Genomic DNA, 141028 nt, shown 5'->3' with positions numbered 1-141028 from the left:
GTGAGATGGGCCAGACCTGCACCACATACAACACTGAGAGCACCTCACTCCTGATGACCAGGTTCTTTCCTGCGATGGAGAGGGAGCGCAGCTTCCACCATCCCAGTTTTTGTTTCACTTTGGCGATATGCTCTTCCCAGTTTTTGGCGCATGCCCCGTCCGCTCCGAACCATATTCCCAACACCTTCAGGTAATCTGGCTTAACGGTGAAGGGAATAAAGGATCGGTCGGTCCAGTTGCCAAAGAACGTGGCCTCGCTTTCGCTGCGATTGACCTTTGCTCCCGAGGCCAGTTCAAACTGGTCGCAGATTGTGACTGCGGATTGACTGTGGATCCGAGCAAAAGACAGTGACGTCGTCCATGTACAGGGAGGTTTTGACCTGAGCACCTCCGCTGCCTAGGATCATCACCCCTCTAATGCTCCCATCCTTCCTGATGGACTCGGCAAAGGGTTCGATACAGCACACAAAGACAGAGGAGAGGGGACAGCGTTGCCTGACTCCAGATCTGACCGGAAAGCTTTCAGTTTCCCACCCCTTGATTAGAACTGTGCTACTGATGTCTGTGTAGAGCAGTTGGATCCAATTGCGGATACCCTCCCCAAACCCCACCTTGGAGAGCATGTCCATCAGGTACGTGTGCGATATCCTGTCAAAGGCCTTTTCCTGGTCCAAGCTGATTAAATAGGTGTCCACCCTCCTGTCCTGCAAGTAGGCGATCGTATCCCCGAGTAGCGGGAGGCTATCAGAGATCTTCCTGCCGGGAACAGCGCAGGTCTGGTCCGGGTGGATCACCAGCTCCAGAGCAGACGTGACCCTGTTTGCAATGACCTTTGACTTGCATTTCATAAAATCAAGGATCCTCTATGCCCTGGTTAGACCACACCTGGAGCACTGTGTACAGTTCTGTGCCCCGCACCACAGAAAGGATATATTGGGCTTGGAAGGAGGGCAGTGCAGGGCTCCACACTGTTCCCTGAACACTGTCTCAAGCAAAGGGAGTGTCTGAATAACCGCTCCAGGTGGGAAGGGGAGGGGCTCATTAATGCTCCAGGTGGGAAGGGGAGGGTCTGATTAATGCTCCAGGTGGGAAGGGGAGGGTCTGATTAATGCTCCAGGTGGGAAGGGGAGGGTCTGATTAATGCTCCAGGTGGGAAGGGGAGGGGCTGATTAATGCTCCAGATGGGAAGGGGAGGGGCTGATTAATGCTCCAGGTGGGAAGGGGAGGGGCTGATTAATGCTCCCGGTGGGAAGGGGAGGGGCTGATTAATGCTCCCGGTGGGAAGGGGAGGGGCTGATTAATGCTCCAAGTGGGAAGGGGAGGGGCTGATTAATGCTCCCGGTGGGAAGGGGAGGGTCTGATTAATGCTCCAGGTGGGAAGGGCAGGGTCTGATTAATGCTCCAGGTGGGAAGGGGAGGGGCTGATTAATGCTCCATGTGCGAAGCGGAGGGTCTGATTAATGCTCCAGGTGGGAAGGGGAGGGTCTGATTCATGATCCAAGTGGGAAGGGGAGGGTCTGATTCATGATCCAAGTGGGAAGGGGAGGGTCTGATTAATGCTCCAGGTGGGAAGGGGAGGGTCTGATTAATGCTCCAGGTGGGAAGGGGAGGGTCTGATTAATGCTCCAGGTGGGAAGGGGAGGGTCTGATTAATGCTCCAGGTGGGAAGGGGAGGGTCTGATTAATGCTCCAGGTGGGAAGGGCAGGGTCTGATTAATGATCCAAGTGGGAAGGGGAGGGTCTGATTAATGCTCCAGGTGGGAAGGGGAGGGTCTGATTAATGCTCCAGGTGGGAGGGGAGGGGCTGATTAATGCTCCAGGTGGGAAGGGGAGGGGCTGATTAATGCTCCAGGTGGGAAGGGGAGGGACTGATTAATGCTCCAGGTGGGAAGGGGAGGGTCTGATTAATGCTCCAGGTGGGAGGGGAGGGTCTGATTAATGCTCCAGGTGGGAAGGGGAGGGTCTGATTAATGCTCCAGGTGGGAAGGGGAGGGTCTGATTAATGCTCCAGATGGGAAGGGGAGGATCTGATTAATGCTCCAGGTGGGAAGGGGAGGGTCTGATTAATGCTCCAGGTGGGAAGGGGAGGGTCTGATTAATGCTCCAGGTGGGAAGGGCAGGGTCTGATTAATGCTCCAGGTGGGAAGGGGAGGGTCTGATTAATGCTCCAGGTGGGAAGGGGAGGGTCTGAATAATGCTCCAGGTGGGAAGGGGAGGGTCTGATTAATGCTCCAGGTGGGAAGGGGAGGGTCTGATTAATGCTCCAGGTGGGAAGGGCAGGGTCTGATTAATGCTCCAGGTGGGAAGGGCAGGGTCTGATTAATGCTCCAGGTGGGAAGGGCAGGGTCTGATTAATGCTCCAGGTGGGAAGGGCAGGGTCTGATTAATGCTCCAGGTGGGAAGGGGAGGGTCTGAATAATGCTCCAGGTGGGAAGGGGAGGGTCTGATTAATGCTCCAGGTGGGAAGTGCAGGGTCTGATTAATGCTCCAGGTGGGAAGGGGAGAGTCTGATTAATGCTCCAGGTGGGAAGGGCAGGGTCTGATTAATGCTCCAGGTGGGAAGGGCAGGGTCTGATTAATGCTCCAGGTGGGAAGGGGAGGGTCTGATTAATGCTCCAGGGTGGGAAGGGCAGGGTCTGATTAATGCTCCAGGTGGGAAGGGCAGGGTCTGATTAATGCTCCAGGTGGGAAGGGGAGAGTCTGATTAATGCTCCAGGTGGGAAGGGGAGGGTCTGAATAATGCTCCAGGTGGGAAGGGGAGGGTCTGATTAATGCTCCAGGTGGGAAGGGGAGGGTCTGATTAATGCTCCAGGTGGGAAGGGCAGGGTCTGATTAATGCTCCAGGTGGGAAGGGCAGGGTCTGATTAATGCTCCAGGTGGGAAGGGGAGGGTCTGAATAATGCTCCAGGTGGGAAGGGGAGGGTCTGATTAATGCTCCAGGTGGGAAGTGCAGGGTCTGATTAATGCTCCAGGTGGGAAGGGGAGGGTCTGATTAATGCTCCAGGTGGGAAGGGCAGGGTCTGATTAATGCTCCAGGTTGGAAGGGCAGGGTCTGATTAATGCTCCAGGTGGGAAGGGGAGGGTCTGATTAATGCTCCAGGTGGGAAGGGCAGGGTCTGATTAATGCTCCAGGTGGGAAGGGCAGGGTCTGATTAATGCTCCAGGTGGGAAGGGCAGGGTCTGATTAATGCTCCAGATGGGAAGGGCAGGGTCTGATTAATGCTCCAGGTGGGAAGGGCAGGGTCTGATTAATGCTCCAGGTGGGAAGGGCAGGGTCTGATTAATGCTCCAGATGGGAAGGGCAGGGTCTGATTAATGCTCCAGGTGGGAAGGGCAGGGTCTGATTAATGCTCCAGGTGGGAAGGGCAGGGTCTGATTAATGCTCCAGGTGGGAAGGGGAGGGGCTGATTAATGCTCCAGGTGGGAAGGGCAGGGTCTGATTAATGCTCCAGGTGGGAAGGGGAGGGTCTGATTAATGCTCCAGGTGGGAAGGGCAGGGTCTGATTAATGCTCCAGGTGGGAAGGGGAGGGTCTGATTAATGCTCCAGATGGGAAGGGCAGGGTCTGATTAATGCTCCAGATGGGAAGGGGAGGGTCTGATTAATGCTCCAGGTGGGAAGGGGAGGGTCTGATTAATGCTCCAGGTGGGAAGGGCAGGGTCTGATTAATGCTCCAGGTGGGAAGGGCAGGGTCTGATTAATGCTCCAGGTGGGAAGGGGAGGGTCTGATTAATGCTCCAGGTGGGAAGGGGAGGGTCTGAATAATGCTCCAGGTGGGAAGGGGAGGGTCTGATTAATGCTCCAGGTGGGAAGGGGAGGGTCTGATTAATGCTCCAGGTGGGAAGGGCAGGGTCTGATTAATGCTCCAGGTGGGAAGGGCAGGGTCTGATTAATGCTCCAGGTGGGAAGGGCAGGGTCTGATTAATGCTCCAGGTGGGAAGGGGAGGGTCTGAATAATGCTCCAGGTGGGAAGGGGAGGGTCTGATTAATGCTCCAGGTGGGAAGTGCAGGGTCTGATTAATGCTCCAGGTGGGAAGGGGAGGGTCTGATTAATGCTCCAGGTGGGAAGGGCAGGGTCTGATTAATGCTCCAGGTGGGAAGGGCAGGGTCTGATTAATGCTCCAGGTGGGAAGGGGAGGGTCTGATTAATGCTCCAGGTGGGAAGGGCAGGGTCTGATTAATGCTCCAGGTGGGAAGGGGAGAGTCTGATTAATGCTCCAGGTGGGAAGGGGAGGGTCTGAATAATGCTCCAGGTGGGAAGGGGAGGGTCTGATTAATGCTCCAGGTGGGAAGGGGAGGGTCTGATTAATGCTCCAGGTGGGAAGGGCAGGGTCTGATTAATGCTCCAGGTGGGAAGGGCAGGGTCTGATTAATGCTCCAGGTGGGAAGGGGAGGGTCTGAATAATGCTCCAGGTGGGAAGGGGAGGGTCTGATTAATGCTCCAGGTGGGAAGTGCAGGGTCTGATTAATGCTCCAGGTGGGAAGGGGAGGGTCTGATTAATGCTCCAGGTGGGAAGGGCAGGGTCTGATTAATGCTCCAGGTTGGAAGGGCAGGGTCTGATTAATGCTCCAGGTGGGAAGGGGAGGGTCTGATTAATGCTCCAGGTGGGAAGGGCAGGGTCTGATTAATGCTCCAGGTGGGAAGGGCAGGGTCTGATTAATGCTCCAGGTGGGAAGGGCAGGGTCTGATTAATGCTCCAGATGGGAAGGGCAGGGTCTGATTAATGCTCCAGGTGGGAAGGGCAGGGTCTGATTAATGCTCCAGGTGGGAAGGGCAGGGTCTGATTAATGCTCCAGATGGGAAGGGCAGGGTCTGATTAATGCTCCAGGTGGGAAGGGCAGGGTCTGATTAATGCTCCAGGTGGGAAGGGCAGGGTCTGATTAATGCTCCAGGTGGGAAGGGGAGGGGCTGATTAATGCTCCAGGTGGGAAGGGCAGGGTCTGATTAATGCTCCAGGTGGGAAGGGGAGGGTCTGATTAATGCTCCAGGTGGGAAGGGCAGGGTCTGATTAATGCTCCAGGTGGGAAGGGGAGGGTCTGATTAATGCTCCAGATGGGAAGGGCAGGGTCTGATTAATGCTCCAGGTGGGAAGGGGAGGGGCTGATTAATGCTCCAGGTGGGAAGGGGAGGGTCTGATTAATGCTCCAGATGGGAAGGGCAGGGTCTGATTAATGCTCCAGATGGGAAGGGGAGGGTCTGATTAATGCTCCAGGTGGGAAGGGCAGGGTCTGATTAATGCTCCAGATGGGAAGGGCAGGGTCTGATTAATGCTCCAGGTGGGAAGGGCAGGGTCTGATTAATGCTCCAGATGGGAAGGGCAGGGTCTGATTAATGCTCCAGGTGGGAAGGGCAGGGTCTGATTAATGCTCCAGATGGGAAGGGCAGGGTCTGATTAATGCTCCAGGTGGGAAGGGGAGGGTCTGATTAATGCTCCAGGTGGGAAGGGCAGGGTCTGATTAATGCTCCAGGTGGGAAGGGCAGGGTCTGATTAATGCTCCAGGTGGGAAGGGCAGGGTCTGATTAATGCTCCAGGTGGGAAGGGCAGGGTCTGATTAATGCTCCAGGTGGGAAGGGCAGGGTCTGATTAATGCTCCAGGTGGGAAGGGCAGGGTCTGATTAATGCTCCAAGTGGGAAGGGCAGGGTCTGATTAATGCTCCAGGTGGGAAGGGCAGGGTCTGATTAATGCTCCAGGTGGGAAGGGCAGGGTCTGATTTACCTGAAGTGCAACCGCCAACGTATTTAAAAGTTTAAAAACATGAACGCCGGCGCTGATGTTCTAAACTTTTGATGTTTAGAACACTCCAAATGGGGCGCTCTCAAATTTCTCCCGCTCTGTTTTTAATCAATTTAGCTGACAATTTATTGATTACCTGATCTAGTGTAAGTTATCGGTAGATTAAACTAATATTTACCTGTAACCTGTGAGCCGCTCTGGGCCGCGCCCTTTTCTCATCCCGCCCTTGAATCAGCTGTGGCGCTCTGCCCGCGCTCTGCGTCAATCCCTGGGCCTGGGGATTCCCACTCCGTTTCCGAGAGGCAAGTGTTGCAACCACTAATCTGTTTGTTGATAGATTTAATGACACGGCTTAGGTTTGTGGAGTACACTGGCCCTGAAATTGCGCTCGGGGCCTTCTTTTCGACGAATACCTCAGATCGGAGAATTTTTCCGAAAGTTCCTGGTGGTCCGGGAGGAGCGTGGGATTCCGGTGGGGGGGCCTTCTCTTCCCGCGCTGCGGAGCGCGCTCCCGTCCTCCAGGTTCCCACGGAGACGGTGCAGTCACGTGTGACTGTTCAGCCAATCAGGTACAGTATTCTCAATTACCAGCCATGGGAACTCCGGATCGACCAGTCCTCACTGCTGTTAATTGAGAAAAACTAACACCAAATAAACAATAAAAAAACACACCTTACATAATTAAAATTAATTGAAATTAAAGTTAATGAATATCTTAGAGAAAAAGATGTTTACCGCATTTTTTAAAAGTTTTAAAATTATGGTTTAAAGTAACTTTAATTAGTGAGCAGGGTTTTTAAAAATAAAATGTACAATTAAAATTTTATTTTTTATGTTTTAAGTGTGTTTTAAAACTCTTACGCCTGTAACAGTAGGCTATGTGTCTGCTTTTATCAGGTGCAAGAGTTTTGAGGACATATGCTGGGCAAGGTATGTAAATCCCGCAATCTTGCCCTTGCAAATGTCCTCGCGCCCAAGATACGGAGGATCTGTCAAACTCCAGCTCGACAGATCGGAAAAGCCGGTTTTCAGTGTAAGTGCATTATGTGCTGAAAACCGGCAATTGCGATGCCTTCCCTGGTCCGTACACACTCCTTACACACGACGTACACACTCCATACACACCCCGTACACACCCCGTATACACCCGTACACACCCCGTACACACCCGTATACACCCGTACACACCCCGTACACACCCGTATACACCCGTACACACCCATACACACCCTGTACGCACCCGTACCCACCCCATACACACCTGTACACACCCGTATGCACCCGTACCCACCCCGTACACACCCCGTGCACATCCGTATACACCCCGTACACACCCCGTACACACACACCCCGTGCACACCCGTACACACTCTGTACACACTCTGTACACACTCCATACACACTCCGTACACACTCCGTACAGGCCCATGGAGGCCGGGATTTCTGGGCCAATAAGTTTGCAGATGACACAAAACTCTGAGAAGTAGTTAACAATGAAGAAGATAGTAACAGAGGCAGACTGGTGAAATGGGCAGAACCATGGCAGGTAAAATTTAACACAGAGAAACGTCAAGTGATGCATTCTGGAAGGAAAATTGATGAGATGGGACCGGCCCCTCCCCTCCACGCCCCCTCCCCGCTCCAACTTCTAACTGTTCTCCCCTTCCCCCCGCCCCCCGCACGTCCAACTGTGCCTCCGCCCACCCCGCATGTCAAACTGTTCCCCCCATCAGTGGATGTGGTGCATTTGGACATTCAAAAGGCTTTTGACAAGGTCCCACACAAGAGATTGGTGTGCAAAATTAAAGCACATGTTATTGGGGATAATGTACTGACGTGGATAGAGAACTGGTTGGCAGACAGGAAGCGGAGAGTCGGGATAAACGGGTCCTTTTCAGAATGGCAGGCAGTGACCAGTGAGGTGCTGCAGGGCTCAGTGCTGGGACCCTAGCTCTTTACAATATACATTAATGATCTAGATGAAGGAATTGAGTGTAATATCTCCAAGTTTGCAGATGACACTAAGCTGGGTGGCAGTGTGAGCTGCGAGGAGGATGCTTAGAGGCTGCAAGGTGACTTGGACAGGTTAGGTGAGTGGGCAAATGCATGGCAGATGCAGTAGAATGTAGCTAAATGTGAGTTTCTCCACTTTGGTAGCAAAAACAGGAAGGCAGAATATTATCTGGATGGTGACAGATTAGGAAAAGGGGAGGTGCAACGAGACCTGGGTGTCATGGTTCATCAGTCATTGAAAGTTGGCATGTAGGTACAGCTGGCGGTGAAGCAGGCAAATGGTATGTTGGCCTTCATATCTAGGGTATTTGAGTATAGGAGCAGGGAGGTTTTACTGCAGTTGTACAGGGCCTTGGTGAGGCCTCACCTGGAATATTGTGCACAGTTTTGGTCTCCTAATCTGAGGAAGGATGTTCTTACTATTGAGGGAGTGCAGCAAAGGTTCACCAGGCTGATTCCTGGGATGGCAGGACTGACATATGAGGAGAGACCGGATCAACTGGGCCTTTATACATTGGAGTTTAGAAGAATGAGAGGGGATCTCACAGAAACAGAAAAAATTCAGACGGGACTGGACAGGTTAGATGCAGGAAGAATGTTCCCGTTGCTGGAGAGTTCCAGAACCAGGGGACACAGTCGAAGGATAAGGGGTAAGCCATTCAGGACTGAGATGAGGAGAAACTTATTCACTCAGAGAGTTGTTAACCTGTGGAATTCTCTACCACAGAAAGTTGTTGAGGCCAGTTCTTTAGGTATATTCAAGTGAGCGTTAGATATGGCCCTTACGGCTAACGGGATCAAGGGGTATGGAGAGAAAGCAGGAAAGGGGGTCTGAGGTGAATGATCAGCCATGATCTTATTGAATGGTGGTGCAGGCTCGAAGGGCCAAACGGCCTACTCCTGCACCTATTTTCTGTGTTTCTATATTCCCCCAACCACCGCACGTCCAACTGTTCCCCCTCCCCACGTCCAACTGTTCCCCCTCCCCCCCACGTCCAACTGTTCCCCCTCCCCCCCACGTCCAACTGTTCCCCCTCCCCCGGCACGTCCAACTGTTCCCCCTCCCCACGTCCAACTGTTCCCCCTCCCCACGTCCAACTGTTCCCCCTCCCCACGTCCAACTGTTCCCCCTCCCCACGTCCAACTGTTCCCCCTCCCCACGTCCAACTGTTCCCCCTCCCCCCCACGTCCAACTGTTCCCCCTCCCCCCCACGTCCAACTGTTCCCCCTCCCCCCCACGTCCAACTGTTCCCCCTCCCCCCCACGTCCAACTGTTCCCCCTCCCCACGTCCAACTGTTCCCCCTCCCCACGTCCAACTGTTCCCCCTCCCCACGTCCAACTGTTCCCCCTCCCCACGTCCAACTGTTCCCCCTCCCCCCCACGTCCAACTGTTCCCCCTCCCCACGTCCAACTGTTCCCCCTCCCCACGTCCAACTGTTCCCCCTCCCCCCCACGTCCAACTGTTCCCCCTCCCCACGTCCAACTGTTCCCCCCCCTCCCCACGTCCAACTGTTCCCCCTCCCCACGTCCAACTGTTCCCCCTCCCCACGTCCAACTGTTCCCTCTCCCCACGTCCAACTGTTCCCCCTCCCCACGTCCAACTGTTCCCCCTCCCCACGTCCAACTGTTCCCCCTCCCCACGTCCAACTGTTCCCCCTCCCCACGTCCAACTGTTCCCCCTCCCCACGTCCAACTGTTCCCCCCCTCCCCACGTCCAACTGTTCCCCCCTCCCCACGTCCAACTGTTCCCTCTCCCCACGTCCAACTGTTCCCCCTCCCCACGTCCAACTGTTCCCCCTCCCCACGTCCAACTGTTCCCCCTCCACAGGTCCAACTGTTCCCCCTCCCCACGTCCAACTGTTCCCCCTCCCCACGTCCAACTGTTCCCCCTCCCCACGTCCAACTGTTCCCCCTCCCCACGTCCAACTGGCCCCCCTCCCCCCGCACGTCCAACTATTCCCCCTCCCCACATCCAACTGTTCCCCCTCCCCACGTCCAACTGTCCCCCCTCCCCCCGCACGTCCAACTATTCCCCCTCCCCACGTCCAACTGTTCCCCCTCCCCACGTGCAACTGTTCCCCCTCCCCACGTCCAACTGTTCCCCCTCCCCACGTCCAACTGTTCCCCCCCCCACGTCCAACTGTTCCCCCCCTCCCCACGTCCAACTGTTCCCCCCTCCCCACGTCCAACTGTTCCCCCTCCCCCCCACGTCCAACTGTTCCCTCGCCCCACGTCCAACTGTTCCCCCTCCCCACGTCCAACTGTTCCCCCTCCCCACGTCCAACTGTTCCCCCTCCCCACGTCCAACTGTTCCCCCTCCCCACGTCCAACTGTTCCCCCTCCCCACGTCCAACTGTTCCCCCTCCCCACGTCCAACTGTTCCCCCGCCCCACGTCCAACTGTTCCCCCTCCCCACGTCCAACTGTTCCCCCTCCCCACGTCCAACTGTTCCCCCTCCCCACGTCCAACTGTTCCCCCTCCCCACGTCCAACTGTTCCCCCTCCCCACGTCCAACTGTTCCCCCCTCCCCACGTCCAACTGTTCCCCCTCCCCACGTCCAACTGTTCCCCCTCCCCACGTCCAACTGTTCCCCCCCTCCCCACGTCCAACTGTTCCCCCTCCCCACGTCCAACTGTTCCCCCCCTCCCCACGTCCAACTGTTCCCCCCCTCCCCACGTCCAACTGTTCCCCCTCCCCACGTCCAACTGTTCCCCCTCCCCACGTCCAATTGTTCCCCCTCCCCACGTCCAACTGTTCCCCCCTCCCCCACGTCCAACTGTTCCCCCCCCCAACGTCCAACTGTTCCCCCTCCCCACATCCAACTGTTCCCCCTCCCCACGTCCAACTGTTCCCCCTCCCCACGTCCAACTGTCCCCCCTCCCCACGTCCAACTGTTCCCCCCCCCCCACGTCCAACTGTTCCCCTTCCCCACGTCCAACTGTCCCCCCTCCCCCCCGCACGTCCAACTGTTCCCCCTCCCCACGTCCAACTGTTCCCCCTCCCCACGTCCAACTGTTCCCCCCTCCCCACGTCCAACTGTTCCCCCTCCCCACGTCCAACTGTTCCCCCCTCCCCACGTCCAACTGTTCCCCCTCCCCACGTCCAACTGTTCCCCCTCCCCACGTCCAACTGTTCCCCCCTCCCCACGTCCAACTGTTCCCCCTCCCCACGTCCAACTGTTCCCCCTCCCCACGTCCAACTGTTCCCCCTCCCCACGTCCAACTGTTCCCCCCTCCCCACGTCCAACTGTTCCCCCTCCCCACGTCCAACTGTTCCCCCTCCCCACGTCCAACTGTTCCCCCTCCCCACGTCCAACTGTTCCCCCTCCCCACGTCCAACTGTTCCCCCTCCCCACGTCCAACTGTTCCCCCTCCCCACGTCCAACTGTTCCCCCTCCCCACGTCCAACTGTTCCCCCCTCCCCACGTCCAACTGTTCCCCCCCCCACGTCCAACTGTTGCCCCTCCCCACGTCCAACTGTTCCCCCCTCCCCACGTCCAACTGTTCCCCCTCCCCCCCACGTCCAACTGTTCCCCCTCCCCCCCACGTCCAACTGTTCCCCCTCCCCCCACGTCCAACTGTTCCCCCTCCCCACGTCCAACTGTTCCCCCTCCCCCCACGTCCAACTGTTCCCCCTCCCCCCACGTCCAACTGTTCCCCCTCCCCCCACGTCCAACTGTTCCCCCCTCCCCACGTCCAACTGTTCCCCCTCCCCACGTCCAACTGTTCCCCCCTCCCCACGTCCAACTGTTCCCCCTCCCCACGTCCAACTGTTCCCCCCCCCACGTCCAACTGTTCCCCCTCCCCCCACGTCCAACTGTTCCCCCTCCCCCCCACGTCCAACTGTTCCCCCTCCCCCCACGTCCAACTGTTCCCCCTCCCCCCCACGTCCAACTGTTCCCCCTCCCCCCCACGTCCAACTGTTCCCTCTCCCCCCACGTCCAACTGTTCCCCCTCCCCCCACGTCCAACTGTTCCCCCTCCCCCCCACGTCCAACTGTTCCCCCCTCCCCACGTCCAACTGTTCCCCCTCCCCACGTCCAACTGTTCCCCCTCCCCACGTCCAACTGTTCCCCCCTCCCCACGTCCAACTGTTCCCCCCCCCACGTCCAACTGTTCCCCCCCCACGTCCAACTGTTCCCCCTCCCCACGTCCAACTGTTCCCCCCTCCCCACGTCCAACTGTTCCCCCCTCCCCACGTCCAACTGTTCCCCCTCCCCACGTCCAACTGTTCCCCCCTCCCCACGTCCAACTGTTCCCCCTCCCCACGTCCAACTGTTACCCCTCCCCACGTCCAACTGTTCCCCCCCTCCCCACGTCCAACTGTTCCCCCTCCCCACGTCCAACTGTCCCCCCTCCCCACGTCCAACTGTTCCCCCTCCCCACATCCAACTGTTCCCCCCTCCCCACGTCCAACTGTTCCCCCTCCCCACGTCCAACTGTCCCCCCTCCCCACGTCCAACTGTTCCCCCTCCCCCCCACGTCCAACTGTTCCCCCTCCCCACGTCCAACTGTTCCCCCTCCCCACGTCCAACTGTTCCCCCCCCCACGTCCAACTGTTCCCCCTCCCCACGTCCAACTGTTCCCCCTCCCCCCCACGTCCAACTGTTCCCCCTCCCCCCCACGTCCAACTGTTCCCCCTCCCCCCCACGTCCAACTGTTCCCCCTCCCCCCCACGTCCAACTGTTCCCCCTCCCCCCCACGTCCAACTGTTCCCCCCTCCCCACGTCCAACTGTTCCCCCTCCCCACGTCCAACTGTTCCCCCTCCCCACGTCCAACTGTTCCCCCCCCCACGTCCAACTGTTCCCCCTCCCCCCCACGTCCAACTGTTCCCCCTCCCCCCCACGTCCAACTGTTCCCCCTCCCCCCCACGTCCAACTGTTCCCCCTCCCCACGTCCAACTGTTCACCCCCCCACGTCCAACTGTTCCCCCCCCCCACGTCCAACTGTTCCCCCCCCCACGTCCAACTGTTCCCCCCTCCCCACGTCCAACTGTTCCCTCTCCCCACGTCCAACTGTTCCCTCCTCCCCACGTCCAACTGTTCCCCCTCCCCACGTCCAACTGTTCCCTCTCCCCACGTCCAACTGTTCACCCCCCCACGTCCAACTGTTCCCCCCCCCCACGTCCAACTGTTCCCCCCCCCCACGTCCAACTGTTCCCCCCTCCCCACGTCCAACTGTTCCCTCTCCCCACGTCCAACTGTTCCCCCTCCCCACGTCCAACTGTTCCCCCCTCCCCACGTCCAACTGTTCCCTCCTCCCCACGTCCAACTGTTCCCCCTCCCCACGTCCAACTGTTCCCCCTCCCCACGTCCAACTGTTCCCCCTCCCCACGTCCAACTGTTCCCCCCTCCCCACGTCCAACTGTTCCCTCTCCCCACGTCCAACTGTTCCCCCTCCCCACGTCCAACTGTTCCCCCTCCCCACGTCCAACTGTTCCCTCTCCCCCCCACCTCCAACTGTTCCCCCTCCCCCACGTCCAACTGTTCCCCCCCCCCACGTCCAACTGTTCCCCCCCCCCCACGTCCAACTGTTCCCCCCTCCACACGTCCAACTGTTCCCTCTCCCCACGTCCAACTGTTCCCCCCTCCCCACATCCAACTGTTCCCCCTCCCCCCCACGTCCAACTGTTCCCCCTCCCCCCCACGTCCAACTGTTCCCCCTCCCCCACGTCCAACTGTTCCCCCTCCCCACGTCCAACTGTTCCTCCTCCCCACGTCCAACTGTTCCCCCTCCCCCCGCACGTCCAACTGTTCCCCCTCCTCACGTCCAACTGTTCCCCCTCCCCACGTCCAACTGTTCCCTCTCCCCACGTCCAACTGTTCCCCCTCCCCCCCACGTCCAACTGTTCCCCCTCCCCACGTCCAACTGTTCCCCCTCCCCACGTCCAACTGTTCCCCCCTCCCCCCCACGTCCAACTGTTCCCCCTCCCCACGTCCAACTGTTCCCCCTCCCCACGTCCAACTGTTCCCCCCTCCCCCCCACGTCCAACTGTTCCCCCTCCCCACGTCCAACTGTTCCCCCTCCCCACGTCCAACTGTTCCCCCTCCCCACGTCCAACTGTTCCCCCCTCCCCACGTCCAACTGTTCCCCCTCCCCCCCACGTCCAACTGTTCCCCCCTCCCCACGTCCAACTGTTCCCCCTCCCCACGTCCAACTGTTCCCCCTCCCCCCCACGTCCAACTGTTCCCCCTCCCCACGTCCAACTGTCCCCCCTCCCCACGTCCAACTGTTCCCCCTCCCCCCCACGTCCAACTGTTCCCCCTCCCCCCCACGTCCAACTGTTCCCCCTCCCCACGTCCAACTGTTCCCCCTCCCCCCCACGTCCAACTGTTCCCTCTCCCCACGTCCAACTGTTCCCCCTCCCCACGTCCAACTGTTCCCCCTCCCCACGTCCAACTGTTCCCCCTCCCCCCCACGTCCAACTGTTCCCCCCCCTCCCCACGTCCAACTGTTCCCCCTCCCCACGTCCAACTGTTCCCCCTCCCCACGTCCAACTGTTCCCCCTCCCCCCCACGTCCAACTGTTCCCCCTCCCCACGTCCAACTGTCCCCCCTCCCCACGTCCAACTGTTCCCCCTCCTCCCCACGTCCAACTGTTCCCCCTCCCCACGTCCAACTGCCCCCCCCCCCCACGTCCAACTGTTCCCCCTCCCCACGTCCAACTGTTCCCCACCCCCACGTCCAACTGTTCCCCCCCCCCACGTCCAACTGTTCCCCCCCCCCACGTCCAACTGTTCCCCCCCCCACGTCCAACTGTTCCCCCTCCCCACGTCCAACTGTTCCCCCTCCCCCCGCACGTCCAACTGTTCCCCCTCCCCACGTCCAACTGTTCCCCCTCCCCACGTCCAACTGTTCCCCCCCCACGTCCAACTGTTCCCCCCCCCCACGTCCAACTGTTCCCCCTCCCCACGTCCAACTGTTCCCCCTCCCCACGTCCAACTGTTCCCCCTCCCCACGTCCAACTGTCCCCCCTCCCCACGTCCAACTGTTCCCCCTCCCCCCCACGTCCAACTGTTCCCCCTCCCCCCCACGTCCAACTGTTCCCCCTCCCCACGTCCAACTGTTCCCCCTCCCCCCCACGTCCAACTGTTCCCTCTCCCCACGTCCAACTGTTCCCCCTCCCCACGTCCAACTGTTCCCCCTCCCCCCCACGTCCAACTGTTCCCCCTCCCCCCCACGTCCAACTGTTCCCCCCCCTCCCCACGTCCAACTGTTCCCCCTCCCCACGTCCAACTGTTCCCCCTCCCCACGTCCAACTGTTCCCCCTCCCCACGTCCAACTGTTCCCCCTCCCCCCCACGTCCAACTGTTCCCCCTCCCCACGTCCAACTGTCCCCCCTCCCCACGTCCAACTGTTCCCCCTCCTCCCCACGTCCAACTGTTCCCCCTCCCCACGTCCAACTGCCCCCCCCCCCCACGTCCAACTGTTCCCCCTCCCCACGTCCAACTGTTCCCCACCCCCACGTCCAACTGTTCCCCCCCCCACGTCCAACTGTTCCCCCCCCCACGTCCAACTGTTCCCCCCCCCACGTCCAACTGTTCCCCCTCCCCACGTCCAACTGTTCCCCCTCCCCCCGCACGTCCAACTGTTCCCCCTCCCCACGTCCAACTGTTCCCCCTCCCCACGTCCAACTGTTCCCCCCCCACGTCCAACTGTTCCCCCCCCCCACGTCCAACTGTTCCCCCTCCCCACGTCCAACTGTTCCCCCTCCCCACGTCCAACTGTTCCCCCTCCCCACGTCCAACTGTTCCCCCTCCCCACGTCCAACTGTTCCCCTTCCCCCCCACGTCCAACTGTTCCCCCTCCCCACGACCAACTGTTCCCCCTCCCCACGTCCAACTGTTCCCCCCCCCCACGTCCAACTGTTCCCCCTCCCCACGTCCAACTGTTCCCCCTCCCCACGTCCAACTGTTCCCCCCTCCCCACGTCCAACTGTTCCCCCCTCCCCACGTCCAACTGTTCCCCCCCTCCCCACGTCCAACTGTTCCCCCTCCCCACGTCCAACTGTTCCCCCCTCCCCACGTCCAACTGTTCCCTCTCCCCACGTCCAACTGTTCCCCCTCCCCCCCACGTCCAACTGTTCCCCCTCCCCACGTCCAACTGTTCCCCCTCCCCACGTCCAACTGTTCCCCCCCTCCCCACGTCCAACTGTTCCCCCCCTCCCCACGTCCAACTGTTCCCTCTCCCCACGTCCAACTGTTCCCCCTCCCCACGTCCAACTGTTCCCCCTCCCCACGTCCAACTGTTCCCCCTCCCCACGTCCAACTGTTCCCCCCCTCCCCACGTCCAACTGTTCCCCCTCCCCACGTCCAACTGTTCCCCCTCCCCACGTCCAACTGTCCCCCCTCCCCCCCACGTCCAACTGTTCCCCCTCCCCACATCCAACTGTTCCCCCTCCCCACGTCCAACTGTTCCCCCTCCCCACGTCCAACTGTTCCCCCCTCCCCACGTCCAACTGTTCCCCCTCCCCACGTCCAACTGTTCCCCCCTCCCCACGTCCAACTGTTCCCCCTCCCCACGTCCAACTGTTCCCCCTCCCCACATCCAACTGTTCCCCCTCCCCACGTCCAACTGTTCCCCCCCTCCCCACGTCCAACTGTTCCCCCTCCCCACGTCCAACTGTTCCCCCTCCCCACGTCCAACTGTTCCCCCCCTCCCCACGTCCAACTGTTCCCCCTCCCCACGTCCAACTGTTCCCCCCCCCCACGTCCAACTGTTCCCCCTCCCCACGTCCAACTGTTCCCCCTCCCCACGTCCAACTGTTCCCCCCTCCCCCACGTCCAACTGTTCCCCCTCCCCACGTCCAACTGTTCCCCCCCTCCCCCACGTCCAACTGTTCCCCCTCCCCACGTCCAACTGTTCCCCCCCTCCCCCACGTCCAACTGTTCCCCCCCTCCCCCACGTCCAACTGTTCCCCCTCCCCACGTCCAACTGTTCCCCCTCCCCACGTCCAACTGTTCCCCCCCCCACATCCAACTGTTCCCCCTCCCCACGTCCAACTGTTCCCCCTCCCCACGTCCAACTGTTCCCCCTCCCCACGTCCAACTGTTCCCCCTCCCCACGTCCAACTGTTCCCCCTCCCCACGTCCAACTGTTCCCCCCCCCACGTCCAACTGTTCCCCCTCCCCACGTCCAACTGTTCCCCCTCCCCACGTCCAACTGTTCCCCCTCCCCCCCATGTCCAACTGTTCCCCCTCCCCCCCACGTCCAACTGTTCCCCCCCCCCACGTCCAACTGTTCCCCCTCCCCACGTCCAACTGTTCCCCCTCCCCACGTCCAACTGTTCCCCCTCCCCCCACGTCCAACTGTTCCCCCTCCCCACGTCCAACTGTTCCCCCTCCCCACGTCCAACTGTTCCCCCTCCCCACGTCCAACTGTTCCCCCTCCCCCCCACGTCCAACTGTTCCCCCCCCCCACGTCCAACTGTTCCCCCTCCCCCCCACGTCCAACTGTTCCCCCTCCCCACGTCCAACTGTTCCCCCTCCCCACGTCCAACTGTTCCCTCTCCCCACGTCCAACTGTTCCCCCTCCCCACGTCCAACTGTTCCCCCTCCCCACGTCCAACTGTTCCCTCTCCCCACGTCCAACTGTTCCCTCTCCCCACGTCCAACTGTTCCCCCTCCCCCCCACGTCCAACTGTTCCCCCTCCCCACATCCAACTGTTCCCCCTCCCCCCACGTCCAACTGTTCCCCCTCCCCACGTCCAACTGTTCCCCCTCCCCACGTCCAACTGTTCCCCCTCCCCACGTCCAACTGTTCCCCCTCCCCACGTCCAACTGTTCCCCCTCCCCCCCACGTCCAACTGTTCCCCCTCCCCACGTCCAACTGTTCCCCCTCCCCCCCACGTCCAACTGTTCCCCCTCCCCCCCACGTCCAACTGTTCCCCCTCCCCCCCACGTCCAACTGTTCCCCCTCCCCACGTCCAACTGTTCCCCCTCCCCTCCACGTCCAACTGTTCCCCCTCCCCACGTCCAACTGTTCCCCCTCCCCCCCACGTCCAACTGTTCCCCCTCCCCCCCACGTCCAACTGTTCCCCCTCCCCACGTCCAACTGTTCCCCCTCCCCACGTCCAACTGTTCCCCCTCCCCACGTCCAACTGTTCCCCCTCCCCACGTCCAACTGTTCCCCCTCCCCACGTCCAACTGTTCCCCCTCCCCACGTCCAACTGTTCCCCCTCCCCACGTCCAACTGTTCCCCCTCCCCACGTCCAACTGTTCCCCCTCCCCACGTCCAACTGTTCCCCCTCCCCACGTCCAACTGTTTCCCCTCCCCCCACGTCCAACTGTTCCCCCTCCCCACGTCCAACTGTTCCCCCTCCCCACGTCCAACTGTTCCCCCTCCCCACGTCCAACTGTTCCCCCTCCCCCCCACGTCCAACTGTTCCCCCCCTCCCCACGTCCAACTGTTCCCCCTCCCCACGTCCAACTGTTCCCCCTCCCCACGTCCAACTGTTCCCCCTCCCCACGTCCAACTGTTCCCCCTCCCCACGTCCAACTGTTCCCCCTCCCCACGTCCAACTGTTCCCCCCCCCCACGTCCAACTGTTCCCCCTCCCCACGTCCAACTGTTCCCCCCCCCCACGTCCAACTGTTCCCCCTCCCCACGTCCAACTGTTCCCCCTCCCCACGTCCAACTGTCCCCCCTCCCCACGTCCAACTGTTCCCCCCCCCCACGTCCAACTGTTCCCCCTCCCCACGTCCAACTGTTCCCCCTCCCCACGTCCAACTGTCCACCCTCCCCACGTCCAACTGTTCCCCCTCCCCACGTCCAACTGTTCCCCCTCCCCACGTCCAACTGTCCCCCCTCCCCACGTCCAACTGTCCCCCCTCCCCACGTCCAACTGTTCCCCCTCCCCACGTCCAACTGTTCCCCCTCCCCACATCCAACTGTCCCCCCTCCCCACATCCAACTGTCCCCCCTCCCCACGTCCAACTGTTCCCCCCTCCCCACGTCCAACTGTTCCCCCTCCCCACGTCCAACTGTTCCCCCTCCCCACGTCCAACTGTTCCCCCTCCCCCCCACGTCCAACTGTTCCCCCTCCCCACGTCCAACTGTCCCCCCTCCCCACGTCCAACTGTTCCCCCTCCCCACGTCCAACTGTTCCCCCTCCCCCCCACGTCCAACTGTTCCCCCCCTCCCCACGTCCAACTGCTTCCCCTCCCCACGTCCAACTGTTCCCCCTCCCCACGTCCAACTGTTCCCCCTCCCCACGTCCAACTGTTCCCCCTCCCCACGTCCAACTGTTCCCCCTCCCCACGTCCAACTGTTCCCCCCCCCACGTCCAACTGTTCCCCCTCCCCACGTCCAACTGTTCCCCCTCCCCACGTCCAACTGTTCCCCCTCCCCACGTCCAACTGTTCCCCCTCCCCACGTCCAACTGTTCCCCCTCCACAGGTCCAACTGTTCCCCCTCCCCACGTCCAACTGTTCCCCCCCTCCCCCACGTCCAACTGTTCCCCCCCCCACGTCCAACTGTTCCCCCTCCCCAGTGACACCTGATCCTGCACAGTGACACTTGATCCCGCACAGTGACCTCTGATCCTGTACAGTGAACCCTGATCCTGCACAGTGACCCCTGATCCCGCACAGTGACCGCTGATCCCGCACAGTGACCGCTGATCCTGCACAGTGACACCTGATCCCGCACAGTGTCCCCTGATCCCACACCGTGAACCCTGATCCCGCACAGTGACCCCTAATCCCGCACAGTAACCTCTGAATTCGCACAGTGACCCCAGATCCCGCACAGTGACCCCTGATGCTGCACAGTGACCCCTGATGCTGCACAGTGACCCTTGATCCTGCACAGTGACCCTTGATCCTGCACAGTGACCCCTGATCCCGCACAGTGAAGCCCTGATCCTGCAATGTGACCCCTGATCCCGCACAGTGACCCCTGATCCTGCACAGTGACACCAGTTCCTGCACAGTGACACCTGATCCTGCACAGTGACCCCTGAACCCGCACAGTGACCCCTGATCCCCCACAGTGACCCCTGATCCTGCACAGTGACCCCTGATCCTGCACAGTGACCCCTGATCCCGCACAGTGACCCCTGATGCTACACAGTGACCCCTGATCCTGCACAGTGACCCCTGATCCTGCACAGTGACCCCTGATCCTGCACAGTGACCCCAGATCCCGCACAGTGACCTCTGATCCTGCACAGTGACCCCTGATGCTGCACAGTGACCCCTGATCCTGCACAGTGACCCCTGATCCCGCACAGTGGCATCGAGATCCTGCACAGTGACACCTGATCCTGCACAGTGACCCCTGATCCTGCACAGTGACCCCTGATGCTGCACGGTGACCCCTGATCCCGCACAGTGACCTCTGATCCCGCACAGTGACACCTGATCCCGCACAGTGACCCCTGATCCCGCACAGTGACACCTGATCCCGCACAGTGACCCCTGATCCCGCACAGTGACCCCTGATCCTGCACAGTGACCCCTGATCCCGCACAGTGACCCCAGATCCCGCACAGTGACCTCTGATCCTGCACAGTGACCCCTGATGCTGCACAGTGACCCCTGATGCTGCACAGTGACCCCTGATCCTGCACAGTGACCCCTGATCCCGCACAGTGGCATCGAGATCCTGCACAGTGACACCTGATCCTGCACAGTGACCCCTGATCCTGCACAGTGACCCCTGATGCTGCACGGTGACCCCTGATCCCGCACAGTGACCTCTGATCCCGCACAGTGACACCTGATCCCGCACAGTGACCCCTGATCCCGCACAGTGACACCTGATCCCGCACAGTGACCCCTGATCCCGCACAGTGACCCCTGATCCTGCACAGTGACCCCTGATCCCGCACAGTGATACCTGATGCCGCACAGCGACCCCTCATCCCGCACAGTGACCCCGATCCTGCACAGTGACCCCTGATTCTGCACAGTGACACCTGAGCCCGCACAGTGACCCCTGATCCTGCACAGTGACCCCTGACCCCCCACAGTGACACCTAATCCTGCACAGTGACCACTGATCCCGCACAGTGACCCCTGATCCTGCACAGTGACCCCTGATTCTGCACAGTGACACCTGATCCCGCACAGTGACCCCTGATCCTGCACATTGACCCCTGATCCCGCACAGTGATCCCTGATACTGCACAGTGACACCTGATCCCGCACAGTAACCCCTGATCCTGCACAGTGAAACTTGATCCCACACAGTGACACCTGATCCTGCACAGTGACACTTGATCCCGCACAGTGACCTCTGATCCTGCACAGTGAACCCTGATCCCGCACAGTGACCCCAGTTCCTGCACAGTGACACCTGATCCTGCACAGTGACCCCTGATCCGCACAGTGACCCCTGATCCTGCACAGGGGCACCTGATCCTGCACAGTGACCCCTGATCCCGCACAGTGACACCTGATCCCGCACAGTGACCCCTGATCCCGCATAGTGACACCTGATCCCGCACAGTGACCCCTGATCCCGCACAGTGACACCTGATCCCGCACAGTGACCCCTGATCCCGCATAGTGACACCTGATCCCGCACAGTGACCCCTGATCCCGCACAGTGACCCCTGATCCCGCACAGTGACACCTGATCCCGCACAGTGACCCCTGATCCCGCACAGTGACCCCTGATCCCGCACAGTGACACCTGATCCCGCACAGTGACCCCTGATCCAGCACATTGACACCTGATCCCGCACAGTGACACCTGATCCTGCACAGTGACACCTGATCCCGCACAGTGACCCCTGATCCTGCACAGTGACACCTGATCCCGCACAGTGACCCCTGATCCTGCACATTGACCTCTGATCCCGCACAGTGATCCCTGATCCCGCACAGTGACACCTGATCCCGCACAGTGACCCCTGATCCTGCACAGTGACCCCTGATCTTGCACAGTGATCCCTGATCCCGCACAGTGACCCCTGATCCTGCACAGTGAACCATGATGCCACACAACGACCCCTGATCCCGCACAGTGACACCTGATCCTGCACAGTGACCCCGATCCTGCACAGTGACCCCTGATCCTGCACAGTGACACCTGAGCCCGCACAGTGACCCCTGATCTTACACAGTGACCCCTGATCCCCCACAGTGACCCCTGATCCTGCACAGTGACCCCTGATCCTGCAAAGTGACACCTGATCCCGTACAGTGACACCTGATCCTGCACAGTGACCCCTGATCCCGCACAGTGACCCCTGATCATGCACAGTGACCCCTGATCATGCACAGTGACCCCTGATCCTGCACAGTGTCACCTGATTCTGCACAGTGATACCTGATCCCGCACAGTGACCCCTGATCCTGCACAGTGACACCTGATCCCGCACAGTATTACCTGATCCCGCACAGTGTCACCTGATCCTGCACAGTGACCCCTGATCCTTCACAGTGATCCCTGATCCTGCACAGTGACCCCTGATCCTGCCCAATGACACCTGATCCCGCACAGTGACCCCTGATCCTGCACACTGGCACCTGATCCCGCATAGTGTCACCTGATCCCGCACAGTGCCACCTGATTTTGCACAATGACCCCTGATCCTGCACAGTGACCCCTGATCCCGCACAGTGTCACCTGATCCTGCACAGTGACCCCGCACAGTGACCTCTGATGCTGCACAGTGACCCCTGATCCCGCACAGTGACCCCTGATCCCGCACAGTGACCCCTGATCATGCCCAGTGACACCTGACCCTGCACAGTGACACCTGATCCTGCACAGTGACCCCTGACCCCGCACAGTGACCTCTGATCCTGCACAGTGACCCCTGATCCCGCACAGTGACCCCTGATCCTGCATACTGACACCTGATCCTGCACAGTGACCCCTGATCCCGCACAGTGACCCCTGATCCTGCACAGGGACACCTGATCCTGCCCAGTGACACCTGATCCTGCACAGTGACACCTGATCCCGCACAGTGACCCCTGATCCTGCACAGTGACCCCTGATCCTGCACAGTGACACCTGATCCCGCACAGTGACCCCGCACAGTGACCCCTCCCACAGTGATCCCAGAATCCCTCACAGTGATCCTGCATCAGAGGGGCAGTACTGAGGGAGTGCCGCACTGTCGGCGGGTTAGTACTGAGGGAGTGCCGCACTGTCGGAGGTGCAGTATTGAGGGAGTGCTGCACTGTCGGAGCGGCAGTACTGAGGGAGTGCTACAATGTCTGAGGGGCAGTACTGAGTGAGTGACGCACTGTCGGAGGGGCAGTACAGAGGGAGTGATGCACTGTCGGAGGGGCAGTACTGAGGGAGTGAAGCACTGTCGGAGGGGCAGTACTGAGGGAGTGCTGCACTGTCGGAGGAGCAGTACTGAGGGAGTGCTGCACTGTCGGAGGGGCAGTATTGAGGGAGTGAAGCACTGTTGGAGGGGCAGTATTGAGGGAGTGACGCACTGTCGGAGGGGCAGTCCTAAGGGAGTGCAGCACTGTTGGAGGGGCAGTATTGAGGGAGTGACGCACTGTCGGAGGGGCAGTCCTCAGGGAGTGCTGCACTGTCAGAGGGGCAGTATTGAGGGAGTGACGCACTGTCGGAGAGGCAGTCCTAAGGGAGTGCTGCACTGTCGGAGGGGCAGTATTGAGGGAGTGACGCACTGTTGGAGGGGCAGTACTGAGGGAGTGACGCACTGTTGGAGGGGCAGTACTGAGGGAGTGCTGCACTGTCGGAGGGGCAGTATTGAGGGAGTGACGCACTGTCGGAGGGGCAGTACTGAGGGAGTGCTGCACTGTTGGAGGGGCAGTATTGAGGGAGTGAAGCACTGTTGGAGGGGCAGTATTGAGGGAGTGACGCACTGTCGGAGGGGCAGTCCTCAGGGAGTGCTGCACTGTCGGAGGGGCAGTATTGAGGGAGTGACGCACTGTCGGAGAGGCAGTCCTAAGGGAGTGCTGCACTGTCGGAGGGGCAGTATTGAGGGAGTGACGCAGTGTCGGAGGGGTAGTACTGAGGGAGTGCTGCACTGTCGGAGGGGCAGTACTGAGGGAGTGACGCAGTGTCGGAGGGGCAGTACTGAGGGAGTGACGCAGTGTCGGAAGGGCAGTACTGAGGGAGTGACGCACTGTCGGATTTGCTGTCCTTCTGGTGAGACATTACAGTCAGGTTTTTGCTGCTGAATCGTGTGCTTCATGTGGATGTTAGTGATATTATGAGCCTATTTTTTGAACAAACAGGATTTGCCCTGTGTCCTGTTGAGGATTGCTCCCTCGCCCAGCACCATTTCCAACATCTCCTGCTGTTACTGTACAGCAAGAGTAATGGCACTGCAAAGTGAGTGATTGCAAGTGAAGGGTGTTGTGATGTTTCTGACTGGGTATTATATAAACACGGTATTGATGACCTGTAGCACAGTGTCAGCAGGCCATCATCGCCTGTCGCGGCACAGTCGGACCTTTCCTGGCCGTACACAGTCCTGGTGTCACCTGTTTCCTCATTAAACCCTCGGGGACTGAAACTGCCCCTCACCCCGATTGTGGGGCTTTATCGGGGCGGTTCGCTGCGCACTGTACAGGCCCTTTGGGTTACAGTGATAGTGTGGGGTTACACTGGGCCCTAATGGCCACGATCGCCGATCGCAGCTCGCTTGTCGCGAGAGTCGGCTGACAATTTAAAATGGCGGCCTGCGACACTGAAGGCGTCCCCTTTGAGGGGCTCCCCGGCGGCGGACGTCTGCTTGATTCGCGGCCGGCGGGGCAATTTCCCCCGTGCGGCACAAAGGGGTCGGCGCTGGGTGCTGAGGGGTCGGTGATGTCATTGAAAGGCATGCGCTGGCCCGGGGCGCTAATCGTGGGCACGGTGCTGCAGGGACAGGGACAGTGCTCCCCCAAACATTCGGGACAATCTCCCGGGAGGCGGTAAACCCCTCCCTCGCCCACGCGTAAACGCCATTGCGCCCCATTAGTCCCCCCGCTGCGAGGCGCTAATGGGGCTTAAATTGGGGCAATTTTGGCCCCTGGGGTCACGGTGTTAGTTTGCCAGTACTGACACGGACGATGATGGACGTGTGATGGATATTTTGCCTTTCGGGGAATGGGAGATAAACCGCGAGGAAATCATCCTGTTACAGGAGCTGGGAAGCGGACAGTTTGGAACGGTGCAGCTTGGGAGGTGGAAGCAGAAATATGACGTGGCCGTGAAGATGATAAAGGAAGGCACCATGTCAACAGAGGACTTCCTCGAGGAAGCAGAAACCATGATGTAAGTGGCAGCTCACCAGTATTACAGTAAGGTAAGGCAGGTAGCTAAGCGCTGTGGAGATAAGGCAGCCTGCAGTAAATGGAGAGGCGACCTCCAGGTCTGCTCCATGAATGGTAAACGGCTCGCCTGGTACGTGCTCACCATGGTCCCAAACCATCAGGTCAACAGGCACGGCAATGACTAAAGACACAATGGTTCTTCAGACAATTACAAGAGTAAATCAGTAGAGGATAGGTTTTGCTGATTCTCTGGGCTGATGAAGTCACAAAGATACAAAGGAGCCACTGAGGCGCTGGAAAGCGTTGCAGACAAGAATCACAATGGCTGATTCTCAGTCTCCGGACTAAGTATTGAGAAAAGACTGCAGGGACTCGAGCTGTTCATCCTTTAAATAGGGCATGATAGCGGACGTTACTGTGATATAGTTCTCTTAATGCAGAAAAGTACTTCCGAGCAATCATACATAGAACGAAAGAAGAAAGAAAGACTTTACAGCCAATGAAGTACTTTTGAGTGCAGTCACTGTTGTAATGTGGGAAACGCGGCAGCCAATTTGCACACAGCAAGCTCCCGCACACAGCAATGTGATAATGACCAGATAATCTGTTTTAGTGATGTTGATTGAGGGATAAATATTGGCCCCAGGACACCGAGGATAACCCCCCTGCTCTTCTTCAAAATAGCGCCATGGGATATTTTAAGTTCACCTGAGAGAGCAGACAGGGCCTCGGTTCAACATCTCATCTGAAAGACGGCACCTCCGACAGTGCAGTGCTCCCTCAGCACTACACTGGAGTATCAGCCTAGATTTATATTCAATACGACTGAACACAAGCCTTTACAGGGAGGATTAGGAGAAGGTGGTCTTGGGAAGGCAGGGGTTAGAGAGTGATTTCCTGCAGCAGGGTCAAGATGGCTGATGACTTGGCCAACAAAGTTGGAGCAGAGAGATGGGAGAGTCAGTGTAAAGGTCAGCGTGGTATGGCTAGAGGGCAGAGGAGGAGATGTAAGGATTGAAAAGGTTGTGGCGGTAGGGTGAGGTTACTGTGTAGGGTGGGGTTACTGTGTAGGGTGGGGTTACAGGGTAGGGTGGGGTTACAGGGTAGGGTGGGGTTACAGGGTAGGGTGGGGTTACAGGGTAGGGTGGGGTTACAGTGTAGGGTGAGGTTACTGTGTAGGGTGGGGTTACAGGGTAGGGTGGGGTTACAGGGTAGGGTGGGGTTACTGTGTAGGGTGAGGTTACTGTGTAGGGTGGGGTTACAGGGTAGGGTGGGGTTACAGGGTAGGGTGGGGTTACTGTGTAGGGTGGGGTTACAGGGTAGGGTGGGGTTACAGGGTAGGGTGGGGTTACTGTGTAGGGTGGGGTTACAGGGTAGGGTGGGGTTACAGGGTAGGTTAGGGTGTAGGATGGTGTTACGGTGATGGGGAGGGGTTACATTGTAGGCTGGGGTTAGGGTGATAGGGAGGGCTTACAGTGTCGGGTGGGGTTACAGTGTAGGGTGGGGTAAGGATGATAGGGTGATAGGGTGGGGTTACAGTGTAGTGGGGTTAGGATGTATGATGAGGTTACAGTGTAGGGTGGGGTTACAGTGGAGGGTGGGGTTACAGGGGAGGGAAGGGTTAGGGTGTAGAGTGGGGTTTGGGTGTAGGATGAGGTTACTGTAGGGTGGGGTTACAGTGTAGGGTGGGTTTACAGTGTAAAGTGTGTTTAAGATGTAGGTTGGGGTTAAGGTTTATGGCGGTGTTATGGTGATAGGGAGGGGTTACAGTGTAGGATGGGGTTACAGGGGAGGGTGGGGTTACAGGGGAGGGAGGGGTTAGGGTGTAGAGTGGGGTTAGGGTGTAGGATGAGGTTACAGTGTAGGGTGGGTTTACAGTGTAGAGTGTGTTTAAGGTGTAGGTGTAGGTTGGGGTTAAGGTTTAGGGCGGTGTTAGGGTGATAGGGAGGGGTTACAGTGTAGGGTAGGGTTACAGTGTAGGGTGGGATGAGGGTGATAGGGTGGGGTTACAGTGCAGGGTGGGGTTACAGTGTAGGGTGGGGTTAGGGTGATAGGGTGGGGTTACAGTGTAGGGTGGGGTTACAGTGTAGGGTGGAGTTACAGTGTAGGGAGGGGTTCGGGTGTAGAGTGGGGTTAGGGTATAGGATGAGGTTACAGTGTAGGGTGGGGTTACATTGTAGGGTGGGATTACAGTGTAGGGTGTTTAATGTATAGGTTGGGGTTAAGGTTTAGGATGGTGTTACGGTGATAGGGAGGGGTTACATTGTAGGGTGGGGTTAGGGTGATAGGGAGGGCTTACAGTGTCAGGTGGAGTTACAGTGTAGGGTGAGGTAAGGGTGATAGGGTGATAGGGTGGGGTTACAGTGTAGTGTGGGGTTAGGGTGTAAGGTGGGGTTAGGGTGTAGGGTGGGGTTAGGGTGTAGGGTGGGGTTAGGGTGTAGGGTGGGGTTAGGGTGTAGGGTGGGGTTAGGGTGTAGGATGAGGTTAGGGTGTTAGGGTGGGGTTAGGGTGTAGGGTGGGGTTAGGGTGTAGGGTGGGGTTATAGTGTAGGGTGGGGTTACAGGGGAGGGAGGGGTTAGGGTGTAGAGTGGGGTTAGGGTGTAGGATGAGGTTACAGTGTAGGGTGGGGTTACAGTGTAGGGTGGGTTTACAGTGTAGAGTGTGTTTAAGGTGTAGGTTGGGGTTAAGGTTTAGGGCGGTGTTAGGGTGATAGGGAGGGGTTACAGTGTAGGTTGGGGTGAGGGTGATAGGGAGGGCTTACAGTGTAGGGTGGGGTTGCAGTGTAGGGTGGGGTGAGGGTGATAGGGTGGGGTTACAGAGTAGGGTGGGGTTATAGTGTAGGGTGGGGTTAGGGTGATAGGGTGTGGTTACAGTGTAGGGTGGGGTTCCAGTGTCGGGTGAGGTTACAGTGTAGGGTGGGGTTACAGGGTAGGGTGGGCTTAGGGTGTAGGGTGGGGTTACAGTGTAGGGTGGGGTTAGGGTGTCAGATGAGGTTACAGTGCAGGGTGGGGTTAGGGTGTAGGATGAGGTTACAGTGTAGGGTGGGGTTACAGTGTAGGGTGGGGTTACAGGGGAGGGTTGGGTTAGGGTGTCGTATGAGGTTACAGTGCAGGGTGGGGTTAGGGTGTAGGATGAGGTTACAGTGTAGGGTGGGGTTACAGGGGAGGGTGGCGTTACAGGGGAGGGTGGGGTTACAGGGGAGGGAGGGGTTAGGGTGTAGAGTGGGGTTAGGGTGTAGGATGAGGTTACAGTGTAGGGTGGGGTTACAGTGTAGGGTGGGTTTACAGTGTAGAGTGTGTTTAAGGTGTAGGTTGGGGTTAAGGTTTAGGGCGGTGTTAGGGTGATAGGGAGGGGTTACAGTGTAGGTTGGGGTGAGGGTGATAGGGAGGGCTTACAGTGTAGGGTGGGGTTGCAGTGTAGGGTGGGGTGAGGGTGAGAGGGTGGGGTTACAGAGTAGGGTGGGGTTATAGTGTAGGGTGGGGTTAGGGTGATAGGGTGTGGTTACAGTGTAGGATGGGGTTACAGTGTCGGGTGAGGTTACAGTGTAGGGTGGGGTTACAGGGTAGGGTGGGCTTAGGGTGTAGGGTGGGGTTAGAGTGTAGGGTGGGGTTAGGGTGTCAGATGAGGTTACAGTGCAGGGTGGGGTTAGGGTGTAGGATGAGGTTACAGTGTAGGGTGGGGTTACAGTGTAGGGTGGGGTTACAGGGGAGGGTTGGGTTAGGGTGTCGTATGAGGTTACAGTGCAGGGTGGGGTTAGGGTGTAGGATGAGGTTACAGTGTAGGGTGGGGTTACAGGGGAGGGTGGGGTTACAGGGGAGGGTGGGGTTACAGGGGAGGGAGGGGTTAGGGTGTAGAGTGGGGTTAGGGTGTAGAGTGGGGTTAGGGTGTAGGATGAGGTTACAGTGTAGGGTGGGGTTACAGTGTAGGGTGGGTTTACAGTGTAGAGTGTGTTTAAGGTGTAGGTTGGGGTTAAGGTTTAGGGCGGTGTTAGGGTGGTCGGGAGTGGTTACAGTGTAGGGTGGGGTGAGGGTGATAGGGAGGGCTTACAGTGTAGGGTGGGGTTACAGTGTAGGGTGGGGTGAGGGTGATAGGGTGGGGTTACAGTGCAGGGTGGGATTACAGTGCAGGGTGGGGTTAGGGTTTAGGGTGGGTTTAGGGTGTAGCGTGGAGTTACAGTGTAGGGTGGAGTTACAGGGTAGGGAGGGGTTAGGGTGTAGAGTGGGGTTAGGGTATAGGATGAGGTTGCAGTGTAGGGTGGGGTTACATTGTAGGGTGGGATTACAGTGTAGGGTGTGTTTAAGGTATAGGTTGGGGTTAAGGTTTAGGATGGTGTTACGGTGATAGGGAGGGGTTACATTGTAGGGTGGGGTTAGGGTGATAGGGAGGGCTTACAGTGTAGGGTCGATTTACAGTGTAGGGTGGGGTAAGGATGATAGGGTGATAGGGTGGGGTTACAGTGTCGTGTGGGGTTAGGGTGTAAGGTGGGGTTACAGTGTAGGGTGCGGTTAGGGTGTAGGGTGGGGTTACCGTGTAGGGTGGGGTTAGGGTGTAGGATGAGGTTACAGTGTAGGGTGGGGTTAGGGTGTTAGGATGAGGTTACAGTGTAGGGTGGGGTTAGGGTGTTAGGGTGGTGTTACAGGGGAGGGTGGGGTTAGGGTGTAGGGTGGGGTTACAGGGGAGGGTGGGGTTACAAGGAAGGGAGGGGTTAGGGTGTAGAGTGGGGTTAGGGTGTAGGATGAGGTTACAGTGTAGGGTGGGGTTACATTGTAGGGTGGGATTACAGTGTAGGGTGTTTAATGTTTCGGTTGGGGTTAAGGTTTAGGATGGTGTTACGGTGATAGGGAGGGGTTACATTGTAGGGTGGGGTTACATTGTAGGGTGGGATTACAGTGTAGGGTGTTTAATGTATAGGTTGGGGTTAAGGTTTAGGATGGTGTTACGGTGATAGGGGTTACATTGTAGGGTGGTGTTAGGGTGATAGGGAGGGCTTACAGTGTCAGGTGGAGTTACAGTGTAGGGTGGGGTAAGGGTGATAGGGTGATAGGGTGATAGGGTGGGGTTACAGTGTAGTGTGGGGTTAGGCTGTAAGGTGGGGTTACAGTGTAGGGTGGGGTTAGGGTGTAGGGTGGGGTTACAGTGTAGCGTGGGGTTAGAGTGTAGGATGAGGTTACAGTGTAGGGTGGGGTTAGGATGTTAGGGTGGGGTTACAGTGTATGGTGGGGTTAGGGTGTAGGGTGGGGTTAGGGTGTAGGGTGGCGTTAGGGTGTAGGGTGGGGTTACAGTGTAGGGTGGGGTTACAGGGAAGGGAGGGGTTAGGGTGTAGGGTGGGGTTACAGTGTAGGGTGGGGTTACAGTGTAGGGTGGGTTTACAGTGTAGAGTGTGTTTAAGGTGTAGGTTGGGGTTAAGGTTTAGGGCGGTGTTAGGGTGATAGGGAGAGGTTACAGTGTAGGGTGGGGTGAGGGTGTTCGGGAGGGCTTACAGTGTAGGGTGGGGTGAGGGTGATAGGGTAGGGTTACAGTGCAGGGTGGGGTTATAGTGTAGGGTGGGGTTAGAGTGATAGGGTGGGGTTACAGTGTAGGGTGGGGTTCGGGTGTAGGGTGGGGTTACAGTGTAGGTTGGAGTTACAGGGTAGGGAGGGGTTAGGGTGTAGAGTGGGGTTAGGGTATAGGATGAGGTTACATTGTAGGGTGGGGTTAGGGTGTATGATGAGGTTACAGTGTAGGGTGGGGTTAGGGTGTCGGATGAGGTTACAGTGTAGGGTGGGGTTACAGGGGAGGGTGCGGTTAGGGTGTATGATGAGGTTACAGTGTAGGGTGGGGTTCGAGTGTCAGATGAGGTTACAGTGCAGGGTGGGGTTAGGGTGTAGGATGAGGTTACAGTGTAGGGTGGGGTTACAGTGTAGGGTGGGGTTACAGTGTAGGGTGGGGTTACAGGGGAGGGTTGGGTTAGGGTGTCGGATGAGGTTACAGTGCAGGGTGGGTTTAGGGTGTAGGGTGGGGTTACAGTGTAGGGTGGGGTTACAGGGGAGGGTGGGGTTACAGGGGAGGGAGGGGTTAGGGTGTAGAGTGGGGTTAGGGTGTAGAGTGGGGTTAGGGTGTAGGATGAGGTTACAGTGTAGGGTGGGGTTACAGGGGAGGGAGTGGTTAGGGTGTAGAGTGGGGTTAGGGTGTAGGATGAGGTTACAGTGTAGTGTGGGGTTACAGTGTAGGGTGGGTTTACAGTGTAGAGTGTGTTTAAGGTGTAGGTTGGGGTTAAGGTTTAGGGCGGTGTTAGGGTGGTCGGGAGTGGTTACAGTGTAGGTTGGGGTGAGGGTGATAGGGTGGGGTTACAGTGTAGGGTGGGATTACAGTGTTGGGTGGGGTTAGGGTGTAGGGTGGGTTTAGGGTGTAGCGTGGGTTTACAGTGTAGGGTGGAGTTACAGGGTAGGGAGGGGTTAGGGTGTAGAGTGGGGTTAGGGTATAGGATGAGGTTACAGTGTAGGGTGGGGTTACATTGTAGGGTGGGATTACAGTGTCGGGTGTGTTTAAGGTATAGGTTGGGGTTAAGGTTTAGGATGGTGTTACGGTGATAGGGAGGGGTTACATTGTAGGGTGTGGTTAGGGTGATAGGGAGGGCTTACAGTGTAGGGTGGAGTTACAGTGTAGGGTGGGGTAAGGATGATAGGGTGATAGGGTGGGGTTACAGTGTCGTGTGGGGTTAGGGTGTAAGGTGGGGTTACAGTGTAGGGTGGGGTTAGGGTGTAGGGTGGGGTTACCGTGTAGGGTGGGGTTAGGGTGTAGGATGAGGTTACAGTGTAGGGTGGGGTTAGGGTGTTAGGATGAGGTTACAGTGTAGGGTGGGGTTAGGGTGTTAGGGTGGTGTTACAGGGGAGGGTAGGGTTAGGGTGTAGGGTGGGGTTACAGGGGAGGGTGGGGTTACAAGGGAGGGAGGGGTTAGGGTGTAGAGTGGGGTTAGGGTGTAGGATGAGGTTACATTGTAGGGTGGGGTTACATTGTAGGGTGGGATTACAGTGTCGGGTGTTTAATGTATAGGTTGGGGTTAAGGTTTAGGATGGTGTTACGGTGATAGGGAGGGGTTACATTGTCGGGTGGGGTTAGGGTGATAGGGAGGGCTTACAGTGTCAGGTGGGGTTACAGTGTAGGGTGGGGTTAGGGTGTAGGGTGGGATTACAGTGTAGGGTGGGGTTACAGGGGAGGGAGGGGTTAGGGTGTAGGGTGGGGTTACAGTGTAGGGTGGGGTTACAGTGTAGGGTGGGTTTACAGTGTAGAGTGTGTTTAAGGTGTAGGTTGGGGTTAAGGTTTAGGGCGGTGTTAGGGTGATAGGGAGAGGTTACAGTGTAGGGTGGGGTGAGGATGATCGGGAGGGCTTACAGTGTAAAGTGGCGTTACAGTGTAGGGTGGGGTGAGGGTGATAGGGTAGGGTTATAGTGTAGGGTGGGGTTATAGTGTAGGGTGGGGTTAGGGTGATAGAGTGGGGTTAGGGTGTAGGGTGGGGTTAGGGTGTAGGGTGGGGTTAGGGTGTAGGGTGGGGTTACAGTGTAGGTTGGGGTTAGGATGTTAGGGTGGGGTACAGTGTAGGGTGGGGTTAGGGTGTAGGGTGGGGTTAGAGTGTAGGGTGGCGTTAGGGTGTATGGTGGGGTTACAGTGTAGGGTGGGGTTACAGGGGAGGGAGGGGTTAGGGTGTAGGGTGGGGTTACAGTGTCGGGTGGGGTTACAGTGTAGGGTGGGTTTACAGTGTAGAGTGTGTTTAAGGTGTAGGTTGGGGTTAAGGTTTAGGGCGGTGTTAGGGTGATAGGGAGAGGTTACAGTGTAGGGTGGGGTGAGGGTGATCGGGAGGGCTTACAGTGTAGGGTGGGGTTATAGTGTAGGGTGGGGTTAGGCTGATAGGGTGGGGTTACAGTGTAGGGTGGGGTTACAGTGTAGGGTGTGGTGAGGGTGATAGGGTAGGGTTACAGTGTAGGGTGGGGTTATAGTGTAGGGTGGGGTTAGGGTGATAGGGTGGGGTTACAGTGTAGGGTGGGGTTACAGTGTAGGGTGGGGTTAGGGTGTAGGGTGGGGTTACAGTGTAGGTTGGAGTTACAGGGTAGGGAGGGGTTAGGGTGTAGAGTGGGGTTAGGGTATAGGATGAGGTTACAGTGTAGGGTGGGGTTACATTGTAGGGTGGGATTACAGTGTAGGGTGTGTTTAAGGTATAGGTTGGGGTTAAGGTTTCGGATGGTGTTACGGTGATAGGGAGGGGTTACATTGTAGGGTGTGGTTAGGGTGATAGGGAGGGCTTACAGCGTAGGGTGGGGTTACAGTGTAGGGTGGGGTTAGGGTGTCGGATGGGGTTACAATGTAGGGTGGGGATAGGGTGTAGGATGAGGTTACAGTGTAGGGTGGGGTTAGCGTGTTAGGGTGGGGTTCCAGTGTAGTGTGGGGTTAGGGTGTAGTGTGGGGTTACAGTGTAGGGTGGGGTTACAGGGTAGAGAGGGGTTAGGGTGTAGAGTGGGGTTAGGGTGTAGGGTGGGATTACAGAGTAGGGTGGGGTTAGGGTGATAGGCTGGGGTTACAGTGTAGGGTGGGGTAAGGATGATAGGGTGATAGGGTGGGGTTAGGGTGTAAAGTGGGGTTAGGGTGTAGGGTGGGGTTAGGGTGTAAGGTGGGGTTAGGGTGTAGGATGGGGTTAGGGTGTAGGGTGGGGTTAGGGTGTAGGGTGGGGTTACGGTGTAGGGTGGGGTTAGCGTGTAGGATGAGGTTACAGTGTAGGGTGGGGTTAGGGTGTAGGGTGGGGTTACAGTGTAGGGTGGGGTTAGGGTGTAGAGTGGGGTTAGGGTATAGGATGAGGTTACAGTGTAGGTTGGGGTTACAGTGTAGGGTGGGATTACAGTGTAGGGTGTGTTTAAGGTGTAGGTTGGGGTTAAGATTTAGGATGGTGTTACGGTGATAGGGAGGGGTTACATTGTCGGGTGGGGTTAGGGTGATAGGGACGGCTTACAGTGTCGGGTGGAGTTACAGTGTAGGGTGAGGTAAGGGTGATAGGGTGGGGTTACAGTGTAGTGTGGGGTTAGGGTGTAAGGTGGGGTTACAGAATAGGGTGGGGTTAGGGTGTAGAGTGGGGTTAGAGTGTAGGGCGGGGTTACAGTGTAGGGTGGGGTTACAGTGCAGGGTGGGGTTACAGTGTAGGGTGGGGTTCGGGTGATATGGTGTGGTTACAGTGTAGGGTGGGTTTAGGGTGTAGGGTGGGGTTACAGTGTAGGGTGGAGTTACAGGGTAGGGAGGGGTTAGGGTGTAGAGTGGGGTTAGGGTATAGGATGAGGTTACAGTGTAGGGTGGGGTTACATTGTAGGGTGGGATTACAGTGTAGGGTGTGTTTAAGGTATAGGTTGGGGTTAAGGTTTAGGATGGTGTTACGGTGATAGGGAGGGGTTACATTGTCGGGTGGGGTTAGGGTGATAAGGAGGGCTTACAGTGTAGGATGGAGTTGCAGTGTAGGTTGGGGTAAGGCTGATAGGCTGATAGGGTGGGGTTACAGTGTCGTGTGGGGTTCGGGTGTATGATGAGGTTACAGTGTAGGGTGGGGTTAGGGTGTCGGATGAGGTTACAGTGTAGGTGGGTTTACAGTGTAGGGTGGGGTTACAGGGGAGGGTGGGGTTACAGGGGAGGGAGGGGTTAGGGTGTAGAGTGGGGTTAGGGTGTAGAGTGGGGTTAGGGTGTAGGATGTGGTTATAGTGTAGGGTGGGTTTACAGTGTAGAGTGTGTTGAAGGTGTAGGTGTAGGTTGGGGTTAAGGTTTAGGGCGGTGTTAGGGTGATAGGGACGGGTTACAGTGTAGGGTGGTGTTAGGGTGATAGGGTGTGGTTACAGTGTAGGGTGGGGTTACAGTGTAGGGTGGGGTTAGGGTGATAGGGTGGGGTTACAGTGTAGGGTGGAATTACAGGGTAGGGAGGGGTTCGGGTGTAGAGTGGGGTTAGGGTATAGGATGAGGTTACAGTGTAGGGTGGGGTTACATTTTAGGGTGGGGTTACATTGTAGGGTGGGATTACAGTGTAGGGTGTGTTTAAGGTATAGGTTGGGGTTAAGGTTTAGGATGGTGTTACGGTGATAGGGAGGGGTTACATTGTAGGGTGTGGTTAGGGTGATAGGGAGGGCTTACAGCGTAGGGTGGGGTTACAGTGTAGGGTGGGGATAGGGTGTCGGATGGGGTTACAATGTAGGGTGGGGTTAGGGTGTAGGATGAGTTTACAGTGTAGGGTGGGGTTAGCGTGTTAGGGTGGGGTTCCAGTGTAGGGTGGGGTTAGGGTGTAGTGTGGGGTTACAGTGTAGGGTGGGGTTACAGGGTAGAGAGGGGTTAGGGTGTAGAGTGGGGTTAGGGTGTAGGGTGGGATTACAGAGTAGGGTGGGGTTAGGGTGTAGGGTGGGGTTACAGTGTAGGGTGGGGTAAGGATGATGGGGTGATAGGGTGGGGTTACAGTGTAGTGTGGGGTTAGGGTGTAAGGTCGGGTTAGGGTGTAGGGTGGGGTTAGGGTGTAGGGTGCGGTTACAGTGTAGGGTGGGGTTAGCGTGTAGGATGAGGTTACAGTGTAGGGTGGGGTTAGGGTGTAGGGTGGGGTTAGGGTGTAGGGTGGGGTTAGGGTGTAGGGTGGGGTTACAGGGGAGGGTGGGGTTACAGGGGAGGGAGGGGTTAGGATGTAGAGTGTGGTTAGGGTGTAGGATGAGGTTACAGTGTAGGGTGGGTTTACAGTGTAGAGTGTGTTTAAGGTGTAGGGTGGGGTGAGGGTGATAGGGTGGGGTTACAGTGTAGGGTGGGGTTACAGTGTAGGGTGGGGTTCGGGTGTACGGTGGGGTTACAGGGTAGGGAGGGGTTAGGGTGTAGAGTGGGGTTAGGGTATAGGATGAGGTTACAGTGTCGGGTGGGGTTACAGTGTAGGGTGGGGTTACATTGTAGGGTGGGATTACAGTGTAGGGTGTGTTTAAGGTATAGGTTGGGGTTAAGGTTTAGGATGGTGTTACGGTGATAGGGAGGGGTTACATTGTAGGGTGTGGTTAGGGTGATAGGGAGGGCTTACAGCGTAGGGTGGGGTTACAGTGTAGGGTGGGGATAGGGTGTCGGATGGGGTTACAATGTAGGGTGGGGTTAGGGTGTAGGATGAGTTTACAGTGTAGGGTGGGGTTAGCGTGTTAGGGTGGGGTTCCAGTGTAGGGTGGGGTTAGGGTGTAGTGTGGGGTTACAGTGTAGGGTGGGGTTACAGGGTAGAGAGGGGTTAGGGTGTAGAGTGGGGTTAGGGTGTAGGGTGGGATTACAGAGTAGGGTGGGGTTAGGGTGTAGGGTGGGGTTACAGTGTAGGGTGGGGTAAGGATGATGGGGTGATAGGGTGGGGTTACAGTGTAGTGTGGGGTTAGGGTGTAAGGTCGGGTTAGGGTGTAGGGTGGGGTTAGGGTGTAGGGTGCGGTTACAGTGTAGGGTGGGGTTAGCGTGTAGGATGAGGTTACAGTGTAGGGTGGGGTTAGGGTGTAGGGTGGGGTTAGGGTGTAGGGTGGGGTTAGGGTGTAGGGTGGGGTTACAGGGGAGGGTGGGGTTACAGGGGAGGGAGGGGTTAGGATGTAGAGTGTGGTTAGGGTGTAGGATGAGGTTACAGTGTAGGGTGGGTTTACAGTGTAGAGTGTGTTTAAGGTGTAGGGTGGGGTGAGGGTGATAGGGTGGGGTTACAGTGTAGGGTGGGGTTACAGTGTAGGGTGGGGTTCGGGTGTACGGTGGGGTTACAGGGTAGGGAGGGGTTAGGGTGTAGAGTGGGGTTAGGGTATAGGATGAGGTTACAGTGTCGGGTGGGGTTACAGTGTAGGGTGGGGTTACATTGTAGGGTGGGATTACAGTGTAGGGTGTGTTTAAGGTATAGGTGGAGGTTAAGGTTTAGGATGGTGTTACGGTGATAGGGAGGGGTTACATTGTAGGGTGGGGTTAGGGTGATAGGGAGGGCTTACAGTGTCGGGTGGAGTTACAGTGTAGGGTGAGGTAAGGGTGATAGGGTGATAGGGTGGGGTTACAGTGTAGTGTGGGGTTAGGGTGTAAGGTGGGGTTGCAGTGTAGGGTGGGGTTAGGGTGTAGGGTGGGGTTTGGGTGTAGGATGAGGTTACAGTGTAGGGTGGTGTTAGGGTGTTAGGGTGGGGTTACAGGGTAGGGTGGGGTTAGGGTGTAGTGTGGGGTTAGGGTGTAGGGTGGGATTACAGAGTAGGGTGGGGTTAGGGTGTAGGGTGGGGTTACAGAGTAGGGTGGTGTTACAGTGCAGGGTGGGGTTAGGGTGTAGAGTAGCGTTAGGGTGTAGGGTGGGGTTACAGAATAGGGTGGGGTTAGGGTGTAGAGTGGGGTTAGAGTGTAGGGCGGGGTTACAGTGTAGGGTGGGGTGAGGGTGATAGGGTGGGGTTACAGTGTAGGGTGGGGTTCGGGTGATAGGGTGTGGTTACAGTGTAGGGTGGGGTTAGGGTGTAGGGTGGGGTTACAGTGTAGGGTGGAGTTACAGGGTAGGGAGGGGTTAGGGTGTAGAGTGGGGTTAGGGTATAGGATGAGGTTACAGTGTAGGGTGGGTTTACATTGTAGGGTGGGATTACAGTGTAGGGTGTGTTTAAGGTATAGGTTGGGGTTAAGGTTTAGGATGGTGTTACGGTGATAGGGAGGGGTTACATTGTAGGGTGGGGTTAGGATGATAAGGAGGGCTTACAGTGTAGGATGTAGTTGCAGTGTAGGGTGGGGTAAGGCTGATAGGGTGGGGTTACAGTGTCGTGTGGGGTTCGGGTGTATGATGAGGTTACAGTGTCGGGTGGGGTTAGGGTGTCGGTTGAGGTTACAGTGTAGGATGGGGTTACAGTGTAGGGTGGGGTTACAGGGGAGGGTGGGGTTACAGGGGAGGGAGGTGTTAGGGTGTAGAGTGGGGTTAGGGTGTAGAGTGGGGTTAGGGTGTAGGATGTGGTTATAGTGTAGGGTGGGCTTACAGTGTAGAGTGTGTTTAAAGTGTAGGTGTAGGTTGGGGTTAAGGTTTAGGGCGGTGTTAGGGTGATAGGGACGGGTTACAGTGTAGGGTGGGGTGAGGGTGATAGGGTTGGGTTACAGTGTAGGGTGGAGTTACAGTGTAGGGTGGGGTTAGGGTGATAGGGTGTGGTTACAGTGTAGGGTGGGGTTACAGTGTAGGGTGGGGTTAGGGTGATAGGGTGGGGTTACAGTGTAGGGTGGAATTACAGGGTAGGGAGGGGTTCGGGTGTAGAGTGGGGTTAGGGTATAGGATGAGGTTACAGTGTAGGGTGGGGTTACATTTTAGGGTGGGGTTACATTGTAGGGCGGGATTACAGTGTAGGGTGTTTAATGTATAGGTTGGGGTTAAGGTTTAGGATGGTGTTACGGTGATAGGGAGGGGTTACATTGTAGGGTGGGGTTAGGGTGATAGGGCGGGCTTACAGTGTAGGGTGGGGTTACAGTGTAGGGTGGGGTGAGGGTGATAGGGTGATAGGGTGGGGTTACAGTGTAGTGTGGGGTTAGGGTGTAGGGTGGGGTTACAGTGTAGGGTGGGGTTAGGGTGTAGGGTGGGGTTACAGTGTAGGGTGGGGTTAGGGTGTAGGATGAGGTTACAGTGTAGGATGGGGTTACAGGGGAGAGAGGGGTTAGAGTGTAGGGTGGGGTTACAGTGTAGGGTGGGGTTACAGTGTAGAGTGTGTTTAAGGTGTAGGTTGGGGTTAAGGTTTAGGGCGGTGTTAGGGTGATAGGGAGAGGTTACAGTGTAGGGTGGGGTGAGGGTGATGGGGAGGGCTTACAGTGTAGGGTGGGGTTACAGTGTAGGGTGGGGTGAGGGTGATAGGGTGGGGTTACAGTGCAGGGTGGGGTTATAGTGTAGGGTGGGGTTAGGGTGATAGGGTGTGGTTACAGTGTAGGGTGGGGTTACAGTGTAGAGTGGTGTTAGGGTGTAGGGTGGGGTTACAGTGTAGGTTGGAGTTACAGGTTAGGGAGGGGTTAGGGTGTAGAGTGGGGTTAGGGTATAGGATGAGGTTACAGTGTAGGGTGGGGTTACATTGTAGGGTGGGATTACAGTGTAGGGTGTGTTTAAGGTGTAGGTTGGGGTTAAGGTTTAGGATGGTGTTACGGTGATAGGGAGGGGTTACATTGTAGGGTGGGGTTAGGGTGATAGGGCGGGCTTACAGTGCAGGGTGGGGTTATAGTGTAGGGTGGGGTTACAGTGTAGGGTGGGGTTACAGTGTAGAGTGGTGTTAGGGTGTAGGGTGGGGTTACAGTGTAGGTTGGAGTTACAGGTTAGGGAGGGGTTAGGGTGTAGAGTGGGGTTAGGGTATAGGATGAGGTTACAGTGTAGGGTGGGGTTACATTGTAGGGTGGGATTACAGTGTAGGGTGTGTTTAAGGTGTAGGTTGGGGTTAAGGTTTAGGATGGTGTTACGGTGATAGGGAGGGGTTACATTGTAGGGTGGGGTTAGGGTGATAGGGCGGGCTTACAGTGCAGGGTGGGGTTACAGTGTAGGGTGGGGTAAGGATGATAGGGTGTAAGGTGGGGTTACATTGTAGGATGGGGTTAGGGTGATAGGGAGGGCTTACAGCGTAGGTTGGGGTTACAATGTAGGGTGGGGTAAGGTTGATAGGGTGTAAGGTGGGGTTACAGTGTAGGGTGGGGTTAGGGTGTCGGGTAGGGTTACAGTGTAGGGTGGGGTTAGGGTGTAGGATGAGGTTACAGTGTAGGGTGAGGTTAGCATGTTAGGGTGGGGTTACATTGTAGAGTGGGGTTAGGGTGTAGTGTGGGGTTACAGTGTAGGGTGGGGTTACAGGGTAGAGAGGGGTTAGGGTGTAGGGTCGGATTACAGAGTAGGGTGGGGTTAGGGTGTAGGGTGGGGTTACAGTGTAGGGTGGGGTAAGGATGATAGGGTGATTGGGTGGGGTTACAGTGTAGTGTGGGGTTAGGGTGTAAAGTGGGGTTAGGGTGTAGGGTGGGGTTAGGGTGTAGGGTGGGTTACAGTGTAGGGTGGGGTTAGCGTGTAGGATGAGATTACAGTGTAGGGTGGGGTTAGGGTGTAGGGTGGGGTTACAGTGTAGGGTGGGGTAAGGGTGTAGGGTGGGGTTACAGGGGAGGGTGTGGTTACAGGGGAGTGAGGGGTTAGGGTGTAGAGTGGGGTTGGGGTGTAGGATGAGGTTACAGTGTAGGGTGGGTTTACAGTGTAGAGTGTGTTTAACGTGTAGGGTGGGGTGAGGGTGACAGGGTGGGGTTACAGTGCAGGGTGGGGTTATAGTGTAGGGTGGGGTTAGAGTGATAGGGTTTGGTTACAGTGTAGGGTGGGGTTACAGTGTAGGGTGGGGTTACATTGTAGGGTGGGATTACAGTGTAGGGTGTGTTTAAGGTATAGGTGGAGGTTAAGGTTTAGGATGGTGTTACGGTGATAGGGAGGGGTTACATTGTAGGGTGGGGTTAGGGTGATAGGGAGGGCTTACAGTGTCGGGTGGAGTTACAGTGTAGGGTGAGGTAAGGGTGATAGGGTGATAGGGTGGGGTTACAGTGTAGTGTGGGGTTAGGGTGTAAGGTGGGGTTGCAGTGTAGGGTGGGGTTAGGGTGTAGGGTGGGGTTTGGGTGTAGGATGAGGTTACAGTGTAGGGTGGTGTTAGGGTGTTAGGGTGGGGTTACAGGGTAGGGTGGGGTTAGGGTGTAGTGTGGGGTTAGGGTGTAGGGTGGGATTACAGAGTAGGGTGGGGTTAGGGTGTAGGGTGGGGTTACAGAGTAGGGTGGTGTTACAGTGCAGGGTGGGGTTAGGGTGTAGAGTAGCGTTAGGGTGTAGGGTGGGGTTACAGAATAGGGTGGGGTTAGGGTGTAGAGTGGGGTTAGAGTGTAGGGCGGGGTTACAGTGTAGGGTGGGGTGAGGGTGATAGGGTGGGGTTACAGTGTAGGGTGGGGTTCGGGTGATAGGGTGTGGTTACAGTGTAGGGTGGGGTTAGGGTGTAGGGTGGGGTTACAGTGTAGGGTGGAGTTACAGGGTAGGGAGGGGTTAGGGTGTAGAGTGGGGTTAGGGTATAGGATGAGGTTACAGTGTAGGGTGGGTTTACATTGTAGGGTGGGATTACAGTGTAGGGTGTGTTTAAGGTATAGGTTGGGGTTAAGGTTTAGGATGGTGTTACGGTGATAGGGAGGGGTTACATTGTAGGGTGGGGTTAGGATGATAAGGAGGGCTTACAGTGTAGGATGTAGTTGCAGTGTAGGGTGGGGTAAGGCTGATAGGGTGGGGTTACAGTGTCGTGTGGGGTTCGGGTGTATGATGAGGTTACAGTGTCGGGTGGGGTTAGGGTGTCGGTTGAGGTTACAGTGTAGGATGGGGTTACAGTGTAGGGTGGGGTTACAGGGGAGGGTGGGGTTACAGGGGAGGGAGGTGTTAGGGTGTAGAGTGGGGTTAGGGTGTAGAGTGGGGTTAGGGTGTAGGATGTGGTTATAGTGTAGGGTGGGCTTACAGTGTAGAGTGTGTTTAAAGTGTAGGTGTAGGTTGGGGTTAAGGTTTAGGGCGGTGTTAGGGTGATAGGGACGGGTTACAGTGTAGGGTGGGGTGAGGGTGATAGGGTTGGGTTACAGTGTAGGGTGGAGTTACAGTGTAGGGTGGGGTTAGGGTGATAGGGTGTGGTTACAGTGTAGGGTGGGGTTACAGTGTAGGGTGGGGTTAGGGTGATAGGGTGGGGTTACAGTGTAGGGTGGAATTACAGGGTAGGGAGGGGTTCGGGTGTAGAGTGGGGTTAGGGTATAGGATGAGGTTACAGTGTAGGGTGGGGTTACATTTTAGGGTGGGGTTACATTGTAGGGCGGGATTACAGTGTAGGGTGTTTAATGTATAGGTTGGGGTTAAGGTTTAGGATGGTGTTACGGTGATAGGGAGGGGTTACATTGTAGGGTGGGGTTAGGGTGATAGGGCGGGCTTACAGTGTAGGGTGGGGTTACAGTGTAGGGTGGGGTGAGGGTGATAGGGTGATAGGGTGGGGTTACAGTGTAGTGTGGGGTTAGGGTGTAGGGTGGGGTTACAGTGTAGGGTGGGGTTAGGGTGTAGGGTGGGGTTACAGTGTAGGGTGGGGTTAGGGTGTAGGATGAGGTTACAGTGTAGGATGGGGTTACAGGGGAGAGAGGGGTTAGAGTGTAGGGTGGGGTTACAGTGTAGGGTGGGGTTACAGTGTAGAGTGTGTTTAAGGTGTAGGTTGGGGTTAAGGTTTAGGGCGGTGTTAGGGTGATAGGGAGAGGTTACAGTGTAGGGTGGGGTGAGGGTGATGGGGAGGGCTTACAGTGTAGGGTGGGGTTACAGTGTAGGGTGGGGTGAGGGTGATAGGGTGGGGTTACAGTGCAGGGTGGGGTTATAGTGTAGGGTGGGGTTAGGGTGATAGGGTGTGGTTACAGTGTAGGGTGGGGTTACAGTGTAGAGTGGTGTTAGGGTGTAGGGTGGGGTTACAGTGTAGGTTGGAGTTACAGGTTAGGGAGGGGTTAGGGTGTAGAGTGGGGTTAGGGTATAGGATGAGGTTACAGTGTAGGGTGGGGTTACATTGTAGGGTGGGATTACAGTGTAGGGTGTGTTTAAGGTGTAGGTTGGGGTTAAGGTTTAGGATGGTGTTACGGTGATAGGGAGGGGTTACATTGTAGGGTGGGGTTAGGGTGATAGGGCGGGCTTACAGTGCAGGGTGGGGTTATAGTGTAGGGTGGGGTTACAGTGTAGGGTGGGGTTACAGTGTAGAGTGGTGTTAGGGTGTAGGGTGGGGTTACAGTGTAGGTTGGAGTTACAGGTTAGGGAGGGGTTAGGGTGTAGAGTGGGGTTAGGGTATAGGATGAGGTTACAGTGTAGGGTGGGGTTACATTGTAGGGTGGGATTACAGTGTAGGGTGTGTTTAAGGTGTAGGTTGGGGTTAAGGTTTAGGATGGTGTTACGGTGATAGGGAGGGGTTACATTGTAGGGTGGGGTTAGGGTGATAGGGCGGGCTTACAGTGCAGGGTGGGGTTACAGTGTAGGGTGGGGTAAGGATGATAGGGTGTAAGGTGGGGTTACATTGTAGGATGGGGTTAGGGTGATAGGGAGGGCTTACAGCGTAGGTTGGGGTTACAATGTAGGGTGGGGTAAGGTTGATAGGGTGTAAGGTGGGGTTACAGTGTAGGGTGGGGTTAGGGTGTCGGGTAGGGTTACAGTGTAGGGTGGGGTTAGGGTGTAGGATGAGGTTACAGTGTAGGGTGAGGTTAGCATGTTAGGGTGGGGTTACATTGTAGAGTGGGGTTAGGGTGTAGTGTGGGGTTACAGTGTAGGGTGGGGTTACAGGGTAGAGAGGGGTTAGGGTGTAGGGTCGGATTACAGAGTAGGGTGGGGTTAGGGTGTAGGGTGGGGTTACAGTGTAGGGTGGGGTAAGGATGATAGGGTGATTGGGTGGGGTTACAGTGTAGTGTGGGGTTAGGGTGTAAAGTGGGGTTAGGGTGTAGGGTGGGGTTAGGGTGTCGGGTGGGTTACAGTGTAGGGTGGGGTTAGCGTGTAGGATGAGATTACAGTGTAGGGTGGGGTTAGGGTGTAGGGTGGGGTTACAGTGTAGGGTGGGGTAAGGGTGTAGGGTGGGGTTACAGGGGAGGGTGTGGTTACAGGGGAGTGAGGGGTTAGGGTGTAGAGTGGGGTTGGGGTGTAGGATGAGGTTACAGTGTAGGGTGGGTTTACAGTGTAGAGTGTGTTTAACGTGTAGGGTGGGGTGAGGGTGACAGGGTGGGGTTACAGTGCAGGGTGGGGTTATAGTGTAGGGTGGGGTTAGAGTGATAGGGTTTGGTTACAGTGTAGGGTGGGGTTACAGTGTAGGGTGGGGTTACAGTGTAGGTTGGAGTTACAGGGTAGGGAGGGGTTAGTGTGTAGAGTGGGGTTATGGTATAGGATGAGGTTACAGTGTAGGGTGTGGTTACATTGTAGGGTGGGATTACAGTGTAGGGTGTGTTTAAGGTATAGGTTGGGGTTAAGGTTTAGGATGGTGTTACGGTGATAGGGAGGGGTTACATTGTAGTGTGGGGTTAGGGTGTAGGGTGGGGTTACCGTGCAGGGTGGGGTTACTGTGCAGGGTGGGGTTATAGTGTAGGGTGGGGTTAGAGTGATAGGGTGTGGTTACAGTGTAGGGTGGGGTTACAGTGTAGATTGGAGTTACAGGGTAGGGAGGGGTTAGGGTGTAGAGTGGGGTTAGGGTGTAGGATGAGGTTACAGTGTAGGGTGGGGTTACAGTGTAGGGTGGGTTTACAGGGGAGGGAGGGGTTAGGGTGTAGAGTGGGGTTAGGGTGTAGAGTGGGGTTAGGGTGTAGGATGTGGTTACAGTGTAGGGTGGGTTTACAGTGTACAGTGTGTTTAAATTGTAGGTGTAGGTTGGGGTTAAGGTTTAGGGCGGTGTTAGGGTGATAGGGACGGGTTACAGTGTAGGGTGGGGTGAGGGTGATAGGGTTGGGTTACAGTGTAGGGTGGGGTTAGGGTGTAGGGTGGGGTTAGGGTGTAGGGTGGGGTTACAGTGTAGGGTGGAGTTACAGGGTTGGGAGGGGTTCGGGTGTAGAGTGGGGTTAGGGTATAGGATGAGGTTGCAGTGTAGGGTGGGGTTGCATTGTAGGGTGGGGTTACATTGTAGGGTGGGGTTACATTGTAGGGTGGGATTACAGTGTAGGGTGGGGTTACATTGTAGGGTGGGGTTACATTGTAGGGTGGGATTACAGTGTAGGGTGTTTAATGTATAGGTTGGGGTTAAGGTTTAGGATGGTGTTACGGTGATAGGGAGGGGTTACATTGTAGGGTGGGGTTAGGGTGATAGGGAGGGCTTACAGTGTCGGGTGGAGTTACAGTGTAGGGTGAGGTAAGGGTGATAGGGTGATAGGGTGGGGTTACAGTGTAGTGTGGGGTTAGGGTGTAGGGTGGGGTTACAGTGTAGGGTGGGGTTAGGGTGTAGGGTGGGGTTACAGTGTAGGGTGGGGTTAGGGTGTAGGATGAGGTTACAGTGTAGGATGGGGTTAGGATGTTAGGGTGGGGTTACAGTGTAGGTTGGGGTTACGGTGTAGGGTGGGGTTAGGGTGTAGGGTGGGGTTAGGGTGTAGCGTTGGGTTACAGTGTAGGGTGGGGTTACAGGGGAGGGAGGGGTTAGGGTGTCGGGTGGGGTTACAGTGTAGGGTGGGGTTACAGTGTAGGGTGGGTTTACAGTGTAGAGTGTGTTTAAGGTGTAGGTTGGGGTTAAGGTTTAGGATGGTGTTACGGTGATAGGGAGGGGTTACATTGTAGGTGTGGTTAGGGTGATAGGGCGGGCTTACAGCGTAGGTTGGGGTTACAATGTAGGGTGGGGTAAGGATGATAGGGTGTAAGGTGGGGTTACAGTGTAGGGTGGGGTTAGGGTGTCGGGTGGGGTTACAGTGTAGGGTGGGGTTAGGGTGTAGATGAGGTTACAGTGTAGTGTGGGGTTACAGTGTAGGGTGGGGTTACAGGGTAGAGAGGGGTTAGGGTGTAGAGTGGGGTTAGGGTGTAGGGTGGGATTACAGAGTAGGGTGGGGTTAGGGTGTAGGGTAGGGTTACAGTGTAGGGTGGGGTAAGGATGATAGGGTGATAGGGTGGGGTTACAGTGTAGTGTGGGGTTAGGGTGTAAGGTGGGGTTAGGGTGTAAGGTGGGGTTAGGGTGTAGGGTGGGGTTACAGTGTAGGGTGGGGTTAGGGTGTAGGGTGGGGTTACAGGGGAGGGTGGGGTTACAGGAGAGTGAGGGGTTAGGGTGTAGAGTGGGGTTAAGGTGTAGGATGAGGTTACAGTGTAGGGTGGGTTTACAGTGTAGAGTGTGTTTAAGGTGTAGGGTGGGGTGAGGGTGATAGGGTGGGGTTACAGTGCAGGGTGGGGTTATAGTGTAGGTTGGGGTTAGAGTGATAGGGTGTGGTTACAGTGTAGGGTGTGGTTACAGTGTAGGGTGGGGTTACAGTGTAGGGTGGGGTTAGGGTGTAGGGTGGGGTTACAGTGTAGGTTGGAGTTACAGGGTAGGGAGGGGTTAGGGTGTAGAGTGGGGTTAGGGTATAGGATGAGGTTACAGTGTAGGGTGGGGTTACATTGTAGGGTGGGATTACTGTGTAGGGTGTGTTTAAGGTATAGGTTGGGGTTCAGGTTTAGGATGGTGTTACGGTGATAGGGAGGGGTTACATTGTAGGGTGGGGTTAGGGTGATAGGGAGGGCTTACAGTGTCGGGTGGAGTTACAGTGTAGGGTGAGGTAAGGGTGATAGGGTGATAGGGTGGGGTTACAGTGTAGTGTGGGGTTAGGGTGTAGGGTGGGGTTACAGTGTAGGGTGGGGTTAGGGTGTAGGGTGGGGTTACAGTGTAGGGTGGGGTTAGGGTGTAGGATGAGGTTACAGTGTAGGATGGGGTTAGGATGTTAGGGTGGGGTTACAGTGTAGGTTGGGGTTACGGTGTAGGGTGGGGTTAGGGTGTAGGGTGGGGTTAGGGTGTAGCGTTGGGTTACAGTGTAGGGTGGGGTTACAGGGGAGGGAGGGGTTAGGGTGTAGGGTGGGGTTACAGTGTAGGGTGGGGTTACAGTGTAGGGTGGGTTTACAGTGTAGAGTGTGTTTAAGGTGTAGGTTGGGGTTAAGGTTTAGGATGGTGTTACGGTGATAGGGAGGGGTTACATTGTAGGTGTGGTTAGGGTGATAGGGCGGGCTTACAGCGTAGGTTGGGGTTACAATGTAGGGTGGGGTAAGGATGATAGGGTGTAAGGTGGGGTTACAGTGTAGGGTGGGGTTAGGGTGTCGGGTGGGGTTACAGTGTAGGGTGGGGTTAGGGTGTAGATGAGGTTACAGTGTAGTGTGGGGTTACAGTGTAGGGTGGGGTTACAGGGTAGAGAGGGGTTAGGGTGTAGAGTGGGGTTAGGGTGTAGGGTGGGATTACAGAGTAGGGTGGGGTTAGGGTGTAGGGTAGGGTTACAGTGTAGGGTGGGGTAAGGATGATAGGGTGATAGGGTGGGGTTACAGTGTAGAGTGGGGTTAGGGTGTAAGGTGGGGTTAGGGTGTAAGGTGGGGTTAGGGTGTAGGGTGGGGTTACAGTGTAGGGTGGGGTTAGGGTGTAGGGTGGGGTTACAGGGGAGGGTGGGGTTACAGGAGAGTGAGGGGTTAGGGTGTAGAGTGGGGTTAAGGTGTAGGATGAGGTTACAGTGTAGGGTGGGTTTACAGTGTAGAGTGTGTTTAAGGTGTAGGGTGGGGTGAGGGTGATAGGGTGGGGTTACAGTGCAGGGTGGGGTTATAGTGTAGGTTGGGGTTAGAGTGATAGGGTGTGGTTACAGTGTAGGGTGTGGTTACAGTGTAGGGTGGGGTTACAGTGTAGGGTGGGGTTAGGGTGTAGGGTGGGGTTACAGTGTAGGTTGGAGTTACAGGGTAGGGAGGGGTTAGGGTGTAGAGTGGGGTTAGGGTATAGGATGAGGTTACAGTGTAGGGTGGGGTTACATTGTAGGGTGGGATTACTGTGTAGGGTGTGTTTAAGGTATAGGTTGGGGTTCAGGTTTAGGATGGTGTTACGGTGATAGGGAGGGGTTACATTGTAGGGTGGGGTTAGGGTGATAGGGAGGGCTTACAGCGTAGGGTGGGATTACAGTGTAGGGTGGGGTAAGAATGATAGGGTGATAGGGTGGGTTTACAGTGTAGTGTGGGGTTAGGGTGTAAGGTGGGGTTACAGTGTAGGGTGGGGTTAGGGTGTAGGGTGGGGTTACAGAGTAGGGTGGTGTTACAGTGCAGGGTGGGGTTAGGGTTTAGAGTAGTGTTAGGATGTAGAGTGGGGTTACAGAGTGGGGTGGTGTTACAGAGTAGGGTGGGGTTACAGTGTAGGGCGGGGTTACAGTGTAGGGTGGGGTTACAGTGTAGGGTGGGGTTAGGGTGATAGGGTGGGGTTAAGGTGTAGGTTGGGGTTGCAGTGCAGGGTGGGGTTATAGTGTGTGGTGGGGTTACAGAGTAGGGTGGGGTTAGGGTGAAAGGATGGGGTTAGGGTGTAGGGTGTGGTTACAGTGTAGCGTGGGGTTACAGTGTAAGGTGGGGTTACAGTGTAGGGTGGGGTGAGGGTGATAGCGTGGGGGTACCGTGTAGGTAGGGGTTATGGTGTAGGTAGGGGTTATGGTGTAGGGTGGGGTTACGGTGTAGGGTGGGGTTACGGTATAGGGTGGGGTTATGGTGTAGGGTGGGGTTACATTGTAGGGTGGGATTACAGTGTAGGGTGTGTTTAAGGTATAGGTTGGGGTTACAGAGTAGGGTGGTGTTACAGTGCAGGGTGGGGTTAGAGTGTATAGTGGTGTTAGGGTGTAGGGTGGGGTTACAGAGTGGGGTGGGGTTACAGAGTAGGGTGGGGTTAGGGTGTCGAGTGGGGTTAGGGTGTAGGGTGGTGTTATAGGGTGGGGTTACAGTGTCGTGTGGGGTTAGGGTGATAGGGTGGGGTTTAGGTGTACGTTGGGTTTGCAGTGCAGGATGGGGTTACAGTGTGTGCTGGGGTTACAGAGTAGGGTGGGGTTAGGATGATCGGGTGGGGTTAGTGTGCAGGGTGTGGTTACAGTGTAGTGTGGGGTAACAGTGTAGGGCGGGGTAACAGTGTAGGGTGGGGTGAGAGTGATAGGGTGGGGGTACAGTGTAGGTAGGGGTTATGGTGTAGGGTGGATTTACAGTGTAGGGTGGGGTTATGGTGCAGGGTGGGGTTACAGTGTCTGGTGGCATTACAGTGTAGGGTGGCGTCAGGGGGATAGGATGGGGTTGGAGTGTAAGGTGGGGTCAGAGAGACAGGTTGGGTTTACAGTGATACGGTGGGGTTAGGATTTAGGTTGGTGTTACATTCTAGGTTGGGTTTAAAGTGTAGGGTGGGGTAACATTGTCGGGTGAGGTTAGGCTGTAGTTGGGGTTACATTCTGGGTTGGGGTTAAAGTGTAGGGTGGGGTTAGGGTGTACAATGAGGTTACAGTGAAGGGTGGGGTTACAGTGTAGGGTGGGATTACAGTGTAGGGTGTGTTTAAGGTGTAGCTTGGGGTTAAGGTTTAGGGTGGTGTTAGGGTGATAGGCAGGGGTTACAGTGTAGGATGGGGTTACAGTGTAGGGTGGGGTTAGGGTGATAGGGTGTGGTTAGGGTGATAGGGTGGGGTTACAGTGTAGGATGGGGTTAGGGTGATAGGGTGGGGTTACAGTGTCGGGTGGGGTTAGGGTGTAGGGTGGGGTTACAGTGTAGGATGGGGTTACAATGCAGGGTTGGGTTAGGGAGATAGGCTGGGATTAGGGTATAGGGTGGGGTTACCATGTGGGGGCGTTAAAGTGTAGGGTGGGGTTACAGTGTAGGGTGGAGTTACAGCGATATGGTGGTGTTACAGTGTCGGGTGGGGTGAGGGTGTAGTGTGGTGTTACAGTGATCTGTTGGGGTTACAGGATAGGGTGGGCTTAGGTTGTACGGTATGGTTAGGGTGTAGGCTGGGGTTACAGTGTAGTGTGGGGTTACAGTGTAGGGTGGGGTTACAGTGTAGGTTGGGGATCGGGTGTAGGGTGGTGTTAGTGTGATAGTGTGGGGTAAGGATGTCGGGTGGGGTTAGTGTGATAGGGTGGGGTTACTGTGTAGGGTGGGGTTACAGTGTAGGGTGGGTTTAGGGTGTAGGATGAGTTTACTGATACGTCCTTACTACAAAGTATAAATGCACACGAGGCCCATGCTTGAGAGAAGGTCAGTCTGTGACCTGTCCTTTATTCCTTAGCACTCAAGTAATGAAGGTGGGTATAGGATGGGTTTAAAGTGTAGGGTGGGGTAACATTGTCGGGTGAGATTAGGCTGCAGGGAGGGGTTACATTCTAGGTTGGGGTTACAGTGTAGTGTGGGGTTAGGGTGTAGGATGAGGTTACAGTGTAGGGTGGGGTTACAGTGAAGGGTGGGGGCAGGGTGTAGGATGAGGTTACAGTTTAGGGTGGGATTAGGGTGTCGGATGAGGTTACAGTGTAGGGTGGGGTTAGGGTGTATGGTGACGTTGCAGTGTAGGGTGGGGTTAGGGTGTATGGTGAGGTTACAGTGTAGGGTGGGGTTAGGGTGTCGGGTGGGGTTAGGGTAATAGGGTGGGGGTTAGGTTATAGGGTGGGGTTACAGTGTGGTGTTGGGTTACAGTGTAGGGTGGAGTTACAGTGTAGGGTGGTGTTAGAGTGTAGGGTGGGGTTATGGTGTAGGGTGGGGTTACAGGGTCTGGTGGCATTACAGTGTCGGGTGGCGTTCGGGGGAGAGGGTGGTTTGGAGGGTAGGATGGGGTCAGAGAGACAGGTTGGTTTTACAGTGATACGGTGGGGTTAGGATTTAAGTTGGGGTTAGGGTATAAGGTGCGTTTAAAGTGTAGGGTGGGGTAACATTGTCGGGTGGGGTTACATTCTCGGTTGGGGTTACAGTGTAGGGTGGGGTTAGGGTGTAGGATGAGGTTACAGTGTAGGGTGGGGTTACAGTGCAGGCTGGGGTTAGGGTGATATGCTGGGGTTGAGATTTAGGGTGGGGTTACAGTGTAGTGTGGGGGTAGGGTGATAGGGTGTGGTTAGGGTGATAGGGTAGGGTTACAGTGTAGGGTGGGGTTACAGTGTACCTAGGGGTTAGGTTGTTGGGTGGGGTTACAGTGTTTGGTGGGGTTACAGTGTACTGTGGGGTTAGGGTGTAGGGTGCGGTTGCAATGTTCTTCGGGGTTAAGGTGTCGGTTGGGGTTACAGTGTACTGTGGGGTTAGTTGTGGAGTGGGGTTACAGTGTAGGATGGGGTTACAGTGCAGGGTGGGGTTAGGGTGATAGGCTGGGGTTAGGGTGTAAGGTGGGGTTACCATGTAGGAGCGTTACAGTGTAGGGTGGGTTTACAGTGTAGGGTGGGGTTACAGCGATAGGGTGGGGTTACACTCTAGGCTGAGATTAGGGTGTAGGGTGGTGTTTCAGTGATAGGGATGGGTTACAGGATAGTGTGGGCTTAGGGTGTACGGTAGGGTTCGGGTGTAGGCTGGGGTTACAGTGTAGTGTGGGGTTACAGTGTAGGGTGGGGTTATGGTATAGCGTGGGGTTATGGTGTGCGGTGGGGTTAAGGTGTTGGATGAGGTTACAGTGTAGGGTGGTGTCACAGTGTAGCGTGGGGTTAAAGTGTATGTTGGGGTTAGGTTGTAGGGTGGGTTTAGGGTGTCGGGTGGGGTTACAGTGTAGGGTGGTGTTCTGGTGTAGGGTGGCTTTAGGGTGTAGGGTGGGATTACAGTTTACGGTGAGGTTACAGTTTAGGGTGGGGGTTAGGCTGTAAGGTGGGGTCACAGTCTAGGGTGGGATTAGGGTGTAGGGTGGGGTTAGCATGATCGGGTGGGTTTAGGGTGTAGGGTGGGGTTACAGAGTAGGGTGGTGTTACAGTGTGGGGTGGGGTTACAGTGTCAGGTGGGGTTACAGTGTAGGGTGGGGTTACAGTGTGGGGTGGGGTTACAGTGTAGGGTGGGGTTACAGTGTGGGGTGGGGTTACAGTGTAGGGTGGGGTTACAGTGTGGGGTGGGCTTACAGTGTAGGGTGGGGTTAAGGTGATAGGATCGTGTTAGTGTGCATGGTGGGGTTACAGTGTGGGACGGGGTTACAGTGTACGATGGGGTAACAGTGTCGGCTGGGGTTAGGGTGATATGGTGGGGTTACAGTGTAGGGTGGTGTTATGGTGTAGGGTGGGGTTACAGTGTCTGGTGGCATTACAGTGTAGGGTGGGGTTAGGGGGATAGGATGGGGTTGGAGTGTAGGGTGGGGTCAGAGAGACAGGTACAGTGATACGGTGGGGTTAGGATTTAGGTTGGGGTTAGCGTATAGGATGGGTTTAAAGTGTAGGGTGGGGTAACATTGTCGGGTGAGGTTAGGCTGTAGGGTGGGGTTACATTCTAGGTTGGGGTTACAGTGTAGTGGGGTTAGGGTGTAGGATGAGGTTACATTGTAGGGTGGGGTTACAGTGTAGGGTGGGGGCAGGATGTAGGATGATGTTACAGTTTAGGGTGGGGTTAGGGTGTCGGATGTGGTTACAGTGTAGGTTGGGGTTAGGGTGTATGGTGACGTTGCAGTGTAGGGTGGGGTTAGGGTGTATGGTGAGGTTACAGTGTAGGGTGGCGTTACAGTGTAGGGTGGGGTTACAGTGTAGGGTGGGGTTAGGGTGTAGGGTGGGGTTACAGTGTAGGGTGGGGTTAGGGTGTAGAGTGTGGTTAGGGTGTAGGGTGGGGTTAGGGTGACAGGGTGGGGGTTAGGTTATAGGGTGGGGTTACAGTGTGGTGTGGGGTTACAGCGTAGGGTGGAGTTACAGTGTAGGGTGGGGTTAAAGTGTAGGGTGGGGTTATGGTGTAGGGTGGGGTTACAGGGTCTGGTGGCATTACAGTGCAGGGTGGCGTTAGGGGGAGAGGGTGGTTTGGAGGGTAGGGTGGGGTGAGAGAGACAGGTTGGTTTTACAGTGATACGGTGGGGTTAGGATTTAAGTTGGGGTTAGGGTATAGGGTGGGTTTAAAGTGTAGGGTGGGGTAACATTGTCGGGTGAGGTTATGGTGTAGGGTGGGGTTACATTCTCGGTTGGGGTTCCAGTGTAGGGTGGGGTTAGGGTGTAGGGTGGGGTTACAGTGTAGGGTGGGGTTACAGTGTAGGGTGGGGTTAGGGTGTAGGATGAGGTTACAGTGTAGAGTGGGGTTACAGTGCAGGCTGGGGTTATGGTGATAGGCTGGGGTTAAGGTTTAGGGTGGGGTTACAGTGTAGGATGGGGGTAGGGTGATAGGGTGTGGTTATGGTGATAGGTGGGGTTACAGTGTTGGGTGGGGTTAAATTGTACCTTGGGGTTAGGTTGTAGGGTGGGGTTACAGTGTACTTTGGGGTTCAGGTGTAGGGTGGGGTTACAGTGTACTGTGGGGTTAGTTATGGCGTGGGGTTACAGTGCAGAGTGGGGTTAGGGTGATAGGCTGGGGTTAGGGTGTAGGGTGGGGTTACCATGTAGGAGCGTTACAGTGTAGGGTGGGGTTACAGTGTAGGGTGGGGTTACAGCGATAGGGTGGGGTTACCGTCTCGGAGAGGGTTAGGGTGTAGGGTGGTGTTACAGTGATAGGGAGGGGTTACAGGATAGTGTGGGCTTAGGGTGTACGGTTGGGTTAGGGTGTAGGCTGAGGTTACAGTGTAGTGTGGGGTTACAGTGTAGGGTGGGGTTATGGTATAGAGTGGTGTTATGGTGTGGGGTTGGGTTAGGGTGTAGGATGAGGTCACAGTGTAGGGTGGGGTCACAGTGTAGGGTGGAGTTAAAGTGTAGGTTGGGGTTAGGTTGTAGGGTGGGTTTAGGGTGTAGGGTGGGATTATAGTTTAGGGTTGGGTTACAGTTTAGGGTGGGATTAGGGGGTAGGGTGGGGTTAGCGTGATAGGGTGGGGTTAGGGTGTAGGGTGGGGTTACAGTGTAGGGTGGGGTTACAGTGTAGGGTGGGGTTAGGGTGTAGGGTGGGGTTACAGTGTCGGGTTCCGTTACAGTGTCGGGTGGCGTTCGTGTGTAGGGTGGGGTTAAGTGTAGGGTGGGGTTAGGGTGTAGGGTGGGGTTACAGTGTAGGATGTGGTTAGGGTGTAGGGTGGAGTTAGGGTGTAGGGTGGAGTTAGTGTGTAGGGTGGAGCTAGGGTGTAGGGTGGGTTAAGGTGTAGGGTGGGTTAAGGTGTAGGGTGGGGCTACAGTGTAGGGTGCGGTTAGGGTGTAGGGTGGGTTAAGTTGTAGGGGTTTAAGGTGTCGGCTGGGGTTACAGTGTAGGCTGGGGTTAGGGCGTGGAGTGGGGTTACAGTGTATGGTGGGGTTAGGGTGTAGAGTGGAGTTAGGGTGTAGGGTGGGTTAAGGTGTCGGGTTGGTTAAGGTTTGAGTGGGGTTACAGTGTAGGATGGGGTTAGGGTGTAGGGTGGGGTTAGGGTGTAGGGTGGGTTAAGGTGTGGGGGGGTTAAGGTGTAGGGTGGGTTTATAATTTAGTGTGGGGTTCGGGTGTAGGGTGAGGTTCGGGTGTAGGGTGGTATAAGGTGTAGGGTGGGTTAAGCTGTAGGGTGGGGTTAGAGTGTCGTTTGGGTTAAGGTGTAGGGTGGGGTTAGGTTGTAGGGTGGGGTTAGGGTGTATGGTGGTGTTACACTGATAGGGTGGGTTTCCAGGATAGGGTGGGCTTAGGGTGTACGGTAGGGTTAGGGTGTAGGCTGGGGTTACAATGTAGTGTGGGGTTACAGTGTAGGGTGGGGTTACAGTGTAGGGTGGGGTTACAGCGATAGGGTGGGGTTACAGTCTCGTGTGGGGTTCGGGTGTAGGGTGGTGTTAATGTGATAGGGTGGGGTTACAGGATAGGGTAGGGCTTAGGGTGTACGGTAGGGTTAGGGTTTAGGCTGGGGTTACAATTTAGTGTGGGGTTACAGTGTAGGGTGGGGTTACAGCGATAGGGTGGGGTTACAGTCTAGGGTGTGGTTAGGGTGTAGGCTGGGGTTACAGTGTAGTGTGGGGTTACAGGATAGGGTGGGCTTAGGGTGTAGGGTGGGGTTACAGGATAGGGTGGTCTTAGGGTGTATGGTCAGGTTATGGTGTAAGGTGGGTTTAGGGTGTAGGGTGGGGTTACAGTGTAGGGTGGGGTTAGTGTGATAGGGTGGGGTTAGTGTGATAGGGTGGGGTTAGTGTGTTGGGTGGGGTTAGGGTGTAGGATGAGGTTACAGTGTAGGGTGGGATTAGGGTGTAGGATGAGGTTACAGTGTAGAGTGGGGTTACAGTGCAGGCTGGGGTTAGGGTGATAGGCTGGGGTTAACGTTTAGGGTGGAGTTACAGTGTAGGGTGGGGTTAGGGTGTAGGATGAGGTTACAGTGTAGAGTGGGGTTGCAGTGCAGGCTGGGGTTATGGTATAGGGTGGTGTTATGGTGTGGGGTGGGGTTAGGGTGTAGGATGAGGTTACAGTGTAGGGTGGGGTCACAGTGTAGGGTGGGGTTAAAGTGTAGGTTGGGGTTAGGTTGTAGGGTGGGTGTAGGATGGAGTTACAGTGTAGGGTGGTGTTATGGTGTCGGGTGGCTTTAGGGTGTAGGGTGGGATTACAGTTTAGGGTGGGGTTACAGTTTAGGGTGGGGGGTTAGGGTGTATGGGGGGTTAGGGTGTAAGGTGGGGTCACAGTCTAGGGTGGGATTAGGGTGTAGGGTGGGGTTAGCGTGATAGGGTGGGGTTAGGGTGTAGGGTGGGGTTACAATGTAGGGTGGGGTTAGGGTGTAGGGTGGGGTTACAGTTTAGGGTGGCGTTACAGTGTCGTGTGGCGTTCGTGTGTAGGGTGGGGTTAAGTGTAGGGTGGGGTTAAGTGTAGGGTGGGGTTAGGGTGTAGGGTGGGGTTACAGTATAGAGTGGGGTTACAGTGTAGGATGTGGTTAGGGTGTAGGGTGGAGTTAGGGTGTAGGGTGGGTTAAGGTGTCGGGTGAGTTAAGGTGTCGGCTGAGGTTACAGTGTAGGCTGGGGTTAGGGTGTGGAGTGTGGTTACAGTGTATGGTGGGGTTAGGGTGTAGGGTGGAGTTAGGATGTAGGGTGGGTTAAGGTGTCGGGATGGTTAAGGTTTGAGTGGGGTTACAGTGTAGGATGGGGTTAGGGTGTAGGGTGGGGTTAGGGTGTAGGGTGGGTTAAGGTGTCGGGTTGGTTAAGGTTTGAGTGGGGTTACAGTGTAGGATGGGGTTAGGGTGTAGGGTGGGGTTAGGGTGTAGGGTGGGTTAAGGTGTGGCGGGGTTAAGGTGTCGGGTGGGGTTATAATTTAGTGTGGGGTTAGGGTGTAGGGTGAGTTTCGGATGTAGAGTGGTTTAAGGTGTAGGGTGGGTTAAGTTTTAGGGTGGGGTTAGGGTGTCGGTTGGGTTAAGGTGTAGGGTGGGGTTAGGTTGTAGGGTTCGGTTAGGGTGTAGGGTGGTGTTACACTGATAGGGTGGGTTTCCAGGATAGGGTGGGCTTAGGGTGTATGGTAGGGTTAGGGTGTTGGCTGGGGTTACAGTGTAGGGTGGGGTTACAGTGTAGGGTGGGGTTACAGCGATAGGGTGGGGGTTACAGTCTAGTGTGGGGTTTGCGTGTAGGGTGGTGTTAATGTGATAGGGTGGGGTTACAGGATAGGGTGGGCTTAGGGTGTACGGTAGGGTTAGGGTTTAGGCTGGGGTTACAATTTAGTGTGGGGTTACAGTGTAGGGGGGGCTTACAGCGATAGGGTGGGGTTACAGTCTAGGGTGTGGTTAGGGTGTAGTGTGGGGTGACGGTGTAGGGTGGGGTTACAGGATACGGTGGGCTTAGGGTGTATGGTCGGGTTATGGTGTAAGGTGGGTTTAGGGTGTAGGGTGGGGTTACAGTGCAGGCTGGGGTTAGGGTGATAGGCTGGGGTTAACGTTTTGGGTGGAGTTACAGTGTAGGGTGGGGTTAGGGTGTAGGATGAGGTTACAGTGTAGAGTGGGGTTGCAGTGCAGGCTGGGGTTAGGATGATAGGCTGGGGTTAAGGTTTAGGGTGGGGTTACAGTGTTGGGTGGGGGTAAGGTGATCGGGTGTGGTTAGGGTGATAGGGTGGGGTTGCAGTGTAGGGTGGGGTTACAGTGTACCTTGGGGTTAGGTTGTAGGGTGGGGTTACAGTGTTGGGTGGGGTTACAGTGTTATGTGGGGTTAGGGTGTAGGTTGGGGTTGCAATGTACTTTGGGGTTAAGGTGTAGGGTGGGGTTACAGTGCACTGAGGGGTTAGGTGTGGGGTGGGGTTACAGTGTAGGATGGGGTTAGGGTGATAGGCTGGGGTTAGGGTGTAGGGTGGGGTTACCATGTAGGAGCGTTACAGTGTAGGGTGGGGTTACAGTGTAGTGTGGGGTTACAGCGATAGTGTGGGGTTACAGTCTAGGGTGGGGTTAGGGTGTAGGGTGGTGTTACAGTGATGGGGAGGGGTTACAGGATAGGGTGGGCTTAGATTGTCCGGTCAGGTTTGGGTGTCAGCTGGGGTTACAGTGTAGTGTGGGGTTACAGTGTAGGGTGGGGTTATGGTATCGGGTGGTGTTATGGTGTGAGGTGGGGTTAGGGTGTAGGCTGAGGTCACAGTGTAGGGTGGGGTCACAGTGTAGGGTGGGGTCAAATTGTAGGCTGGGGTTAGGTTGTAGGGTGGGTTTAGGATGTAGGGTGGGGTTACAGTGTAGGGTTGTGTTATGGTGTAGGGTGGCTTTAGGGTATAGGGTGGGATTACAGTTTCGGGTGGGGTTACAGTTTAGGGTGGGGGGTTAGGGTATAAGGTGGGGTCACAGTCTAGGATGGGATTAGGTTGTAGGGTGGGGTTAGCGTGATAGGGTGGGGTTGGGTGTAGGGTGGGTTTACAGTGTAGGGTGGGGTTAGGGTGTAGGGTGGGGTTACAGTTTAGAGTGGGGTTACAGTGTCAGGTGGCGTTCGTGTGTAGGATGGGGTTAGGGTGTAGGGTGGGGTTAGGGTGTAGGGTGGGGTTACAGTGTAGGATGGGGTTAGGGTGTAGGGTGGAGTTAGGGTGTAGGGTGGGTTAAGGTGTAGAGTGGGTTAAGGTGCAGGGTGGGGCTACAATGTAGGGTGGGGTTAGGGTGTAGGGTGGGTTAAGGTGTATGGGGGGTTAAGGTGCCGGCTGGGGTTACAGTGTAGGCTGGGTTCGGGTGTAGGGTGGGGTTACAGTGTAGGGTGGGGTTAGGGTGTAGGGTGGAGTTAGGGTGTAGGTTGGGTTAAGTTGTAGGGTGGGTTAAGATTTGAGTGGGGTTACAGTGTAGGATGGGGTTAGGGTGTAGGGTGGGGTTAGGGTGTAGGGTGGGTTAAGGTGTGGGGGGTTAAGGTGTAGGGTGGGGTTATAGTTTCGTGTGGGGTTAGGGTGTAGTGTGAGGTTCGGGTGTAGGGTGGTTTAAGGTGTAGGGTGGGTTAAGTTGTAGGGTGGGGTTATGGTGTCGGTTGGGTTAAGGTGTAGGGTGGGGTTAGGGTGTAGGGTGGGGTTAGGGTGTAGGGTGGTGTTACAGTGATAGGGTGGGGTTCCAGGATAGGGTGGGCTTAGGGTGTATGGTAGTGTGAGGGTGTAGGCTGGGGTTACAATGTAGTGTGGGGTTACAGCGATAGGGTGGGGTTACAGTCTCGGATGGGGTTAGGGTGTAGGGTGGTGTTAATGTGATAGGGTGGGGTTACAGGATAGGGTGGGCTTTGGGTGTATGTTAGGGTTAGGGTTTAGGCTGGCGTTACAATTTAGTGTGGGGTTACAATGTTGGGTTGGGTTACAGCGATAGGGTGGGGTTACAGTCTAGGGTGTGGTTAGGGTGTAGTGTGGGGTTACAGTGATAGGATGGGGTTACAGGATAGGGTCGGCTTAGGGTGTATGTTAGGGTTTTGGTGTAGGCTGGGGTTACAGTGTAGTGTGGGGTTACAGTCTAGGGTGTGGTTAGGGTGTAGTGTGGGGTTACAGTGATAGGGTGGGGTTACAGGATAGGGTCGGCTTAGGGTGTATGTTAGGGTTTTGGTGTTGGCTGGAGTTACAGTGTAGTGTGGGGTTACAGTTTAGGGTGGGGTTACGGTGTCGGGTGGGATTACAGTGTCGAGTGGGGTTACAGTGCAGGCTGGGGTTAGGGTGATAGGCTGGGGTTAAGGTTTAGGGTGGGGTTACAGTGTAGGGTGGGGTTAGGGTGTAGGATGAGGTTACAGTGTATGGTGGGGTTAGGGTGTAGGATGAGGTTAAAGTGTAGTGTGGGGTTAGGGTGTAGGATGAGGTTACAGTGTAGGGTGGAGTTAGGGTGTAGGATGAGGTTACAGTGTAGAGTGGGGTTACAGTGCAGGCTGGGGTTAGGGTGATAGGCTGGGGTTAAGGTTTAGGGTGGGGTTACAGTGTAGGGTGTGGTTAGGGTGTCGATGAGGTTACTGTGTAGAGTGGGGTTGCAGTGCAGGCTGGGGTTAGGGTGATAGGCTGGGGTTAATTTTAGGGTGGGGTTACAGTGTACCTTGGGGTGAGGTTGTAGGGTGGGGTTACAGTGTTGGGTGGGGTTACAGTGTACTGTGGGGTTAGGGTGTAGGTTGGGGTTGCAATGTACTTTGGGGTTAAGGTGTAGGGTGGGGTTACAGTGTGCTGTGGGGTTAGGTGTGGGGTGGGGTTACAGTGTAGGATGGGGTTACAGTGCAGGGTGGGGTTAGGGTGATAGGCTGGGATTAGGTGTAGGGTGGGGTTACCATGTTGGAGCGTTACAGTGTAGCGTGGGGTTACAGTGTAGGATGGGGTTACAGCGATAGGGTGGGGTTACAGTCTAGGGTGGGGTTAGGGTGTAGGGTGGTGTTACAGTGATAGGGAGGGGTTACAGGATAGGGTGGGCTTAGGGTGTACGGTAGGGTTAGGGTGTAGTGTGGGGTTACAGTGTAGGGTGGGGTTATGGTATAGGGTGGTGTTATGGTGTGTGGTGGGGTTAGGGTGTAGGATGAGGTTACAGTGTAGGGTGGGGTCACAGTGTAGGGTAGAGTTAAAGTGCAGATTGGGGTTAGGTTGTAGGGTGGGTTTAGGGTGTAGGGTGGGGTTACAGTCTAGGGTGGGGTTAGGGTGTAGGGTGGTGTTACAGTGATAGGGAGGGGTTACAGGATAGGGTAGGCTTAGGGTGTACGGTAGGGTTAGGGTGTAGTGTGGGGTTACAGTGTAGGGTGGGGTTATGGTATAGGGTGGTGTTATGGTGTGTGGTGGGGTTAGGGTGTAGGATGAGGTTACAGTGTAGGGTGGGGTCACAGTGTAGGGTGGAGTTAAAGTGCAGATTGGGGTTAGGTTGTAGGGTGGGTTTAGGGTGTAGGGTGGGGTTATAGTTTAGGGTGGGGGTTAGGGTGTAAGGTGGGGTCACAGTCTAGGATGGGATTAGGGTGTAGGGTGGGGTTAGCGTGATAGGTTGGGGTTAGGGTGTAGGGTGGGGTTACAGTTTAGAGTGGGGTTAGGGTGTAGGGTGGGGTTAGGGTGTAGGGTGGGTTAAGGTGTAGGGTGGGTTAAGGTTTGAGTGGGGTTACAGTGTAGGATGGGGTTCGGGTGTAGGGTGGCGTTCGGGTGTAGGGTAGGGTTCGGGTGTAGAGTGGGTTAAGGTGTAGGGTGGGTTAAGTTGTAAGTTGGGGTTAGGGTGTCAGTTGGGTTAAGGTGTAGGGTAGGGTTAGGGTGTAGGGTGGGGTTAGGGTGTAAGGTGGTGTTACAGTGCTAGGGTGGGGTTCCAGGATAGGGTGAGCTTGGGTGTACGGTAGGGTTAGGGTGTAGGCTGGGGTTACAATGTAGTGTGGGGTTACAGTGTAGAGTGGGGTTACAGCGATAGGGTGGGGTTACAGTCTAGGGTGGGATTAGGGTGTAGGGTGGTGTTAATGTGATAGGGTGGGGTTACAGCGATAGGGTGGGGTTACAGTCTAGGGTGTGGTTAGGGTGCAGTGTGTGGTTACAGTGATAGGGTGGGGTTACAGGATAGGTTGGGCTTGGGGTGTATGTTAGGGTTAGGGTGTAAGCTGGGATTACAGTGTAGGGTGGGGTTACAGTGTAGGGTGGGGTTACGGTGTAGGGTGGTGTTATGGTGTAAGGTAGTTTTAGGGTGCAGGGTGGGGTTACAGTGTCGGGTGGGGTTACAGGATCGGGTGGGCTTAGTGTGTATGGTAGGGTTATGTTGTAAGGTCGGTTTAGGGTGTAGGGTGGGGTTACAGTGTAGGGTGGGGTTACAGTGTAGGGTGGGGTTCGGGTGTAGGTGGGGTTAGCATGATAGTGTGGGGTAAGGGTGTAGGGTGGAGTTAGTGTGATAGGGTGGGGTTACTGTGTTGGGTGGGGTTACAGTGTACGGTGGGGTTTGGGTGTAGAATGAGGTTACAGTGTAGGGTGGGGTTACAGTGAAGGGTGGGGGCAGGTTGTAGGATGAGGTTACAGTGTAGTGTGGGGTTACAGTGTAGTGTGGGGTTAGGGTGTAGGGTGGGGTTACAGTGTAGGGTGGGGTTAGGGTGTAGAGTGGGGTGAGGGTGTAGGGTGGGGTTACAGTGTAGGGTGGGGTTAGGGTGTAGAGTGGGGTGAGGGTGTAGGGTGGGGTTAGAGTGTAGGGTGTGGTTATGGTGTAGGGTGGTATTACAGTGTCTGGTGGCATTACAGTGCAGGGTGGTGTTAGGGGAATAGGGTGGTTTGGAGGGTAGGATGGGGTCAGAGAGACAGGTTGGGTTTACAGTGATACGGTGGGGTTAGGATTTAAGTTAGGGTTAGGGTATAGGGTGGGTTTAAAGTGTAGTGTGGGGTAACATTGTCGGGTGAGTTTAGGCTGTAGGGTGGGGTTTACATTCTTGGTTTGGTTTACAGTGTAGGGTGGGGTTAGGGTGTAGAATGAGGTTACAGTATAGGGTGGGGTTACAGTGTAGGGTGGGGTTTGGGTGTAGAATGAGGTTACAGTGTCGGGTGGGATTACGGTGTAGGTTGGGGTTCAGGATTAGGGCGGTGTTCGGGTGATAGGGAGGGGTTACAATGTTGCATGGGGTTAGGATGATAGGGTGGGGTTACAGTGTCGGGTGGGGTTACAGTGTACTGTGGGTTTAGGTTGTAGCGTGGGGTTACAGTGTTGGGTGGGGTTACAGTGTACTGTGGGTTTAGGTTGTAGCGTGGGGTTACAGTGTTGGGTGGGGTTACAGTGTACTGTGGGGTTAGGGTGTAGGGTGGGGTTACAGTGTACTGTGGGGTAAGGGTGTAGGGTGGGGTTACAGTGTCGGATGGGGTTAAAGTGCAGGGTGGGGTTAGGGTGATGGGCTGGGGTTAGGGTGTAGGGTGGGGTTACCATGTAGGGGCATTACAGTGTAGGGTGGGGTTACAGTGTAGGGTGGGCTTTCAGCGATAGGGTGGTGTTACAGTCTAGGGTGGGGTTAGGGTGTAGGCTGGGGTTGCATTGTAGGGTGGAGTTACAGTGTCGGGTGGGGTTTGGGTGTAGGGTGGGGTCACAGTGTAGGGTGGAGTTTGGGTGTAGGGTGGGGTTCGCGTTATAGGGTGGGGTAAAGGTGTAGGGTGGGGTAATGTGATAGGTGGGGTTACAGTGTAGGGTGGGGTTACAGTGCAGGGTGGGGTTGAAGTGCAGGGTGGGGTTAAAGTGTAGGTTGGGGTTAGGTTGTAGGGTGGGTTTCGGGTGTAGGGTGGGGTTACAGTGTAGGGTGGTGTTATGGTGTAGGGTGGCTTTAGGGTGTAGGGTGGGATTACAGTTTAGGGTGGGCGCTTAGGGTGTAGGGTGGGGTCACAGTGTAGGGTGGGATTAGAGTGTAGGGTGAGGTTAGCGTGATAGGGTGAGGTTAGCGTGATAGGGTGGGGTTAGGGTGTAGGGTGGGGTCACAGTGTAGGGTGGGATTAGAGTGTAGGGTGAGGTTAGCGTGATAGGGTGAGGTTAGCGTGATAGGGTGGGGTTAGCGTGTAGGGTGGGGTCACAGTGTAGGGTGGGATTAGAGTGTAGGGTGAGGTTAGCGTGATAGGGTGAGGTTAGCGTGATAGGGTGGGGTTAGGGTGTAGGGTGGGGTTACAGTGTAGGGTGGGGTTACAGTGTCAGGTGGAGTTAGGGTGTAGGGTGGGTTAGGGTGTAGGGTGGGTACAGGTGTCGGGTGGGTTAAGGTGTCAGGTGGGGTTAGCGTGTCGGGTGGGGTTAGGGTGTAGGGTGGGTTAAAGTGTGGGGGTGTTAAGGTGTAGGGTGGGGTTATAGTGTAGTGTGGGGTTAGATTGTCGGGTGAGGTTCGGTGTAGGGTGGTTTAAGGTGTATGGTGGGTTAAGTTGTATGGTGGGGTTAGGGTGTCGGGTGGGTTCAGGTGTCGGGTGGGGTTAGGCTGTGGTTGAACATGTCGGTGAGGGTGAGTGTTTACGATCGGGCCCGTGAATCAGTGAGAATGGGGATGAGAGCGATTTAGTGTAGGACAGGTTGCGGGTTTCTTAAGTTTAAATTGTAGAGAAATCCAGAACACTGCTTGCAGATGAAGCTCGACAGTCAGCCCAGGGTTGAAGTTGGGGCCTGATATCAGGTTGCTCCTCAAACACTGAGTCTGGTTGTGAAGGCAACCCCCCAGAATCATACAACAGACCTTATTGTGAGCCGGGGCTCTCGAAATTTCCATGCTAGAACGGGGTAAGTGTCACCCTCACCTATATTTACTTCATTATCTTATGTTGCTGTGTTCAGTCCAATTGCAAAGTATCTCGGATTGTGGACTGGGCTGGAGGGCCGGTGGAAGTTGCTCCTCGGGTTCAGCCGAATACTCGTCGGTGCTGGTCGGGCCTCCACAGGGAGCTCACCCGAGCAGCGATGTCAATGCCAGACCACCTGCCCGGTGTAAGACCCGGGGGTCAGTTTGGGAGGGGCTATGCATCTCGACTGCTGTGGAGCCAGGGGAGCACGCCACTTACCCATTATTGGAGGCAGAGGCTGTGTGAGGTAGGCCCAACTCCTGCCCTGCTCATTGCCCAGAGATCAGACAGCTGCTAGGCCCCTCATTCATATAGTTCAGGACCGATGACCGGTTTGAGGTATCTGCCTGGAGCATTAAAGAAATGAGTCTTACTAATTCAGCAGTGGGACCAAGACCTATGATGATTGGCTACAGGCCGCCCCACTGCTGAATTGCATTGTGCCCAGTTTATGACCGAACAATTTGTGCACCACTTAACATTTCCGACCCCTGTATGGGAACTGTACTGGTTTCTGTGAGAGTGCAGCTGGAGGCAAGCGATAACTCAGATTCCACCAGGTAGGGTCAACCACAACACAAAGAAATATGGCCACAGGTCAGGGCTTCAGTGTCCAAATCCTTTATTTACACGGTGAACTGTAAGGACACAAATCAGGGCAAACAATACGAGGTTTCTTGTAATACATCATCAAGAGTAATAATACTTGAGAACAGGTATAATAATCCAAGAACAATCCAATAAAGAGGCAATAAAAGAGAAGAATACTCACTTGACTGTGGTCCTGGAGAAGGTCACATTAACAGGGAGTTCTGGTCACTAAAGTAACATCGAGAAATGCAAAGTGTCCTCAATGTCTCCTGGAGCCTGAAGGGTGCCATCCTGTGGTGGGAAAGAGCAGACTAAAGGACGGGTGTGTCATGGCGAACATCACAGGAACGGGTGGGAACAGCTAAAGGTGGCCCTTAAACTTTACACGCTGACAGACAGGCTGAGAACTCCGTAATTCGACATTGCATTTCAAAGGAGCAGTGTCCTTACCGATACTTTGAAAACTTGTGGTTTACACTGAATCCTATCCCGCCAACCGTAAATCACTTGCCTCTCGAGCAGCAGTTCACCCAGACTGACATACAATGGTACTGAGCCACAGCGAGCAGGAACTACTCACGTTCAATCTTTGCTGAGCCAGCCAATGCCGCTAGAACTGGCCACAGCATCCCTGGGGACCAGAGGACAATGCACCGCTCCTGCCGATTACCCACTGACCCCTGACGGACACGTGAGGACAGAATCGTCTTGCCTGTGATGCCCCCATAGTTAAATAGGCTGCTGACACTCACCGCCTGGATTCACAGGTCAAGAATGGTCATGATTTGAGGTCCCAGAGGTCGATTGAGAACCATACCCCAACAGTAATGTTTCCTTCACCATTGTGTACAAGCATGTCAAGCTGCCTTGCCAATGGAAAGCAACATTTAAGAATAAAGACGTCTTACTGCAATTATATCGGGTCCTGGTGAGACCACACCTGGAGTATTGTGTACAGTTTTGGTCTCCTTACCTAAGGAAGGATATACTTGCCATAGAGGAAGTGCAACGAAGGTTCACCAGACTGATTCCTGGGATGGGGGGATTGTCCGATGAGGAGAGATTGAGCAGACTGGGCCGATATTCTCAAGAGTTTAGAAGAATGAGAGGTGATCTCATTGAAACATATTAAATTCTTACAGGGTTTGACAGTGTAGATGCAGGGAGGATGTTTCCCCCGGGCTGGGGAGTCTAGAACCAGGGGTCACAGTCTCCGAATAAGGGGTCGGCCATTTAGGACTGAGATAAGGAGAAACTTCTTCACTCAGAGGGTGATGAATCTTTGGAATTCTCTGCCCCAGAGAGCTGTGAAGGCTCAGTCTTTGAGTATATTCAAGACAGAGATCAATAGATTTTTGGATATTAATGGAATCAATGGATATGGGGACAGTGCAGGGAAGTGGAGATGAGGTCGAAGATCAGCCATGATCTCATTGAATGTTGGAGCAGGCTCGAGGGGCCGAATGGCCGACTCCTGCTTCTGATTCTTGTGTTCTTATGTTCTGTTCTTATTTGTGCCAAGCTGTCCCTCCCACACATGTTCACGTTCAGCTCTCCTGTGGCCTTGTGTATTTTTCAGGAAACTGAAGCATCCAAAGTTAGTGCAGCTGCACGGCATGTGCACCATTGAATACCCCATCTACATTGTGACCGAGTACATGAGCAACGGCTCCCTGCTCAGCTACCTCAACAGTCACGGCAAGCAGCTCAACCAGCAGCAGCTGCTCGAGATGTCTTGCGATGTGACTGAAGCCATGGTGTACCTGGAGGATCTACAGTTCATACATCGAGATCTCGTGAGTCACACACTGGAGCAATTCACCATGAGTATCTCTTCCTCGAACGTTGTTCTTTCAACGAACTAGCTCCCACCATTGGTACACACTGGGAAACAGAACGAGCCAATGTAGCTACTTTCAATGCACATGTTCCTGCTTCATTATCACAGAATGATATAGCACAGGAGGCCATTCGGCCCACCGTGCCTGTGCTGGCTCTCTGAATGAGCGATCCCATTAGTCCCACTCCCTGCTCTTTCCCCAGAGCCCTGCATGTTTCTGCTTTTCAAGTATTTATCCACTTCCTCTTTTGAAAGTTATTATTGAATCTGCTGACACCATCCTTTCAGACAGCGCAGTCCAGATCATAATTTATTGCATTAAAAACACTCTCCTCCTCTCCCGCTCTGGCTCCTTTGCTGATTACCTTAAATCTGAGTTCTCTGGTTACGGACCCTCCTGTCAGTGGAGAGAGGTTTTCCCTGTGAGCGATGTGGTGGCAGAAACACTCGGGCCCACGGCGATATATTGCCTGAGAAATTCTCCATCACTTCACAATGACAGGCCACAGTGGCACGGGGCACAGTGGCACCAACAACAGTCAGTGTACTGGGCAGACGCAGGCCTGAATGTAAAGTAGGGCGGGGGAGGGGGGAGAGAATACGGAGCGTGTGAGCCCGCTAGCGGGCGGTGATCCTGGGGGTCTAAGGATATGGTGCCCTGGCCCATCTTCAGACCAGGACCTCATTTACATAAACGTTCCCGGATCCCGTCCGAACCCGGCTGGCGAACGGCAATTTGGCAACAGGAGGCTTCATCCGGCGATCCGCTAGAACGGCACCCGGCAGTCAGGGGTGGGGGTGGGTGGGGGGGGGCGGGTGGCGGGGGAGATCAGGAAACTGCCCAGGGGGAGATCATAGAATCATAGAAATTTACAACACAGGAGGAGGCCATTTCGGCCCATCGTGTCCGTGCCGGCCGACCAAGAGCTACCCAGCCTAATCCCACTTTCCAGCTCTGGGTCCGTAGCCCTGTAGGTTACGGCACTTCAGGTGCTCATCCAAGTACTTTTTAAATGTGATGAGGGTTTCTGCCTCGACCACCCTTTCAGGCCGTGAGTTCCAGACCCCCACCACCCTCTGGGTGAAGGAATTTCCCCTCAAATCCCCTCTAAACCTCCCCCCAATTACTTTAAATCTGTGCTTCCTGGTTGTTGACCCCTCTGCTAAGGGAAATAGGTCCGTCCTATCCACTCTATCTACCCCTCATAATTTTATACACCTCAGTAAGGTCTCCCCTCAGCCTCCTCTGTTCGAGTGAAAACAACCCCAGCCTATCCAATCTTTCCTCATCACTAAAATTCTCCAGTCCTGGCAACATCCTCGTAAATCCCATCTGTACCCTCTCTAGTGCAATCACGTCCTTCCTGTAATGTGGCGACCAGAACTGCACGCAGTACTCCAGCTGTGGCCTAACAAGTGTTTTATACAGTTCAAGCATAACCTCCCTGCTCTTGTATTCTAAGCCTCAGCTAATAAAGGTAAGTATTCCGTATGCCTTCTTCACCACCTGGATCAGGAAACTGCCCCGGGAAGGAGAAATCGGGAAGCTCTTCCTTCATCTTGTGATTTTCGGTCCATTTCTTGATATTTGCCCCGGCAGCAGGAATGCTGGAGCGGGAAATCTCTCCTGCACCTCCATCTATGTCCCGTAAAGGGTTGGCCTCATCATCTGACCCGGTAACTAAAGCTCGGGTGTGATTGAAGATGAAAAATATAAAGAGAGGTGTTCCTCTTATCTAGATTGTAACGGTTTACAAACTCTTACCTTTAACCTCTTTAAACCCAATTAGCTGGCTCCGATTGATCGTGTTTCAGAATTAGAATCGACAGGTTAGTTCTCCAATTGTAATGCTTGTGAAATTTGCGTTTGGATGCAATTAAAACCCGTTCCTTTATTTCTGCCTGTAGGCTGCTAGAAACTGCCTGGTTGATAAAACCCTGATCGTTAAAGTGTGCGACTTTGGAATGGCCAGGTAATGATGTATATAGTCTGCACCTCCATGTTCCATACCAAAGGTGACATTCATTTCATAGTCATCATGGTCTGTGTGTGCCGTGTTGGGCAGTAACAGGTGGTTATATCGCCCACACCCTACAATGCCACGGCAACAATGGGACTGGAGTCACATATAGGCCCAGACCGGGTAAGGACGGCAACGTTCCTCCCCAAGAGGGCATTAGTCATCCCGTTGGGTTTTTACATCAATTGAACAGCTTCTTGGCCACTTCCAGATTTTAAAACTGAATTCACGTTTAAATTGCCATGGTGGGATTATGAATTCACCTTGTACTGCATAATGGGTCCAGGCATCTGGAGTGTAGTCACATAACCACTACACTACCAAACCCTGTGGGGCGTAATTTGGTCCCGCTGTATTTGAGGCAGTGTCACCGCCAATGTGCTGATTTAATCGCCGGGCGCTAGGGGCAGGCTCCAACTGAAACATTCGGTTTTGACGGTCAAAGATGAGAGAGCAGCGCTAAAAGTGGCGTTGTACACTCACCCTCGGGTGGGGGCTCAGGAGGCCGACTGAATCTCGCATCGAGAGGCTGCCACCGAGCTTGCTGGGAAACAGGGAGTAAAGGGAAGGAAAAACACCCTCAAACTTCCCCAACACACACACACACACACACACTTCCCCCGAGCCACACACACTTCCCCCGACCCACACACACACACATACCCCGACCCACACACACTTCCCCCGACCCACACACCACACTTCCCCCGACCCACACACACTTCCCCCGACACACACACCACAATTCCCCGACCCACACACACTTCCCCCGACCGACACACACACTCCCCCGACACACACACACACTTCCCCCGACCTACACACACACTTCCCCCAACCTACACACACACTTCCCCCGACCTACACACACACTTCCCCCGACCTACACACACACTCCCCCGACACACACACACACTTCCCCCGACCTACACACACACTCCCCCGACACACACACACACTTCCCCCGACCTACACACACACTTCCCCCAACCTACACACACACTTCCCCCGACCCACACACACACTTCCCCCGACCTACACACACTTCCCCCGACACACACACACACTCCCCCGACCCACACACACACTCCCCCGACACACACACACACTTCCCCCGACACACACACACACTTCCCCCGACCTACACCCACACTCCCCCGACACACACACACACTTCCCCCGACACACACACACACTTCCCCCGACACACACACACTTCCCCCGACACACACACACACTCCCCCGACACACACACACACTTCCCCCGACCTACACCCACACTCCCCCGACACACACACACACTTCCCCCGACACACACACACACTTCCCCCGACCTACACACACTTCCCCCGACCTACACACACTTCCCCCGACCTACACACACTCCCCCGACACACACATACACTTCCCCCGACCTACACCCACACTCCCCCGACACACACACACACTTCCCCCGACACACACACACACTTCCCCCGACCTACACACACTTCCCCGACACACACACACACTTCCCCCGACCTACACCCACACTCCCCCGACACACACACACACTTCCCCCGACACACACACACACTTCCCCCGACCTACACACACTTCCCCCGACCTACACACACACTCCCCCGACACACACACACACTTCCCCCGACCGACACACACACTCCCCCGACACACACACACACTTCCCCCGACCTACACACACACTCCCCCGACACACACACACACTTCCCCCGACCTACACACACACTTCCCCCGACCTACACACACTTCCCCCGACCTACACACACACTCCCCCGACACACACACACACTTCCCCCGACCCACACACCACAATTCCCCGACCCACACACACTTCCCCCGACCCACACACACTTCCCCCGACCCACACACACTTCCCCCGACCCACACACACTTCCCCCGACCCACACACCACACTTTCCTCGACCCACACACACTTCCCCCGACCCACACACACTTCCCCCGACCCACACACACTTCCCCCGACCCACACACACTCCCCCGACACACACACACTTCCCCCGACACACACACACTTCCCCCGACACACACACACACTTCCCCCGACCGACACACACACTTCCCTCGACCCACACACACTCCCCCGACACACACACACTTCCCCCGACCCACACACACTCCCCCGACCCACACACACTCCCCCGACCCACACACACTTCCCCCGACCGACACACACACTTCCCCCGACCGACACACACACTTCCCCCGACCTACACACACACTCCCCCGACACACACACACTTCCCCCGACTCACACACACTTCCCCCGACCCACACACACTTCCCCCGACACACACACACTTCCCCCGACACACACACACTTCCCCCGACACACACACACTTCCCCCGACACACACACACTTCCCCCGACACACACACACTTCCCCCGACCCACACACACTTCCCCCGACCGACACACACACTTCCCTCGACCCACACACACTTCCCCCGACCCACACACACTTCCCCCGACCCACACACACTTCCCCCGACCTACACACACACTTCCCCCGACCCACACACACTTCCCCCGACCGACACACACACTTCCCTCGACACACACACACTTCCCCCGACACACACACACTTCCCCCGACACACACACACTTCCCCCGACACACACACACTTCCCCCGACCGACACACACACTTCCCTCGACCCACACACACACTTCCCCCGACCCACACACACTCCCCCGACACACACACACACACACACACTTCCCCCGACCCACACACACTTCCCCCGACCCACACACACTTCCCCCGACCCACACACACTCCCCCGACACACACACACTTCCCCCGACACACACACACTTCCCTCGACCCACACACACACTTCCCCCGACACACACACACTTCCCCCGACACACACACACTTCCCCCGACACACACACACTTCCCCCGACCGACACACACACTTCCCTCGACCCACACACACACTTCCCCCGACCCACACACACTTCCCTCGACCCACACACACACTTCCCCCGACCCACACACACTCCCCCGACCCACACACACTCCCCCGACACACACACACTTCCCCCGACACACACACACTTCCCCCGACCCACACACACTTCCCCCGACCCACACACACACTTCCCCCGACCCACACACACTTCCCTCGACCCACACACACACTTCCCCCGACCCACACACACTTCCCCCGACCCACACACACTTCCCTCGACCCACACACACACTTCCCCCGACCGACACACACACTTCCCCCGACCCACACACACTTCCCCCGACCCACACACACACTTCCCCCGACCCACACACACACACACTTCCCCCGACCCACACACACTTCCCTCGACCCACACACACTTCCCCCGACCCACACACACTTCCCCCGACCCACACACACACACACTTCCCCCGACCCACACACACTTCCCTCGACCCACACACACTTCCCCCGACCCACACACACACACACTTCCCCCGACCCACACACACTTCCCCCGACCCACACACACACACACTTCCCCCGACCCACACACACACACACTTCCCCCGACCCACACACACTTCCCTCGACCCACACACACACTTCCCCCGACCCACACACACTCCCCCGACACACACACACTTCCCCCGACCCACACACACTTCCCCCGACCCACACACACACACACTTCCCCCGACCCACACACACACACACTTCCCCCGACCCACACACACTTCCCTCGACCCACACACACACTTCCCCCGACCCACACACACTCCCCCGACACACACACACTTCCCCCTACACACACACACTTCCCCCGACCCACACACACTTCCCCCGACCCACACACACACTTCCCCCGACCCACACACACACTTCCCCCGACCCACACACACTCCCCCGACACACACACACTTCCCCCGACACACACACACTTCCCCCGACACACACACACTTCCCCCGACACACACACACTTCCCCCGACCCACACACACTTCCCCCTACACACACACACTTCCCCCGACCCACACACACTTCCCCCGACCCACACACACACTTCCCCCGACCCACACACACACTTCCCCCGACCCACACACACTCCCCCGACACACACACACTTCCCCCGACACACACACACTTCCCCCGACACACACACACTTCCCCCGACACACACACACTTCCCCCGACCCACACACACACTTCCCCCGACCCACACACACTCCCCCGACCCACACACACTTCCCCCGACACACACACACTTCCCCCGACACACACACACTTCCCCCGACACACACACACACTTCCCCCGACCCACACACACTTCCCCCGACACACACACACTTCCCCCGACACACACACACTTCCCCCGACACACACACACTTCCCTCGACACACACACACTTCCCTCGACCCACACACACTTCCCCCGACACACACACACTTCCCCCGACACACACACACTTCCCCCGACACACACACACACTTCCCCCGACCCACACACACTTCCCCCGACCTACACACACTCCCCCGACACACACACACTTCCCCCGACACACACACACTTCCCCCGACCCACACACACACTTCCCCCGACCCACACACACTTCCCCCGACACACACACACTTCCCTCGACCCACACACACACTTCCCCCGACCGACACACACACTTCCCTCGACCCACACACACACTTCCCCCGACCGACACACACACTTCCCCCGACCCACACACACACTTCCCCCGACACACACACACTTCCCCCGACACACACACACTTCCCCCGACCCACACACACACTTCCCCCGACCCACACACACACTTCCCCCGACCCACACACACACTTCCCCCGACACACACACACTTCCCCCGACACACACACACTTCCCTCGACCCATACACACACTTCCCCCGACCGACACACACACTTCCCTCGACCCACACACACACTTCCCCCGACCCACACACACTCCCCCGACCCACACACACTCCCTCGACACACACACACTTCGCCCGACACACACACACTCCCCCGACACACACACACTTCCCCCGACACACACACACTTCCCTCGACCCACACACACACTTCCCCCGACCCACACACACTCCCCCGACACACACACACTTCCCCCGACACACACACACTTCCCCCGACCCACACACACTTCCCCCGACCCACACACACTTCCCCCGACCCACACACACACTTCCCCCGACCTACACACACACTTCCCCCGACCGACACACACACTTCCCCCGACCCACACACACTTCCCTCGACCCACACACACTCCCCCGACACACACACACTTCCCCCGACTCACACACACTTCCCCCGACCCACACACACACTTCCCCCGACACACACACACTTCCCCCGACTCACACACACTTCCCCCGACCCACACACACACTTCCCCCAACCCACACACACTCCCCCGACACACACACACTTCCCCCGACACACACACACTTCCCTCGACCCACACACACACTTCCCCCGACACACACACACTTCCCCCGACCCACACACACTTCCCCCGACCCACACACACTTCCCCCGACCCACACACACTTCCCCCGACCCACACACACTTCCCCCGACCCACACACACTTCCCCCGACCCACACACACTTCCCCCGACCCACACACACTTCCCCCGACCCACACACACTTCCCACGACCCACACACACTTCCCACGACACACACACACTTCCCACGACACACACACACTTCCCCCGACCTACACACACTTCCCCCGACCCACACACACTTCCCCCGACCCACACACACTTCCCCCGACCCACACACACACTTCCCCCGACACACACACTTCCCCGACCCACACACACTTCCCCCGACCCACACACACACTTCCCCCGACCCACACACACACTTCCCCCGACCCACACACACTTCCCCCGACCCACACACACTTCCCCCGACCCACACACACACTTCCCCCGACCCACACACACTTCCCCCGACCCACACACACTTCCCCCGACCCACACACACTTCCCCCGACCCACACACACTTCCCCCGACCCACACACACACTTCCCCCGACCCACACACACTTCCCCCGACCGACACACACACACTTCCCCCGACCGACACACACACACTTCCCCCGACACACACACACTGCCCCGACAAACACACACACTCCACCGACACACACACACTGCCCCGACAAACACACACACTCCACCGACACACACACACTGCCCCGACAAACACACACACTTCCCCGACCTGCACACACACTTCCCTGACACAAACACTCACTTCCTCAACCCACACACACACTTCCCTGACACACAAATACTTCCCCCGACCCACACACACTTCCCCCGACCCACACACCACAATTCCCCGACCCACACACACTTCCCCCGACCCACACACACACTTCCCCGACACACACACACTTCCCCGACACACACACACTTCCCCCGACCCACACACACACTTCCCCGACACACACACACTTCCCCGACACACACACACTTCCCCGACACAAGCACTCACTTCCCCGACCCACACAGACTTCTCCGACACACACACACTCCCCCGACACACACACACTTCCCCCGACCCACACACACACACTTCCCCCGACCCACACACACACACACTTCCCCCGACCCACACACACACACACTTCCCCCGACCCACACACACACACACTTCCCCCGACCCACACACACTTCCCTCGACCCACACACACTTCCCCCGACACACACACACTTCCCCCGACCCACACACACTTCCCCCGACCCACACACACTTCCCTCGACCCACACACACTTCCCCCGACCCACACACACTTCCCCCGACACACACACACTTCCCCCGACCCACACACACACACACTTCCCCCGACCCACACACACTTCCCTCGACCCACACACACACTTCCCCCGACCCACACACACTCCCCCGACACACACACACTTCCCCCGACCCACACACACTCCCCCGACCCACACACACTTCCCCCGACCCACACACACTTCCCCCGACCCACACACACACTTCCCCCGACCCACACACACACTTCCCCCGACCCACACACACTCCCCCGACACACACACACTTCCCCCGACACACACACACTTCCCCCGACACACACACACTTCCCCCGACCCACACACACACTTCCCCCGACCCACACACACTCCCCCGACACACACACACTTCCCCCGACACACACACACTTCCCCCGACCCACACACACTTCCCCCGACCTACACACACACTTCCCCCGACCCACACACACTTCCCCCGACCCACACACACTCCCCCGACCCACACACACTTCCCCCGACACACACACACTTCCCCCGACACACACACACTTCCCCCGACACACACACACTTCCCCCGACCTACACACACACTTCCCCCGACCCACACACACTTCCCCCGACACACACACACTTCCCTCGACCCACACACACTTCCCCCGACCCACACACACACTTCCCCCGACCGACACACACACTTCCCCCGACCCACACACACTTCCCCCGACACACACACACTTCCCCCGACCCACACACACTTCCCCCGACCCACACACACTTCCCCCGACACACACACACTTCCCCCGACACACACACACTTCCCTCGACCCACACACACACTTCCCCCGACCGACACACACACTTCCCTCGACCCACACACACACTTCCCCCGACCCACACACACTCCCCCGACCCACACACACTCCCTCGACACACACACACTTCGCCCGACACACACACACTCCCCCGACACACACACACTTCCCCCGACCCACACACACTCCCTCGACACACACACACTTCGCCCGACACACACACACTCCCCCGACACACACACACTTCCCTCGACCCACACACACACTTCCCCCGACCCACACACACTTCCCTCGACCCACACACACACTTCCCCCGACCCACACACACTCCCCCGACACACACACACTTCCCCCGACACACACACACTTCCCCCGACCCACACACACTTCCCCCGACCCACACACACTTCCCCCGACCCACACACACACTTCCCCCGACCTACACACACACTTCCCCCGACCGACACACACACTTCCCCCGACCCACACACACTTCCCTCGACCCACACACACACTTCCCCCGACCCACACACACTCCCCCGACACACACACACTTCCCCCGACACACACACACTTCCCCCGACTCACACACACTTCCCCCGACCCACACACACACTTCCCCCGACCCACACACACTCCCCCGACACACACACACTTCCCCCGACACACACACACTTCCCTCGACCCACACACACACTTCCCCCGACCCACACACCACAATTCCCCGACCCACACACACTTCCCCCGACCCACACACACTTCCCCCGACCCACACACACTTCCCCCGACCCACACACACTTCCCCCGACCCACACACACTTCCCCCGACCCACACACACTTCCCCCGACCCACACACACTTCCCCCGACCCACACACACTTCCCCCGACCCACACACACTTCCCACGACCCACACACACTTCCCACGACACACACACACTTCCCACGACACACACACACTTCCCCCGACCTACACACACTTCCCCCGACCCACACACACTTCCCCCGACCCACACACACTTCCCCCGACCCACACACACTTCCCCGACCCACACACACTTCCCCGACCCACACACACTTCCCCCGACCCACACACACTTCCCCCGACCCACACACACTTCCCCCGACCCACACACACTTCCCCCGACCCACACACACACTTCCCCCGACCCACACACACTTCCCCCGACCCACACACACTTCCCCCGACCCACACACACTTCCCCCGACCCACACACACTTCCCCCGACCCACACACACTTCCCCCGACCCACACACACACTTCCCCCGACCCACACACACTTCCCCCGACCGACACACACACACTTCCCCTGACCGACACACACACACTTCCCCCGACAGACACACACTGCCCCGACAAACACACACACTCCACCGACACACACACACTGCCCCGACAAACACACACACTCCACCGACACACACACACTGCCCCGACAAACACACACACTTCCCCGACCTGCACACACACTTCCCTGACACAAACACTCACTTCCTCAACCCACACACACACTTCCCTGACACACAAATACTTCCCCCGACCCACACACACTTCCCCCGACCCACACACCACAATTCCCCGACCCACACACACTTCCCCCGACCCACACACACACTTCCCCGACACACACACACTTCCCCGACACACACACACTTCCCCCGACCCACACACACACTTCCCCGACACACACACACTTCCCCGACACACACACACTGCCCCGACAAACACACACACTTCCCCGACACAAGCACTCACTTCCCCGACCCACACAGACTTCTCCGACACACACACACACTTCCCCGACCTGCACACACACTTCCCTGACACAAACACTCACTTCCTCAACCCACACACACACTTCCCTGACACACAAATACTTCCCCGACCCACACACATACTTCCCCGACCCACACACACACACTTCCCTGACACACACACACACTTCCCCGACACACACACACACTTCCCCGACACACACTCGCACTTCCCCGACACACGCTCGCACTTCCCCGACCCACACACACGCACTTCCCCGACCCACACACACGCACTTCCCCGACCCACACACACGCACTTCCCCGACCCACACGCACGCACTTCCCCGACCCACACGCACGCACTTCCCCGACCCACACACACGCACTTCCCCGACCCACACACACACTTCCCCGACCCACACACACTTCCCCCGACCCACACACACACACTTCCCCGACCCACACACAGCTCCCAAAGCTTTCTGGTCCTTTGCAAGCTGGTTTAGGAAGAGGACCTCTCCCGGCACTGCTTGTCCACCAGAGGAGATGTGGTCACCTCTGTGTCTAGATGTTCCCGGCCCAAATTAATATTCAATGGAACAGAACTCCAGGCCATTTCCTGCTGCTGGCTGCCCGATGTATGCTGGAGAACCGGTCCAGGGTAACAGATCCAGGCTGCACTATGTAAGCTGGGACAGAGAGATACCAGAGTCGTGGAACTATTCCCAACATTAATAAGTGTCACCACCATGTGGGGAATGGCTGGTGATAGCCCACAGCCCACCATCCCACGGTACCTATTAACCCAACATGTTGTGCCGTCACATTTCTCTGTCGTATCCGATTGTCCAATACTTCGCCGATAACACAAGTGATGCATTAATCCACACACTTGGTAACATTTCATCGTCTTAAGCGTGTCGGCGTATGATGAATTTAATTTCACTTTAATTTCACATTCATGTACGGTTGCATTCTCGCATCAAAGATTTTCTTTTCAAATGCCGCGGGGAATATTTCTAACTCTGCCGTCACTCTTCAGGTATGTTCTTGATGATCAATATACAAGTTCAACGGGAGCCAAGTTTCTGGTGAAGTGGTCATCCCCAGAGATTTTCTCCTACTCAAAGTTTAACAGCAAATCAGACGTGTGGGCCTTTGGTGAGTGATATCTCTCTACATTTCTGTTGTAATGTGGTCAGATTCTGTACACGGACTCAGGAGAGGCACAGTTCCTTGCAGTGGGGCAGTCTGTGATACAAATATTTTGGGGGCTGTGTTGCACAGCTGTACAAACTTGAGTATGTATCATTTTATTGTGTATACTGGCAGCAAGACCTCTGTAAGGCACTGTGCTTAAACACACACACATTTCCTGGTGGTTGTTTCTTGCAGTCTAGTATAACACACATTCTTCCTGCCACACACAAACAATTGTCACTTATACTGAGGGGGGGGGGGGCGGTAATGGAAAATAAATATTCCAGCAATAAATCAATAAATTTAGAAAGGAAAGGGGAACAATGATACAATTGTCTACACTCCTATTATCCGCCGACCTGGTTATCCACCAGAATTTGCACAGCACTGCACCTTTCACAACAATAAGAATTTGGATTTATATAGTGCCCTTAATCTTCCCAAGGCACATAATAGACGTGAGAAAAACAGATCCATAGGAACAGGCGAAGGCCATTTTACTAGATCCCGGCTGATCTGTATCTTAACTCAATTTACCCACATTGGTTCTGTAATCCTAATACTCTTCCAAAATCTATCGAGCTCGGGTGGCTCAGCTGCACGGGGGTGGGGGGAGGATGAAGAATGGAAGAGCTATAGCGGTAGGGTATTTGATAGTCGGGGAGCAGACAGGTGTTTCTGTGGCCGCAGGTGTGACTCCAGGATGGTATGTTGCCTCCCTGGTGCCAGGGTCAAGGATGTCACTTAGCTGCTGCAAGGCATTCTGGGGGGGAGAGGGTGAACAGCCAGAGGTTGTGGTCCATATCGGGACCAATGACATAGGTAGGAAGAAGGATGAGGTCCTGCAGGCAGAGTTTAGGGAGCTAGGAGAGAGATTAAAAAGCAGGACCTCAAAGTTAGTAATCTCCGGATTACTCCCAGTGCCACGAGCTAGTGAGTACAGAAATAGGAGGATAGAGCAGATGAATACGTGGCTGGAGAGATCGTGCAGGAGGGAGGGCTTTAGATTCCTGAGGCAATGGGACCGCTTCTGGGGGAGGTGGCACCTGTACAAGTCAGACGGGTTGCACCTCAACAGCGCCGGGACCAATATTCTCTCAGGGGGGGTTTGCTAGTGATGTTGGGAAGGGTTTAAACTAGCTTGGCAGGGCGAAGGGAAACTGAAAATAGATTCAGTAGGGATGGGAGTAAAGCTGGAATTGACAGCAGAAAAGTAGAAAGTGAATTTGGAAGACAGAGGAAACGAGGGTTGGAAAATAGACAACAAGGGAATTTGGCACCACTAAATGGTATATACTTCAATGCAAGGAATAAGATCTGAAAAGGGAATAAGACAGATGAGCTGAGAGCACAGATAGACACTTGAGAGTATGATATTATGGCTATTACTGAGACATGGCTGAAAGAGGGGCAAGTTTGACAGCTCAACATTCCTGGTTACAGGGTTTTCAGACGGGATAGAGAGGGGTTAAAAAGGGAGGGGGTCGCGGTATTGATTAAAGTAACTATTACAGCTGTGAGGAGGGATGATATATTGGAGGGGTCATCAAACGAGGCCATATGGGTTGAAATAAAGAACTAAAAAGAGGCGATCACACTGCTGTAATAGTGGGCGATATCAAGTATCCGAATATTAACTGGGAAAAAGGTAGTGTGAATGGTACAGAGGGTGCGGAATTCCTCAATTGCATTCAGGAGAACTTTTTTAGCTAGTATATAACGAGCCCTACAAGGGAGGGGGCGGTTCTGGACTTGGTTTTGGGGAATGAAGAGGGGCAGGTGGAAGGGGTATCAGTGGGAGAGCATTTTGGTGCTAGTGATCATAATTCAGTTACATTAAGGGTAGTTATGGAAAAGGACAAAAGCAGACCAGGAATAAAAGTTCTCAATTGGGGAAAAGCCAATTTTGCTGAGCCGAGATGGGATTTGGTCAAAGTGGACTGGAAACGGCTACTTGTAGGTAAATCAATGTCAGAGCAGTGGGAGGCATTCAAGGAGGAGATCCTGAGGGTACAGAGCGAGTATGTTCCCTTACAAAAAGGTGGGGTGAACAAATCTAGAGCCCTCTGGATGTCCAGGGACATACAGGGTTAGATAAAGAAAAAAAGGGAAGCTTATGTCAGATACCAGGACCTCAACACTGTAGAAACTCTAGAGGAGTATAAGTGCAGGGGTGCAATTAAAAAAGATATCAGGAAAGCAAAGAGAGAGCATGAAAGAATGTTGGCAATAAAATCAAGGATACCCAAAGATGTTTTACAAGTATATTAAGAGCAAGAGGATAATTAGAGAAAGAGTGGGGCCTATTAGAGACCATAAAGAAAATGCATGTGGAGGCGGAAGACGTGGGTATGGTTCTTAATGAATACTTTGCATCCATTTTCGCAAAAGAGAGGGCGATGCAGACTTTGCAATGAGGGAGGAGGAGTGTGAAGTATTAGACGAGATAAACATAATGAGATAAGAAGTATTAAGAGGCTTAGCAGCTTTGAAAGTAGATAATCCCCAGGCCCAGATGAAATGTATCCCAGGCTATTAAGAGACACAAAAAAGGAAATAGCAGAGGCTCTGACCATCATTTTCCAATCCTCTCTGGCTATAGGTGTGGTGCCGGAGGACTGGAGGACTGCTAATTTTGTACTGTTGTTTAAAAAGAGAGAAAGGGACAGACCGAGTAATTACAGGCCAGTCAGCCTTGATGGTGGGAAAATTATTGGTTAAAAACCTGAGGGACAGGATAAATCTTCATTTGGAATGACATGGATTAATCAAGGACAGTCAGCACGGATTTGTCAAGGGAACGCAGTGTCTGACTGACTTGATTGAATTTTTCGAGGCGGTAACCAGGAGGGTCAATGAGGGCAGTGTGTATGATGTAGTGTCAGCATCATAGGCAGTCCCTTGGAATCGAGGAAGACTTGCTTCCACTCCTAAAGTGAGTCCTTTGGTGGCTGAACAGTCCGATACGAGAGCCACAGACCCTGTCACAGGTGGGATAGACATTCGTTGGGAGAAGGGGGGGATGGGACTGGATTGCCGCACGCTCCTTCCGCTGCCCGCACCTGACCTCTTCACATTCACGGCATTGAGATACGAAGACCCTCGCCCTCCCAGATGCACTCTCTCCACCTAGGGCGGTCTTCGGCCAGGGACTCTCAGGTGTCAGTGGTGATGTCGCACTTTTGAGGGTGTCCTTGTAATGTTTCCACGACCCACCTTTCGCTTGTTTGCCATGAAGGAGCTCTGCATAGAGATCTTTGCAACGCGACAGCTGCAGGAAAAATGCAGGGAGCAGCGCCAGCCCTTATACATTGCCTTTCTAAAAAGGGAGGGAGAACAGCCAGTTGTCGTGGTGCACGTTGGTACCAATGACATAGGTAAAAAAAGGGATGAGTTCCTACGAAATGAATTTAAGGAGCTAGGAGCTAAATTAAAAAGTAGGACCTCAAAAGTAGTAATCTCGGGATTGCTACCAGTGCCACATGCTAGTCAGAGTAGGAATCGCAGGATAGCTCAGATGAATACGTGGCTTGAGCAATGGTGCAGCAAGGAGGGATTCAAATTCCTGGGACATTGGAACCGGTTCTGGGGGAGGTGGGACCAGTACAAACCGGACAGTCTGCACCTGGGCAGGACCGGAACCAATGTCCTAGGGGGAGTGTTTGCTAGTGCTGTTGGGGAGGAGTTAAACTAATATGGCAGGGGGATGGGAACCAATGCAGGGAGACAGAGGGAAACAAAAAGGAGGCAAAAACAAAAGACAGAAAGGAGATGAGGAAAAGTGGAGGGCAGAGAAACCCAAGGCAAAGAACGAAAAGGGCCATTGTACAGCAAAATTCTAAAAGGACAGAGGGTGTTAAAAAAACAAGCCTAAAGGCTTTGTGTCTTAATGCAAGGAGTATCCGCAATAAGGTGGATGAATTAACTGTGCAAATAGATGTTAACAAATATGATGTGATTGGGATTACGGAGACGTGGCTCCAGGATGAGCAGGGCTGGGAACTCAACATGCAGGGGTATTCAACATTCAGGAAGGATAGAATAAAAGGAAAAGGAGGTGGGGTAGCATTGCTGGTTAAGGAGGAGATTAAGGCAATAGTTAGGAAGGACATTAGCTTGGATGATGTGGAATCTATATGGGTAGAGCTGCAGAACACCAAAGGGCAAAAAACGTTAGTGGGAGTTGTGTACAGACCTCCAAACAGTAGTAGTGATGTTGGGGAGGGCATCAAACAGGAAATTAGGGGTGCGTGCAATAAAGGTGCAGCAGTTATAATGGGTGACTTTAATATGCACATAGATTGGGCTAACCAAACTGGAAGCAATACGGTGGAGGAGGATTTTCTGGAGTGCATAAGGGATGGTTTTTTAGACCAATATGTCGAGGAACCAACTAGGGGGGAGGCCATCTTAGACTGGGTGTTATGTAATGAGAGAGGATTAATTAGCAATCTCGTTGTGCGAGGCCCCTTGGGGAAGAGTGACCATAATATGGTGGAATTCTGCATTGGGATGGAGAATGAAACAGTTAATTCAGAGACCATGGTCCAGAACTTAAAGAAGGCTAACTTTGAAGGTATGAGGCGTGAATTGGCTGGGATGGATTGGCGAATGATACTTAAGGGGTTGACTGTGGATGGGCAATGGCAGACATTTAGAGACCGCATGGATGAACTACAACAATTGTACATTCCTGTCTGGCATAGAAATAAAAAAGGGAAGGTGGCTCAACCGTGGCTATCAAGGGAAATCAGGGATAGTATTAAAGCCAAGGAAGTGGCATACAAATTGGCCAGAAATAGCAGCGAACCTGGGGACTGGGAGAAATTTAGAACTCAGCAGAGGAGGACAAAGGGTTTGATTAGGGCAGGGAAAATGGAGTATGAGAAGAAGCTTGCAGGGAACATTAAGACGGATTGCAAAAGTTTCTATAGATATGTAAAGAGAAAAAGGTTAGTAAAGACAAACGTAGGTCCCCTGCAGTCAGAATCAGGGGAAGTCATAACGGGGAACAAAGAAATGGCGGACCAATTGAACAAGTACTTTGGTTCGGTATTCACGAAGGAGGACACAAACAACCTTCCGGTTATAAAAGGGGTCGGGGGGTCTAGTAAGGAGGAGGAACTGAGGGAAATCCTTATTAGCCGGGAAATTGTGTTGGGGAAATTGATGGGATTGAAGGCCGATAAATCCCCAGGGCCTGATGGACTGCATCCCAGAGTACTTAAGGAAGTGGCCTTGGAAATAGTGGATGCGTTGACAGTCATTTTCCAACATTCCATTGACTCTGGATCAGTTCCTATGGAGTGGAGGGTAGCCAATGTAACCCCACTTTTTAAAAAAGGAGGGAGAGAGAAAACAGGGAATTATAGACCGGTCAGCCTGACATCGGTAGTGGGTAAAATGATGGAATCAATTATTAAGGATGTCATAGCAGTGCATTTGGAAAGAGGTGACATGATAGGTCCAAGTCAGCATGGATTTGTGAAAGGGAAATCATGCTCGACAAATCTTCTGGAATTTTTTGAGGATGTTTCCAGTAGAGTGGATAAGGGAGAACCAGTTGATGTGGTATATTTGGACTTTCAGAAGGCGTTCGACAAGGTCCCACACAAGAGATTGATGTGCAAAGTTAGAGCACATGGGATTGGGGGTAGTGTACTGACATGGATTGAGAACTGGTTGTCAGACAGGAAGCAAAGAGTAGGAGTAAATGGGTACTTTTCAGAATGGCAGGCAGTGACTAGTGGGGTACCGCAAGGTTCTGTGCTGGGGCCCCAGCTGTTTACACTGTACATTAATGATTTAGATGACGGGATTAAATGTAGTATCTCCAAATTTGCGGATGACACTAAGTTGGGTGGCAGTGTGAGCTGCGAGGAGGATGCTGTGAGGCTGCAGAGCGACTTGGATAGGTTAGGTGAGTGGGCAAATGCATGGCAGATGAAGTATAATGTGGATAAATGTGAGGTTATCCACTTTGGTGGTAAAAACAGAGAGACAGACTATTATCTGAATGGTGACAGATTAGGAAAAGGGGAGGTGCAAAGAGACCTGGGTGTCATGGTACATCAGTCATTGAAGGTTGGCATGCAGGTGCAGCAGGCGTTTAAGAAAGCAAATGGCATGTTGGCCTTCATAGCGAGGGGATTTGAGTACAGGGGCAGGGAGATGTTGCTACAGTTGTACAGGGCCTTGGTGAGGCCACACCTGGAGTATTGTGTACAGTTTTGGTCTCCTAACCTGAGGAAGGACATTCTTGCTATTGAGGGAATGCAGCGAAGGTTCACCAGACTGATTCCCGGGATGGCGGGTCTGACCTATCAAGAAAGACTGGATCAATTGGGCTTGTATTCACTGGAGTTCAGAAGAATGAGAGGGGACCTCATAGAAACATTTAAAATTCTGACGGGGTTAGACAGGTTAGATGCAGGAAGAATGTTCCCAATGTTGGGGAAGTCCAGAACCAGAGGTCACAGTCTAAGGATAAGGGGTAAGCCATTTAGGACCGAGATGCGGAGGAACTTCTTCACCCAGAGAGTGGTGAACCTGTGGAATTCTCTACCACAGAAAGTTGTTGAGGCCAATTCACTAAATATATTCAAAAAGGAGTTAGATGAAGTCCTTACTACTAGGGGGATCAAGGGGTATGGTGAGAAAGCAGGAATGGGGTACTGAAGTTGAATGTTCAGCCATGAACTCATTGAATGGCGGTGCAGGCTAGAAGGGCCGAATGGTCTGCTCCTGCACCTATTTTCTATGTTTCTATGTATGTTTCTTTTTCGATCTTACAAAGGCCTTTGACACTGTCAACCGTGAGGGTCTATGGAGCATCCTTCTCCGTTTTGGATGCCCCCAAAAGTTTGTCAACATCCTTCGCCTGTTCTACAACGACATGCAGGCCGTGATCCTTATCAGCGGATCCATTACAGATCCAATTCACGTCCGGACCAGTGTCAAACAGTGCTGCGTCATCGCTCCAACCCAATGTAGTGTATATGGATTTTAGCAAAGCTTTTGATAAGGTCTCACATGGCAGACTGGTCATGAAAGTAATAGTCCATGGCGAAGTGACAAATTGGATCCAAAACTGGCTCGGAGGCAGGAAGCAAAGGGTAACGGTTGATGGGTGTTTCTGTTACTAGAAGGCTGTATGCAGTGGGGTTCCAAAGGGCTCAGTGCTGGGTCCCTTGCTTTTTATGGTATATATCAATGACTTGGATTTAAATGTTGGGGGTATGATTAAGAAGTTTTCAGATGACACTAAAATCGGCCGTGCGGTTGATAATGAAGAAGAAAGCTGTAGACTTCAGGAAGATATCAATGGACTGGTCAGGTGGGCAGAACAGTGGCAAATGGAATTCAACCCAGATAACTGTGAGATAATGCATTTGGGCAGGTCGAACAAGGCAAGGGAATACAAATTAAATGGTAGGACACTGAGAAGTGTAGAGGAACAAAGGGACCTTGGAGTGCAGGTCCACAGATCACTAAAGGTAGCAGGCCAGGTAGATAAGGTGGTTAAGAAGGCATACGGAATACTTTCCTTTATTAGCTGAGACATAGAATACAAGAACAAGGAGGGTATGCTTGAACTGTATAAAACACTGGTTAGGCCACAGCTGGAGTACTGTGCGCAGTTCTGGTCACCACATTACAGGAAAGGTGTGATTGCACTAGGGAGGGTACAGAGGAGATTTACGTGGATGTTGCCCAGACTGGTGAATTTTAGCTATGAGGAAAGATTGGATAGGGTGGGTCTGTTTTCTTTGGTACAGAGGAGGCTGAGGGGAGACCTGATTGAGGTGTATAAAATTATGTGGGGCCTGGATAGAGTGGATAGGACGGACCTATTTCCCTTAGCAGAGGGGTCAACAACAAGGGGACATAGATTTAAAGTAATTGGGGGGAGGTTTAGAGGGGATTTGAGGGGAAATGTCTTCACCCAGAGGGTGGTGGGGGTCTGGAACTCACTGCCTGAAAGGGTGGTAGAGGCAGAAACCCTCACCACATTTAAAAAGTACTTGGATGTGCACCTGAAGTGGCGTAACCTACAGGGCTACGGACCGAGAGCTGGAAAGTGGGATTGGACTGGGTCGCTCTTGGTCGGCCGGCATGGACATGATGGGCCGAAATGGCCTCCTTCCGTGTTGTAAATTTCTATGATTGTATGATGCCCCCACCTCCGCCCCGCCACACCCGGCCTCAACAGCTTTTGGTGGGGGGGAGAGAGTTCCAGATTCCCACTGCCATTTGTGTGAAGATGTGCTTCCTGACATCATCCCTGAACAGCCTGATTAGAATTTTAAAGTTCCTTGCACTGGACTCCCACACCAGGGGGAATCGTCTCTCTCTATCTAGCCTCATCATCATAGGCAGTCCATCGAACGAGGATGACTTGCTTCCACGAGTTCACAGATGTTTCAATGAAGGACCCGATGTTCCAGTCCTGAACTCCAATTGATGGGGGTTTAAGATGGCTGTGTGTGGATTTTATAAACATGTGGCCGGCGTTGCACACCAGCCACCACATGGGTTCGACGGAGCTATGTGTGGGGAGGGGGTCCGCGCTCTGTGATTTATGTGTGGGGAGGGGGTCCGCGCTCTGTGATTTATGTGTGGGGAGGGGGTCCGCGCTCTGTGATTTATGTGTGGGGAGGGGGTCCGCGCTCTGTGATTTATGTGTGGGGAGGGGGTCCGCGCTCTGTGATTTATGTGTGGGGAGGGGGTCCGCGCTTTGTGATTTATGTGTGGGGAGGGGGTCCGCGCTCTGTGATTTATGTGTGGGGAGGGGGTCCGCGCTCTGTGATTTATATGTGGGGAGGGGGTCCGCGCTCTGTGATTTATGTGTGGGGAGGGGGTCCGCGCTCTGTGATTTATGTGTGGGGAGGGGGTCCGCGCTCTGTGATTTATGTGTGGGGAGGGGGTCCGCGCTCTGTGATTTATGTGTGGGGAGGGGGTCCGCGCTCTGTGATTTATGTGTGGGGAGGGGGTCCGTGCTCTGTGATTTATGTGTGGGGAGGGGGTCCGCGCTCTGTGATTTATGTGTGGGGGGGGGCCCCGCTCTGTGATTTATGTGTGGGAGGGGATCCGCGCTCTGTGATTTATGTATGGGGGGGGGCCCCGCTCTGTGATTTATGTGTGGGGGGGGAGCCCCGCTCTGTGATTTATGTGTGGGGGGGGGCCCCGCTCTGTGATTTATGTGGGGGGGGTGGGCCCCGCTCTGTGATTTATGTGGGGGGGGTGGGCCTCGCTCTGTGATTTATGTGTGGGGGGGGGCCCCGTTCTGTGATTTATGTGCGGGGGGGAGTGGCCCCGTACTATGATTTATGTGTGGGGGGGGGGCCCCGCTCTGTGATTTATGTGTGGGGGGGGCCCCTCTCTGTGATTTATGTGTGGGGGGAGGCCCCGCTCTGTGATTTATGTGTGGGGGGGGGCCCCGCTCTGTGATTTATGTGTGGGGGGAGGCCCCGCTCTGTGATTTATGTGTGGGGAGGGCCCCGCGCTGTGATTTATGTGTGGGGGGGGCCCCGCTCTGTGATTTATGTGTGGGGGGGGCCCCGCTCTGTGATTTATGTGTGGGGGGGGCCCCGCTCTGTGATTTATGTGTGGGGGGAGGCCCCGCTCTGTGATTTATGTGTGGGGGCGGGGGGCCCGCTCTGTGATTTATGTGTGGGGGCGGGGGGCCCGCTCTGTGATTTATGTGTGGGGGGGGCCCCGCTCTGTGATTTATGTGGGGGGGGGGAGGGGGCCCGCTCTGTGATTGATGTGGGGGGGGGGGACCCGATCTGTGATTTATGTGTGGGGGGGGGGACCCGATCTGTGATTTATGTGTGGGGGGTGGGGCCCCGGTCTGTGATTTATGTGGGGGGGGCTCCGCTCTGTGATTTATGTGTGGGGGGGGGCCGCGCTCTGTGATTTATGTGTGGGGGGGGGCCCCGCTCTGTGATTTATGTGGGGGGGGCTCCGCTCTGTGATTTATGTGTGGGGGGGGGGCCCCGCTCTGTGATTTATGTGTGGGGGGGGGCCCCGCTCTGTGATTTATGTGTGGGGTGGGCCCCGCTCTGTGATTTATGTGTGGGAGGGGCCCCGCTCTGTGATTTATGTGGGGGGGTTGGGCCCCGCTCTGTGATTTATGTGGGGGGGGCTCCGCTCTGTGATTTATGTGGGGGGGGCCCCGCTCTGTGATTTATGTGTGGGAGGGGCCCCGCTCTGTGATTTATGTGGGGGGGTTGGGCCCCGCTCTGTGATTTATGTGTGGGAGGGGCCCCGTTCTGTGATTTATGTGTGGGGGGGGAGCCCCGCTCTGTGATTTATGCGTGGGGGGGGCCCCGCTCGGTGATTTATGTGTGGGGGGGGCCCCGCTCTGTGATTTATGTGTGGGGGGGGCGGGGCTCCGCTCAGTGATTTATGTGTGGGGGGGGCCCCGCTCGGTGATTTATGTGTGGGGGGGGCGGGGCTCCGCTCAGTGATTTATGTGTGGGGGGGAGCCCCGCTCTGTGATTTATGTGGGGGGGAAGCCCCGCTCTGTGATTTATGCGTGGGGGGGGGCCCCGCTCTGTGATTTATGTGTGGGGGGGGAGCCCCGCTCTGTGATTTATGTGGGGGGGTGGGCCCCGCTCTGTGATTTATGTGTGGGGGGGGCCCCGCTCTGTGATTTATGTGGGGGGGGTGGGCCTCGCTCTGTGATTTATGTGTGGGGGGGGGCTCCGCTCTGTGATTTATGTGGGGGGGGGGCTCCGCTCTGTGATTTATGTGTGGGGGGGGGCCCGCTCTGTGATTCATGTGTGGGGGGGGCCCCGCTCTGTGATTTATGTGTGGGGGAGGCCCCGCTCTGTGATTTATGTGTGGGGGGGGCCCCGCTCTGTGATTTATATGTGGAGGGGGGCCCCGCTCTGTGATTTATGTGGGGGGGGGGTGGGCCCCGCTCTGTGATTTATGTGTGGGGGGGGCCCCGCTCTGTGATTTATGTGTGGGAGGCGCCCCACTCTGTGATTTATGTGTGGGAGGGGCCCCGCTCTGTGATTTATGTGTGGGAGGGGCCCCGCTCTGTGATTTATGTGTGGGGGGGGGCCCCGCTCTGTGATTTATGTGGGGGGGGCCCCGCTCTGTGATTTATGTGTGGGGGGGGAGGGGCCCCGCTCTGTGATTTATGTGTGGGGGGGGGCCCGCTCTGTGATTTATGTGGGGGGGGGAGGGGCCTGCTCTGTGATTTATGTGTGGGGGGGGGCACGCTCTGTGATTTATGTGGGGGGGGGAGGGGCCCTGCTCTGTGATTTATGTGTGGGGGGGGGCCCGCTCTGTGATTTATGTGTGGGGGGGGGCCCGCTCTGTGATTTATGTGTGGGGGGGAGGGGCCCCGCTCTGTGATTTATGTGGTGGGGGGGGGGGCCCGCTCTGTGATTTATGTGGGGGGGGGAGGGGCCCCGCTCTGTGATTTATGTGTGGGGGGGGGCCCCGCTCTGTGATTTATGTGTCGGGGGGCGGGGCCCCGCTCTGCGATTTATGTGTGGAGGGGGAGGGGCCCGCTCTGTGATTTATGTGGGGGGGGGAGGGGCCCCGCTCTGTGATTTATGTGTGGGGGGGGGCCCCGCTCTGTAATTTATGTGTCGCGGGGGGGGCCCCGCTCTGTGATTTATGTGTGGAGGGGGAGGGGCCCGCTCTGTGATTTATGTGTGGAGGGGGAGGGGCCCGCTCTGTGATTTATGTGTGGAGGGGGAGGGGCCCGCTCTGTGATTTATGTGGGGGGGGGGGGGAGGGGGCCCCGCTCTGTGATTTATGTGTGGGGGGGGAGGGGGCCCCGCTCTGTGATTTATGTGTGGGAGGGGCCCCGCTCTGTGATTTATGTGAGGGGGGGGGCCCCGCTCTGCGTTTTATGTGTCAGGGGCGGCCCCGGACTGTGAATTATGTGTGGGGGGGGGGCCCGCTCTGTGAATTATGTGGGGGGGGGGGGCCTGCTCTGTGATTTATGTGTGGGGAGGGGCCCCGCTCTGTGATTTATGTGTGGGAGGGGCCCCGCTCTGTGATTTATGTGTGGAGGGGGCCCCACTCTGTGATTTATGTGTGGGGGGAGGCCCCGCTCTGTGATTTATGTGTGGGGGGGGCCCCGCTCTGTGATTTATGTGGGGGGGGGCTCTGCTCTGTGATTTATGTGTGGGGGGTGGCCCCGCTCTGTGATTTAAGTGGGGGGGGTGGGCCCCGCTCTGTGATTTATGTGGGTGGGGCTCCGCTCTGTGATTTATGTGTGGGGGTAGGGGCCCCGCTCTGTGATTTATGTGTGGGGGGGCCCCGCTCTGTGATTTATGTGTGGGGGGGGGCCCCACTCTGTGAATTGTGTGTGGGGGGGGCCCCGCTCTGTGATTTATGTGTGGGGGGGAGGAGCCCCGCTCTGTGATTTATGTGTGGGGGGAGGAGCCCCGCTCTGTGATTTATGTGGTGGGGGGGGGGCCCCGCTCTGTGATTTATGTGTGGGGGGGGGGCCCCGCTCTGTGATTTATGTGGGGGGGGGGGCCCCGCTCTGTGATTTATGTGTGGGGGGGGCCCCGCTCTGTGATTTATGTGGGGGGGGGGCCCGCTCTGTGATTTATGTGTGGGGGGGGAGGGGCCCCGCTCTGTGATTTATGTGGGGGGGGGGCCCGCTCTGTGATTTATGTGTGGGGGGGGCCCGCTCTGTGATTTATGTGTGGGGGGGGGCCCCGCTCTGTGATTTATGTGTGGGGGGGGGCCCCGCTCTGTGATTTATGTGTGGGGGGGCCCCGCTCTGTGATTTATGTGTGGGGGGGGGCCCCGCTCTGTGATTTATGTGTGGGGGGGCCCCGCTCTGTGATTTATGTGTGGGGGGGGGCCCCGCTCTCTGATTTATGTGGGGGGGGCCCCGCTGTGTGATTTATGTGGGGGGGGGCCCGCTCTGTGATTTATGGGTGAGGGGTAGGGGCCCCGCTCTGTGATTTATGTGGGGGGGCCCCGCTGTGTGATTTATGTGGGGGGGGGCCCGCTCTGTGAGTTATGTGTGGGGGGGCCCCGCTCTGTGATTTATGGGTGGGGGTAGGGGCCCCGCTCTGTGATTTATGTGTGGGGGTGGGCCCCGCTCTGTGATTTTTGTGTGGGGGGGGGCCCCGCTCTGTGATTTATGTGTGGGGGGGGGCCCCGCTCTGTGATTTATGTGGGGGTGTGGGCCCCGCTCTGTGATTTATGTGGGGGGGGACCCGCTCTGTGATTTATGTGTGGGGGGGGACCCGCTCTGTGATTTATGGGTGAGGGGTAGGGGCCCCGCTCTGTGATTTATGTGTGGGGGGGGGGCCCCGCTCTGTGATTTTTGTGTGGGGGGGGGCCCCGCTCTGTGATTTATGTGTGGGGGGGGGCCCCGCTCTGTGATTTATGTGTGGGGGGGAGGGGGCCCCGCTCTGTGATTTATGTGGGGGGGGGCCCCGCTCTGTGATTTTTGTGTGGGGGGGGGCCCCGCTCTGTGATTTATGTGTGGGGGGGATGGGCCCCGCTCTGTGATTTATGTGTGGGGGGAGGAGCCCCGCTCTGTGATTTATGTGTGGGGGGAGGAGCCCCGCTCTGTGATTTATGTTTGGGGGGGGCCCCGCTCTGTGATTTATGTGTGGGGGGATGGGCCCGCTCTGTGATTTATGTGTTGCGGGGGGGGCCCCGCTCTGTGATTTATGTGGGGGGGGGCCTCCGCTCTGTGATTTATGTGTGGGGGGGCCCCGCTCTGTGATTTTTGTGTGGGGGGGGGAGGGGCCCCGCTCTGTGATTTATGTGGGGGGGGGCCTCCGCTCTGTGACTTATGTGTGGGGGGGCCCCGCTCTGTGATTTATGTGTGGGGGTGGGGCCCCGCTCTGTGATTTATGTGTGGGGGGGGGGGCCCGCTCTGTGATTTATGTGTGGGGGGGGCCGCGCTCTGTGTTTTATGTGTGGGGGGGGGGGCCCGCTCTGTGATTTATGTGGGGGGGGCTCCGCTCTGTGATTTATGTGCGGGGGGGGGCCCGCTCTGTGATTTATGTGTCGGGGGGTAGTGGCCCCGCTCTGTGATTTATATGTGGGGGGGGGCCCACTCTGTGATTTATGTGGGGGGGGGGGGGCCCGCTCTGTGATTAATGTGTGGGGGGGGGCCCCGATCTGTGATTTATGTGGGGGGGGGCCCCGCTCTGTGATTTATGTGTGGGGGGGGCCCCGCTCTGTGATTTATGTGTGGGGGGGCCCGCTCTGTGATTTATGTGGGGGGGGGGGCCCCGATCTGTGATTTATGTGGGGGGGGCCCCGCTCTGTGATTTATGTGTGGGGGGGGCTCCGCTCTGTGATTTATGTGGGGGGGGGCCCCGCTCTGTGATTTATGTGTGGGGGGCCCCGCTCTGTGATTTATGTGTGGGGGGGGCCCCGCTCTGTGATTTATGTGTGGGGGGGGCCCCGCTCTGTGATTTATGTGTGGGGGGCCCCGCTCTGTGATTTATGTGGGGGGGGGGCCCCGATCTGTGATTTATGTGGGGGGGGGCCCCGCTCTGTGATTTATGTGTGGGGGGTAGGGGCCCGCTCTGTGATTTATGTGTGGGGGGGGAGGGGGCCCCGCTCTGTGATTTATGTGGGTGGGGGCCCCGCTCTGTGAATTATGTGTGGGGGGGGGCCCCGCTCTGTGAATTATGCGTGGGGGGGGGCCCCGCTCTGTGAGTTATGTGTGGGGGGGGGGCCCTGCTCTGTGATTTATGTGTGGGGGGGGCCCCAGACTGTGATTTATGTGGGGGGGGGCCCCACTCTGTGATTTATGTGTGGGGAGGGGCCCCGCTCTGTGATTTATGTGTGTGGGAGGGGCCCCGCTCTGTGATTTATGTGTGGGAGGGTCCCCGCTCTGTGATTTATGTGTGGGGAGGGGCCCCGCTCTGTGATTTATGTGTGTGGGAGGGGCCCCGCCATGTGATTTATGTGTGGGGGGGGCCCCGCTCTGTGATTTATGTGGGGGGGGCCCGCTCTGTGATTTATGTGTGTGGGAGGGGCCCCGCTCTGTGATTTATGTGTGGGAGGGTCCCCGCTCTGTGAATTATGTGTGGGGGGGGCCCCGCTCTGTGATTTATGTGTGGGGGGGGGCCCGCTCTGTGATTTATGTGTGGGGGTGGGGCCCCGCTCTGTGATTTATGTGTGGGGGTGGGGCCGCGCTCTGTGATTTATGTGTGGGGGGGGCCGCGCTCTGTGATTTATGTGTGGGGGTGGGGCCGCGCTCTGTGATTTATGTGTGGGGGGGGGCCCCGCTCTGTGATTTATGTGTGGGGGTGGGGCCGCGCTCTGTGATTTATGTGTGGGGGGGGGCCCCGCTCTGTGATTTATGTGTGGGGGGGGCCCCGCTCTGTGATTTATGTGTGGGGTTGGGGCCCCGCTCTGTGATTTATGTGTGGGGGTGGGGCCGCGCTCTGTGATTTATGTGTGGGGGGGGCCCCGCTCTGTGATTTATGTGTGGGGGGGGGCCCCGCTCTGTGATTTATGTGTGGGGGGGGCCCCGCTCTGTGATTTATGTGTGGGGGGGAGGGGCCCCGCTCTGTGATTTATGTGTGGGGGGTAGGGGCCCCGCTCTGTGATTTATGTGTGGGTGGGGCCCCGCTCTGTGATTTATGTGTGGGGGGGCCCCGCTCTGTGATTTATGTGTGGGGGGGGGGCCGCTCTGTGATTTATGTGTGGGAGGGGGCCCCGCTCTGTGATTTATGTGTGGGGGGGGGCCGCGCTCTGTGATTTATGTGGGGGGGGCCCCGCTCTGTGATTTATGTGTGGGGGGGCCCCACTCTGTGATTTATGTGTGGGGGGGGGCCGCTCTGTGATTTATGTGTGGGGGGGGGCCCCGATCTGTGATTTATGTGTGGGGGGGCCCCACTCTGTGATTTATGTGTGGGGGGGGGCCGCTCTGTGATTTATGTGTGGGGGGGGGCCCCGATCTGTGATTTATGTGTGGGGGGGCCCCACTCTGTGATTTATGTGTGGGGGGGGGCCGCTCTGTGATTTATGTGTGGGGGGGGGCCGCGCTCTGTGATTTATGTGGGGGGGGCCCCGCTCTGTGATTTATGTGTGGGGGGGGGCCCCGATCTGTGATTTATGTGTGGGGGGATGGGCCCGCTCTGTGATTTATGTGTGGGGGGGGCCCCGCTCTGTGATTTATGTGTGGGGGGGGGGCCCGCTCTGTGATTTATGTGGGGTGGGGGCCCGCTCTGTGATTTATGTGTGGGGGGGGGGCCCCGCTCTGTGATTTATGTGTGGGGGGGGGCCGCGCTCTGTGATTTATGTGTGGGGGGGGGGCCGCGCTCTGTGATTTATGTGTGGGAGGGGCCCCGCTCTGTGATTTATGTGGGGGGGGGCCCGCTCTGTGATTTATGTGTGGGGGGCCCCGCTCTGTGATTTATGTGGGGGGGGCCCCGCTCTGTGATTTATGTGTCGGGGGGGGGCCCGCTCTGTGATTTATGTGTGGGGGGGGGCCCTGCTCTGTGATTTATGTGTGGGGGGGGGCCCCGCTCTGTGATTTATGTGTGGGGGGGGCCCCGCTCTGTGATTTATGTGGGGAGGGGGCCCCGCTCTGTGAATTATGTGTGGGGGGGGGCCGCGCTCTGTGATTTATGTGTGTGGGGGGAGGGGGCCCCACTCTGTGATTTATGTGTGGGGGGGGGCCCCGCTCTGTGATTTATGTGTGGGGGGGGCCCTGCTCTGTGATTTATGTGTGGGGGGGGCCCGCTCTGTGATTTATGTGTGGGGGGGGGCCCCGCTCTGTGATTTATGTGTGGTGCGGGGCCCCGCTCTGTGATTTATGTGTGGGGAGGGGCCCCGCTCTGTGATTTATGTGTGGGGAGGGGCCCCGCTCTGTGATTTATTTGTGGGGAGGGGGCCCCGCTCTGTGATTTATGTGTGGGGGGAGGGGCCCGCTCTGTGATTTATGTGTGGTGCGGGGCCCCGCTCTGTGATTTATGTGTGGGGAGGGGCCCCGCTCTGTGATTTATGTGTGGGGAGGGGCCCCGCTCTGTGATTTATTTGTGGGGAGGGGGCCCCGCTCTGTGATTTATGTGTGGGGAGGGGCCCCACTCTGTGATTTATTTGTGGGGAGGGGCCCCGCTCTGTGATTTATGTGTGGGGAGGGGCCCCGCTCTGTGATTTATGTGTGGGGGGGGCCCCGCTCTGTGATTTATGTGTGGGAGGGGGCCCCGCTCTGTGATTTATGTGTGGGGGGGGGCCCCGCTCTGTGATTTATGTGTGGGAGGGGGCCCCGCTCTGTGATTTATGTGTGGGAGGGGCCCCGCTTTGTGATTTATGTGTGGGGAGGGGCCCCGCTCTGTGATTTATGTGTGGGGAGGGGCCCCGCTCTGTGATTTATGTGTGTGGGTGGGCCCCGCTCTGTGATTTATGTGTGGGGGGGGCCCCCGCTCTGTGATTTATGTGTGGGGGGGGGGGGGCCGCTCTGTTATTTATGTGTGGGGAGGGGCCCCGCTCTGTGATTTATGTGTGGGGGGGGCCCCCGCTCTGTGATTTATGTGTGGGGGGGGGCCGCTCTGTGATTTATGTGTGGGGGGGGCCCTGCTCTGTGATTTATGTGTTGGGGGGGCCCCGATCTGTGATTTATGTGAAGGGGGGCCCCACTCTGTGATTTATGTGTGGGGGGGGCCCCGCTCTGTGATTTATGTGTGGGGGTGGGCCCCGATCTGTGATTTATGTGAAGGGGGGCCCCACTCTGTGATTTATGTGTGGGAGGGGGCCCCGCTCTGTGATTTATGTTGGGGGGGAGGGGGCCCCGCTCTATGATTTATGTGTGGGGGGGGCCCCACTCTGTGATTTATGTGTGGGGGGGGCCCCGCTCTGTGATTTATGTGTGGGGGGGAGCACCGCTCTGTGATTTATGTGTGGAGGGGGCCCCGCTCTGTGATTTATGAGTGGGGGGAGGAGCCCCGCTCTGTGATTTATGTGGGGGGGGGGGCCCCGCTCTGTGATTTATGTGGGGGGGGCCCCGCTCTGTGATTTATGTGGGGGGGGCGAGGGGGCCCCGCTCTGTGATTTATGTGTGGGGGCGAGGGGGCCCCGCTCTGTGATTTATGTGTGGGGGGGGGCCCCGCTCTGTGATTTATGTGTGGGGGGGGGCCCCGCTCTGTGATTTATGTGTGGGGGGGGCCCCGCTCTGTGATTTATGTGTGGGAGGGGAGGAGCCCCGCTCTGTGATTTATGTGGGGGGGGGCCCCGCTCTGTGATTTATGTGGGGGGGGCGAGGGGGCCCCGCTCTGTGATTTATGTGTGGGGGCGAGGGGGCCCCGCTCTGTGATTTATGTGTGGGGGGGGCCCCGCTCTGTGATTTATGTGTGGGGGGGGGCCCCGCTCTGTGATTTATGTGTTGTGGGGGCCCCGCTCTGTGATTTATGTGTGGGGAGGGGCCCCGCTCTGTGATTTATGTGTGGGGAGGGGCCCCGCTCTGTGATTTATGTGTGGGGAGGGGCCCCGCTCTGTGATTTATGTGTGGGGGGGGGCCCCGCTCTGTGATTTATGTGTGGGGAGGGGCCCCGCTCTGTGATTTATGTGTGGGGAGGGGCCCCGCACTGTGATTTATGTGTGGGGGAGGGGCCCCGCTCTGTGATTTATGTGTGGGGAGGGGCCCCGCTCTGTGATTTATGTGTGGGGGGGGAGGGGCCCCGCTCTGTGATTTATGTGTGGGGGGGGCCCCGCTCTGTGATTTCTGTGTCGGGGGGGGGGCCCCGCTCTGTGATTTATGTGTGGGGGAGGGGCCCCGCTCTGTGATTTATGTGTGGGGAGGGGCCCCGCTCTGTGATTTATGTGTGGGGGGGGGGGGGGCCCCGCTCTGTGATTTATGTGTGGGAGGGGCCCCGCTCTGTGATTTATGTGTCGGGGGGGGCCCCGCTCGATGATTTATGTGGGGGGGGCCCCGCTCTGTGATTTATGTGTGGGGGCGAGGGGGCCCCGCTCTGTGATTTATGTGTGGAGGGGGCACGCTCTGTGATTTATGTGTCGGGGGGGGCCCCGCTCTGTGATTTATGTGTGGGAGGGGCCCCGCTCTGTGATTTATGTGTGGGAGGGGCCCCGCTCTGTGATTTATGTGTCGGGGGGGGCCCCGCTCTGTGATTTATGTGGGGGGGGGCTCCGCTCTGTGATTTATGTGGGGGGGGGCTCCGCTCTGTGATTTATGTGTCGGGGGGGGCCCCGATCTGTGATTTATGTGTGGGGGGGGGCCGCGCTCTGTGTTTTATGTGGGGGGGGGCTCCGCTCTGTGATTTATGTGTGGAGGGGTCCCCGCTCTGTGATTGATGTGTTGGGGGGGGGGCCCCGCTCTGTGATTTATTTGTGGGAGGGGGCCCCGCTCTGTGATTTATGTGTGAGGAGGGGCCCCACTCTGTGATTTATTTGTGGGAGGGGGCCCCGCTCTGTGATTTATGTGTGGGGGGTAGGGGCCCGCTCTGTGATTTATGTGTGGGGGGGGAGGGGGCCCCGCTCTGTGATTTATGTGGGGGGGGGCCCTGCTCTGTGATTTATGTGTGGGTGGGGGCCCGCTCTGTGATTTATGTGTGGGGGGGGGCCCCGCTCTGTGATTTATGTGTGGGAGGGGCCCCGCTCTGTGATTTATGTGTGGGGAGGGGCCCCGCTTTGTGATTTATGTGTGGGAGGGGCCCCGCTCTGTGATTTATGTGTGGGAGGTGCCCCGCTCTGTGATTTATGTGTGGGGGGGGCCCCGCTCTGTGATTTATGTGTGGGGGGGGGCCCCGCTCTGTGATTTATGTGTGGGGGGGGGCCCCGCTCTGTGATTTATGTGTGGGGGGGGCCCCGCTCTGTGATTTATGTGTGGGGGGGGGCCCCGCTCTGTGATTTATGTGTTGGAGGGATGGGCCCGCTCTGTGATTTATGTGTGGGAGGGGCCCCGCTCTGTGATTTATGTGTGGGGGGGGCCCTGCTCTGTGATTTATGTGTGGGGGTGGCACCGCACTGTGATTTATGTGGGGGGGGGCCCCGCTCTGTGATTTATGTGTGGGAGGGGCCCCGCTCTGTGATTTATGTGTGGGAGGGGCCCCGCTCTGTGATTTATGTGTGGGAGGGGCCCCGCTCTGTGATTTATGTGTGGGGGGGGGCCCCGCTCAATGATTTATGTGGGGGGGGCCCCGCTCTGTGATTTATGTGTGGGGGCGAGGGGGCCCCGCTCTGTGATTTATGTGTGGGGGCGAGGGGGCCCCGCTCTGTGATTTATGTGTGGGGGGGCCCTGCTCTGTGATTTATGTGTGGGGGGGGCCCCGCTCTGTGAATTATGTGTGGGGGGGGGCCCTGCTCTGTGATTTATGTGGGGGGGGGGCCCCGCTCTGTGAATTATGTGTGGGGGGGGCCCTGCTCTGTGATTTATGTGTGGGGGGGGCCCCGCTCTGTGAATTATGTGTGGGGGGTGCCCTGCTCTGTGATTTATGTGTGGGGGGGGCCCCGCTCTGTGATTTATGTGTGGGGGGGGCCCTGCTCTGTGATTTATGTGTGGGGGGGGGCCCCGCTCTGTGATTTATGTGTGGGAGGGGAGGGGCCCCGCTCTTTGATTTATGTGTGGAGGGGGCCCCGCTCTTTGATTTATGTGTGTGGGGGGGCCCCGCTCTGTGATTTATGTGGGGGGGCCCCGCTCTGTGATTTATGTGGGGGGGGGCCCCGCTCTGTGATTTATGTGTGGGAGGGGAGGGGCCCCGCTCTTTGATTTATGTGTGGAGGGGGCCCCGCTCTGTGATTTATGTGTGGGAGGGGCCCCGCTCTGTGATTTATGTGGGGGGGGGCTCCGCTATGTGATTTATGTGTGGGGGGGGTCCCCGCTCTGTGATTTATGTGTGGGGGGGGGCCCCACTCTGTGATTTATGTGGGAGGGGCCCCGCTCTGTGATTTATGTGTGGGGGGGGCCCGCTCTGTGATTTATGTGTGGGGGGGGCCCGCTCTGTGATTTATGTGTTGGGGGGGGCCCCGCTCTGTGATTTATTTGTTGGGGGAGGGGCCCCGCTCTGTGATTTATGTGTCGGGGGGGGCCCCGCTCTGTGACTTATGTGTGGGGGGGGCCCCGCTCTGTGATTTATGTGTGGGAGAGGCCCCACTCTTTGATTTATGTGTGGGGGGGGGGGCCCCGCTCTGCGATTTATGTGTGGGGGGGGCCCCGCTCTGTGATTTATGTGTTGGAGGGATGGGCCCGCTCTGTGATTTATGTGTGGGGGGGGCCCCGCTCTGTGATTTATGTGTGGGGGGGGCCCCGCTCTGTGATTTATGTGTTGGAGGGATGGGCCCGCTCTGTGATTTATGTGTGGGGGGGGCCCCGCTCTGTGATTTATGTGTTGGAGGGATGGGCCCGCTCTGTGATTTATGTGTGGGGGGGGCTCCGCTCTGTGATTTATGTGTGGGGGGGGCTCCGCTCTGTGATTTATGTGTAGGGGGGGCCCCGCTCTGAGATTTATGTGTGGGGGGGGCCCCGCACTGTGATTTATGTGTGGGGGGGCTCCGCTCTGTGATTTATGTGTGGGGGGGGGCCCCGCTCTGTGATTTATGTGTGGGGGGGGCCCCGCTCTGTGATTTATGTGTGGGGGGGGTCCCGCTCTGTGATTTATGTGTGGGGGGGAGGGGCCCCGCTCTGTGATTTATGTGTGGGGGGGGCCCCGCTCTGTGATTTATGTGTGGGGGGGGGCCCCGCTCTGTGATTTATGTGTTGGAGGGATGGGCCCGCTCTGTGATTTATGTGTGGGAGGGGCCCCGCTCTGTGATTTATGTGTGGGGGGGGCCCTGCTCTGTGATTTATATGTGGGGGTGGCACCGCACTGTGATTTATGTGGGGGGGGGCCCCGCTCTGTGATTTATGTGTGGGAGGGGCCCCGCTCTGTGATTTATGTGTGGGAGGGGCCCCGCTCTGTGATTTATGTGTGGGGGGGGGCCCCGCTCAATGATTTATGTGGGGGGGGCCCCGCTCTGTGATTTATGTGTGGGGGCGAGGGGGCCCCGCTCTGTGATTTATGTGTGGGGGCGAGGGGGCCCCGCTCTGTGATTTATGTGTGGGGGGGGCCCTGCTCTGTGATTTATGTGTGGGGGGGGCCCCGCTCTGTGAATTATGTGTGGGGGGGGGCCCTGCTCTGTGATTTATGTGGGGGGGGGGCCCCGCTCTGTGAATTATGTGTGGGGGGGGCCCTGCTCTGTGATTTATGTGTGGGGGGGGCCCCGCTCTGTGAATTATGTGTGGGGGGTGCCCTGCTCTGTGATTTATGTGTGGGGGGGGCCCCGCTCTGTGATTTATGTGTGGGGGGGGCCCTGCTCTGTGATTTATGTGTGGGGGGCGGCCCCGCTCTGTGATTTATGTGTGGGAGGGGAGGGGCCCCGCTCTTTGATTTATGTGTGGAGGGGGCCCCGCTCTTTGATTTATGTGTGTGGGGGGGCCCCGCTCTGTGATTTATGTGGGGGGGCCCCGCTCTGTGATTTATGTGGGGGGGGGCCCCGCTCTGTGATTTATGTGTGGGAGGGGAGGGGCCCCGCTCTTTGATTTATGTGTGGAGGGGGCCCCGCTCTGTGATTTATGTGTGGGAGGGGCCCCGCTCTGTGATTTATGTGGGGGGGGGCTCCGCTATGTGATTTATGTGTGGGGGGGGTCCCCGCTCTGTGATTTATGTGTGGGGGGGGGCCCCACTCTGTGATTTATGTGGGAGGGGCCCCGCTCTGTGATTTATGTGTGGGGGGGGCCCGCTCTGTGATTTATGTGTGGGGGGGGCCCGCTCTGTGATTTATGTGTTGGGGGGGGCCCCGCTCTGTGATTTATTTGTTGGGGGAGGGGCCCCGCTCTGTGATTTATGTGTCGGGGGGGGCCCCGCTCTGTGACTTATGTGTGGGGGGGGCCCCGCTCTGTGATTTATGTGTGGGAGAGGCCCCACTCTTTGATTTATGTGTGGGGGGGGGGGCCCCGCTCTGCGATTTATGTGTGGGGGGGGCCCCGCTCTGTGATTTATGTGTTGGAGGGATGGGCCCGCTCTGTGATTTATGTGTGGGGGGGGCCCCGCTCTGTGATTTATGTGTGGGGGGGGCCCCGCTCTGTGATTTATGTGTTGGAGGGATGGGCCCGCTCTGTGATTTATGTGTGGGGGGGGCTCCGCTCTGTGATTTATGTGTGGGGGGGGCCCCGCTCTGTGATTTATGTGTTGGAGGGATGGGCCCGCTCTGTGATTTATGTGTGGGGGGGGCTCCGCTCTGTGATTTATGTGTGGGGGGGGCTCCGCTCTGTGATTTATGTGTGGGGGGGGCCCCGCTCTGAGATTTATGTGTGGGGGGGGCCCCGCACTGTGATTTATGTGTGGGGGGGCTCCGCTCTGTGATTTATGTGTGGGGGGGGGCCCCGCTCTGTGATTTATGTGTGGGGGGGGCCCCGCTCTGTGATTTATGTGTGGGGGGGGTCCCGCTCTGTGATTTATGTGTGGGGGGGAGGGGCCCCGCTCTGTGATTTATGTGTGGGGGGGGCCCCACTCTGTGAATTATGTGTGGGGGGGGCCCCGCTCTGTGATTTATGTGGGGGGGGCCCCGCTCTGTGATTTATGTTGGGGTGGTGGGCCCCGCTCTGTGATTTATGTGTGGGTGGGGTCCCCGCTCTGTGATTTGTGTGTGGGGGGGGGCCCCGCTCTGTGATTTATGTGTGGGGGGGGGCCCCGCTCTGTGATTTGTGTGTGGGGGGGGGGCCCGCTCTGTGATTTATGTGTGGGAGGGGATGGGCCCGCTCTGTGATTTATGTGTGGGGGGGGGCCCGCTCTGTGATTTATGTGTGGGGGGGGGCCCGCTCTGTGATTTATGTGTGGGGGGGGCCCCGCTCTGTGATTTATGTGTGGGGGGGGGGCCCGCTCTGTGATTTATGTATGGAGGGGGAGGGGGCCCCGCTCTGTGATTTATGTGTGGGGGGGGCCCCGCTCTGTGGTTTATGTGTGGGGGGGGCCCCGCTCTGTGATTTATGTGGGGGGGGGGGAGAGGCCCGCTCTGTGATTTATGTTTGGGGGGGGAGAGGCCCGCTCTGTGATTTATGTGTGGGGGGGGAGGGGCCCGCTCTGTGATACATGTGGGGGGGGGGGGGAGTGGCCCGCTCTGTGATTCATGTGGGGGGGGGGGAGAGGCCCGCTCTGTGATTTATGTTTGGGGGGGGAGAGGCCCGCTCTGTGATTTATGTGTGGGGGGGGGGCCCTGCTCTGTGATTTATGTGTGGGGGGGGCCCCGCTCTGTGATTTATGTGTGGGGGGGGGCCCCGCTCTGTGATTTATGTGGGGGGGGCCGCGCTCTGTGATTTATGTGTGGGAGGGGAGGGGCCCCGCTCTTTGATTTATGTGTGGAGGGGGCCCCGCTCTTTGATTTATGTGTGTGGGGGGGCCCCGCTCTGTGATTTATGTGGGGGGGCCCCGCTCTGTGATTTATGTGGGGGGGGGCCCCGCTCTGTGATTTATGTGTGGGAGGGGCCCCGCTCTGTGATTTATGTGGGGGTGGGGCTCCGCTATGTGATTTATGTGTGGGGGGGGGTCCCCGCTCTGTGATTTATGTGTGGGGCGGGTCCGCGCTCTGTGATTTATGTGTGGGGGGGGGCCCCACTCTGTGATTTATGTGGGAGGGGCCCCGCTATGTGATTTATGTTTGGGGGGGGCCCGCTCTGTGATTTATGTGTGGGGGGGGCCCCGCTCTGTGACTTATGTGTCGGGGGGGGCCCCGCTCTGTGATTTATGTGTGGGGGTGCCCCGCTCTGTGATTTATGTGTGGGGGGGGGGGCCCCGCTCTGCGATTTATGTGTGGGGGGGGCCCCGCTCTGTGATTTATGTGTTGGAGGGATGGGCCCGCTCTGTGATTTATGTGTGGGGGGGGCTCCGCTCTGTGATTTATGTGTCGGGGGGGCCCCGCTCTGAGATTTATGTGTGGGGGGGGCCCCGCACTGTGATTTATGTGTGGGGGGGGCTCCGCTCTGTGATTTATGTGTGGGGGGGGGCCCCGCTCTGTGATTTATGTGTGGGGGGGGGCCCCGCTCTGTGATTTATGTGTGGGGGGGGTCCCGCTCTGTGATTTATGTGTGGGGGGGGCCGAGCTCTGTGATTTATGTGTGGGGGGGGCCCCGCTCTGTGATTTATGTGTGGAGGGGGCCCCACTCTGTGAATTATGTGTGGGGGGGGGCCCCGCTCTGTGATTTATGTGTGGGGGGGGCCCCGCTCTGTGATTTATGTGTGGAGGGGGCCCCACTCTGTGAATTATGTGTGGGGGGGGCCCCGCTCTGTGATTTATGTGTGGGGGGGGGCCCCGCTCTGTGATTTATGTGTGGGGGAGGCCCCGCTCTGTGATTTATGTGGGGGGGGCCCCGCTCTGTGATTTATGTGTGGGGGGGGCCCCGCTCTGTGATTTATGTGTGGGGGGAGCCCCGCTCTGTGATTTATGTGTGGGGGGGGCCCCGCTCTGTGATTTATGTGTGGGGGGGGCCCCGCTCTGTGATTTATGTGTGGGGGGGGCCCCGCTCTGTGATTTATGTGGGGGGGGCCCCGCTCTGTGATTTATGTTGGGGTGGTGGGCCCCGCTCTGTGATTTATGTGGGGGGGTGGCTCCGCTTTGTGATTTATGTGTGGGGGGGGCCCCGCTCTGTGATTTATGTGTGGGGGGGCCCCGCTCTGTGATTTATGTGTGGGTGGGGTCCCCGCTCTGTGATTTATGTGTGGGGGGGCCCCGCTCTGTGATTTATGTGTGGGGGGGGCCCCGCTCTGTGATTTGTGTGTGGGGGGGGGGCCCGCTCTGTGATTTATGTGTGGGGGGGGCCCCACTCTGTGATTTATGTGTGGGGGGGGCCCGCTCTGTGATTTATGTGTGGGGGGGGCCCGCTCTGTGATTTATGTGTGGGGGGGGGCCCGCTCTGTGATTTATGTGTGGGGGGGGCCCGCTCTGTGATTTATGTGTGGGGGGGGCCCCGCTCTGTGATTTATGTGTGGGGGTGGGGCCCGCTCTGTGATTTATGGATGGAGGGGGAGGGGGCCCCGCTCTGTGATTTATGTGTGGGGGGGGGCCCCGCTCTGTGGTTTATGTGTGGGGGGGGCCCCGCTCTGTGATTTATGTGTGGGGGGGGAGGGGCCCGCTCTGTGATTTATGTGTGGGGGGGGAGGGGCCCGCTCTGTGATTTATGTGGGGGGGGGGGGGGGAGGGGCCCGCTCTGTGATTCATGTGGGGGGGGGGAGAGGCCCGCTCTGTGATTTATGTTTGGGGGGGGGCCTCGCTCAGTGATTTATGTGTGGAGGGGGCCCCGCTCTGTGATTTATTTGTGGGAGGGGGCCCCGCTCTGTGATTTATGTGTGGGGGGGGCCTCGCTCAGTGATTCATGTGTGGGGGGGGCCCCGCTCTGTGATTTACGTGTGGGGGGGCCCCGCTCTGTGAATTATGTGTGGGGGGGGCCCCGCTCTGTGATTTATGTGTAGGGGGGGCCCCGCTATGTGATTTATGTGGGGGGGGGCTCTGCTATGTGATTTATGTGTGGGGGGGGTCCCCGCTCTGTGATTTATGTGGGGGGGGGCTCCGCTTTGTGAATTATGTGTGGGGGGGCTCCGCTTTGTGATTTATGTGGGGGGGGGCTCCGCTTTGTAAATTATGTGTGGGGGGGTCCCCGCTCTGTGATTTATGTGTGGGGGGGGCCCCGCTCTGTGATTTATGTGTGGGGGGGGGGCCCCGCTCTGTGATTTATGTGGGGGGGGGCTCCGCTTTGTGAATTATGTGTGGGGGGGTCCCCGCTCTGTGATTTATGTGTGGGGGGGGCCGCGCTCTGTGATTTATGTGTGGGGGGGGCCCCGCTCTGTGATTTATGTGTGGAGGGGGCCCCACTCTGTGAATTATGTGTGGGGGGGGGCCCCGCTCTGTGATTTATGTGTGGGGGGGGCCCCGCTCTGTGATTTATGTGTGGAGGGGGCCCCACTCTGTGATTTATGTGTGGAGGGGGCCCCACTCTGTGAATTATGTGTGGGGGGGGGCCCCGCTCTGTGATTTATGTGTGGGGGAGGCCCCGCTCTGTGATTTATGTGGGGGGGGCCCCGCTCTGTGATTTATGTGTGGGGGGGGCCCCGCTCTGTGATTTATGTGTGGGGCGAGCCCCGCTCTGTGATTTATGTGTGGGGGGGGCCCCGCTCTGTGATTTATGTGTGGGGGGGGCCCCGCTCTGTGATTTATGTGTGGGGGGGGCCCCGCTCTGTGATTTATGTGGGGGGGGTGGGCCCCGCTCTGTGATTTATGTGGGGGGGGCCCCGCTCTGTGATTTATGTTGGGGTGGTAGGCCCCGCTCTGTGATTTATGTGGGGGGGTGGCTCCGCTTTGTGATTTATGTGTGGGGGGGGCCCCGCTCTGTGATTTATGTGTGGGGGGGCCCCGCTCTGTGATTTATGTGTGGGTGGGGTCCCCGCTCTGTGATTTATGTGTGGGGGGGCCCCGCTCTGTGATTTATGTGTGGGGGGGGGCCCCGCTCTGTGATTTGTGTGTGGGGGGGGGGCCCGCTCTGTGATTTATGTGTGGGGGGGGCCCCACTCTGTGATTTATGTGTGGGGGGGGCCCGCTCTGTGATTTATGTGTGGGGGGGGGCCCGCTCTGTGATTTATGTGTGGGGGGGGGCCCGCTCTGTGATTTATGTGTGGGGGGGGCCCGCTCTGTGATTTATGTGTGGGGGGGGCCCCGCTCTGTGATTTATGTGTGGGGGGGGGGGCCCGCTCTGTGATTTATGTATGGAGGGGGAGGGGGCCCCGCTCTGTGATTTATGTGTGGGGGGGGGCCCCGCTCTGTGGTTTATGTGTGGGGGGGGCCCCGCTCTGTGATTTATGTGTGGGGGGGGAGGGGCCCGCTCTGTGATTTATGTGTGGGGGGGGAGGGGCCCGCTCTGTGATTTATGTGGGGGGGGGGGGGAGGGGCCCGCTCTGTGATTCATGTGGGGGGGGGGAGAGGCCCGCTCTGTGATTTATGTTTGGGGGGGGGGCCTCGCTCAGTGATTTATGTGTGGAGGGGGCCCCGCTCTGTGATTTATTTGTGGGAGGGGGCCCCGCTCTGTGATTTATGTGTGGGGGGGGGCCTCGCTCAGTGATTTATGTGTGGGGGGGGCCCCGCTCTGTGATTTACGTGTGGGGGGGCCCCGCTCTGTGAATTATGTGTGGGGGGGGCTCCGCTCTGTGATTTATGTGTAGGGGGGGCCCCGCTATGTGATTTATGTGGGGGGGGGCTCTGCTATGTGATTTATGTGTGGGGGGGGTCCCCGCTCTGTGATTTATGTGGGGGGGGGCTCCGCTTTGTGAATTATGTGTGGGGGGGCTCCGCTTTGTGATTTATGTGGGGGGGGGCTCCGCTTTGTAAATTATGTGTGGGGGGGTCCCCGCTCTGTGATTTATGTGTGGGGGGGGCCCCGCTCTGTGATTTATGTGTGGGGGGGGGGGCCCCGCTCTGTGATTTATGTGGGGGGGGGCTCCGCTTTGTGAATTATGTGTGGGGGGGTCCCCGCTCTGTGATTTATGTGTGGGGGGGGCCCCGCTCTGTGATTTATGTGGGGGGGGCCCCGCTCTGTGATTTATGTGTGGGGGGGGCCCCGCTCTGTGATTTATGTGTGGGGGGGCCCCGCTCTGTGATTTATGTGTGGGGGGGGGCCCGCTCTGTGATTTATGTGTGGGGGGGCCCCGCTCTGTGATTTATGTGTGGGGGGGGGCCCCGCTCTGTGATTTATGTGTGGGGCGGCCCCCGCTCTGTGATTTATGTGTGGGGGGGGGCCCGCTCTGTGATTTATGTGTGTGGGGGGGGGCCCCGCTCTGTGATTTATGTGTGGGGGGAGGGGCCCCGCTCTGTGATTTATGTGTGGGGGGAGGAGCCCCGCTCTGTGATTTATGTGTGGGGGGAGGAGCCCCGCTCTGTGATTTATGTGTGGGGGGGGGGGCCCCGCTCTGTGATTTATGTGTGGGGGGGGGCCCCGCTCTGTGATTTATGTGTGGGGGGAGGAGCCCCGCTCTGCGATTTATGTGTGGGGGGAGGGGCCCCGCTCTGTGATTTATGTGTGGGGGGAGGGGCCCCGCTCTGTGATTTATGTGTGGGGGGAGGGGCCCCGCTCTGTGATTTATGTGTCGGGGGGGGGCCCCGCTCTGTGATTTATGTGTGGGGGGGGCCCCGCTCTGTGATTTATGTGTGGGGGGGGCCCCGCTCTGTGATTTATGTGTGGGAGGGGGCCCCGCTCTGTGATTTATGTGTGGGGGGGTCCCCGCTCTGTGATTTATGTGCGGGGGGGAGGGGCTCCGCTCTGTGATTTATGTGTGGGGGGGGGCCCGCTCTGTGATTTATGTGTGTGGGGGGGGGCCCCGCTCTGTGATTTATGTGTGGGGGGAGGAGCCCCGCTCTGTGATTTATGTGTGGGGGGGGGCCCCGCTCTGTGATTTATGTGTGGGGGGAGGAGCCCCGCTCTGTGATTTATGTGTGGGGGGAGGAGCCCCGCTCTGTGATTTATGTGTGGGGGGGGGCCCCGCTCTGTGATTTATGTGTGGGGGGAGGAGCCCCGCTCTGTGATTTATGTGTGGGGGGAGGAGCCCCGCTCTGTGATTTATGTGTGGGGGGGGGCCCCGCTCTGTGATTTATGTGTGGGGGGAGGAGCCCCGCTCTGTGATTTATGTGTGGGGGGAGGGGCCCCGCTCTGTGATTTATGTGTGGGGGGAGGGGCCCCGCTCTGTGATTTATGTGTGGGGGGGGGAGGGCCCCGCTCTGTGATTTATGTGTGGGGGGAGGGGCCCCGCTCTGTGATTTATGTGTGGGGGGAGGGGCCCCGCTCTGTGATTTATGTGTCGGGGGGGGGCCCCGCTCTGTGATTTATGTGTGGGGGGAGGGGCCCCGCTCTGTGATTTATGTGTCGGGGGGGGGCCCCGCTCTGTGATTTATGTGTGGGGGGGGCCCCGCTCTGTGATTTATGTGTGGGGGGGGGCCCCGCTCTGTGATTTATGTGTGGGAGGGGGCCCCGCTCTGTGATTTATGTGCGGGGGGGAGGGGCTCCGCTCTGTGATTTATGTGTGGGGGGGAGGGGCCCCGCTCTGTGATTTATGTGTGGGGGGGGGAGGGCCCCGCTCTGTGATTTATGTGTGGGGGGGGGAGGGCCCCGCTCTGTGATTTATGTGTGGGGGGGTGGGGCCCCGCTCTGTGATTTATGTGTGGGGGGGGGAGGGGCTCCGCTCTGTGATTTATGTGTGGGGGGGAGGGGCCCCGCTCTGTGATTTATGTGTGGGGGGGGGAGGGCCCCGCTCTGTGATTTATGTGTGGGAGGGAGGGGCCCCGCTCTGTGATTTATGTGGGGGGGGGGGAGGGCCCCGCTCTGTGATTTATGTGTGGGGGGGGGAGGGCCCCGCTCTGTGATTTATGTGTGGGGGGGAGGGGCCCCGCTCTGTGATTTATGTGTGGTGGGGGAGGGGCCCCGCTCTGTGATTTATGTGCGGGGGGGAGGGGCCCCGCTCTGTGATTTATGTGTGGTGGGGGAGGGGCTCCGCTCTGTGATTTATGCTCTAACAGTGACTGCTAATAATTTCATTGGCTGTAATGCACTTTTGGACGTTGCAAAATACTTTTTTTCTTTATGTGTAAAAGGAATAAATACTTGACGAGAAAATATTTCAGGTCTTTGGGGAAAGAGCGGGGAAGCAAAATTAATTGGATAGCTGTTTCAAGCACGATGGGGCAAATGGCCTCCTTTTGTGAGGCTTGGTAAAGTGTACAAGCCTAACACAATCTCAGGGGATCCTACAGAGCTGTGCAATCATCTTAGCCTAACAACAACAACTTGTATTTATATAGCACCTTTAACATAGTGAAACATCCCAAGGTGCTTCACAGGAGTGTTATGATAAGAAATTTGACATCGAACCGCATAAGGAGAAATTACGGCAGATGACCAACAGCTTGGTCAAAGAGGTAGGTTTTAATGAGCATCTTGAAGGAGGAAAGAGAGGTAGAGAGGTGGAGAGGTTTAGGGAGGGAATTCCAGAGCTTGGGGCCCAGGCACTAGAAGGCACGGCCACCGATGGTTGAGCGATTATAATCAGGAACTTGAAAATAAGGATGAGAATTTTGAAATCGAGGAATTGCTTACCTGGAAGCCAATGTAGATTGGCGAGCACAGGGTGAGCGGGACTTGGTGCGGATTAGGACATGGGTCAGCGAGCACAGGGAGTGATGGGTGGGCGGGACTTGGTGTGAGTTAGGACACAGGGCAGCCGAGTTTTGGATCATCTCCAGTTTACGTAGAGTAGAATGTGGGAGGCCAGCCAGGAGTGCATTGGAATAGTGAAGTCTAGAGGTAGCAAAGGCATGGATGAGGGCTTCAGCAGTGGATGAGCTGAGGCAGGGGCAGAGACGGGCAATGTTACAGAGGTGAAAATAACTGGTTTTAGTTACGCTGTGGATGTGTGGCCAGAAGCTCATTTCAGGGTCAAATGTGACACTTAGGTTGCGAACAGTCTGGTTCAGCCTCAGACAGAAGTTGGGGAGAGGGATGGAGTCGGGGGCTGGGGAACGGGGTTTGTGACCGGGACCGAAAACAATGGCTTTGGTCTTCCCAATATTCAATTGGAGAAAATTTCTGCTCATCCAGTACAGAATACTGTTACTGGGAAGAGCAAAGCACCAGAAGTCCAGTGTTTGAACTTACTTGTTGTTACAGCAGTCTATCCCAAACTGTCGTGGCTGGTTCACAAAATGACAATATTACAGCACACAGCATGGTGCTAAATTCGTGCGTCACTACACGGCTCCTATTTCCCAGTGCATTGCCACATCAGCAGTCCCTTTAGCACCAGACTTGTGCTTTCAGTAAATCACTCATGTTAATCATACCGCTGAAACCTATTACATTCATTGTACAAATATTAAAGGGCCGTTGGGTGCAAACCAAAGCCGAATCATAAAGAATAATATTGAAAATAAGGCTCCTGCAACGTTTGATGCAACCATCAGTCAAACGTACTTGCACTGGCAGAAGCATTGACATAGCAAATTCTTTGCTCCAATGTGGTGAAACAGTGGCCTCTGTCTCTAATCTGCAATAGTTCACAGGTTTGCCTATATGTACAAGTTACATTGGCATTCCAGGATGCTTGCTGTGACTTTTGTTGGCCTTTATTGCAAGGCGGATAGAGTATAAAACCAGAGAAGTCCTGCTAAAACTGTATAGGGTATTGGTGAGGCCACATCTGGAGTACTGCGGACAGTTTTGGTCTCCGTATTTAAGGAAGGATATACTTGCATTAGAGGCTATTCAGAGAAGGTTCACTCGGTTGATTCCAGAGATGAGGGGGTTGACTTATGAGGATAGGTTGAATAGGTTGGGCCTCTACTCATTGGAGTTCAGAAGAATGAGAGGTGATCTTATAAGATTATGACGGGGCTCGACAAGGTGGATGCAGAGAGGATATTTCCACTCATAGGGGAAATTAAAACTAGGGCACATAGTCTCAGAATAAGGGGACGCCCATTTAAAACTGAGATGAGGAGAAATTTCTTCTCTCGGAGGGTTGTAAATCTGTGGAATTCTCTGCTCCAGAGAGCTGTGGAGGCTGGGACATTGAATATATTTAAGGTGGAGACAGACAGATTTTTGAGCGATAAGGGAGTCAAGGGTTATGGGGAGCGCGCAGGGAAGTGGAGCTGAGTCCATGATCAGATCAGCCATGATCTTATTGAATGGTGGAGCAGGCTCGAGGAACCGAATGGCCTACTCCTGCTCCTATTTCTTATGTTCTTATGAAGGGGATTGACAGGGTCAATGCTGAGAGGTTGTTTCCCCTGTCTAGGACTAGGGGGCACTGTCTCAGCAGAAGATCAGTATTTTTGGAATTCTCTGCCCCAGAGGGCTGTGGGTGCTGAGTCTCTCAATATATTCAGGGCTGAGATCGATAGATTTTTGGATTTTTGGATAGATTTCAGGATCAAGGGATTTGGGGATCGGGCAGGAAAGTGGAGTTGAGGTCGGTGATCAGCCATGAACTTATTGAATGACGGAGCAGGCCTGAGGGGCCAATTTGGCCGACTTCTGCTCCTATTTCTTATGTTCTTATGTTCTTAATGTGAAGATAAAGGTGACCTTGAAAAACATGTGGTGTAGCAACATTATGGGGTTAAACCGGGCTGAATGGTGCCCGTTGTAAACCCCGAAAAACTGAATAGAAAGTGTCACAGGAATATTGGCATTGCCTGAGCTCCAGGAGCTTGGTGTAAAGCCTGGAGAGGTTCCACCAATCCTCCCTCAGAGTTCTCTGGAAGGTTGGCGGAAGCACCACAGAGATTCCTGGGTTGAACTTTCACCCCAGAAAGTGACCATTCAGCCATTGTGTGTGCACCAGCTCCTTGCTAGTGAACATGTAGTAAAAGTTGTAATTATTGGCCACAGCAAGATCTGCACACTAAGACAACGAGCTGCTGGCCTCCAGTGACCCCTGCTTGTCAGTAAGATCATTTTTTCTTTATTTCTACAGGTGTCCTGATGTGGGAGGTCTTCACTTTGGGAAAAATGCCACACGAAAGGTTTGACAACACTGAGCTGCTTAAGAAGATTATGTCAGGATACAGACTGTACAGACCACGGTTGTCATCGGATGAAATCTTTCACATCATGTCCAGCTGCTGGAAGGAGGCAAGTACAACATCTGGATAAGTAAACCACTACTGACTGGCAAAAGCTACAGCATCAAGCTATAGCATCACAAGACTGACAATTGAGAGAGGGTTTGAGTCTGTGAGAATACAGATAGGGATCAGAACATAAAAACATAAGAAATACGAGCAGGAGTAGGACATACAGACCTTCGAGCCCGCTCCACAATTTAAAATCATGGCTGATCCGATCATGGACTCAGCTCCACATCCCTGCCCCCTCCCCATACCCCTTTACTCCCTTATCACTTAAAAATGTGTCTACCTCCAACTTAAATATAGTCTGGGCCCAGTGTGTGAGAATGGGGAGAGGGCCCAGTGTGTGAGAATGGGGAGTGGGCCCAGTGTGTGAGAATGGGGAGAGGGCCCAGACTGAGAATGGGGAGAGGGCCCAGTGTGTGAGAATGGGGAGAGGGCCCAGTGTGTGAGAATGGGGAGAGGGCCCAGACTGAGAATGGGAAGAGGGCCCAGTGTGTGAGAATGGGGAGAGGGCCCAGTGTGTGAGAATGGGGAGAGGGCCCAGTGTGTGAGAATGGGGAGAGGGCCCAGTGTGTGAGAATGGGGAGAGGGCCCAGACTGAGAATGGGGAGAGGGCCCAGTGTGTGAGAATGGGGAGAGGGCACAGTGTGTGAGAATGGGGAGAGGGCCCAGTGTGTGACAATGGGGAGAGGGCCCAGTGTGTGATAATGGGGAGTGGGCCCAGACTGAGAATGGGGAGAGGGCCCAGTGTGTGAGAATGGGGAGTGGGCCCAGACTGAGAATGGGGAGTGGGCCCAGACTGAGAATGAGGAGGGGACCCAGTGTGTGAGAATGGGGAGAGGGCCCAGTGTGTGAGAATGGGGAGAGGACCCAGTGTGTGAGAATGGGGAGAGGGCCCAGTGTGTGAGAATGGGGAGAGGGCCCAGTGTGTGAGAATGGGTGGAGGGCCCAGTGTGTGAGAATGGGGAGAGGGCCCAGTGTGTGAGAATGGGGAGAGGGCCCAGTGTGTGAGAATGGGGAGTGGGCCCAGACTGAGAATGGGGAGAGGGCCCAGTGTGTGAGAATGGGGAGTGGGCCCAGACGGAGAATGGGGAGTGGGCCCAGACTGAGAATGAGGAGAGGACCCAGTGTGTGAGAATGGGGAGAGGGCCCAGTGTGTGAGAATGGGGAGAGGACCCAGTGTGTGAGAATGGGGAGAGGGCCCAGTGTGTGAGAATGGGGAGAGGGCCCAGACTGAGAATGAGGAGAGGGCCCAGTGTGTGAGAATGGGGAGAGGGCCCAGTGTGTGAGAATGGGGAGAGGGCCCAGTGTGTGAGAATGGGGAGAGGGCCCAGTGTGTCAGAATGGGGAGAGGGCCCAGTGTGTGAGAATGGGGAGAGGGCCCAGTGTGTGAGAATGGGGAGTGGGCCCAGACTGAGAATGGGGAGAGGGCCCAGTGTGTGAGTATGGGGTGTGGGCACAGACTGAGAATGGGGAGTGGGCCCAGACTGAGAATGGGGAGAGGGCCCAGTGTGTGAGTATGGGGTGTGGGCACAGACTGAGAATGGGGAGAGGGCCCAGTGTGTGAGAATGGGGAGAGGGCCCAGTGTGTGAGAATGGGGAGAGGGCCCAGTGTGTGAGAATGGGGAGTGGGCCCAGTGTGTGAGAATGGGGAGAGGGCCCAGACTGAGAATGGGAAGAGGGCCCAGTGTGTGAGAATGGGGAGAGGGCCCAGTGTGTGAGAATGGGGAGAGGGCCCAGTGTGTGAGAATGGGGAGAGGGCCCAGTGTGTGAGAATGGGGAGAGGGCCCAGACTGAGAATGGGGAGAGGGCCCAGTGTGTGAGAATGGGGGGAGGGCCCAGTGTGTGAGAATGGGGAGAGGGCCCAGTGTGTGAGAATGGGGAGTGGGCCCAGTGTGTGAGAATGGGGAGGGCCCAGACTGAGAATGGGGAGAGGGCCCAGTGTGTGAGAATGGGGAGAGGGCCCAGTGTGTGAGAATGGGGAGAGGGCCCAGACTGAGAATGGGGAGAGGGCCCAGTGTGTGAGAATGGGGAGAGGGCCCAGTGTGTGAGAATGGGAAGAGGGCCCAGTGGCTGAGAATGGGGAGAGGCCCAGTGTGTGAGAATGGGGAGAGGGCCCAGACTGAGAATGGGGAGAGGGCCCAGTGTGTGAGAATGGGGAGAGGGCCCAGTGTGTGAGAATGGGGAGAGGGCCCAGTGTGTGACAACGGGGAGAGGGCCCAGTGTGTGAGAATGGGGAGTGGGCACAGACTGAGAATGGGGAGAGGGCCCAGTGTGTGAGAATGGGGAGTGGGCCCAGACTGAGAATGGGGAGTGGGCCCAGACTGAGAATGAGGAGAGGACCCAGTGTGTGAGAATGGGGAGAGGGCCCAGTGTGTGAGAATGGGGAGAGGACCCAGTGTGTGAGAATGGGGAGAGGGCCCAGTGTGTGAGAATGGGGAGAGGGCCCAGTGTGTGAGAATGGGTGGAGGGCCCAGTGTGTGAGAATGGGGAGAGGGCCCAGTGTGTGAGAATGGGGAGAGGGCCCAGTGTGTGAGAATGGGGAGTGGGCCCAGACTGAGAATGGGGAGAGGGCCCAGTGTGTGAGAATGGGGAGTGGGCCCAGACGGAGAATGGGGAGTGGGCCCAGACTGAGAATGAGGAGAGGACCCAGTGTGTGAGAATGGGGAGAGGGCCCAGTGTGTGAGAATGGGGAGAGGACCCAGTGTGTGAGAATGGGGAGAGGGCCCAGACTGAGAATGAGGAGAGGGCCCAGTGTGTGAGAATGGGGAGAGGGCCCAGTGTGTGAGAATGGGGAGAGGGCCCAGTGTGTGAGAATGGGGAGAGGGCCCAGTGTGTGAGAATGGGGAGAGGGCCCAGTGTGTGAGAATGGGGAGAGGGCCCAGTGTGTGAGAATGGGGAGAGGGCCCAGTGTGTGAGAATGGGGAGTGGGCCCAGTGTGTGAGAATGGGGAGAGGGCCCAGACTGAGAATGGGAAGAGGGCCCAGACTGAGAATGGGGAGAGGGCCCAGTGTGTGAGAATGGGGAGAGGGCCCAGTGTGTGAGAATGGGGAGAGGGCCCAGTGTGTGAGAATGGGGAGAGGGCCCAGACTGAGAATGGGGAGAGGGCCCAGTGTGTGAGAATGGGGGGAGGGCCCAGTGTGTGAGAATGGGGAGAGGGCCCAGTGTGTGAGAATGGGGAGTGGGCCCAGTGTGTGAGAATGGGGAGGGCCCAGACTGAGAATGGGGAGAGGGCCCAGTGTGTGAGAATGGGGAGAGGGCCCAGTGTGTGAGAATGGGGAGAGGGCCCAGACTGAGAATGGGGAGAGGGCCCAGTGTGTGAGAATGGGGAGAGGGCCCAGTGTGTGAGAATGGGGAGAGGGCCCAGTGGCTGAGAATGGGGAGAGGGCCCAGTGTGTGAGAATGGGGAGAGGGCCCAGACTGAGAATGGGGAGAGGTCCCAGTGTGTGAGAATGGGGAGAGGGCCCAGTGTGTGAGAATGGGGAGAGGGCCCAGTGTGTGACAATGGGGAGAGGGCCCAGTGTGTGATAATGGGGAGTGGGCCCAGACTGAGAATGGGGAGAGGGCCCAGTGTGTGAGAATGGGGAGTGGGCCCAGACGGAGAATGGGGAGTGGGCCCAGACTGAGAATGAGGAGAGGACCCAGTGTGTGAGAATGGGGAGAGGGCCCAGTGTGTGAGAATGGGGAGAGGACCCAGTGTGTGAGAATGGGGAGAGGGCCCAGTGTGTGAGAATGGGGAGAGGGCCCAGACTGAGAATGAGGAGAGGGCCCAGTGTGTGAGAATGGGGAGAGGGCCCAGTGTGTGAGAATGGGGAGAGGGCCCAGACTGAGAATGGGGAGAGGGCCCAGTGTGTGAGAATGGGGAGAGGGCCCAGTGTGTGAGAATGGGGAGAGGGCCCAGTGTGTGAGAATGGGGAGAGGGCCCAGTGTGTGAGAATGGGGAGAGGGCCCAGTGTGTGAGAATGGGGAGAGGGCCCAGTGTGTGAGAATGGGGAGTGGGCCCAGACTGAGAATGGGGAGAGGGCCCAGTGTGTGAGAATGGGGTGTGGGCCGAGACTGAGAATGGGGAGTGGGCCCAGACTGAGAATGGGGAGAGGACCCAGTGTGTGAGAATGGGGAGAGGGCCCAGTGTGTGAGAATGGGGAGAGGACCCAGTGTGTGAGAATGGGGAGAGGGCGCAGTGTATGAGAATGGGGAGAGGGCCCAGTGTGTGAGAATGGGGAGAGGGCCCAGTGGCTGAGAATGGGGAGAGGGCCCAGTGTGTGAGAATGGGGAGAGGGCCCAGACTGAGAATGGGGAGAGGGCCCAGTGTGTGAGAATGGGGAGAGGGCCCAGTGTGTGAGAATGGGGAGAGGGCCCAGTGTGTGAGAATGGGGAGAGGGCCCAGTGTGTGAGAATGGGGAGTGGGCCCAGACTGAGAATGGGGAGAGGGCCCAGTGTGTGAGAATGGGGAGTGGGCCCAGACTGAGAATGGGGAGTGGGCCCAGACTGAGAATGAGGAGAGGACCCAGTGTGTGAGAATGGGGAGAGGGCCCAGTGTGTGAGAATGGGGAGAGGACCCAGTGTGTGAGAATGGGGAGAGGGCCCAGTGTGTGAGAATGGGGAGAGGGCCCAGTGTGTGAGAATGGGTGGAAGGCCCAGTGTGTGAGAATGGGGAGAGGGCCCAGTGTGTGAGAATGGGGAGAGGGCCCAGTGTGTGAGAATGGGGAGTGGGCCCAGACTGAGAATGGGGAGAGGGCCCAGTGTGTGAGAATGGGGAGTGGGCCCAGACGGAGAATGGGGAGTGGGCCCAGACTGAGAATGAGGAGAGGACCCAGTGTGTGAGAATGGGGAGAGGGCCCAGTGTGTGAGAATGGGGAGAGGACCCAGTGTGTGAGAATGGGGAGTGGGCCCAGTGTGTGAGAATGGGGAGAGGGCCCAGACTGAGAATGAGGAGAGGGCCCAGTGTGTGAGAATGGGGAGAGGGCCCAGTGTGTGAGAATGGGGAGAGGGCCCAGTGTGTGAGAATGGGGAGAGGGCCCAGTGTGTGAGAATGGGGAGAGGGCCCAGTGTGTGAGAATGGGGAGAGGGCCCAGTGTGTGAGAATGGGGAGTGGGCCCAGTGTGTGAGAATGGGGAGAGGGCCCAGACTGAGAATGGGAAGAGGGCCCAGTGTGTGAGAATGGGGAGAGGGCCCAGTGTGTGAGAATGGGGAGAGGGCCCAGTGTGTGAGAATGGGGAGAGGGCCCAGTGTGTGAGAATGGGGAGAGGGCCCAGACTGAGAATGGGGAGAGGGCCCAGTGTGTGAGAATGGGGGGAGGGCCCAGTGTGTGAGAATGGGGAGTGGGCCCAGTGTGTGAGAAAGGGCAGGGCCCAGACTGAGAATGGGGAGAGGGCCCAGTGTGTGAGAATGGGGAGAGGGCCCAGTGTGTGAGAATGGGGAGGGCCCAGACTGAGAATGGGGAGAGGGCCCAGTGTGTGAGAATGGGGGGAGGGCCCAGTGTGTGAGAATGGGGAGAGGGCCCAGTGTGTGAGAATGGGGAGTGGGCCCAGTGTGTGAGAATGGGGAGGGCCCAGACTGAGAATGGGGAGAGGGCCCAGTGTGTGAGAATGGGGAGAGGGCCCAGTGTGTGAGAATGGGGAGAGGGCCCAGACTGAGAATGGGGAGAGGGCCCAGTGTGTGAGAATGGGGAGAGGGCCCAGTGTGTGAGAATGGGGAGAGGGCCCAGTGGCTGAGAATGGGGAGAGGGCCCAGTGTGTGAGAATGGGGAGAGGGCCCAGACTGAGAATGGGGAGAGGTCCCAGTGTGTGAGAATGGGGAGAGGGCCCAGTGTGTGAGAATGGGGAGAGGGCCCAGTGTGTGACAATGGGGAGAGGGCCCAGTGTGTGATAATGGGGAGTGGGCCCAGACTGAGAATGGGGAGAGGGCCCAGTGTGTGAGAATGGGGAGTGGGCCCAGACGGAGAATGGGGAGTGGGCCCAGACTGAGAATGAGGAGAGGACCCAGTGTGTGAGAATGGGGAGAGGGCCCAGTGTGTGAGAATGGGGAGAGGACCCAGTGTGTGAGAATGGGGAGAGGGCCCAGTGTGTGAGAATGGGGAGAGGGCCCAGACTGAGAATGAGGAGAGGGCCCAGTGTGTGAGAATGGGGAGAGGGCCCAGTGTGTGAGAATGGGGAGAGGGCCCAGACTGAGAATGGGGAGAGGGCCCAGTGTGTGAGAATGGGGAGAGGGCCCAGTGTGTGAGAATGGGGAGAGGGCCCAGTGTGTGAGAATGGGGAGAGGGCCCAGTGTGTGAGAATGGGGAGAGGGCCCAGTGTGTGAGAATGGGGAGAGGGCCCAGTGTGTGAGAATGGGGAGTGGGCCCAGACTGAGAATGGGGAGAGGGCCCAGTGTGTGAGAATGGGGTGTGGGCCCAGACTGAGAATGGGGAGTGGGCCCAGACTGAGAATGGGGAGAGGACCCAGTGTGTGAGAATGGGGAGAGGGCCCAGTGTGTGAGAATGGGGAGAGGACCCAGTGTGTGAGAATGGGGAGAGGGCGCAGTGTATGAGAATGGGGAGAGGGCCCAGTGTGTGAGAATGGGGAGAGGGCCCAGTGGCTGAGAATGGGGAGAGGGCCCAGTGTGTGAGAATGGGGAGAGGGCCCAGACTGAGAATGGGGAGAGGGCCCAGTGTGTGAGAATGGGGAGAGGGCCCAGTGTGTGAGAATGGGGAGAGGGCCCAGTGTGTGAGAATGGGGAGAGGGCCCAGTGTGTGAGAATGGTGAGAGGGCCCAGTGTGTGGGAATGGGGAGAGGGCCCAGTGTGTGAGAATGGGGAGAGGACCCAGTGTGTGAGAATGGGGAGAGGGCGCAGTGTATGAGAATGGGGAGAGGGCCCAGTGTGTGAGAATGGGGAGAGGGCCCAGACTGAGAATGGTGAGAGGGCCCAGTGTGTGAGAATGGGGAGAGGGCCCAGTGTGTGAGAATGGGGAGAGGACCCAGTGTGTGAGAATGAGGAGAGGGCCCAGTGTGTGAGAATGGGGAGAGGGCCCAGTGTGTGAGAATGGTGAGAGGGCCCAGTGTGTGGGAATGGGGAGATGGCCCAGTGTGTGAGAATGGGGAGAGGGCCCAGTGTGTGAGAATGGGGAGAGGGCCCAGTGTGTGAGAATGGGGAGAGGGCCCAGACTGAGAATGGGGAGAGGGCCCAGTGTGTGAGAATGGGGAGTGGGCCCAGACTGAGAATGGGGAGTGGGCCCAGACTGAGAATGAGGAGAGGACCCAGTGTGTGAGAATGGGGAGAGTGCCCAGTGTGTGAGAATGGGGAGAGGACCCAGTGTGTGAGAATGGGGAGAGGGCCCAGTGTGTGAGAATGGGGAGAGGGCCCAGTGTGTGAGAATGGGTGGAGTGCCCAGTGTGTGAGAATGGGGAGAGGGCCCAGTGTGTGAGAATGGGGAGAGGGCCCAGTGTGTGAGAATGGGGAGTGGGCCCAGACTGAGAATGGGTGGAGGGCCCAGTGTGTGAGAATGGGGAGTGGGCCCAGACGGAGAATGGGGAGTGGGCCCAGACTGAGAATGAGGAGAGGACCCAGTGTGTGAGAATGGGGAGAGGGCCCAGTGTGTGAGAATGGGGAGAGGACCCAGTGTGTGAGAATGGGGAGAGGACCCAGTGTGTGAGAATGGGGGAGGGCCCAGTGTGTGAGAATGGGGAGAGGGCCCAGACTGAGAATGAGGAGAGGGCCCAGTGTGTGAGAATGGGGAGAGGGCCCAGTGTGTGAGAATGGGGAGAGGGCCCAGTGTGTGAGAATGGGGAGAGGGCCCAGTGTGTGAGAATGGGCAGAGGGCCCAGTGTGTGAGAATGGGGAGAGGGCCCAGTGTGTGAGAATGGGGAGTGGGCCCAGACTGAGAATGGGGAGAGGGCCCAGTGTGTGAGAATGGGGTGTGGGCCCAGACTGAGAATGGGGAGTGGGCCCAGACTGAGAATGGGGAGAGGATCCAGTGTGTGAGAATGGGGAGAGGGCCCAGTGTGTGAGAATGGGGAGAGGACCCAGTGTGTGAGAATGGGGAGAGGGCCCAGTGTATGAGAATGGGGAGAGGGCCCAGTGTGTGAGAATGGGGAGAGGGCCCAGACTGAGAATGGGGAGAGGGCCCAGTGTGTGAGAATGGGGAGAGGGCCCAGTGTGTGAGAATGGGGAGAGGGCCCAGTGTGTGAGAATGGGGAGAGGGCCCAGTGTGTGAGAATGGGGAGAGGGCCCAGTGTGTGAGAATGGGGAGAGGGCCCAGACTGAGAATGGGGAGAGGGCCCAGTGTGTGAGAATGGGGAGAGGGCCCAGTGTGTGAGAATGGGGAGAGGGCCCAGTGTGTGAGAATGGGGAGAGGGCCCAGTGTGTGAGAATGGGGAGAGGGCCCAGTGTGTGAGAATGGGGAGAGGGCCCAGTGTGTGAGAATGGGGAGTGGGCCCAGACTGAGAATGGGGAGAGGGCCCAGTGTGTGAGAATGGGGAGTGGGCCCAGACTGAGAATGGGGAGAGGACCCAGTGTGTGAGAATGGGGAGAGGGCCCAGTGTGTGAGAATGGGGAGAGGACCCAGTGTGTGAGAATGGGGAGAGGGCGCAGTGTATGAGAATGGGGAGAGGGCCCAGTGTGTGAGAATGGGGAGAGGGCCCAGTGGCTGAGAATGGGGAGAGGGCCCAGTGTGTGAGAATGGGGAGAGGGCCCAGTGTGTGAGAATGGGGAGAGGGCCCAGTGTGTGAGAATGGGGAGAGGGCCCAGTGTGTGAGAATGGGGAGAGGGCCCAGTGTGTGAGAATGGGGAGTGGGCCCAGACTGAGAATGGGGAGAGGGCCCAGTGTGTGAGAATGGGGAGTGGGCCCAGACTGAGAATGGGGAGTGGGCCCAGACTGAGAATGAGGAGAGGACCCAGTGTGTGAGAATGGGGAGAGGGCCCAGTGTGTGAGAATGGGGAGAGGACCCAGTGTGTGAGAATGGGGAGAGGGCCCAGTGTGTGAGAATGGGGAGAGGGCCCAGTGTGTGAGAATGGGTGGAAGGCCCAGTGTGTGAGAATGGGGAGAGGGCCCAGTGTGTGAGAATGGGGAGAGGGCCCAGTGTGTGAGAATGGGGAGTGGGCCCAGACTGAGAATGGGGAGAGGGCCCAGTGTGTGAGAATGGGGAGTGGGCCCAGACGGAGAATGGGGAGTGGGCCCAGACTGAGAATGAGGAGAGGACCCAGTGTGTGAGAATGGGGAGAGGGCCCAGTGTGTGAGAATGGGGAGAGGACCCAGTGTGTGAGAATGGGGAGTGGGCCCAGTGTGTGAGAATGGGGAGAGGGCCCAGACTGAGAATGAGGAGAGGGCCCAGTGTGTGAGAATGGGGAGAGGGCCCAGTGTGTGAGAATGGGGAGAGGGCCCAGTGTGTGAGAATGGGGAGAGGGCCCAGTGTGTGAGAATGGGGAGAGGGCCCAGTGTGTGAGAATGGGGAGAGGGCCCAGTGTGTGAGAATGGGGAGTGGGCCCAGTGTGTGAGAATGGGGAGAGGGCCCAGACTGAGAATGGGAAGAGGGCCCAGTGTGTGAGAATGGGGAGAGGGCCCAGTGTGTGAGAATGGGGAGAGGGCCCAGTGTGTGAGAATGGGGAGAGGGCCCAGTGTGTGAGAATGGGGAGAGGGCCCAGACTGAGAATGGGGAGAGGGCCCAGTGTGTGAGAATGGGGGGAGGGCCCAGTGTGTGAGAATGGGGAGTGGGCCCAGTGTGTGAGAAAGGGGAGGGCCCAGACTGAGAATGGGGAGAGGGCCCAGTGTGTGAGAATGGGGAGAGGGCCCAGTGTGTGAGAATGGGGAGGGCCCAGACTGAGAATGGGGAGAGGGCCCAGTGTGTGAGAATGGGGAGAGGGCCCAGTGTGTGAGAATGGGGAGAGGGCCCAGTGGCTGAGAATGGGGAGAGGGCCCAGTGTGTGAGAATGGGGAGAGGGCCCAGACTGAGAATGGGGAGAGGGCCCAGTGTGTGAGAATGGGGAGAGGGCCCAGTGTGTCAGAATGGGGAGAGGGCCCAGTGTGTGACAATGGGGAGAGGGCCCAGTGTGTGAGAATGGGGAGTGGGCCCAGACTGAGAATGGGGAGAGGGCCCAGTGTGTGAGAATGGGGAGTGGGCCCAGACGGAGAATGGGGAGTGGGCCCAGACTGAGAATGAGGAGAGGACCCAGTGTGTGAGAATGGGGAGAGGGCCCAGTGTGTGAGAATGGGGAGAGGACCCAGTGTGTGAGAATGGGGAGAGGGCCCAGTGTGTGAGAATGGGGAGAGGGCCCAGACTGAGAATGAGGAGAGGGCCCAGTGTGTGAGAATGGGGAGAGGGCCCAGTGTGTGAGAATGGGGAGAGGGCCCAGACTGAGAATGGGGAGAGGGCCCAGTGTGTGAGAATGGGGAGAGGGCCCAGTGTGTGAGAATGGGGAGAGGGCCCAGTGTGTGAGAATGGGGAGAGGGCCCAGTGTGTGAGAATGGGGAGAGGGCCCAGTGTGTGAGAATGGGGAGAGGGCCCAGTGTGTGAGAATGGGGAGTGGGCCCAGACTGAGAATGGGGAGAGGGCCCAGTGTGTGAGAATCGGGTGTGGGCCCAGACTGAGAATGGGGAGTGGGCCCAGACTGAGAATGGGGAGAGGACCCAGTGTGTGAGAATGGGGAGAGGGCCCAGTGTGTGAGAATGGGGAGAGGACCCAGTGTGTGAGAATGGGGAGAGGGCGCAGTGTATGAGAATGGGGAGAGGGCCCAGTGTGTGAGAATGGGGAGAGGGCCCAGACTGAGAATGGGGAGAGGGCCCAGTGTGTGAGAATGGGGAGAGGGCCCAGTGTGTGAGAATGGGGAGAGGGCCCAGTGTGTGAGAATGGGGGGAGGCGCCAGTGTGTGAGAATGGGGAGAGGGCCCAGTGTGTGAGAATGGGGAGAGGGCCCAGTGTGTGAGAATGGGGAGAGGACCCAGTGTGTGAGAATGAGGAAAGGGCCCAGTGTGTGAGAATGGGGAGAGGGCCCAGTGTGTGAGAATGGGGAGAGGGCCCAGTGTGTGGGAATGGGGAGAGGGCCCAGTGTGTGAGAATGGGGAGAGGGCCCAGTGTGTGAGAATGGGGAGAGGGCCCAGTGTGTGAGAATGGGGAGAGGGCCCAGACTGAGAATGGGGAGAGGGCCCAGTGTGTGAGAATGGGGAGTGGGCCCAGACTGAGAATGGGGAGTGGGCCCAGACTGAGAATGAGGAGAGGACCCAGTGTGTGAGAATGGGGAGAGTGCCCAGTGTGTGAGAATGGGGAGAGGACCCAGTGTGTGAGAATGGGGAGAGGGCCCAGTGTGTGAGAATGGGGAGAGGGCCCAGTGTGTGAGAATGGGTGGAGGGCCCAGTGTGTGAGAATGGGGAGAGGGCCCAGTGTGTGAGAATGGGGAGAGGGCCCAGTGTGTGAGAATGGGGAGTGGGCCCAGACTGAGAATGGGTGGAGGGCCCAGTGTGTGAGAATGGGGAGTGGGCCCAGACGGAGAATGGGGAGTGGGCCCAGACTGAGAATGAGGAGAGGACCCAGTGTGTGAGAATGGGGAGAGGGCCCAGTGTGTGAGAATGGGGAGAGGACCCAGTGTGTGAGAATGGGGAGAGGGCCCAGTGTGTGAGAATGGGGAGAGGGCCCAGTGTGTGAGAATGGGGAGAGGACCCAGTGTGTGAGAATGGGGAGAGGGCGCAGTGTATGAGAATGGGGAGAGGGCCCAGTGTGTGAGAATGGGGAGAGGGCCCAGACTGAGAATGGTGAGAGGGCCCAGTGTGTGAGAATGGGGAGAGGGCCCAGTGTGTGAGAATGGGGAGAGGACCCAGTGTGTGAGAATGAGGAGAGGGCCCAGTGTGTGAGAATGGGGAGAGGGCCCAGTGTGTGAGAATGGTGAGAGGGCCCAGTGTGTGGGAATGGGGAGAGGGCCCAGTGTGTGAGAATGGGGAGAGGGCCCAGTGTGTGAGAATGGGGAGAGGGCCCAGTGTGTGAGAATGGGGAGAGGGCCCAGACTGAGAATGGGGAGAGGGCCCAGTGTGTGAGAATGGGGAGTGGGCCCAGACTGAGAATGGGGAGTGGGCCCAGACTGAGAATGAGGAGAGGACCCAGTGTGTGAGAATGGGGAGAGTGCCCAGTGTGTGAGAATGGGGAGAGGACCCAGTGTGTGAGAATGGGGAGAGGGCCCAGTGTGTGAGAATGGGGAGAGGGCCCAGTGTGTGAGAATGGGTGGAGTGCCCAGTGTGTGAGAATGGGGAGAGGGCCCAGTGTGTGAGAATGGGGAGAGGGCCCAGTGTGTGAGAATGGGGAGTGGGCCCAGACTGAGAATGGGTGGAGGGCCCAGTGTGTGAGAATGGGGAGTGGGCCCAGACGGAGAATGGGGAGTGGGCCCAAACTGAGAATGAGGAGAGGACCCAGTGTGTGAGAATGGGGAGAGGGCCCAGTGTGTGAGAATGGGGAGAGGACCCAGTGTGTGAGAATGGGGAGAGGACCCAGTGTGTGAGAATGGGGGAGGGCCCAGTGTGTGAGAATGGGGAGAGGGCCCAGACTGAGAATGAGGAGAGGGCCCAGTGTGTGAGAATGGGGAGAGGGCCCAGTGTGTGAGAATGGGGAGAGGGCCCAGTGTGTGAGAATGGGGAGAGGGCCCAGTGTGTGAGAATGGGCAGAGGGCCCAGTGTGTGAGAATGGGGAGAGGGCCCAGTGTGTGAGAATGGGGAGTGGGCCCAGACTGAGAATGGGGAGAGGGCCCAGTGTGTGAGAATGGGGTGTGGGCCCAGACTGAGAATGGGGAGTGGGCCCAGACTGAGAATGGGGAGAGGACCCAGTGTGTGAGAATGGGGAGAGGGCCCAGTGTGTGAGAATGGGGAGAGGACCCAGTGTGTGAGAATGGGGAGAGGGCCCAGTGTATGAGAATGGGGAGAGGGCCCAGTGTGTGAGAATGGGGAGAGGGCCCAGACTGAGAATGGGGAGAGGGCCCAGTGTGTGAGAATGGGGAGAGGGCCCAGTGTGTGAGAATGGGGAGAGGGCCCAGTGTGTGAGAATGGGGAGAGGGCCCAGTGTGTGAGAATGGGGAGTGGGCCCAGTATGTGAGAATGGGGAGAGGGCCCAGACTGAGAATGGGGAGAGGGCCCAGTGTGTGAGAATGGGGAGAGGGCCCAGTGTGTGAGAATGGGGAGAGGGCCCAGACTGAGAATGGGAAGAGGGCCCAGTGTGTGAGAATGGGGAGAGGGCCCAGTGTGTGAGAATGGGGAGATGGCCCAGTGTGTGAGAATGGGGAGAGGGCCCAGTGTGTGAGAATGGGGAGAGGGCCCAGTGTGTGAGAATGGGGAGATGGCCCAGTGTGTGAGAATGGGGAGAGGGCCCAGTGTGTGAGAATGGGGAGAGGGCCCAGTGTGTGAGAATGGGGAGAGGGCCCAGACTGAGAATGGGAAGAGGGCCCAGTGTGTGAGAATGGGGAGAGGGCCCAGTGTGTGAGAATGGGGAGAGGGCCCAGTGTGTGAGAATGGGGAGTGGGCCCAGTGTGTGAGAATGGGGAGGGCCCAGACTGAGAATGGGGAGAGGGCCCAGTGTGTGAGAATGGGGAGAGGGCCCAGTGTGTGAGAATGGGGAGAGGGCCCAGACTGAGAATGGGGAGAGGGCCCAGTGTGTGAGAATGGGGAGAGGGCCCAGTGTGCGAGAATGGGGAGAGGGCCCAGTGGCTGAGAATGGGAAGAGGGCCCAGTGGCTGAGAATGGGGAGAGGGCCCAGTGTGTGAGAATGGGGAGAGGGCCCAGACTGAGAATGGGGAGAGGGCCCAGTGTGTGAGAATGGGGAGAGGGCCCAGTGTGTGAGAATGGGGAGAGGGCCCAGTGTGTGACAATGGGGAGAGGGCCCAGTGTGTGAGAATGGGGAGTGGGCCCAGACTGAGAATGGGGAGAGGGCCCAGTGTGTGAGAATGGGGAGTGGGCCCAGACTGAGAATGGGGAGTGGGCCCAGACTGAGAATGAGGAGAGGACCCAGTGTGTGAGAATGGGGAGAGTGCCCAGTGTGTGAGAATGGGGAGAGGACCCAGTGTGTGAGAATGGGGAGAGGGCCCAGTGTGTGAGAATGGGGAGAGGGCCCAGTGTGTGAGAATGGGTGGAGGGCCCAGTGTGTGAGAATGGGCGGAGGGCCCTGTGTGTGAGAATGGGGAGAGGGCCCAGACTGAGAATGGGGAGAGGGCCCAGTGTGTGAGAATGGGGAGAGGGCCCAGACTGAGAATGGGGAGAGGGCCCAGTGTGTGAGAATTGGGACAGGGACCAGTGTGTGAGAATGGGGAGAGGGCCCAGTGTGTGAGAATGGGGAGAGGGCCCAGTGTGTGAGAATGGGGAGAGGACCCAGTGTGTGAGAATGGGGAGAGGGCGCAGTGTATGAGAATGGGGAGAGGGCCCAGTGTGTGAGAATGGGGAGAGGGCCCAGACTGAGAATGGGGAGAGGGCCCAGTGTGTGAGAATGGGGAGAGGGCCCAGTGTGTGAGAATGGGGAGAGGGCCCAGTGTGTGAGAATGGGGGGAGGGCCCAGTGTGTGAGAATGGGGAGAGGGCCCAGTGTGTGAGAATGGGGAGAGGGCACAGTGTGTGAGAATGGGGAGAGGACCCAGTGTGTGAGAATGAGGAGAGGGCCCAGTGTGTGAGAATGGGGAGAGGGCCCAGTGTGTGAGAATGGGGAGAGGGCCCAGTGTGTGGGAATGGGGAGAGGGCCCAGTGTGTGAGAATGGGGAGAGGGCCCAGTGTGTGAGAATGGGGAGAGGGCCCAGTGTGTGAGAATGGGGAGAGGGCCCAGACTGAGAATGGGGAGAGGGCCCAGTGTGTGAGAATGGGGAGTGGGCCCAGACTGAGAATGGGGAGTGGGCCCAGACTGAGAATGAGGAGAGGACCCAGTGTGTGAGAATGGGGAGAATGCCCAGTGTGTGAGAATGGGGAGAGGACCCAGTGTGTGAGAATGGGGAGAGGGCCCAGTGTGTGAGAATGGGGAGAGGGCCCAGTGTGTGAGAATGGGTGGAGTGCCCAGTGTGTGAGAATGGGGAGAGGGCCCAGTGTGTGAGAATGGGGAGAGGGCCCAGTGTGTGAGAATGGGGAGTGGGCCCAGACTGAGAATGGGTGGAGGGCCCAGTGTGTGAGAATGGGGAGTGGGCCCAGACGGAGAATGGGGAGTGGGCCCAGACTGAGAATGAGGAGAGGACCCAGTGTGTGAGAATGGGGAGAGGGCCCAGTGTGTGAGAATGGGGAGAGGACCCAGTGTGTGAGAATGGGGAGAGGACCCAGTGTGTGAGAATGGGGGAGGGCCCAGTGTGTGAGAATGGGGAGAGGGCCCAGACTGAGAATGAGGAGAGGGCCCAGCGTGTGAGAATGGGGAGAGGGCCCAGTGTGTGAGAATGGGGAGAGGGCCCAGTGTGTGAGAATGGGGAGAGGGCCCAGTGTGTGAGAATGGGGAGAGGGCCCAGTGTGTGAGAATGGGGAGAGGGCCCAGTGTGTGAGAATGGGGAGTGGGCCCAGACTGAGAATGGGGAGAGGGCCCAGTGTGTGAGAATGGGGTGTGGGCCCAGACTGAGAATGGGGAGTGGGCCCAGACTGAGAATGGGGAGAGGACCCAGTGTGTGAGAATGGGGAGAGGGCCCAGTGTGTGAGAATGGGGAGAGGACCCAGTGTGTGAGAATGGGGAGAGGACCCAGTGTATGAGAATGGGGAGAGGGCCCAGTGTGTGAGAATGGGGAGAGGGCCCAGACTGAGAATGGGGAGAGGGCCCAGTGTGTGAGAATGGGGAGAGGGCCCAGTGTGTGAGAATGGGGAGAGGGCCCAGTGTGTGAGAATGGGGGGAGGGCCCAGTGTGTGAGAATGGGGAGAGGGCCCAGTGTGTGAGAATGGGGAGAGGGCCCAGTGTGTGAGAATGGGGAGAGGGCCCAGTGTGTGAGAATGGGGAGAGGGCCCAGTGTGTGAGAATGGGGAGTGGGCCCAGTGTGTGAGAATGGGGAGAGGGCCCAGACTGAGAATGGGGAGAGGGCCCAGTGTGTGAGAATGGGGAGAGGGCCCAGTGTGTGAGAATGGGGAGAGGGCCCAGACTGAGAATGGGAAGAGGGCCCAGTGTGTGAGAATGGGGAGAGGGCCCAGTGTGTGAGAATGGGGAGATGGCCCAGTGTGTGAGAATGGGGAGAGGGCCCAGTGTGTGAGAATGGGGAGAGGGCCCAGTGTGTGAGAATGGGGAGTGGGCCCAGTGTGTGAGAATGGGGAGAGGGCCCAGACTGAGAATGGGGAGAGGGCCCAGTGTGTGAGAATGGGGAGAGGGCCCAGTGTGTGAGAATGGGGAGAGGGCCCAGACTGAGAATGGGAAGAGGGCCCAGTGTGTGAGAATGGGGAGAGGGCCCAGTGTGTGAGAATGGGGAGAGGGCCCAGTGTGTGAGAATGGGGAGTGGGCCCAGTGTGTGAGAATGGGGAGGGCCCAGACTGAGAATGGGGAGAGGGCCCAGTGTGTGAGAATGGGGAGAGGGCCCAGTGTGTGAGAATGGGGAGAAGGCCCAGACTGAGAATGGGGAGAGGGCCCAGTGTGTGAGAATGGGGAGAGGGCCCAGTGTGCGAGAATGGGGAGAGGGCCCAGTGGCTGGGAATGGGGAGAGGGCCCAGTGGCTGAGAATGGGGAGAGGGCCCAGTGTGTGAGAATGGGGAGAGGGCCCAGACTGAGAATGGGGAGAGGGCCCAGTGTGTGAGAATGGGGAGAGGGCCCAGTGTGTGAGAATGGGGAGAGGGCCCAGTGTGTGACAATGGGGAGAGGGCCCAGTGTGTGAGAATGGGGAGTGGGCCCAGACTGAGAATGGGGAGAGGGCCCAGTGTGTGAGAATGGGGAGTGGGCCCAGACTGAGAATGGGGAGTGGGCCCAGACTGAGAATGAGGAGAGGACCCAGTGTGTGAGAATGGGGAGAGGGCCCAGTGTGTGAGAATGGGGAGAGGGCCCAGTGTGTGAGAATGGGGAGAGGGCCCAGTGTGTGAGAATGGGTGGAGGGCCCAGTGTGTGAGAATGGGCGGAGGGCCCAGTGTGTGAGAATGGGGAGAGGGCCCAGTGTGTGAGAATGGGGAGTGGGCCCAGACTGAGAATGGAGAGAGGGCCCAGTGTGTGAGAATGGGGAGTGGGCCCAGATGGAGAATGGGGAGTGGGCCCAGACTGAGAATGAGGAGAGGACCCAGTGTGTGAGAATGGGGAGAGGGCCCAGTGTGTGAGAATGGGGAGAGGACCCAGTGTGTGAGAATGGGGAGAGGGACCAGTGTGTGAGAATGGGGAGAGGGCCCAGACTGAGAATGGGGAGAGGGCCCAGTGTGTGAGAATGGGGAGAGGGCCCAGTGTGTGAGAATGGGGAGAGGGCCCAGTGTGTGAGAATGGGGAGAGGGCCCAGTGTGTGAGAATGGGGAGAGGGCCCAGTGTGTGAGAATGGGGAGTGGGCCCAGACTGAGAATGGGGAGAGGGCCCAATGTGTGAGAATGGGGTGTGGGCCCAGACTGAGAATGGGGAGTGGGCCCAGACTGAGAATGGGGAGAGGACCCAGTGTGTGAGAATGGGGAGAGGGCCCAGTGTGTGAGAATGGGGAGAGGACCCAGTGTGTGAGAATGGGGAGAGGGCCCAGTGTATGAGAATGGGGAGAGGGCCCAGTGTGTGAGAATGGGGAGAGGGCCCAGACTGAGAATGGGGAGAGGGCCCAGTGTGTGAGAATGGGGAGAGGGCCCAGTGTGTGAGAATGGGGAGAGGGCCCAGTGTGTGAGAATGGGGGGAGGGCCCAGTGTGTGAGAATGGAGAGAGGGCCCAGTGTGTGAGAATGGGGAGAGGGCACAGTGTGTGAGAATGGGGAGAGGACCCAGTGTGTGACAATGAGGAGAGGGCCCAGTGTGTGAGAATGGGGAGAGGGCCCAGTGTGTGAGAATGGGGAGAGGGCCCAGTGTGTGGGAATGGGGAGAGGGCCCAGTGTGTGAGAATGGGGAGAGGGCCCAGTGTGTGAGAATGGGGAGAGGGCCCAGTGTGTGAGAATGGGGAGAGGGCCCAGTGTGTGAGAATGGGGAGAGGGCCCAGACTGAGAATGGGGAGAGGGCCCAGTGTGTGAGAATGGGGGGAGGGCCCAGTGTGTGAGAATGGGGAGAGGGCCCAGTGTGTGACAATGGGGAGAGGGCCCAGTGTGTGAGAATGGGGAGTGGGCCCAGACTGAGAATGGGGAGAGGGCCCAGTGTGTGAGAATGGGGAGTGGGCCCAGACTGAGAATGGGGAGTGGGCCCAGACTGAGAATGAGGAGAGGACCCAGTGTGTGAGAATGGGGAGAGGGCCCAGTGTGTGAGAATGGGGAGAGGACCCAGTGTGTGAGAATGGGGAGAGGGCCCAGTGTGTGAGAATGGGGAGAGGGCCCAGACTGAGAATGGGGAGAGGGCCCAGTGAGTGAGAATGGGGAGAGGGCCCAGTGTGTGAGAATGGGGAGAGGGCCCAGTGTGTGAGAATGGGGAGAGGGCCCAGTGTGTGAGAATGGGGAGAGGGCCCAGTGTGTGAGAATGGGGAGAGGGCCCAGTGTGTGAGAATGGGGAGAGGGCCCAGTGTGTGAGAATGGAGAGAGGGCCCAGTGTGTGAGAATGTGGAGTGGGCCCAGTGTGTGAGAATGGGGAGAGGGCCCAGACTGAGAATGGGGAGAGGGCCCAGTGTGTGAGAATGGGGAGAGGGCCCAGTGTGTGAGAATGGGGAGAGGGCCCAGACTGAGAATGGGAAGAGGGCCCTGTGTGTGAGAATGGGGAGAGGGCCCAGTGTGTGAGAATGGGGGGAGGGCCCAGTGTGTGAGAATGGGGAGAGGGCCCAGTGTGTGAGAATGGGGAGAGGGCCCAGACTGAGAATGGGGAGAGGGCCCAGTGTGTGAGAATGGGGGGAGGGCCCAGTGTGTGAGAATGGGGAGAGGGCCCAGTGTGTGAGAATGGGGAGTGAGCCCAGTGTGTGAGAATGGGGAGGGCCCAGACTGAGAATGGGGAGAGGGCCCAGTGTGTGAGAATGGGGAGAGGGCCCAGTGTGTGAGAATGGGGAGAGGGCCCAGTGTGTGAGAATGGGGAGAGGGCCCAGTGTGTGAGAATGGGGAGAGGGCCCAGACTGAGAATGGGGAGAGGGCCCAGTGTGTGAGAATGGGGAGAGGGCCCAGACTGAGAATGGGGAGAGGGCCCAGTGTGTAAGAATGGGGGGAGGGCCCAGTGTGTGAGAATGGGGAGAGGGCCCAGTGTGTGAGAATGGGGAGTGGGCCCAGTGTGTGAGAATGGGGAGAGGGCCCAGACTGAGAATGGGGAGAGGGCCCAGTGTGTGAGAATGGGGAGAGGGCCCAGTGTGTGAGAATGGGGAGAGGGCCCAGTGGCTTAAAATGGAGAGAGGGCCCAGTGTGTGAGAATGGGGAGAGGGCCCAGACTGAGAATGGGGAGAGGGCCCAGTGTGTGAGAATGGGGAGAGGGCCCAGTGTGTGAGAATGGGGAGTGGGCCCAGACTGAGAATGGGGAGTGGGCCCAGACTGAGAATGAGGAGAGGACCCAGTGTGTGAGAATGGGGAGAGGGCCCAGTGTGTGAGAATGGGGAGAGGACCCAGTGTGTGAGAATGGGGAGAGGGCCCAGTGTGTGAGAATGGGGAGAGGGCCCAGACTGAGAATGGGGAGAGGGCCCAGTGTGTGAGAATGGGGAGTGGGCCCAGACGGAGAATGGGGAGTGGGCCCAGACTGAGAATGAGGAGACGACCCAGTGTGTGAGAATGGGGAGAGGGCCCAGTGTGTGAGAATGGGTGGAGGGCCCAGTGTGTGAGAATGGGGAGAGGGCCCAGTGTGTGAGAATGGGGAGAGGGCCCAGTGTGTGAGAATGGGGAGTGGGCCCAGACTGAGAATGGGGAGAGGGCCCAGTGTGTGAGAATGGGGAGTGGGCCCAGACGGAGAATGGGGAGTGGGCCCAGACTGAGAATGAGGAGACGACCCAGTGTGTGAGAATGGGGAGAGGGCCCAGTGTGTGAGAATGGGGAGAGGACCCAGTGTATGAGAATGGGGAGAGGGCCCAGTGTGTGAGAATGGGGAGAGGGCCCAGACTGAGAATGGGGAGAGGGCCCAGTGTGTGAGAATGGGGAGAGGGCCCAGTGTGTGAGAATGGGGAGAGGGCCCAGTGTGTGAGAATGGGGAGAGGGCCCAGAATGAGAATGGGAAGAGGGCCCAGTGTGTGAGAATGGGGAGAGGGCCCAGTGTGTGAGAATGGGGAGAGGGCCCAGTGTGTGAGAATGGGGAGTGGGCCCAGTGTGTGAGAATGGGGAGGGCCCAGACTGAGAATGGGGAGAGGGCCCAGTGTGTGAGAATGGGGAGAGGGCCCAGTGTGTGAGAATGGGGAGAGGGCCCAGACTGAGAATGGGGAGAGGGCCCAGTGTGTGAGAATGGGGAGAGGGCCCAGTGTGCGAGAATGGGGAGAGGGCCCAGTGGCTGAGAATGGGAAGAGGGCCCAGTGGCTGAGAATGGGGAGAGGGCCCAGTGTGTGAGAATGGGGAGAGGGCCCAGACTGAGAATGGGGAGAGGGCCCAGTGTGTGAGAATGGGGAGAGGGCCCAGTGTGTGAGAATGGGGAGAGGGCCCAGTGTGTGACAATGGGGAGAGGGCCCAGTGTGTGAGAATGGGGAGTGGGCCCAGACTGAGAATGGGGAGAGGGCCCAGTGTGTGAGAATGGGGAGTGGGCCCAGACTGAGAATGGGGAGTGGGCCCAGACTGAGAATGAGGAGAGGACCCAGTGTGTGAGAATGGGGAGAGGGCCCAGTGTGTGAGAATGGGGAGAGGACCCAATGTGTGAGAATGGGGAGAGGGCCCAGTGTGTGAGAATGGGGAGAGGGCCCAGTGTGTGAGAATGGGTGGAGGGCCCAGTGTGTGAGAATGGGCGGAGGGCCCTGTGTGTGAGAATGGGGAGAGGGCCCAGACTGAGAATGGGGAGAGGGCCCAGTGTGTGAGAATGGGGAGAGGGCCCAGACTGAGAATGGGGAGAGGGCCCAGTGTGTGAGAATTGGGACAGGGACCAGTGTGTGAGAATGGGGAGAGGGCCCAGTGTGTGAGAATGGGGAGAGGGCCCAGTGTGTGAGAATGGGGAGAGGACCCAGTGTGTGAGAATGGGGAGAGGGCGCAGTGTATGAGAATGGGGAGAGGGCCCAGTGTGTGAGAATGGGGAGAGGGCCCAGACTGAGAATGGGGAGAGGGCCCAGTGTGTGAGAATGGGGAGAGGGCCCAGTGTGTGAGAATGGGGAGAGGGCCCAGTGTGTGAGAATGGGGGGAGGGCCCAGTGTGTGAGAATGGGGAGAGGGCCCAGTGTGTGAGAATGGGGAGAGGGCACAGTGTGTGAGAATGGGGAGAGGACCCAGTGTGTGAGAATGGGGAGAGGGCCCAGTGTGTGAGAATGGGGAGAGGGCCCAGACTGAGAATGGGGAGAGGGCCCAGTGTGCGAGAATGGGGAGTGGGCCCAGACTGAGAATGGGGAGTGGGCCCAGACTGAGAATGAGGAGAGGACCCAGTGTGTGAGAATGGGGAGAGTGCCCAGTGTGTGAGAATGGGGAGAGGACCCAGTGTGTGAGAATGGGGAGAGGGCCCAGTGTGTGAGAATGGGGAGAGGGCCCAGTGTGTGAGAATGGGTGGAGTGCCCAGTGTGTGAGAATGGGGAGAGGGCCCAGTGTGTGAGAATGGGGAGAGGGCCCAGTGTGTGAGAATGGGGAGTGGGCCCAGACTGAGAATGGGTGGAGGGCCCAGTGTGTGAGAATGGGGAGTGGGCCCAGACGGAGAATGGGGAGTGGGCCCAGACTGAGAATGAGGAGAGGACCCAGTGTGTGAGAATGGGGAGAGGGCCCAGTGTGTGAGAATGGGGAGAGGACCCAGTGTGTGAGAATGGGGAGAGGACCCAGTGTGTGAGAATGGGGGAGGGCCCAGTGTGTGAGAATGGGGAGAGGGCCCAGACTGAGAATGAGGAGAGGGCCCAGTGTGTGAGAATGGGGAGAGGGCCCAGTGTGTGAGAATGGGGAGAGGGCCCAGTGTGTGAGAATGGGGAGAGGGCCCAGTGTGTGAGAATGGGGAGAGGGCCCAGTGTGTGAGAATGGGGAGAGGGCCCAGTGTGTGAGAATGGCGAGTGGGCCCAGACTGAGAATGGGGAGAGGGCCCAGTGTGTGAGAATGGGGTGTGGGCCCAGACTGAGAATGGGGAGTGGGCCCAGACTGAGAATGGGGAGAGGACCCAGTGTGTGAGAATGGGGAGAGGGCCCAGTGTGTGAGAATGGGGAGAGGACCCAGTGTGTGAGAATGGGGAGAGGACCCAGTGTATGAGAATGGGGAGAGGGCCCAGTGTGTGAGAATGGGGAGAGGGCCCAGACTGAGAATGGGGAGAGGGCCCAGTGTGTGAGAATGGGGAGAGGGTCCAGTGTGTGAGAATGGGGAGAGGGCCCAGTGTGTGAGAATGGGGGGAGGGCCCAGTGTGTGAGAATGGGGAGAGGGCCCAGTGTGTGAGAATGGGGAGAGGGCCCAGTGTGTGAGAATGGGGAGAGGGCCCAGTGTGTGAGAATGGGGAGAGGGCCCAGTGTGTGAGAATGGGGAGTGGGCCCAGTGTGTGAGAATGGGGAGAGGGCCCAGACTGAGAATGGGGAGAGGGCCCAGTGTGTGAGAATGGGGAGAGGGCCCAGTGTGTGAGAATGGGGAGAGGGCCCAGACTGAGAATGGGAAGAGGGCCCAGTGTGTGAGAATGGGGAGAGGGCCCAGTGTGTGAGAATGGGGAGATGGCCCAGTGTGTGAGAATGGGGAGAGGGCCCAGTGTGTGAGAATGGGGAGAGGGCCCAGTGTGTGAGAATGGGGAGTGGGCCCAGTGTGTGAGAATGGGGAGAGGGCCCAGACTGAGAATGGGGAGAGGGCCCAGTGTGTGAGAATGGGGAGAGGGCCCAGTGTGTGAGAATGGGGAGAGGGCCCAGACTGAGAATGGGAAGAGGGCCCAGTGTGTGAGAATGGGGAGAGGGCCCAGTGTGTGAGAATGGGGAGAGGGCCCAGTGTGTGAGAATGGGGAGTGGGCCCAGTGTGTGAGAATGGGGAGGGCCCAGACTGAGAATGGGGAGAGGGCCCAGTGTGTGAGAATGGGGAGAGGGCCCAGTGTGTGAGAATGGGGAGAGGGCCCAGACTGAGAATGGGGAGAGGGCCCAGTGTGTGAGAATGGGGAGAGGGCCCAGTGTGCGAGAATGGGGAGAGGGCCCAGTGGCTGAGAATGGGGAGAGGGCCCAGTGGCTGAGAATGGGGAGAGGGCCCAGTGTGTGAGAATGGGGAGAGGGCCCAGACTGAGAATGGGGAGAGGGCCCAGTGTGTGAGAATGGGGAGAGGGCCCAGTGTGTGAGAATGGGGAGAGGGCCCAGTGTGTGACAATGGGGAGAGGGCCCAGTGTGTGAGAATGGGGAGTGGGCCCAGACTGAGAATGGGGAGAGGGCCCAGTGTGTGAGAATGGGGAGTGGGCCCAGACTGAGAATGGGGAGTGGGCCCAGACTGAGAATGAGGAGAGGACCCAGTGTGTGAGAATGGGGAGAGGGCCCAGTGTGTGAGAATGGGGAGAGGACCCAGTGTGTGAGAATGGGGAGAGGGCCCAGTGTGTGAGAATGGGGAGAGGGCCCAGTGTGTGAGAATGGGTGGAGGGCCCAGTGTGTGAGAATGGGCGGAGGGCCCAGTGTGTGAGAATGGGGAGAGGGCCCAGTGTGTGAGAATGGGGAGTGGGCCCAGACTGAGAATGGAGAGAGGGCCCAGTGTGTGAGAATGGGGAGTGGGCCCAGACGGAGAATGGGGAGTGGGCCCAGACTGAGAATGAGGAGAGGACCCAGTGTGTGAGAATGGGGAGAGGGCCCAGTGTGTGAGAATGGGGAGAGGACCCAGTGTGTGAGAATGGGGAGAGGGACCAGTGTGTGAGAATGGGGAGAGGGCCCAGACTGAGAATGGGGAGAGGGCCCAGTGTGTGAGAATGGGGAGAGGGCCCAGTGTGTGAGAATGGGGAGAGGGCCCAGTGTGTGAGAATGGGGAGAGGGCCCAGTGTGTGAGAATGAGGAGAGGGCCCAGTGTGTGAGAATGGGGAGTGGGCCCAGACTGAGAATGGGGAGAGGGCCCAATGTGTGAGAATGGGGTGTGGGCCCAGACTGAGAATGGGGAGTGGGCCCAGACTGAGAATGGGGAGAGGACCCAGTGTGTGAGAATGGGGAGAGGGCCCAGTGTGTGAGAATGGGGAGAGGACCCAGTGTGTGAGAATGGGGAGAGGGCCCAGTGTATGAGAATGGGGAGAGGGCCCAGTGTGTGAGAATGGGGAGAGGGCCCAGACTGAGAATGGGGAGAGGGCCCAGTGTGTGAGAATGGGGAGAGGGCCCAGTGTGTGAGAATGGGGAGAGGGCCCAGTGTGTGAGAATGGGGAGAGGGCCCAGTGTGTGAGAATGGGGAGAGGGCCCAGTGTGTGAGAATGGGGAGTGGGCCCAGACTGAGAATGGGGAGAGGGCCCAGTGTGTGCGAATGGGGTGTGGGCCCAGACTGAGAATGGGGAGTGGGCCCAGACTGAGAATGGGGAGAGGACCCAGTGTGTGAGAATGGGGAGAGGGCCCAGTGTGTGAGAATGGGGAGAGGACCCAGTGTGTGAGAATGGGGAGAGGACCCAGTGTATGAGAATGGGGAGAGGGCCCAGTGTGTGAGAATGGGGAGAGGGCCCAGTGTGTGAGAATGGGGAGTGGGCCCAGACTGAGAATGGGGAGAGGGCCCAGTGTGTGAGAATGGGGTGTGGGCCCAGACTGAGAATGGGGAGTGGGCCCAGACTGAGAATGGGGAGAGGACCCAGTGTGTGAGAATGGGGAGAGGGCCCAGTGTGTGAGAATGGGGAGAGGACCCAGTGTGTGAGAATGGGGAGAGGACCCAGTGTATGAGAATGGGGAGAGGGCCCAGTGTGTGAGAATGGGGAGAGGGCCCAGACTGAGAATGGGGAGAGGGCCCAGTGTGTGAGAATGGGGAGAGGGTCCAGTGTGTGAGAATGGGGAGAGGGCCCAGTGTGTGAGAATGGGGGGAGGGCCCAGTGTGTGAGAATGGGGAGAGGGCCCAGTGTGTGAGAATGGGGAGAGGGCCCAGTGTGTGAGAATGGGGAGAGGGCCCAGTGTGTGAGAATGGGGAGAGGGCCCAGTGTGTGAGAATGGGGAGTGGGCCCAGTGTGTGAGAATGGGGAGAGGGCCCAGACTGAGAATGGGGAGAGGGCCCAGTGTGTGAGAATGGGGAGAGGGCCCAGTGTGTGAGAATGGGGAGAGGGCCCAGACTGAGAATGGGAAGAGGGCCCAGTGTGTGAGAATGGGGAGAGGGCCCAGTGTGTGAGAATGGGGAGATGGCCCAGTGTGTGAGAATGGGGAGAGGGCCCAGTGTGTGAGAATGGGGAGAGGGCCCAGTGTGTGAGAATGGGGAGTGGGCCCAGTGTGTGAGAATGGGGAGAGGGCCCAGACTGAGAATGGGGAGAGGGCCCAGTGTGTGAGAATGGGGAGAGGGCCCAGTGTGTGAGAATGGGGAGAGGGCCCAGACTGAGAATGGGAAGAGGGCCCAGTGTGTGAGAATGGGGAGAGGGCCCAGTGTGTGAGAATGGGGAGAGGGCCCAGTGTGTGAGAATGGGGAGTGGGCCCAGTGTGTGAGAATGGGGAGGGCCCAGACTGAGAATGGGGAGAGGGCCCAGTGTGTGAGAATGGGGAGAGGGCCCAGTGTGTGAGAATGGGGAGAGGGCCCAGACTGAGAATGGGGAGAGGGCCCAGTGTGTGAGAATGGGGAGAGGGCCCAGTGTGCGAGAATGGGGAGAGGGCCCAGTGGCTGAGAATGGGGAGAGGGCCCAGTGGCTGAGAATGGGGAGAGGGCCCAGTGTGTGAGAATGGGGAGAGGGCCCAGACTGAGAATGGGGAGAGGGCCCAGTGTGTGAGAATGGGGAGAGGGCCCAGTGTGTGAGAATGGGGAGAGGGCCCAGTGTGTGACAATGGGGAGAGGGCCCAGTGTGTGAGAATGGGGAGTGGGCCCAGACTGAGAATGGGGAGAGGGCCCAGTGTGTGAGAATGGGGAGTGGGCCCAGACTGAGAATGGGGAGTGGGCCCAGACTGAGAATGAGGAGAGGACCCAGTGTGTGAGAATGGGGAGAGGGCCCAGTGTGTGAGAATGGGGAGAGGACCCAGTGTGTGAGAATGGGGAGAGGGCCCAGTGTGTGAGAATCGGGAGAGGGCCCAGTGTGTGAGAATGGGTGGAGGGCCCAGTGTGTGAGAATGGGCGGAGGGCCCAGTGTGTGAGAATGGGGAGAGGGCCCAGTGTGTGAGAATGGGGAGTGGGCCCAGACTGAGAATGGAGAGAGGGCCCAGTGTGTGAGAATGGGGAGTGGGCCCAGACGGAGAATGGGGAGTGGGCCCAGACTGAGAATGAGGAGAGGACCCAGTGTGTGAGAATGGGGAGAGGGCCCAGTGTGTGAGAATGGGGAGAGGACCCAGTGTGTGAGAATGGGGAGAGGGACCAGTGTGTGAGAATGGGGAGAGGGCCCAGACTGAGAATGGGGAGAGGGCCCAGTGTGTGAGAATGGGGAGAGGGCCCAGTGTGTGAGAATGGGGAGAGGGCCCAGTGTGTGAGAATGGGGAGAGGGCCCAGTGTGTGAGAATGGGGAGAGGGCCCAGTGTGTGAGAATGGGGAGTGGGCCCAGACTGAGAATGGGGAGAGGGCCCAATGTGTGAGAATGGGGTGTGGGCCCAGACTGAGAATGGGGAGTGGGCCCAGACTGAGAATGGGGAGAGGACCCAGTGTGTGAGAATGGGGAGAGGGCCCAGTGTGTGAGAATGGGGAGAGGACCCAGTGTGTGAGAATGGGGAGAGGGCCCAGTGTATGAGAATGGGGAGAGGGCCCAGTGTGTGAGAATGGGGAGAGGGCCCAGACTGAGAATGGGGAGAGGGCCCAGTGTGTGAGAATGGGGAGAGGGCCCAGTGTGTGAGAATGGGGAGAGGGCCCAGTGTGTGAGAATGGGGGGAGGGCCCAGTGTGTGAGAATGGAGAGAGGGCCCAGTGTGTGAGAATGGGGAGAGGGCACAGTGTGTGAGAATGGGGAGAGGACCCAGTGTGTGACAATGAGGAGAGGGCCCAGTGTGTGAGAATGGGGAGAGGGCCCAGTGTGTGAGAATGGGGAGAGGGCCCAGTGTGTGGGAATGGGGAGAGGGCCCAGTGTGTGAGAATGGGGAGAGGGCCCAGTGTGTGAGAATGGGGAGAGGGCCCAGTGTGTGAGAATGGGGAGAGGGCCCAGTGTGTGAGAATGGGGAGAGGGCCCAGACTGAGAATGGGGAGAGGGCCCAGTGTGTGAGAATGGGGGGAGGGCCCAGTGTGTGAGAATGGGGAGAGGGCCCAGTGTGTGACAATGGGGAGAGGGCCCAGTGTGTGAGAATGGGGAGTGGGCCCAGACTGAGAATGGGGAGAGGGCCCAGTGTGTGAGAATGGGGAGTGGGCCCAGACTGAGAATGGGGAGTGGGCCCAGACTGAGAATGAGGAGAGGACCCAGTGTGTGAGAATGGGGAGAGGGCCCAGTGTGTGAGAATGGGGAGAGGACCCAGTGTGTGAGAATGGGGAGAGGGCCCAGTGTGTGAGAATGGGGAGAGGGCCCAGACTGAGAATGGGGAGAGGGCCCAGTGAGTGAGAATGGGGAGAGGGCCCAGTGTGTGAGAATGGGGAGAGGGCCCAGTGTGTGAGAATGGGGAGAGGGCCCAGTGTGTGAGAATGGGGAGAGGGCCCAGTGTGTGAGAATGGGGAGAGGGCCCAGTGTGTGAGAATGGGGAGAGGGCCCAGTGTGTGAGAATGGAGAGAGGGCCCAGTGTGTGAGAATGTGGAGTGGGCCCAGTGTGTGAGAATGGGGAGAGGGCCCAGACTGAGAATGGGGAGAGGGCCCAGTGTGTGAGAATGGGGAGAGGGCCCAGTGTGTGAGAATGGGGAGAGGGCCCAGACTGAGAATGGGAAGAGGGCCCTGTGTGTGAGAATGGGGAGAGGGCCCAGTGTGTGAGAATGGGGGGAGGGCCCAGTGTGTGAGAATGGGGAGAGGGCCCAGTGTGTGAGAATGGGGAGAGGGCCCAGACTGAGAATGGGGAGAGGGCCCAGTGTGTGAGAATGGGGGGAGGGCCCAGTGTGTGAGAATGGGGAGAGGGCCCAGTGTGTGAGAATGGGGAGTGAGCCCAGTGTGTGAGAATGGGGAGGGCCCAGACTGAGAATGGGGAGAGGGCCCAGTGTGTGAGAATGGGGAGACGGCCCAGTGTGTGAGAATGGGGAGAGGGCCCAGTGTGTGAGAATGGGGAGAGGGCCCAGTGTGTGAGAATGGGGAGAGGGCCCAGACTGAGAATGGGGAGAGGGCCCAGTGTGTGAGAATGGGGAGAGGGCCCAGACTGAGAATGGGGAGAGGGCCCAGTGTGTAAGAATGGGGGGAGGGCCCAGTGTGTGAGAATGGGGAGAGGGCCCAGTGTGTGAGAATGGGGAGTGGGCCCAGTGTGTGAGAATGGGGAGAGGGCCCAGACTGAGAATGGGGAGAGGGCCCAGTGTGTGAGAATGGGGAGAGGGCCCAGTGTGTGAGAATGGGGAGAGGGCCCAGTGGCTTAAAATGGAGAGAGGGCCCAGTGTGTGAGAATGGGGAGAGGGCCCAGACTGAGAATGGGGAGAGGGCCCAGTGTGTGAGAATGGGGAGAGGGCCCAGTGTGTGAGAATGGGGAGTGGGCCCAGACTGAGAATGGGGAGTGGGCCCAGACTGAGAATGAGGAGAGGACCCAGTGTGTGAGAATGGGGAGAGGGCCCAGTGTGTGAGAATGGGGAGAGGACCCAGTGTGTGAGAATGGGGAGAGGGCCCAGTGTGTGAGAATGGGGAGAGGGCCCAGACTGAGAATGGGGCGAGGGCCCAGTGTGTGAGAATGGGGAGTGGGCCCAGACGGAGAATGGGGAGTGGGCCCAGACTGAGAATGAGGAGACGACCCAGTGTGTGAGAATGGGGAGAGGGCCCAGTGTGTGAGAATGGGTGGAGGGCCCAGTGTGTGAGAATGGGGAGAGGGCCCAGTGTGTGAGAATGGGGAGAGGGCCCAGTGTGTGAGAATGGGGAGTGGGCCCAGACTGAGAATGGGGAGAGGGCCCAGTGTGTGAGAATGGGGAGTGGGCCCAGACGGAGAATGGGGAGTGGGCCCAGACTGAGAATGAGGAGACGACCCAGTGTGTGAGAATGGGGAGAGGGCCCAGTGTGTGAGAATGGGGAGAGGGCCCAGTGTGTGAGAATGGGGAGAGGGCCCAGTGTGTGAGAATGGGGAGTGGGCCCAGTGTGTGAGAATGGGGAGAGGGCCC

The 141028-nt window shown here is 57.3% G+C and overlaps 1 protein-coding gene across 1 annotated transcript; it reads left to right on the top strand.

Annotated features, from left to right (window-relative positions):
• The first annotated feature begins 24754 nt into the window (after positions 1-24754).
• LOC139245819 (cytoplasmic tyrosine-protein kinase BMX-like) lies at positions 24755-111741 on the top strand. The gene is made up of 5 exons (XM_070871320.1): positions 24755-24945; positions 65211-65427; positions 67380-67444; positions 77947-78065; positions 111563-111741. Exons 1-5 carry the CDS (start codon positions 24755-24757, stop codon positions 111739-111741), a joined length of 771 nt encoding a protein of 256 aa, XP_070727421.1.
• The last annotated feature ends 29287 nt before the right edge of the window (positions 111742-141028 follow it).

Source organism: Pristiophorus japonicus, unplaced genomic scaffold (genome assembly GCF_044704955.1).
Source record: "Pristiophorus japonicus isolate sPriJap1 unplaced genomic scaffold, sPriJap1.hap1 HAP1_SCAFFOLD_239, whole genome shotgun sequence".
In the NCBI taxonomy this organism is placed as follows: Eukaryota; Metazoa; Chordata; class Chondrichthyes; family Pristiophoridae; genus Pristiophorus; species Pristiophorus japonicus.
The sequence above is the reverse complement of the archived record's forward strand: the minus strand, read 5'-3'. Positions and strand labels throughout refer to the sequence as shown.

Bases quoted from the DNA above. Each gene is read 5' to 3' on its own strand.
- LOC139245819 (XM_070871320.1), top strand. From the start codon at position 24,755: ATGGATATTTTGCCTTTCGGGGAATGGGAGATAAACCGCGAGGAAATC. The intron at 24,946-65,210 runs GTAAGTGGCAGC...TGTATTTTTCAG, and splicing joins GAGGAAGCAGAAACCATGAT to GAAACTGAAGCATCCAAAGT. The intron at 78,066-111,562 runs GTGAGTGATATC...TTATTTCTACAG, and splicing joins ATCAGACGTGTGGGCCTTTG to GTGTCCTGATGTGGGAGGTC.